This window comes from Amphibalanus amphitrite, unplaced genomic scaffold, assembly GCF_019059575.1.
Source record: "Amphibalanus amphitrite isolate SeventyFive unplaced genomic scaffold, NRLGWU_Aamphi_draft 000006F_arrow, whole genome shotgun sequence".
Taxonomy (NCBI): domain Eukaryota; kingdom Metazoa; phylum Arthropoda; class Thecostraca; order Balanomorpha; family Balanidae; genus Amphibalanus; species Amphibalanus amphitrite.
The window spans coordinates 1,948,913-2,093,091 of record NW_024881502.1 but is presented as its reverse complement, the minus strand read 5'-3'; the positions used below and the strand labels follow the sequence as shown (position 1 = coordinate 2,093,091).

At 51.9% G+C, this 144,179-nt stretch overlaps 3 protein-coding genes across 4 annotated transcripts in view; 2 read left to right on the top strand and 1 right to left on the bottom strand.

Moving 5' to 3' along the window:
* The window catches only part of LOC122377702 (28S ribosomal protein S14, mitochondrial-like), a 141,554-nt gene extending 98,494 nt beyond the window's left edge, over positions 1-43,060 (top strand). The window contains exons 4-5 of one of the 2 annotated variants that reach the window (XM_043358068.1): positions 42,631-42,809; positions 42,842-43,060. In XM_043358068.1, coding sequence (XP_043214003.1) covers positions 42,631-42,809; positions 42,842-42,845 — 183 coding nt within the window. In that variant the 3' untranslated portion in view covers positions 42,846-43,060. Of the gene's footprint in view, positions 1-42,630 lie in introns of both variants that reach the window. The other variant, XM_043358059.1, reaches the window with a different exon arrangement.
* A 25,464-nt stretch (positions 43,061-68,524) lies between these two features.
* LOC122377693 (sphingomyelin phosphodiesterase-like) lies at positions 68,525-130,005 on the bottom strand. Its single transcript, XM_043358028.1, has 7 exons — positions 129,797-130,005; positions 129,437-129,557; positions 107,290-107,402; positions 101,543-101,878; positions 91,277-91,509; positions 73,441-73,615; positions 68,525-69,704 (listed from the first exon to the last, which is right to left on the bottom strand). The coding sequence occupies exons 3-7, from the start codon at positions 107,389-107,391 to the stop codon at positions 69,378-69,380; spliced, it is 1,173 nt and encodes a 390-aa protein (XP_043213963.1). The 5' UTR covers positions 107,392-107,402; positions 129,437-129,557; positions 129,797-130,005; the 3' UTR covers positions 68,525-69,377.
* On the top strand, positions 123,095-129,492 carry LOC122377955 (52 kDa repressor of the inhibitor of the protein kinase-like). The gene is made up of 2 exons (XM_043358602.1): positions 123,095-123,421; positions 129,427-129,492. The coding sequence occupies exons 1-2, from the start codon at positions 123,095-123,097 to the stop codon at positions 129,490-129,492; spliced, it is 393 nt and encodes a 130-aa protein (XP_043214537.1).
* Positions 130,006-144,179: the final 14,174 nt, after the last annotated feature.

The window sequence follows — 144,179 nt, the reverse complement described above, 5'->3', positions numbered from 1 at the left end:
AAGAGGAACACAATGACACCATTTTTGTAGCTCTAGCTTTACTACATATGTGCCATGTCATTGGCAAAAGCATACCTACTTTGACCCTTGACCGCTTTTGACTCGACCCTCGCGTTTTTACACCAAAGAAGCACCATCGAAACGTGACAAAAGTCAAAACTTTGTTATGTTTTGGTATAAGCTGAGGTATTAAAAAAAAAAACGCTGAATTGGAGCGGATAACTCGTAATGTTATCACAATTACAGTCATTTTGAAATTTTCCATTGTTTTCATTGCTCATCATAACCCCTAGATAATCTCAGGTCAACGAAATTAAAAAAAAAAAACGGAATGTAATTACCTATATGACTCTAGGCTATATGACCTTAGCACACTCCGTAAGTTTGAATGTGTTATAGATGCCCAACAAGTGTTCTTAACTTTTTAGCGTAACGTGCCACCATTCTTACGCTATCTGCGAAAAACCTTTGAGGGGGTGGGTGAGGGCTCTGGCCCTCTGGCCTGGCGAGGGTTAACCCGCGCCCTGGTGCGGGTCCCAGCCAACTCGCCATGGTATGTGTGTGCGTATGTGTGTGTGTAGGGGGGGTAGGCGTTTTTTATCAGGATGATTATTTCGATACCTAGGGAAGCTAGAAGGAAGAATAAAAAGTCATCGAGAACTCTACATAAGGTCTCCCAGAAGCTTGAAGGTCATTTGTCAATCAAGTCAACACTGAGGTCACTAGAAATCATGAAAGGCAACTTCTCCCGTACATACAATGCTCTTTTTTTACAATTTTCACGGATCGGCGCGTACCTCGTGAACCGTAAGAGCCAGAAAAGTCGCGGAATAAAGTTCTTCCGTAACACTCCCTCAGGTTTGATCTAAAGTCAACAGTTCCACCGACTGAAGCCAAAACCGACAAAATAGGCGGCTTTAGCTCAACCAGATTTTCTCCAATAACTTTGACGTACACATGCTATCAAATAGTCTCGCATTCATTGTGCTTGTCGTCGAGACGCGTCGATTGAACCATAATTTGACATGAAAGTAAACTTAAAACTTCGACCACAGCTCAAGGTCATGAGTAGAGTTGCAAAATTTCCCTACCGCACTACCGGCATGCCGGTAATTTTTCACTACCGCAGGTTTATTCGTGGTATCTGGCATGTCTTGCCGGTAGCATGCCGGTATTTTTGATTTTGTGCAAAAAAAAAATATCAGCAAATGATTCAAACTTTGGACACTAAGAGGCTCTCAAATTGTAGTAACAGCAATATTAGCCACTGCAATATACCTTTTGTGGTAGAAGTTCCATTGCTAAGTGTAGGGGTAACACATGGACCTCAGCATTTCACACTAAATTCACAAGGTTGGTTATAATTAGAGTTGTCAAGAATCTACTGTGGTCTATAAAAGGAAGAATATTCATTCATGTTGCAAAAGCACGATTAACTAGTAAGTCTAATGGTAGGTAATACGTATAGCACAATAAAATAAATAAATGTTAATGACAAAATTCCCTAGAGGAAAAGGCGGAATCAAAACACCCAAAAACACAATGTTTGGAAACTGGCCTTGAGTCCTGAGATCTTGAGATGTGGTCTGAGAAACTCTACAAAGAATTTGACACTGAAAATCCAGCTGAAAAGGCAGGTGTTAGGTAGCCCTGAGCCTGACTTTGGTCCCATAATTAAATGAAAATGGATTTGAACTGGCATTTTGTCTTATCTTTACAAGAAAACACATCATCCAGGCAAAATTGACAAAAAGTGGCGCAAATCATTAGACAACCAAGGATTTACTTTTAAGATTCTCTCTCCCCTAATGAATGGATGTAATCTGATGACGTAATATTTATTCATATACCCTTTTGGTTGAATAACTGAAGAGAAATGAATTTCTTTGCAGTGAATTACACTACAATGTTGATTTCATTATAATTTAATATTGTGTTGGATAATTTTTATCAATATAATCATTCACGAGGCAGTGGCTTGCAGTCGTTAAACATTTTTTGCAGCGTTTTAATCAGCTGGTTAAAAGCCTCTGTTATGGCGCATCTGTTTCGAAATCGATAACCTTGTGTTGTGTTTGTTCCCGCTTGAGGTTGGAGAGGATGGAAGATATCGTTTTATACATATTATTTGGTGACTATTCTCAGGACCAGTGAGTTATTAACACATTTTTTTACATGATTCGTATCTTACTCACGGACTAGCAAGCAAGTTGATAGGAAAAAGTAGATATTGATCTCGCTTCCTCAATTAGGAAGATGGCCGAATCTGTACTTGTTTACCTATGTTTTGACCATCTAGATTTTAAACATTTGGCTGGTGCCTGCAACATTTTAGGAGAATATGGAAAAGTAGAACACCTGTGAAATGTAAATGTGATTACTGCTCACTGTCCAGTCTTCAAAAACACATTTCAGTAATTCAAGTCCTTTTTGTCCTCACCTTTTTGATGAATGTAATAGTTTTTTTTTTTGTAGGCAATACTTCTTTGATTACAGGTGATATTTTAACAGGTATAGACTGGAATTGAGTTTCAAAATTGTGGGTATTTGTGGGGCCAACTCAGCCAAAATCAGCCTGCAGGTATTTGTGGTTGGACAATGGATGGCTGTTGGGTGGGAGGGGCACTGAAACTGCCAAAATGTGGCATCTCTTGCAGGGGTAAGCTAGAATGAAGATTGCAGGTTTTTTAGTATGCCGGTAATTTGGCGTTTTTTTTTTTTTGCTTGGGGCGTGGTAGCATGCCGGTATCCCAGAAAATTTTGGTGGGGCGGGGCGGTGCCGGTAGCAGCCTTTGGGGAAAACTTTGCAACTCTAGTCATGACCTTGAGCTCAAGGTCGGCTCAAGTTCAGCTCAAGGTCATGACCTGCAAACATCAGTCATGTTGCATACCAACCTATCCGTAAAGGTGACCTGAACATGTTCCAGGTGTACGAACCAAATGTGTTGCGTCCCTTTCACGTTATGCCGGAAGCAATTTCAGCTGCATTTTTCCCTTTTAGAAGAAAAACAAGCACGTCAAAGCTGCATTCCAATTGTACAAGATTAGCGTGGCCATGAGAAAGTTTGCGGTATGGTGGATGCATGTGCGGTCAGGAATAGACGGCTGCATTCACTAGATACACACCGTGATGTCTGGCTGTGTTTTTGTGCTTTTAGAGGAAAGTCAAATCAACTCAAGCGCAGTGCCTTATCCATGTATGTCCAGCCTGTTCCAATAGCCCGGCAGAGGAGCCCTCCCCGGCAGAGGAGCCCCCCCCGGCAGAGGTGCCCCCCCCCCCCACCACGGCAGCCAAGGCTGTTTGAATCAAAGTCAGTTACCGAGCCAACCTAAGAACTAACTACATACCATTACCATAATGTAATAATGTCAGACCTATGCATAGGAACTTTGCTATGGTGACCCTGAGGCTACGTCACCGCTAGTATAACCTTTGTAGACCTTTGTTTAACGCCAAATTGTCACATTGGTAGGTACTTTTATCATTTCAAATGTATTGCCTAAGGAAAGTCAAATGAATGCAAGACCTGCCAGGGTCGATAGTGTTCATAAATATGACGACAATTTTGAGAGATGTCGTTACCTAAGAGGCGGCCAATCTATACCCCATTATCCCACTCTCCGGCAGCGCGTCCCCGGTACCTGTGCCACCACTGCCGCACGTGTCATAGGACACGTGCACGTGTGCTAGGGTGCACGTGCACGTGTGCCGGATCCGGCTGGGGTCGAACGACGCACTCATCTGGCGTCACCGTGCCGGGCGCGTTAATTAGCATCTTTGGGCGCTAATTGTCACCAGTGCAGTGGGCTCGGTGACACAGCAGAGAGCGTGCTCCGAGGAAACCGGATACCCGCTCGGATTCCTTGCATCAGCAGCTGATGAAACACAGTGCATTAAACATTGGGCCGCATCATGCCTGGAAGTCCATCCACATCGGCCGCATCCGAATCGCGTGTGTCGGCTGCGAGCGCGCGCCGCTGATAGGCAGTTTATGGTGAGGGCATTTTTGCGGCGCGGCGGCCTATTATCGGCCGTGCTTTGGTCGGGAGCGGGCTCGGCCGCCAGCCCGTGACGCAAATGCACCGCAGCGTGCTCATTACGGCCCCAGTGTAAAACGGCGACCGCTGCACGCTCCGATTGTGGCGCCGATTGTAAATACCGAGCCGCCCCGACCTCCGAGTCTGTCGGTGTCGGCACTACCGAACCCGGGTCTGTCGGTGTCGGCACTACCGAACCCGGGTCTGTCGGTGTCGGCACTACCGAACCCGGGTCTGCCGGTGTCGGCACTCGCAGGCCTGCTGCCGAGACGCCGCCCCGACCTCCGGGTCTGCCGGTGACGGCCGCGGAGCCGGCCACACGTGCAGGCCTGTTACCGGACGGCGGTCGGGGCCGCCCCGACGTCCGACCTGCGCCACTCACGGGGCCGCCCCGACCGCTCCGACCTCCGACCTGCGCCACTCACGGCCTGCTGCCGGGCTTTTGTTTGGAATGGGAAGGTAGTTGAGAATGCGCGGCGGCGCTGCCTCGGCTCTGTGTCGGACCGGCTCTGTATTTCTGTCTGTATAACTATTGGGCGCAGAATCCGCGCTCATACCCGGGACTGTACGGTTACCGCACCGCCCAGAGGGTAAGGACACCCCACACCATGCACCTGCCAGCAATGAGGTGCATGATGAATCTTATCAGCTTAGGCCTTAGGGTCATGGGTGTCACCTTTTGAAACTTTTTCTTTAAGGCTGCATTTATAACCGCAGGTTGTTTGAAATAGACAAACACTGTTCGTTAGAATTGTGTTTTTCTATTGAATACCTGATAGGAACGTAATGCGTATCCGAAACTCTTAATGATATCTGAACAAGCAGCTGAAATGCCTCCCCATCGAACGCGACCCTCGTAGCACATAGTAACGCAATGATAAGATTGCTTTCTCGCATGCCTTCGTTCATACATTTGCATTGTCCTCTCGTTGGCCGTACACCTAAACACTTTAACCCTCGCCGGCACAGGCCATTTTGCGTTCTTCGACGGCACAAGGAGTGGGGGGGGGGGTACGACCCCCCCCCCTCGCGTTTGGCCCCTCATCGAGCTAGAGCTTCGCGGAAAATACGAGCGTGTTGCCCGTCACGAGAGGAAGCCGATGATACCCAATTTTAAGGTCCTAGGTCATTGGTTGACCTTCCAGGGCAGGTCAATGACCCAAAAATCGGGAAAATCGGGACCTCTTAGAAAGTCGTTAAGTGTGGTGCAATGGGGGTTTTCGGGGTGCTGACTGCTGATCACAAATATTGTGTTAGTTTTGATCACAGATGATGTCTAAGCATTTTGACCAGGTCGGGTCAGGTCAACCAGCAGGGGTTGTGACGGGTATTCGTAGTAGGTGTCAATCAACCGCCTCTGACAGCTTCGTTACATGTTACGAAGACACCAAAACTACTACGTAAATGTTCAAATGGTTGCTAAATTCGAATTCAGCTCCAAAAACTAGCCTAGAAACATGTAAAACTCTAAAAGTGAACCGAAGTCACCAAAGGTCAATGACCTGATCTGACCTTCAGGTGACCTTGACATCCACCCTAATGTATGGGAGCAGCATCAAATCAAATGTTTGAACGTTTGAAACCACGAAAAGCTTGCAAACGCGCGGCTAATGCGAGCCGACATACGCCGAATCGCGATTCCGGCCAAATATGACCTCGAGAAATAGGTCACAGGTCAAAGGTCACTTGGGTCAAGGTCATGAAATTTCAACAGTAGGTGTAAAATTGATCAAATCGAGGGTACTGAATGTTTCGTCGCGATCGGCCGCTTTTTCGCGAGTTATTCGCGAAAAAACATGGGGGGGTCCATCTGACCATCCCCCTACACATGCGAGGGTTAAGATATGCTTGTAAATCTTACACCATCAGTTTGTTGTTGTAATAATCTATTGTAAAATAAGTGAGCAAAAGCTCAAAATTCATCAACAGATACCGTTGAAGGTGCTTAACCCTAGCCGACACAGGGGGTTGATGTACCCCCCCCCCCCCTCCCCAAGGTTTTTCGCGAATAACTCGCGCAAAAAGCAGGAGATCGCGACGAAACTTTCAGTACCCTCGCGTTAACAAATTTTATAGCTACCCTGAAAATTTAATGACTTTTGACCCGTGACCTACCTACTTTTCGAGACCATGTTTGGCCGGAATCGTGATTCGGCGTATGTCGGCTTGCATTAGCCGCGCGTTTGCAGTCTTCTCGTCATCGTGATTTAAAGCGTTCAAACATGTGATTTGATGTTGCTCCCATGCCTTAGGTCAAGGTCACCTGAAGGTCAGGTCCCCTTGTGCCATCGAAGGACGCAGTCACAAAATGGCATGTGCCGGCGAGGGGCAAAGGTTGTAGGTTTGCGTTCCAGGTATCTTAAAATGTGGATATTATACGCCTGGATAAGATTGTGCCAATCCGTCCCGGACGGATTACAAGATCCTGGTTCGGGCTGGCTTTCAGGGTACCTAGAACTGAAGCTGGTCATTTCCCAAGCTGATTAGAGGCTGATCGGCGTTGATCTGGAAACCTGGTGTGCGCAGGTGTGCGGCTACCGGCCCGGTACACGCAGCACCGCGCGGCGGCCTGCATTCCTCCTCGCCAGCCGTATGTCCCATTAGTAATTGGTGGGATTAGGTCTGTCTGTGACGCCAAAGGTGCCCGTTTGAGCACGCTGCCGGGGCCTTTCCAACCGCAGTGCGCTACCTGGGAGCGAGAAATGGCTGAGCGCTGTAACCAGCTGAGCACTTGGGCGTATTTGTGGTGATGAACCAACTGCTGCTCTCTGAAGTCTGACGGCCGTGAGACGGAGCCACACCGGAGCGGAGCGGCCACCGCCACCGGCGAAAAGCGCGGCGTCAGCAAGCTCCTCTCCATGGTGAAGGGATTTCGGGGAGCTGAGTGGCTAACTCTGCCGCAAATGGCGAGACGGCTCGGCAGCCAGTGACGCCCCACGGCCCCGGTAAACTTGAGCAGACTGACGCACCGCGCTCAGTACTTAAAGGCAGACTAGCAAGCCCACCAGCACCGTTCGTCACTGTCCCTGCGGCCGTCATTCATCCAATTGATCTGCATATGGCACACGGGCGGCCGGGAACTTTGGCTGCTAGATCGGAGGCAGTCCCTGGGAGGTGAGCTCAACGAATCACGACCCTGCAGGTCAATGGCTAGATGCCAAGCTCCTTCAACGCGAATACTAAGGCTGCGTGAACTGTCACCTGTGCGCTCTGCCCCAGTGACTCGCACTGCGGCCTGTCCCAGTGACAGGTGACTCGCACTGCGGCCTGTCCCAGTGACTCGCACTGCGCTGTGCACCAGTGACTCGTCCTGAGACCTGTCCCTGTGACTGACTCGGCTGTGTCGAGCTGCTGCCCCCGACCTCTCGGGCGCACTCCATCTCGGCTGCCCTCGCACTGGGCGGGCCGCTCTCGGAAGTTTGGATAGCCGTGCCGGAGGGAGGGGGGGGGAGGAAGGGAGGGAGCCCATGTACCCGCCAGTCCTCCTCACACGACCCGTGACTGGCGCGCGCTGCCAGCGGCGCCCCTCGCGTGGGCCGCTTTGATCGGCGCCTGCATCCGCCGGCCGCGAACTCCGTGGCCGGCGGCGCCCCCTCACACTTCGAGCCGAGCCACAGGGCGGTGCCTCACACTCGAGTCACAAGGCGGTTCCGCCCAGACGTCAGGGCGGTGCCGCCCGGACGGTCATCGGCTGTCACCGGCGTCACTCGGTGTCAGAAGCTGTCAGTCTCTGTCACCCGGTGTCAGTCTCTGTCACCCGGTGTCAGTCGCTGCCAGTCTCTGTCACCCGGTGTCAGAAGCTGTCAGTCTCTGTCACCCGGTGTCAGTCGCTGTCACCCGGTGTCAGTCTCTGTCAGTCTCTGCCAGTCGCTGTCACCCGCTGCCAGTCTCTGTCACCCGGTGTCAGTCGCTGCCAGTCTCTGCCAGTCGCTGTCACCCAGTGTCAGTCTCTGTCACCCGGTGCCAGTGTAGCTGCCAGTCTCTGTCACCCGGTGTCAGTCTCTGTCACCCGGTGTCAGTCTCTGTCAGTCTCTGTCACCCGGTGTCAGTGTAGCTGTCAGTCGCTGCCAGTCGCTGTCTTCCAGTGTCGGTCTTTGTCACCCGGTGTCAGTATATAGCTGTCAGTCCTTGTCACCCGGTGTCAGTATAGCTGTCAGACTTTGTCACCCGGTGTCAGTGTAGCTGTCAGTCTTTGTCACCCGGTGTCAGTGTAGCTGTCAGTCTTTGTCACCCGGTGTCAGTGTAGCTGTTGCAGTCTTTGTCACCCGGTGTCAGTGTAGCTGTCAGTCTTTGTCACCCGGTGTCAGTGTAGCTGCCAGTCTTTGTCAACCGGTGTCAGTGTAGCTGCCAGTCTTTGTCAACCGGTGTCAGTGTAGCTGCCAGTCTTTGTCACCCGGTGTCAGTGTAGCTGCCAGTCTTTGTCACCCGGTGTCAGTGTAGCTGTCAGTCTTTGTCACCCGGTGTCAGTATAGCTAGTCTTTGTCACCCGGTGTCAGTATATAGCTGCCAGTCGCTGTCACCCAGTGTCAGTCTTTGTCACCCGGTGTCAGTGTAGCTGCCAGTCTTTGTCACCCGGTGTCAGTGTAGCTGCCAGTCTTTGTCACCCGGTGTCAGTGTAGCTGTCAGTCTTTGTCACCCGGTGTCAGTATAGCTAGTCTTTGTCACCCGGTGTCAGTATATAGCTGTCAGTCTCTGTCACCCAGTGTCAGTCTTTGTCACCCGGTGTCAGTGTAGCTGCCAGTCTTTGTCACCCGGTGTCAGTGTAGCTGCCAGTCTTTGTCAACCGGTGTCAGTGTAGCTGCCAGTCTTTGTCAACCGGTGTCAGTGTAGCTGCCAGTCTTTGTCACCCGGTGTCAGTGTAGCTGCCAGTCTTTGTCGCCCGGTGTCAGTGTAGCTGTCAGTCTTTGTCACCCGGTGTCAGTATAGCTAGTCTTTTTCACCCGGTGTCAGTATATAGCTGCCAATCGCTGTCACCCAGTGTCAGTCTTTGTCACCCGGTGTCAGTGTAGCTGCCAGTCTTTGTCACCCGGTGTCAGTGTAGCTGCCAGTCTTTGTCACCCGGTGTCAGTGTAGCTGCCAGTCTTTGTCACCCGGTGTCAGTATAGCTGTCAGTCTTTGTCACCCGGTGTCAGTATAGCTGTCAGTCTTTGTCACCCGGTGTCAGTATATAGCTGTCAGTCTTTGTCAGCCGGTGTCAGTATATAGCTGTCAGTCTTTGTCAGCCGGTGTCAGTATAGCTGCCAGTCTTTGTCACCCGGTGTCAGTATATAGCTGTCAGTCTTTGTCACCCGGTGTCAGTCTTTGTCACCCGGTGTCAGTCTTTGTCACCCGGTGTCAGTCTCTGTCACCCGGTGCCAGTATAGCTGCCAGTCTCTGTCACCCGGTGTCAGTCGCTGTCAGTCTCTGTCACCCGGTGTCAGTGTAGCTGCCAGTCTCTGTCACCCGGTGTCAGTCTCTGTCACCCGGTGTCAGTATAGCTGTCAGTCTCTGTCACCCGGTGTCAGTATATAGCTGTCAGTCTTTGTCACCCGGTGGTCCCACCAGCCGACGCCATCGAGACCGGCGGCTGGCTGCAGATTCGCCCCTTATGGCCGCAACGTCTCGCTGTACGTGGTCGGGCGACTGAACGAGTCACCCTGGTGGCTGACCACTCGGCCGCAGCGGACCCCAGATGACCGCCTGGGGCAGCAGCCCCAGCGGCCCCAGCCCACCGCCCGGCTGCACTGGCCACCCGGCGGCTCACTTTCTCCGTGGAAAGCCCGTGCGCCGGCTGCTGGCCGCTGGCTGCTGGCCGTTGGTTATGTACTGGCTGCTAGCGCCGCCAGCCGCCCTGTATTGTAGGGCGGCTGCCGACCGCTGGCCGCTGGCTGCTGGCCGCTGGCTGCTGGCTGCTGGCGCTCGCCAGTCGCCCTGTATTGTAGGGCGACTGCTGGCCGCTGGCCGCCCTGTGTATACCGTCAGGCGGCTGCTGGCCGCTGGCCGCTGGCCGCCCGGCCTGTATCGCCTGGTGCCGGCGCGGCCCCGTGCAGAGGTCGTATGCAGAGCGGGTCGGCGCGGCGCCGGCCGGGCGGCGGGCTGTGGACGGCGACAGCGCGCTCCAATCCTCTGCTGACGTCTGTCGACTGCGCTAATCCGCGCTAATCTGCGCTGGCGGCGGGATGGCGCCGCCGCCTTCCCAGAAGGGTGCGGGCGGAGAGGGAGAGAGCGGCCCATCGCCGCCGGCGACACCGCACTGGCCGGCCATCGGCTGTATAGTCTCTCTTGAAAGTATCGCGTCCTGGGCTGCGGCGGCTCAGCGAACTATTCCATTCAGTTTGAGGACCCCAGTAGGGAGGTCATGGCCTGTATCATAAAAAGTACGCTGTAACACGATTTCACGCCAGCGGTAGAAGGAAAACTGCTATATGACGCAGGCCCCAGCGGCTGACAACTGGGTCAAAACAGGCGGAGGCCGCCAAAGGTCATGCTCGTATCGCTCTCCCTTGACCCCGTCCACCGCCCCAGGCGGATACCGGTGCCTCTTGGGCTCACCAGCCGGGCGCTCATTGGTGTGCCTTACTGGGCGCCAATCACTCAGTGTGCGTGACGCGTAAAATCACAACGAAGCGAAGTTCCGCCATAACCCTTACTGTGATGAGGTCTTCTGAATGACGTGAACAGGTCATGCGGGGGGGGGGAAGCCTGGCATCAAATAAGTTTTTAAAAAGAACATGGCTGAACAGCATTTCTTTTCTTTTTTGTCGCCGTTCACTAACCGGATCATTAAAAAGAGAGAACTTGAAATATAGGACTAAATGGCTAGACAGCGAATTGGCGAACTGGCTAGAGAGATAATTCTTGTTTTTGAATCCGCTTACGAGTGCATGTGCAAGCACGGATGCATTCTGTTAGCGGGTGCAACTGATGATATTTTGGGTATATGGGCACGGGTTTCCGGATTTTACCCCCAAAAAGATGTGACAGTCGTGCCGATGATGAGTCAAATTGCTAACATTGCAATGAAACAAATCTCAACAAATCCTCTGCGAGTAGGGTGACTTCCGTTGACCAGAAATGCCTGCTGCCATCACAAGTTACCGGACGGCGACTGCTACCTCCCCATATCCCTGCGCAGTCCGTAACCACTCCCCTCGGCCCGCCGCGCCGGCTGCCTCCGCCTGTCAGGCTTCGGTCACCGGTCAGTGCTACCAGCGGCTCTCAAACCTTTCCGCTCAACCGCGGCTGGGACAGGTGGCGCCTTCCCTCAGAGTTGCGATACTTTCAAGAGAGACTATACCTACCCAGGGCGCGCACTGGCGCCGACGGTCCGGGGAGGGGCTGACACGCTGGGTATTGAACACCAGTTGGTAGCTGGTGCTGTGCTCTGCTGCATCCAACTCCAACTCGGAGTGGCCACCCGCCGCTGGACCTTTCTCATTTAATTTTGTGTGGCTTTTTCTGCGGTTGCTCAATGCATATATTTCCTGCGTGCTAAATAAAGCGGTCAGCAGCAGTCAACAGTAAGTCACCTTACACGACCGACATCTGCTATGAAGAAACCGAGGTTATTGTGAATCATTGGTTCTGATCTCAGGACGCTGATCTCAGATATGGGTTCTGATCTCGGGACGTTGAACTACCCTAATCATGAAAACTATTCCTTTCTACAATCGAAAGGCATAGTATCAACACATATTGCTTGCAGTAAGTAGGTAAGGTAGGTACCTACATTCGAATAACCCATCTTCCGTAAAAAAAAAACGATGGTAGGCGCCTACATATTTGGCTGATTCAGCTTCTGTAATGCAGTCCCTGATTGAAGCGGCCTAGGTAAATTGTTTCACAAATAAGCACTTATTGCGATACGATACGCCATAACACATTATCATCTTGTCGTGTGCTTCTGTCATAGTCAATGTGATGGTGCTGCATAATCATTGCACTGGCCCATCCAAGGGAGGCATTAGGTACAAATTCGCCCCTCGCTGCGCCGAAATCCATGAAAATTTGTCGGTTTTCAAGAATAGGAAGAAAACTTAACAACAAATTTGCTTTAATTTGAACGCCAGTGCAAAAGGAAACGAAATCTGATGATTTGTCGGAATTTAGAGAAACTTTTTTGGGTGTATGCCCCCTACAGCATTGGAGACCGACTTTCGGAATCTGCCTGTAAAATATACATCGTTGCAAATAATTGAAATTAAATGCAGACTTGGTAATGGCAAACTAAAAAGGCTGAGGTGATGGGATTTGATAGAAATATTTCATCTTTGTTCATAACAGGAAGGCCGTGGTTCGACCTTTCGGCGACTGACGCACTGTCAGACTGTTGCTTTTTTCGCGGACAGTGGCGTATCCAGGGGGGAGGCCAAGAGGCCATGGCCTCCCCCTTTGGCATCAAACATGCAAGTGGGCCCTTTGGGTCACTTGAGTGCAGTAACGTACCCAAGGGGGGCCATGGGGCCCTGAGGGGCGCCCTGGTTACCAGAGGGTCCCCCTGGTCACCTGAGGGGCCCCTGGTTACCTGAGTGACCCCTGGCTATCTGAGGGGCCTATGGTTGTCTAAGGGCCCCTGGTTATCTGAGGGGCCCCTGGTTATCTGAGGGGGCCCTGGTTACCTGATTGGTCCCTGGTTATCTGAAGGACTCCTGGTTACCTGACGGGCCCCTGGCTACGGGGGCCCTGGTTACCTGAGGGGCCCTGGTTATCTGAGGGGCCCATAGTTACCTGAGGGGCCCCTGCTTACCTGAGGGGCCGCTGATTACCTGAGGGGCCGCTGATTACCTAAGGGGCCCGTGATTGCCTGAGAGACCCTGATTTTCTGAGAGGTCCCTGGTAACCAGTGGGGCCTCTTGGTATATGAGGGGTCCCTGGTGATCTGAGGGGCCCGTGGCTACCTGAGAGGGCCGTAGTTATCTAAAGGGCCCCTAGCTACCTGAGGGGCCCTGATCCCCTGGGTGACCCCTGGCCAGTGATCTGAAGAAACCCTGGTCACCTGAAGGGCCCATGTTTACCCGGGGAGTACCTGGTTATATGAAGGGCCCCTGCAGTCACATTAAGGCCCTTAGTTACCCGTGGAGCCCCTGGTATAACCGTCCCTTGTTTCTCAGAGGGTCCCCTAGTCACCTGGTGGGCCCCTGGTCAATTGAAAGGCCCCTGGTCACCTGAGAGGCCCCTGATTACCTGAACGGCCCGTGATCACTGGGATTCAATGGTATGGCCAGGGGCGAGGGGGCACGTGTCCGTTATAGGGTTTAGGGTCCCCTCGGGCCCGAGAGGCCCTGCGGTGCCATTGGCGGTAGAGGGCCCGCGCTGGCAACGCTTCAACTGGAAAGGAGACCACAGGGCTTGTGAGAACACCCCATGGGTTCTTGTGTAGCCACACTTATCTCCAGAAGGGCCTCACGCCAGGTTTTGAGGGACCTTGCCGGCCCTGAGGGCTCTTGCCGGCCAATAAGGGATCAGCTGTAAGGGCCAAATACCCGTTTGCTATGGCCCCACGGCCCACACCGGTGTTTCTGAGGGCCCGTACAACGGCGCCTGCGAGGGCCTCCACTGCCACATCTAAGGGCCCCACATCAGTGCCTCTTAAGGGCCTACTTCGGCGGTTCTGAGAGCCCCCACATCGGCGCCTCCGAGGGTCCTATGCAGCGCATCTGACGGTCACTTACCAGCGACTCTGGGGGCCTCTTACCGACCTCTGAGGGTCCCTTGCCGGCCTATGAAGGGCCACCAGTAACTTTCAGGGCCCCTTACACGCCTAAGTGATGGCCCCCACCTGTGTCTCTAAGCCCTAAGGCCCTCACAACGGCGCCTGTGAGGACCCCACACCTGATGGCCACACCTGATGGCCACATCTGATGGCCTTTCACCGACACCTCTGAAGGACTAACACAGGTGACTCTGAGGCGCTCGTTCGCTTCACTTCCTCATAAAATACCGTGCATTTTATGCATACTTCTCAAGCAAAAAATGATATTTTTACCTGCCAATTTTGCACATTTTCTCAGGGTTTAGACAGACAGACAGTCAGACAGACAGACAGACAGACAGACAGACAGACAGACAGACAGACAGACAGACAGACAGACAGACAGACAGACAGACAGACGGACAGAGGGACCCGTCTGCAAGGGGGACCGGACCCACTGTGCCCAATCCCCTCATCGAAAGGTTCTGGATACGCCCCTGCCTGGGTTGACAGCGGCATCCAGGTGACCCGTGGGCGCTTTTGAGAGCAGGCGGCCCCCTCCTGGGCGAAATCCTGGGTACGTGCCTGCTTGAGTGTCACAAGAGAAACGACCTTCAGGGCCTCATCCAAAGTACTGGCCCAAGCATAAATAAAGTCAAACTGCGTCAAACTATCTTAAAGTGTCATTTGATGGCCCTCATAGGCCCTCAGAGGCCAAGGCCGAGCCCCCAGAGGCTAGCGCGGGCCCTCAGAGGTCGCTTTGGCGGCCATAAAGAAACTTAGACTCGAGCGTGGGATCCTTTGACGCTGGTGTAGAGCCCTAAGGAGCCAGCGCTCAGCCCTCTAAGGCCAGCATGGGGCCCTCTAAGGCCAGTGTGGGGCCTTCTAAGGCCAGTGTGAGGCCTTGTAAGGCCAGTGTGGGACCCTCTATGTCCAGCATGCGTCTATGTCCAGCGCGGGGTCTTTTAAGCCCAGCGACATGGGGCCTTCTTAGGTCAGATTGAGGCCCATTGGCCACCGAGACTAGCTTGGGGCCCTCTGAAGACAATGTGGAGCCCTTTTAGGCCAGTGTGGGGCACTCGGTGACCAGCGTGAACCCTCTGAGGCCAGCGTGGCGCCATCTGTCATCTGACTTCAGACTTCAGAGACTGGCGCTGGGCCCTCAGAAGCCAGCGCGGGCCTTCATAGGCTGGCGTCGGGCCATTAGAGGCCACCTCGAGGGCCTCGGCGACCGCTTTTCAGATATTATCCATATTTGGGCCCCCTGAGGTAGGAGTGGCCCTTAAGGCCAGCGTGGGACCCTCAGGGGGCATCATGGGCTTCTAGAGACCGGCGTGGGTTCGAAAGCGGCACAGGGTCGTCAGACTGACACAAAGACTCCCAAGTCCCAAGAGCCAGCGGGGGGGGGGGGGGCTATGGGGTCAGCCATAGCATGGGTCTCCTGAAGCCATCATGGGGCCCGGAGGCCAGCGTGGTTCACTCTGTTGCCGGTGTGGGGCTTTCAGAGGCCAGAATGACCCTTCAGGGGTCGGAGTGAGGCAAATGTGGGCGACATAGAGCCATCAGAGTCTACATAGATCAGAGCTCAACCCGAGTCGGGCCCTTCTAAAGTTAATTAGGGTATCAGCCCTCAGCCATGCGCAAGACACTAAGAGATTGACATCTGCCCTTTGAAAAATGTTACAATCGTAAAAAAAATTGACAAAACATTTTGCTTTGGATAATCTTTAGTGGCCCCGGCAACGCCCAAAGCAAAAAAAAAAAAAAAAACTGTATGCCTACTGGTGAAACAAATTGTACACTTCATACAGAGCTATCGATATCGATGGTTTTTCACGTTTTCTTTTCCTTTTAGATTGCCGAGTGTGCCTAAAAAGGCTACCTTACATGGTGAAAGTGGCAAAGAATCGCACCTGGGCGTGGGTTAAGTACGCCACTACTGGGGCCCCTAAGGTAAGGGTGGGGCCCCTTGAGCAGGTTTGGCCTCCCCCTTTTCAAGATCCTGGATACGCCACTGTTCGCGGACATTGATTTAGGTGCTTATCGATGGTGCAGGTTCTGCCAATGTATACAGGCTTGGCTCCGACGCCACATTCCAGGTAGCCGTATTTATTATGGCTTACCGAAATCCCCGGAGAATTCGGCGGCGGGAGCCGCTGTCCGGTGGTTAGCGCTCTGCGTCACGGCAGCTCAGCCGGCTCTGTCCTTGCCGGACGGGATCAGACCGTCTCCAGATTTGGAAATTTTCAGCAACAGATGGTTTGTGGGAGCTGCGTCCCCCCACCAGGTGCCAGTTCGGATACCGGCGCCGTGTATGGCGAGGGGCTGCGCAGGAGGCTGCCTAATGCAGGGCTCGCAGCCGGTTGTTAATGACCTCCTCTCGATTCGTTTGTGACCTGTATCGGTCTGAGCAGCAGCAGGGTCCAGCCAGCGCCGTCCACCCGGCCGGCGCCGTGCAGCGGCCGGCTGCCGTGTTTCCCGGCATTCCGCCGCCCAAATCCCCGCCCGAGGCAGCGCCGGAGTCACTGGGTCCTGCCGCGCAGTACCCAACACCTTGTCGGCTCATGCTAATCGGCGTTCCTTGTTTGGTGTCAGTGGGCGCCGGCCCACCGCGCACGCCGCCTGTTCCCGCGGCTAGCCGCTGCCGCCGGCGGAGGCAGCCGACTCGGTCGGCAATTACATGACCCTGCTCGAATTAGATGCACTTCATGGCTTGCATAGTAAGAGTATGCCATTTACAGTGTTTTTAGATGAGAATCGGAGTGGCGCGGTTTGTAACTCGGAGACGCAGCCTGCGCTGGGCGTGTGTTACTAAACCAGCGCGCGGCCTACCGTGCTGCAGTGTCGTCCACCTGCGCGCTGGTCGTCACGACCGGACCAGCCGAGCACGCGCCCCCCCCCCCCCACGCCCCCCCCCCCGGTCCGGGGCGCCGGGACCCCCAATTACATGATTGGGCTCTGTGACCCGCACTGCCCCGACGAGCAGACCCGGGAACCGATTGGGAAACGGACCGGGGAAACGACCGGGCTGGTGAGCTTTCCGGCAAATGGACAGCGGGAACATGAGACGGAAAGCAGGCCTCTGCAGCCGACTCCCTGGGCTGATCCATGCGTGGGACGCAGGACGGTGGCGGTGCTCTGCTGCCGGCAATGACGACAGTGACGGCTCCCCTGCCGCCGCCGGCGGGCGCCGGACGGCAGCGCGGCATCTCGGCCTCATCATTAGCATGCGGCGCGGCGGCGGGTGGCTGGCGCCGCGGCGGCCGGCGCGAGGACGTCTCGCAGCCTCCGCCAAGGCCGCGCGGCTGAGCTGCGGCTGAGCCGTCTGCCGGACAGGGCTGCCACAGGGCTGACCAGTGACCAGTGACCGGCGGACAGGGCTGACCAGTGACCTGCGGACAGGGCTGCCACAGGGATGACCAGTGACCGGCGGACAGGGCTAACCAGTGACCGATGGACAGGGCTGGCCAGTGACCGGAGGACAGGGCTGCCACAGGGATGACCAGTGACTGGCGGACAGGGCTGAGTAGTGACCGGCGGACAAGGCTGACCACAGGGCTGACCGGGAGACGGGCCGAATCGAGAAAGACTACCGGATCGGTGCAGGAAACACCGATTGCTGGGCCCAGACCTGCTGGCCGCCGGTTGCATACCCGCAGGCCGCAGCCCGGGTGCATACCCGCAGGTCGCAGCCCGGGTGCAGATCCGCAGGCCGCAGCCCGGGTGCATACCCGCATGAGGCCGCAGCCCGGGTGCATACCGCAGGCCGCAGCCCGGGTGCAGATCCGCTGGGCGTGGTGCGCAGACATGCTGAGCGCGGGTCGATTATCTGTAGCCGCTGGGCGCTATCTGTAGCCGCTGGGCGCTATCTGTTGCCGCTGGGCGCTATCTGTAGCCGCTGGGCGCTATCTGTAGCCGCTGGGCGCTATCTGTTGCCGCTGGGCGCTATCTGTAGCCGCTGGGCGCTATCTGTAGCCGCTGGGCGCTATCTGTAGCCGCTGGGCGCTATCTGTTGCCGCTGGGCGCTATCTGCTGCCGGGAACTGGGACTGGCGCGGCGGCAGGGTGGCTGCGCTGAGCCAAGGCCCTACTCGTATATACCCGCTGAGGCAGGGCGTTTCAAGACACAGTCATATCTTATATAAACGTCACGATATCAAGAGTCAATGGCCCTCCCACCCGCCTGAGCCCAGGCCCTACATACCCGCCGAGCTTCAACTGGCGACCAAAACCGGCGGCTGCCGCCAGCGCCGCCAAGTTGGTGGCCTCTGAATAGGGCGACACAGGTACATATTGCAGGATGTTGCTGCGTAAGGCATAATATGTACTATCCTTGAAAGGCTGGGCATTGCTATTGACTCTTAGTATCGTGACGTTTATGTACGATATGACTGTGTCTTGAAACGTACGAGGACCGACGTATTCCGGAACTCATAAATAGGCCTATACAAGACCCAAACTAGTGGAACGTGTGTAATGCGTATTGAACTGTTGGGGGTCTCGCGAACTCGCTGGAGCCTTGACAGACTTTAAGTTCTCTAGTCTATTACATAATATAGATGCTCGAGAATTTTCCTTTCAATGACGCTAGTCCATCTGTATTTGTATGATACCTGCACGCTCCCATAGCTGCAACTAAATCCGTTGCGTGTTTTCGATGAGCGTTATCATGACCCGTAATCCCTGCTATGCCTAATCCGTGAATGGATGATTTAACCTTTAATAACTTCGTTCTCTGGCTCATCCTGTATGGGAGAGGAAGATGGGTGGGTTTATGCATAGGCATATCTGCTCAGCTCATGACGTACCCAGTTACCATCGTGAATATAATTTACCCTTTTGATGATGAAGGGATTGGTCATAATGAGATATGTGATGACGAAATATGTGTTACATAAAGCGAGGGCCCCAGTTATATAAGGATGTTTGTTCTCGTATCGTGTATCCACCTCAGACGTGACCGATGCCGTTCGGTGGGCGACTCACGTGGGCCGATCATTAAAAGGTGGCCTCATTACTGGGCCGCCGCGCCGGTCGGGAGCTGAGACTGTGCAGTACGGGTCAGACCGCGAATCGGCGGGCCGTGCACGGGATCTGGCGCGCCAGGGGCACTCCTCCCACCGCCTACAGCGGCCGCTCCCGTATCATCTCCCGCCTACAGCGGCCGCTCCTGTCATCTTCCGCCTACAGCGGCCGCCCCATATCATCTCCAGCCTACAGCGGCCGCTCCCGTCATCCCCCCTCCCCGCCTACAGCGGCCGCTCCCGTCATCCCCCTCCCCGCCTACAGCGGCCGCTCCATCATCTCCCCTCCCCGCCTACAGCGGCCGCCCCATCATCTCCCGCCTACAGCGGCCGCTCCCGTCATATCCCATCCCCGCCTACAGCGGCCGCCCCATCATCCCCCCTCCCTGCCTACAGCGGCCGCCCCCATATCATCTCCCGCCTACAGCGGCCGCTCCCGTCATCTGCCGCCCACAGCGGCCGCTCCCGTCATCTGCCGCCTACAGCGGCCGCCCCATCATCTCCCGCCTACAGCGGCCGCTCCCGTCATCCCCCTCCCCGCCTACAGCGGCCGCCCCATCATCTCCCCTCCCCGCCTACAGCGGCCGCTCCCGTCATCTCCCCTCCCCGCCTACAGCGGCCGCTTCCGTCATCCCCCCTCCCCGCCTACAGCGGCCGCTCCCGTCATCTCCAGCCTACAGCGGCCGCCCCATCATCTCCAGCCTACAGCGGCCGCTCCCGTCATCCCCCTCCCCGCCTACAGCGGCCGCTCCCATCATCCCCCCCCCGCCTACAGCGGCCGCCCCATCATCTCCCCTCCCCGCCTACAGCGGCCGCTATCGTCATCTCCAGCCTACAGCGGCCGCCCCATCATCTCCAGCCTACAGCGGCCGCTCCCGTCATCCCCCTCCCCGCCTACAGCGGCCGCTCCCGTCATCCCCCTCCCCGCCTACAGCGGCCGCCCCATCATCTCCCGCCTACAGCGGCCGCCCCATCATCCCCCTCCCCGCCTACAGCGGCCGCTCCCGTCATCTCCCGCCTACAGCGGCCGCTCCCATCATTTCCCGCCTACAGCGGCCGCTCCCGTCATTCCCCCCTCCCCGCCTACAGCGGCCGCCCCATATCATCTCCCGCCTACAGCGGCCGCCCTATATCATCTCCCGCCTACAGCGGCCGCCCCATATCATCTCCAGCCTACAGCGGCCGACCCCATATCATCTCCAGCCTACAGCGGCCGACCCCATATCATCTCCAGCCTACAGCGGCCGACCCCATATCATCTCCAGCCTACAGCGGCCGACCCCATATCATCTCCAGCCTACAGCGGCCGACCCCATATCATCTCCAGCCTACAGCGGCCGACCCCATATCATCTCCAGCCTACAGCGGCCGACCCCATATCATCTCCAGCCTACAGCGGCCGACCCCATATCATCTCCCGCCTACAGCGGCCGACCCCATATCATCTCCAGCCTACAGCGGCCGACCCCATATCATCTCCAGCCTACAGCGGCCGCCCCCATATCATCTCCCGCCTACAGCGGCCGCCCCATATCATCTCCAGCCTACAGCGGCCGACCCCATATCATCTCCAGCCTACAGCGGCCGCCCCCATATCATCTCCCGCCTACAGCGGCGACGGGCGGACCTCGGTGTAAGGCAGTCGCCGACCCTCCTGGTGAAGCTGCTGGCGGCCGGAGGGAACGGAGGTCCCCCACGGTGCGCCCTTCCGTTCTCTGCCCGCGCCGGGGAGGTGCTACTCCCGACCTGTCCCCGGCGGCAGGGAGGCGTCCGACCCGACCTGTCCCCGGCGGCAGGGAGGCGTCCGACCCGACCTGTCCCCGGCGGCAGGGAGGCGCCGGACCCGACCTGTCCGCTCCGCACGGATACCGCCGCCGCTGGCTGCCGCCGACGATGATGGATGAATTCGGTGCCCTGCGCCACGGCGCACAGGCGTCCCGCAGGCTGTGATTCGTCTCAGTTTAGCCCGTCTGCCGTGATGAATGGGTGCTGGTTAGTGGATTGCTGGTGGCGCGGTGCTGTCCCATACTCCCACTGACCTCTGCACCGTCCCGGGCGGGATGGTCGCGGCACGAGCCGGAGCCGCGCGGCGCTCACCCATGGCCACCTCACAGTGGATGTCACTACTCTGAATGTACATACAGACTAGTGATGTCAATTACGGAAAATCGGAATACCGATACCAAACCAAATACCAACCAAAACCACGGTAAAATACCGAAACCAAACCAATTTGGGAAAATGAGGGAAATACCAACTTTTTACCGATTTCTTAGCCTCTTATACATAAGTGAGGATTTATGATACCAACAAAATACCAAACACATTACGATTGAAATACCAAATACCAAGTTGGTATCGGTTTGGTATCGGTATACCAAAAAGTTGGTATCCGATTGACATCTCTAATACAGACATACATGCAGCGGCGGCAGTGGCCGTCCTGCGGACGCACCGCAAATGGCGGCGCAGATGGCTTGTCTTTTGTGATTGAGTCGTGCGATGTAACGACCCTTCGGCAGATCCGGGTGCAACCATCACTTCATTATCGGCAGGATCCTCGCCAAATAAAGTTATGCTTGCGTAATGAATGGAATTGCAAACATCAAAGAGATGTTTCCGTGATGTGTATTGTTTAACTAATTTGACAATAGATGAGGTGTATCAGGCATTTTTCAATTATGAATTGAGTTGCTGTCATTGTTGAATACCAGCTACAGAATTTAATCGGCGTTGTCCTCAATCGTGGACTGTTGTTGTTTTGGAGCGGCCGGTCGTGTAGCGCCGTCTGTGTGCCCGCCGGCGGCGGCGGATGGAGCGAGAGAGGTGTGTCGGGCCGAGCGGCGAGCTGCAGCGGCGCGGCGCACCGTGCCAGCTGTGCCCGGGTCGGGGCGGACTGAGGTCAGCGGTCAGTGGTCACTGGTCAGCGGCTCGGCGGTCAGCGGTCAGCGGTCAGCGGCCCGGCGCCGCGCCGGCCGCTGTACCCGCCCACCGACCGGCGCCCCGAAATCTCCCACCCAACAGAGTTACGCAACTGGGCGCGCTGTAACACTGAGGATATAGAGGTGGTGTTGTCCCTGGTCCTTATTTGGGCGCGGCCGGCGCTGAATCGGCAGCATCTCGGCGGCAGACCTTTCCCGCGGCCGCTGGAGCCTGGAGGGCGGCGCGAAGACTGGCTGTGTTATATAACCGGACCTGCCGCCACCCCACAGCCAACACTCCGAACTGCCCAAATCCGCGGATGTGTTTTTCCAGCCATCTGATCCTCTGAACATGGATGAAAGGTTCTCCTTCATCCATGCTCTGACGCCACAATTATCATATCGTGTTTACATAACACTTCTGATGGGATAGGGGTTGGAATTCATGACAATTCATGGAATTCAATTCAAGTTCCATGACCGATAACCATGGCATTACATTTGCTGTATTTTAGGGAACATGCACCGGCTGATTTCACTGACATTACCGCAAAGTTTGTTGTGAATGCATAATTATCTACTTCTAGACTAGAGACCACGAGAATCTTGAGTCGGCTGTGGCATGTGCATCTGTGAAATCAGCCGTGTGCTGCGGTATGTTTGTGTGTGCACTGTGTAGTGACCTGCGGTGGTTAGCCGATCTGTTTTGCCCGTGCCGCCTGGGTTACCAGTCGCCCTCCTCTGACCGGGCCCCCGGGCCTCCCCTGGTTACCTGTCGTCCTCCTCTGACCGTGCCCCCGGACCTCCCCAGGGTCACCAGTCGCCGTCCTTTGGCCGGGCCCGCGGCTCCCTCCCCAGGGTAACCAGTCGCCGTCCTCTGGCCGGGCCCGCGGGCCTCCCCAGGGCGACTGGTGACCCATTCCGCACAAAGAGGCCGGGGGAGGCCTGGGGGCCCGGGCGGAGAAGGGCCCCCGGGCCTCCCCCGGCCTCTTTGTGCGGAATGTTTTTCCAGAAATGTGTGCGGCTGCGTCCCAGGAAAACCATACCACCAGCTCGTCGGATCACGACAGATCGGGAAGTCTCGCCTCGACGTGCATGTTAATTGCCACGCTGGACTAGCAGAGCGCTAAACAGCATTTGTGCCCGTCCTCTGCCGGCCGCCGGAGGCAGGGCGGCTCCCGGCGGCCACTCGGGCTCGCCGCCGGAGGCAGGGCGGCTCCCTGCGGCCACTCGGGCTCGCCGCTGTCAGGTGCCACCGGCCGCCGCGCGGCGCGTCCGTCCGGGACCCGGCTGATGAGGCCGGGCTGCTGGGAGCGGGATGCCGCTGCCGCCGCTGCGGGCCGGGCGGATCCCCGCGCTCAGGGCGCTCCGGGGCACGGCGCACGGCGCTCCGGGACGGGAGGCGGCTGGTTGATTTCGTCTGACGTGCGCCGGGCGACCGGAGAGCTGTGTCGATGACTGATTTGTGCAGCCGGCCGTGTGGAGTGCGCGCCCGATCCGACGGCCAGGGTGTGTAAAAAGCTGCCGAGTGCCGGCGCCGGCTGACTGGGGCGCACTGCGCATAGAGCAGAGTGGCAACACTCTCCACCCGAGTGGCAATACGAGCTACTCCGGACGGCCGGCCGGACGTTATGAGCGCGTTACAGAGCCGCCGGCAGCCGGCTTATTGAGCAGCGCACCGATCGCGGCCAATAAGATGCTTCCTGGCTTTGAGCCCCATTTTATTGGGTCGCCGCCGCCAGGCAGTGCGTCATTGTAGCCAACCTTCTCGGCTGGGACAAAGGAGTCCGTGCCGCCCATATTGCGTGGTGTGGTGATATATGTTATATGTACCGTCTATATCACTGCCATGTTGCTGGAGTGACGCCCGGTTTCACCTGGTTGCGGCCAGTACGCGCGCGGTTGGACCGTGAGGAGATGTGACCTTATCGGCTCATCTCATAGTCGATGTTTCCATGTCATATCGGTGAGCACCTATTCCTACAGCTGAGTATGCATAGGCAGTTGCTCTGGACTGGGTCTGACCCGTACTGCTACTGCTGCCACTGATGTTGGTATGGTCGCACTCATCGGGCGGAACTGGGGCCGAGCCGGTCCGGGCCGGGCTCTCACCACCGCGCGCGTCCGCTCAGGAAACCTGGACCGACTTTATCTGTGCGGCCGGGCTACTGCGCTGCGTGCGCGGATGTTCTTCGATGGCCCGTCACCTTGAAGTGCGTCGCCTCAATCTGTGCCTGACGTGCTGGGTTGCTCGCGATTGTACTCGAGCGGCCCCGGGGACTGAGCAGGCGCCCGTGCCCTGCGCTCTCAGTGCATACGTGTGGCTCTGGCGGCCACTGTACCCAAATACACAGGGTCGAGTCGACGCCGGCCGGTCGTGTCGCGAGGCCAGCGGAATGTCTTCACCGCTGTTGGACGCCGGTGGGTCGTGTCGCGAGGCCATCGGAGGCGCCCCCAGACGCGTCTCGGTCCGACCGCCCCCCGCCACCCCCCCCCCCCCGCCGGCTGAACTCAATGGCGCCCGTCGACCCAGAAACGTGGCTTACTATCCATATTGCCCCACGAAAATCGCCAGTTTCCACAGACTCCTCAGATTTGGCTTCTTTGTGGCTTGCTGGGCAGCTACGAACAAACTTTGCGATAAAAATTGCTTATTTTTCTTAACATGCGAGAAAAACTGTAAAGTTGTGTCCATTTGGTACGCTGTGGGAGGGGCAGGTGTCCGAAATGGCCGCTCCCTTGGCTCTGTCGGTGTTGTGCGGCGCCGCCGGCCGGGACCCTGGTGTGCTGACCGGGTCGGCGGCCGGGCCGCGGCGCCGGCCCCTCCCCGTCTCACTGTGGTGGGCCCTGTCCGACACAGAGCGATGCGGCCGGCGGCGCTCTCCTGTTGGCCGTCGGTGGCGCGTGCAGAACGGATCGATGCGATGCTCGGCGGCGGGGCAGATGGCCTCACCAGTCGTGGGGCCACGGGGCGGCAGCGGGCCGGCAGCGGGCCCTTTGTGGCGGGGCGGCGCGTGGCGCCGGCCGTCTCCGGGCGTACAGCGGCCCGGTGCCCGCGGCGGCCGCCGCACATCATACAGACGGGGAACATTCATTCTGGCCAGGGTTCATAATGTCCAGGGTACGATATGCCCAGTGTCGAAATGGCCAGTGCCTTGAATAGGCCAGAGTTCATAATGTCCAGGGATTGCATGGTCCAAATGCGGCCAACTGGCTGCAGATAGGGTATATTCAAAGAGGCCAGGGTTCATAATGTCCAGGGCACGATGTGTCCAGTGTTCGAAATGGCCAGGGTTCATAATGTCCAGGACACGATGTGTCCAGTGTTCGAAATGGCCAGGGTTCATAATGTCCAGGGAACGATGTGTCCAGTGTTCAAAATGGCCAGTGCCTTGAATGGGCCAGAGTTCATAATGTCCAGGGATTACATAGTCATTGAAAGTGACGTCATTATGTAAAAACACGGAACCAGCTCAATGCGAAGCAGTGCAGTGCCGAAGGCAATGCCTTAGGAGAGATTACAGGCAATAGTAAATCAAATATTTTTAGGTTAAGTGGTTATGTATCTGGCTTCAGGCCGAAGGCCTGAAGCCTGATGCATAACCACTTAACCTAAAAATATTTGATTTACTATTGCTTGCAATCTATTCATGCGAGAAACTATTTCCTTATCCCCGGTAGGCAAACATCATTACCTTAGGTTAGGTTAGGTTAGGTTAGGTTAGGTTAGGTTAGGTTAGGTTAGGTTAGGTTAGGTTAGGTTAGGTTAGGTTAGGTTTGGTTTGGTTGACTGTGTAATCCCTGGACACTATGAACTCTGGCCAATTCAAGGCACTGGCCATTTTGAACACTGGACACATCGTGCCCTGGACATTATGAACCCTGGCCATTTCGAACACTGGACACATCGTGCCCTGGACATTATGAACCCTGGCCATTTCGAGCACTGGACACATCGTTCCCTGGACATTATGAACCCTGGCCTCTTTGAATTTACCCTATCTGCAGCCAGTTGGCCACATTTGGACCATGCAAACCCTGGACAATATGAACACTGGCCAATTCAAGGCACTGGCCATTTCGAGCACTGGACACATCGTACCCTGGACATTATGAACCCTGGCCTAAATAATACGCACCCCATACAGACGGCGGGACCCGGCAGCTCGGCCGGGGTAGCCGACACGGTCACGGCCGTCCCGCGGCCCTCGGCCGGCTGCGTAGTAGTGCGTAATTAATGCGCCGCTTCCAGGAAGGGAGACACGCGCCTTTGGCACGGTCCGAGACGGGCTGGCGGCCGATGGCCGGCTCGCCATCAGTGCCATCGCGCTGTCGCGTGTCAATGGAATCGTCCCGGCGCGAGCTGTCGCTTACAAACGGCGGCCGCACGCGGGAGCGACTGTCGATCGCCGACCAGAGGGCCGGTGGAACGTGAGCCGGCTTCTGGAACCGTCTGCAGACGAGCGTTCCGCAGCAGCGTGGACGGCGCGGTGCGGCTGGGTGCTCCCCACGCACTGACTGATAAGGCCGGTGACACGTCCGCACCTGGTCGTCTGGGTCTGTCTGCCGCCGGCCGAGTCTGGGTCTGTCTGCCGCCGGCCGGAGTCTGGGTCTGTCTGCCGCCGGCCGAGTCTGGGTCTGTCTGCCGCCGGCCGAGTCTGGGTCTGTCTGCCGCCGGCCGGAGTCTGGGTCTGTCTGCCGCCGGCCGAGTCTGGGTCTGTCTGCCGCCGGCCGGAGTCTGGGTCTGTCTGCCGCCGGCCGAGTCTGGGTCTGTCTGCCGCCGGCCGAGTCTGGGTCTGTCTGCCGCCGGCCGGAGTCTGGGTCTGTCTGCCGCCGGCCGGAGTCACCGGCGAGGCCGTGACGGTTGTATTGTAGAATGTTCATGAGATGTTGGGCTAGACCAGCTCAAAATGTACATCATCGTTGATGAAGGTCGTCTTTACTTGGCCCACTTATCTTGTAACGAAGCAATATCTATTTAATTTTAAGAAGTACCTAGATACATAAGCAATCAAGAGTCTCCACCTCCGGTAAAGATTTTATTCCCTATCACAGTCACCACACCCGGTAGGTATGCCGAGGCAGAGAAATCCTATATTATCTTAATTATTACTGCTAGATCTCTACATATGTGCCTAGGCATTCTGCCAGTTTCATACTGGTTTGGGCAAGGATTGCTATTACATACAAGTAAAGTAACCGTACTCTCATAATTAATATCCAAAATTCGTAAGAAAAATGCCTGATTATTCTGACGTGCTTTCGGCTTACGCCATCTTCAACTAGCTCTAGAGCGAGTTCGCTCTATGAGAGTTGAAGATGGCGTAAGCCGCGATGTATATAGGCGATATCAATGGGCCAGCGCTTGCCTTTACATAGATCGTTCAATACCAATTCCCCGAATGATGCGCCGTTTACGTGGCACTCTGACCCGGTTTTCCTCATGTGTCGCAGCGTTGGTCCCAGTGGATTCCCGGGTCCTCTTTGCGGCGCGCTACGTTAGCGACGTCCTATATGCGCCACATTAGTCATCCGATGGCACGCTGATAACGTTGCCAAGTCTTTACCGTCACGCCTCTAAGCCTCTTGTGTGGTTTTGTCACCTGTTCTGGGGCTGATTTTTACCGTCACCTTCTTGGCATTCATTCGTATCTGCATAAAATGCGTCGCACCTCGCGAGTGGTCGGAGGTCGCTGCGTCGCGGGCGCTCGGCGCCGCAGAGCCTTGTCCGACCTTGAGCGGGTCGGCGGGTCGCGGCGGCGGCCCGGTCCTCGGACAACCCTGTCTGCTCGGCGGTCAGAGGACGGCGACCGGCCCGGCCCGGCGCGGGCCACGGGGAGAGCTGCCGGACGCCGCTGCAGTGTCACCGGGCGGCGCCGGTCCGGCCCGGCCGCCCCTCGACCCCGGCCCGGCCGCCCCTCGACCCCGGCCCGGCCGCCCCTCGACCCCGGTCCGGCCGCCCCTCGACCCCGGCCCGGCCGCCCCTCGACCCCGGCCCGGCCGCCGCTCAGCTGGCTCCTCCCCGACATATGCACTCCTCAGCCTCGTTTCCCGTCACTGCCTCCCGGACCCCTCTCCGGACACCCCGGACTCCTCTCCGGACACCCCGGACCCCTCTCCGGAGTCCCGGACACCCCGGACCCAAACAGCCCGGACCGGCAATATCCAGGTAACGAGGAACGAGTCGCCGCCAATACTCGAACGTATCCGCACAATGCCTCGCAGCGCGCTGTGCCTGGCGCGGGTGGACATGTCATCACGCCTGCGCTGTTCGATTGTGTGACCAGCGGTCGGTCGGGCGCGTCGCCCAGCTCGTTTGTACGTTACGTTATGTACAATGTCTGGTGGGCGGGTTGTCGGCCTCGACAAGGACGGGCGGAGACGAACACTGCCGGGAGTGTCGCGGACCTCCACAGTCTGCACTGCCACGTGCACAGTGCGCCGCGCCCTGACCCCTGGCCCTTACTTAGGGGTCTGACCCGGCGCCGACACGGGTCTGCTCATCGCGCCCTGCCGCCTGTAGGTTAATAGACCGTCCGGTGGGTCTCCAGTGACCCGTCCGGTGGGTCTCCAGGTCCAGTGGGTCTCCAGTGACCCGTCCGAAGGGTCTCCAGTAGAGATGTCAATCGGATGCCAAGTTTTTGGTATACCGATACCAAACCGATACCATCTTGGGATTTGGTATTTCAATCGTAATGTTTTTGGTATTTTGTTGGTATTACGAATCCTCGCTAAGGTATAAGAGGCAGTGAATTCGGTAAAAAGTTGGTATTTCCCTGGCATTTCCAAGTTGGTTCGGTTTCGGTATTCTCCCACGGTTTTGGTTGGTATTTGGTTTGGTGTCGGTATCCAGATTTTCTGTAATTGACATCACTAATCTCCAGGGACCCGTCCGGTGGGTCCGGGGTCTGGACTAGAGGTGTCAATCGGAACCGAAAATTTTGGAATTCCGAAAATTTCCGAATTCCGATTCGGAAATCGGACGGACAAGTGACAAACACATCGGACATATTCGGAAAACTAGTTGAAAATTACAAATTTCTTAAATAACTTTAAGTTCAAACTTATTTCCATTATCAAGCAAATTGCAAAACATATCATCAAAATTGGCAGGAGATAGGTGGTTCACACTTCACACATCATTCATAATTATAGTGCAGGTTGAACATAAACATAATTGCATGTGGCAGGTAGCTCTGAGTTAAATATATACCTACCTATACTGTGCCAACTTTTAACCCTAAATTTGAAAATGTGTTTATGAATGGCAATAGCCAATAGGTGACATTGTTGTCAGCAAGTCCATCATTAGATAACACGTCAGGTAATAGGTATGAATATGATGCACAATCATTGACCTGTGGGAAGCACTAGACACCAAAGCAGTAAAGGAGGAAACCCAAAAAAATAGATTTGCCTCACTTTAAAGTTAACAGAAAAGAGGCTGAAAAATTGCAAATATCAAGGTGTGCCAAGAAGCACAAGAGTCTTACCTAGAACTTCCTATCATAAATCATCCCCTTCCACCCCTTCCCCCCAAAAAATATCCGTGCCAAAATATCGAATACAATGCTACAAAGTATGCCGATAGCCTATCCAAATAAACTGTTACCAAAAGATGATGAAATGCGGCGAGAGCGTCATAAATGTCACCCAAGGAAAGATGGCCCCCGCCCCGCATGACAATCAGAGGAGACAAAAAATGACGTTTAAGATAATAAATACAGTCAGTCTGCTTAACAATTAAATAATTTTCAACAAACTATAATATTTTGCAATGCATATTGAATTAGAATTTAACAACTTATGGTTAATGCACTTCAATAGGACAAATTATCTGATAATGACGTCATATTATTGATTTACTTTTACATCATCGACTCAAAGCCGGATACCATGTTCCATTCTACCGAGAATGGTAGCATGAAATGTGTTTTCCATTCTACCAAGGATTACTACTTCTTTTTGCTTGTGAATTTCAGTGAATTTGTGTTAAATCATAGCAAGTATTTTTATTTTTGTGATCGCTTATTTTGTTTCGATATTCAGAGATGTGTGGCTCAGTGAAGAGCACTTTCTTCTTCCATGAACTAGAACTACTTTGCTTTTGCAAGAAGTTGAAGTGTTCTACTGTACATATCAGCCAGTGTGATATAAGATGAAGAATGCATTATTGTAAGTGACTAGCTTCTTGCATTATTGCTGCATTAATTCATCATCAAGTGGCTTAGTGTCAAAGGGATGCGGCAAGAAGTCAATATTTGAGAATGCAAGTTTGAGGGATAAGGGAATGTTTTGCATTATTCCTCCTTACTCAGCTTCAGTTGTAGGCTGTAGCACATTTTGAAGCAGAATAGGCTTGTCTCAATATGCTGTGTTTGTGTAGGGGAAGTTGGGGGAACGCCGAAGACTTTTTTTCTGACGCCCGTAGCACGCAAGGTAGACAACATAAGCTATTCTTGTTGGCGTCATTCGAGAGGCCAGTCTTTTGCCTTTCAAACATACCAGGCGCATTTGATGAATTCGCATACCCTTAAGCGCACAAACTAAAAATATCAAAGAAGTGACTTTTTCGGCGTTGCCCCGGACTGCGGGGAAAGCCGAAAATGGGAGAAATGATCTACGGGGAATGCCGACATTGATGTTTTGCCAGTTTATCTCAAACTTTATCCAGAATTCATCAAAGCTGACACGCGTTTTAAGAGCTTGAGGACGTGGTGCACACTGGAAGTTATAATTGTGTGATATAATAAGAAAATGCCAGGTAAATTATTCCTTATAGGTAACAGGCCGTTGTGTCGGTTGAAAGTGTAATTTGTGTGACTAAAAATACGCGTTGCTATTCTACAGCAGTAAAGTCCACGTAGCGTGCTTTTAACACGTGCGTAATCGCACGTTTTCGGCATTACCCCAGCCAGCCATACTTTCATTTGCAGGCCCATAACTTTTCAACGTGCTGTATAAATTTCAAATAGGCAGCACATTTATGCAAAGACATGCTAAAGATTACTTGACCGAATTGGCCAGACAAACGGTAGCATAATGAGTAAGAAATGCAGCTTCAAAGGCGCATGTAGTACAAGGGAAACGTACCTTGAAAACGCTCTTGGCGCCCTCACAGTCGAAGTATTCCCAATGACGACTCGTAACAAACATGCGATAATTGTAGTCACTTAAGCTTCAGAGCATCACTGACAGGTGGCATCCATGTCTTACGGTTTTCGAAATATCTCGAATTTCGGCTTTGCCCCAACTCCGGCATTGCCCCAACTTCCCCTAGTATATCAGATTAGGCCTTTTGCCCAGATGCCCATTCCCTACTCCCATATGATATTGCTTCAACATTTTTAGTTGGCAATATTTTGCTCTCAAAACCAGATGGCGGATATCTGTTATCTAGCTATCATGTGGTACATAATAACATATACCTAATATAGATCAGTTCCCCCATCCTCTCTTTCCATATCCAGCTTTCGGACAGTTTTCGGACAAATCCATGCCTTGGACATTTTTCGGACAAAAGTAAGCTAGGATTTTGGACATTGGACGGACATCGGACAAGAAATTTCTGAAATTGACACCTCTAGTCTGGACAGGCGGCTCTCTGGAGTGGCCGCGGCGTGGGCCGCAACGATGGGCTTACTGGGCACTGGGCAGGGCCGCGGGCGGCCGTAAGAATCGGCTTGACGGAGCTGCACCAAGACATGGCCTTTCAGTTGCAAATCCCCATCACAAATGAACGAAATCCGCTGGCACAGCGTGGCTGACATCACCGTGGGCGCCGCGGCGGAACGGCAGCGGCTCCGCTCTGCTGCCGTGGTGCCGTAGGCTATTACATAGACTCTGATGGCGGCTGGACAAGTGGTCTGTGCTCCGTCTGTGCTCCGTCTGTGCTCCGTCTGTGCTCCGTCTGTGGCCCGGTGCGGGGTCTGTGAGCGGTTAACGGTGGGCGTGCACCGGGCGTGTGCCAGTCGCCGTGTACCGAGCCCGATTGGCGCGGCGCTCCCAGCGGCTCTGCAGGCTCGTCTGCCTCTGATCCTAGTTCCGGGTAATTACAATTACGGCACCAATCAGTGGCTTCCAGGATTAGGTGTCTGGCTGTTTTCGCCGGTGTGCCGGTGGCGCGGCCGCGGCCGGTCCCGCAGGCCAAGTGCTCTGTGTGACCTGTGTGTCGCTCCCAATATCGGCGGAGCCAGACCGAGCGTCCCTAGCGGCCGTCCGTTCCTGTTACGGGATGGTGCGGCCGGCCGCTGGACCGGCCGGACCAGGCAGAGCTCCTCTCCACCCGCCGGGCCGGGGGTGCGGCCGCTTCTCGGAACCGGCACAGCCGAGCGACCTTCCCGGCCGGCCGGCCGGGCTGCTGGTCCGGCACGCGGTCACCACCGGGCGGCCGCCGCCAGCCCACGACCGCGAGGCGCGACAGCCGCGAGCGGTGAGCGCACCGGCAGTCGGCTGTCATGCGCTGATTAGGGACATTAGGCAGGAATGGACGACACTGACACAGAGGACAGGGAGATGCAGCGAGCATGCGAGAGATACGTGTGGCTGCAGCCACTGAGGCAGTGGGAAAATGCTTTAAACAGTAAACACTGCCCTAGCCTGAGACGGCTAGCCCGTCCTTATTGAGGGCCGGGGGGGGGGAGGGGGTTAAGGTAGTGCACCGATAGCCGAGAAAAGTGCCGACCGTCGCTGTGGAGGAAGTAGGGTGTCGCCGTGCTGCTTGTAGCTGGAACGTCACAGTTCACAGGCTAGGCCGATGGGCAAGGCTGTGGGGGAGCCGGGGATGCTCCCGGCTTCTGCCATGGGCCCCGATCTCGTCACTGCTCTGTGCCGGCCGCGCTCCTCCGGGCGCCGGCGGCGCGTGCACGGCCGGCGCTCTCACGCACTCTTTGTCTGGAGGCGGCTGAGCCGATCAGCTCTCGACAGGCTGTGCGAAGGACGCCCGCTCCGATTAGCAGAGGTGCGTGGCCCGCTCGGGTGTGCCAGTGTGCGGAAGGAAGGCTGCTCGGCGATAGGACGGACATGGGGCAGAGCGATCTGAAGGAGGGGCATTCCACGATAGATCGACCAAAAAAAAATTAAATTGACACCCTCATATTTTATTTTTCGCTCAAAATTGGTGTAAAGGGTAGAAATGGGCGGGAAAGCCAGCTGTGGCAAGGATAATTTTTTTGACCTACAGTTTTCGAGATATAGCCTCGGGCAATTCCTGGAGGTCACGCAGCAACCCTATGTTTGGCGGCTCATAACTCAGAAACTATTGATTTTTGTATAAGGATAACTTTATGTCTTCCAACTCAAAATTAACCAAGGAAACTTTTGGCTATCTCGGATTTTCGATTTTCGAAAATTTTGGTCACGTGACCTCTTGACCTATTTTTTGAAGAGTGACCTTGACACTTTCCCACCTGAAAGTTAAAATTTGGTCTGATGACGATTCAAGCCTTATCAATGGTCGTTCATATGCGACAATAAAAAACATGGCTATCGGCCTGCATTGACCTCAGGTCAGGTCATCTTTGTGACCTGCCCATTATAAGTCAATGGCAAAAGTACCGGCTAGGCCACTAAAACGCATCGGACTGGTACAGTTACTTCATAATCATACCATATTAGGTTATTATTGATCACTCTGGTGCAATTTTGCATCAGTGACCCGCGGAAAGGTCATCCGAGGTCACATTATGACTCACGACATTCATATGCCTTTTATGTCTATATCTTTTGATAGAATAGGTATAGGGATTTGGGAAACACATCAATTAGTTCACTTTGGCCAGGCGCATCATGCCATACGCAGCCTTATATGTTAAGGTCATTTCGTGACCTTGACCTAGGGTCAAATTTTGGTCAAATTTCATATTTGACCTTTCGAAATAAAAACTTATACAATTCGATCCGACTGGAAAAAGCAAACACGATGGCGCTATTTTATACATCTGACTTCATAAACATAATAAGATATTGGCGAAAAACGTTTTTATTCCGTGAAAAATGTTTATTTTCAGCCAGATTAAATAACAATATTTTGGCGTGGTAAAGGCATTCGAGGTGCATAGACACGTTGGCGTAAGTACTTGTACCTAAGCAATTCACGCTCATATGACTCGGTGTTGCGGTCATTTCTACAGGTACCAATCTAAAAAAAAATAGCATAGGTAGATATGTGATGATCAGCAGTTTCGTACATTTGGCATGAATAATAATCACTCACATAAATCACTCACAAGCTCGCTTCGCCAGGGCCAAAACTGTGAAGGGGACGAGACAGTACCACAGATTCTGTCCAGTTGACCTGACCACAGTCCGCGTCCACGAGCTTTCAGAAGATCGGGAGGGCAAGGAAGTCAAAGTGTCTTAGATAAGCACATACAAAGTAGACGAGCTTGGAAAGTTGCACTGTTGGATCGGACCAATGTTGTGTTGTGTTGTTGTGAATATGTTGTCGGTTTGCTGTGTGCCGTGCGTGCCGATTAGGGTGTACATAGGAAAATGTTTTATGTGAGTGATTATTATTCATGCCAAATGTACGAAACTGCTGATCATCACATATCAGCTACCTATGCTATTTTTTTTTTTTTAGATTGGTACCTGTAGAAATGACCGCAACACCGAGTCATATGCGCGTGAATTGCTTAGGTACAAGTACTTACGCCAACGTGTCTATGCACCTCGAATGCCTTTACCACGCCAAAATATTGTTATTTAATCTGGCTGAAAATAAACATTTTTCACGGAATAAAAACGTTTTTCGCCAATATCTTATTATGTTTATGAAGTCAGATGTATAAAATAGCGCCATCGTGTTTGCTTTTTCCAGTCGGATCGAATTGTATAAGTTTTTATTTCGAAAGGTCAAATATGAAATTTGACCAAAATTTGACCCTAGGTCAAGGTCACGAAATGACCTTAACATATAAGGCTGCGTATGGCATGATGCGCCTGGCCAAAGTGAACTAATTGATGTGTTTCCCAAATCCCTATATCTATTCTATCAAAAGATATAGACATAAAAGGCATATGAATGTCGTGAGTCATAATGTGACCTCGGATGACCTTTCCGCGGGTCACTGATGCAAAATTGCACCAGAGTGATCAATAATAACCTAATATGGTATGATTATGAAGTAACTGTACCAGTCCGATGCGTTTTAGTGGCCTAGCCGGTACTTTTGCCATTGACTTATAATGGGCAGGTCACAAAGATGACCTGACCTGAGGTCAATGCAGGCCGATAGCCATGTTTTTTATTGTCGCATATGAACGACCATTGATAAGGCTTGAATCGTCATCAGACCAAATTTTAACTTTCAGGTGGGAAAGTGTCAAGGTCACTTCAAAAAATAGGTCAAGAGGTCACGTGACCAAAATTTTCGAAAATCGAAAATCCGAGATAGCCAAAAGTTTCCTTGGTTGATTTTGAGTTGGAAGACATAAAGTTATCCTTATACAAAAGTCAATAGTTTTTTAGTTATGAGCCGCCAAACATAGGGTTGAAGCGTGACCTTCAGAAATTGCCCGAGGCTATATCTCGTTAACCGTTCGTCGAAAAAAAAAAATCATCGCCACAGCTGGCTTTCCGGCCCAAAACAACCCCCTAGACGAATTTTGAGCGAAAAATAAAATATGAGGGTGCACAGCTTTGGTCGATCTATCGTGGAATGCCCCACGACGGAGGAGTGCCCAAGGACGGCGGCACCCGATTCAGGGGCGCTGCCACACGATTCAGGGGCGCTGCCACCCGATCGGCCGCCATAAGCCACTCCCGCGCGGCTTCATAGCAAAGTCCAAGTGAACTGATCTCTGAATGCTCATAGTTACCAGTTAAGTCCAATTTCTCATGATTACTGTTTCGTGGTTAGAAAGTCTGTCACGTGTCTCCATCGTGAGGTCATTCAGCACCGGTATTGGTTGTGCGATGACTTGAGCTCGTTACTGATAAGTGATAAGCGTCTTTTTATCGTAAAAACCAAGAGCTTGTATGCTGCATCATTCAACTGCTTTTTTGGCTGTATTTTAAAATGTCCCCGTATCACCTCTAATGACTTATTTTGCCCATCCTTAAACACCGACAAGTCAGTTGCATTTTTAGGCCCCTAAGCCGTCTGACGCCGCGGTCTCAGTGAGCTGATTAGAGAAACGTTCGCAGACACCGTTCTGAGATGTGCAATACCTGAGCGCCCGTTATGATTTGTGGGATTATTTGCATAGTTGCCCGTCTGAGCTGGGACCGTTGCTGGGACCGTAGGTACAGGTGCGTGCCCCCGGCCAGCGCCGTTACGCGCGCGGCGCGTCCTTGACAGTGCTCTCAGCCGCGGGACCGGTCGGCTCCGGGCCGAGCTGGGCTCTCGGTGACGGGCCGTGCATGGCGCCCGGAGTTGGGCTCACCCCCTGACAGGCTCCGGTGGCCGCGCAGAGGCCAGTCCGTGACCCCCGAGCTCAGCTCACCCCCTGACAGGCTCCGGTGGCCGCGCAGAGGCCAGCCAGTCCGTGACCCCCGAGCTCAGCTCACCCCCCGACAGTGTGCGGCGGCTGCGCAGAGGTCGGCACAGCTGCTTTCGGCGTGTGCAGACAGCCGGCCGGCAGCGGACCTCGGCCGGCCCTCCAGACCCGACTCGGCGACCGACCGTCCCGGGCTGGGGCCGTGCCCGGAACCCCTGGGGGTCCTCCCGGGCTAGGGCCGTGCCCGGAACCCCTGGGGTCCTCCCGGGCTGGGGCCGTGCCCGGAACCCCTGGGGGTCCTCCCGGGCTGGGGCCGTGCCCGGAACCCCTGGGGGTCCTCCCGGTCTGGGGCCGTGCCCGGAACCCCTGGGGGTCCTCCCGGGCTGGGGCCGTGCCCGGAACCCCTGGGGGTCCTCCCGGTCTGGTGCCGTGCCCGGAACCCCTGGGGGTGCTCCCGGTCTGGGGCCGTGCCCGGAACCCCTGGGGGCCGCCCAGGCTCAGCGGCGCGCGGCCGGCCGGTCGGCTCTGAACCTGTGAGCCGGGCCGCCGCGGCTGGGGCTGGCCGCTGCCGCGACCCCGACTCGGGACGCCATGGAACCAGCTGGCGGCCTGCGGAGAGCACTGGGTCGGCTGTGGAGCCGTGGCGGCGTGAGCACTGGGTCGGCTATGGAGCCGCGGCGGTGTGGCGGGCCCCAGGGTCATCCACTGAGCCGTGGCGGTGTGGCGGGCCCCAGGGTCATCCACCGAGCCGTGGCGGTGTGCATGGCGGGCCCCAGGCTCATCCACTGAGCCGTGGCGGTGGCAGTGGCGGTGGAGCCGTGGCTGTGAGGCGGGTCCCAGGCTCACCCACTGAGCCGGGGCAGTGCCGCGTGCCGACCGTCCCGCGGCGTCCTGCGGCACAGCGTTCTAGACGAGCGGTCGTCAGAGATCGGCGGCGGGGGTGCTGCGAAGTAGGGATTGGCCCAGTGCGGTGCGGCGACCGCCCTCCCCTGAGAGACCCGCAGCGCTCCGTCCGTGCGCTGCTCTCAGATTTTTTGGCCTCTGCTCCACGACACAGTTTTGGGACTGGAAAGGTCCTGGGGTGCGCGCCTCCTGAGGCGGTTCCGATCCTGCTCAGACCAGGTGTGCAGCAGTCGGCGGCTGATGGAGGTACCGGGGTCACCCAAGGGGTGGCGCGAGTGGCGGCCCCGGTGGCCTGGAGCGCGGATCAGCGTCGTCCCCGGAGCACGGGTCGGCGGCGTCCCCGGAGCACGGATCGGCGGCGTCCCCGGCGTCCCCGGAGCACGGATCGGCGGCGTCCCCGGCGTCCCCGGAGCACGGGTCAGTGGCGTCCCCGGTGGCCCGGAGCACGGGCCGACGGCGTCCCCAGTGGCCCGGAGCGCGGGTCGGCGGCGTCCCCGGAGCGGTGGCCCGGCGGTGCGGTGGGCGCCGACTGCCATCAGTCCGCCGGCACCGAGCGGCACAATGCACAGTGGGGATTTTTCCGATCTAGCGCCTATTAATTCAAAAAATATTTTTTGGATTTTTGTTTATTTTTTTGTGTCAGTAGGGCTAAGAAATGTCTGAATTTTTCATATATGGCATTGTTTTATCTGTATGTCCACAGCAAAACTAGGAAAAATGCGCCCAAAGTTCACACTCATGCGTGATTACTCAATGGGCTCAGCAAGGCCCGAAAGTATAGCTCAATTTCATTGTCCTGTCCTGTTGGTTTTAATCTTGCGAGGTCTTAAAGTTGCATATCGTCTGAAAGGCACCTTTATTAGGAATGGAATGGCAAACAGAAAGTATGCCACAACCTTACTAAGGTCACAAAAATGCCCTTTACAAAAAACCCTTACAGGCACCATATTGAAGGAATGGTATTCTAAATAAATGTAGGAAATCAATAATGTTCTCCACACTTTTCCACTCCGAAATATATCCTATCGAATTCGCCACTTTCTTCTGCACAAGACAACGCCTAGTTTGGCTGCCGGAACTTGCCTGAACACGGAATATTCACATTAGAGTATCTTAACACCCCACTCGAGGAGCGCTAGGGCAAAGAGCACGATATAGGTACGTTCCGGACATAGGCGAATAATTTTACTTCGTGATTTATATGATGCATATTTTCTGAGACACATTCATTAGGAATAGGATGACAAGCGTAAATTATAAATACCGTAACCTTATTAACCATCGCACTTGTGGGGAGGGGGAGGGGGAAGGGGTCGGATAAAACCCCATGGTTTTCCGCAAATTACTCGCGCAAAAAGCGGCCGATCGCGCCGAAACTTTTGGTACCCTCGAGATCATCAATTTTACATCTAACCTAAAAATTTCATGACTCCGACCCAACTGACCTTTGACCTGTGGCATATTTCTCGAGACCATGTTTGGCCGGAATCGCGATTCGGCGTATGCCAGCTCACATTATCCGCGGTTTCCAGTCTTTTTGTGGTTTTAAACGTTCAAATATGTGAAATGATGTTGGTGCCATGCATAATGGTGGGAGTCAAGGTCACGTGAAGGTCAAGTCAAGGTCATTGACCTTTTGATGACCTTGGTTCACTTTTTCGAGTTTTACTTGTTTCTAGGGTAGTTTTTGGTGCTGATTTCGATTTTAGCAGCCATTTGAATATTTACGAAGTAGTTCTAGTGCCTTCTTTCCATGTTACGAAGCTATCAGTAGTAGGTGACACTTCTATGGATGGCCGGCAGGACGCCTACTAATTGATCTAACCTGACCTGACTCGACCTGGCCTAAATGCATAAAGACATCGTCTGTGATCGAAACTAACATGAAATTCGTGATCAGCACCCCAAAATACCCCGTAACACCCTAACTTTTGCGAAGTTTCAAGAGGTCTCGATTTCCCAACTTTAGTTGGGTCATTAAACTGACTTGGAAAGTCAGCTTATGACCTTGGACTTTGAAATTGGATATATTCGGCCTAATTTCGTCATAGGCAGCACGCTTGACTTTTCCGCGAAGCTCTAGCTTGATCAGGGGCCAAACGGCTGAGCGGGGGTCCAATTGAACCCCCTTTACTATGTTGATTATGCACATTTACAGGTAAAATTCTCACCAGGACACACCAGCCAACATCTGTGCACAATCTGGCTACAATTCTACCTATGGTTTGCCCTCTACGAATAAATACGTGCTAGATCGGAAAAATCCCCACTGTGCAATGGGGCGCCTGGGTGCTGATCGGTGTGCTTCGCTAGAAAAGCTAGAGGAAGCTCGCTCTGTCTGTTGAAATTGCCGTTTGTTTGTGGCTTTAATTTTTGAGTGGTATTTTCTAGAGCTTGTGTTTTTAGTGATAAATTGGAACCGATCGTCCGATGTAACCGATGTAGGCGGTTTGTAAAGCGTTCCAAGCGATTTTCGCGGAGTTCTGAACGGATCCACCTGGCGATCACCGAACTGGGGATTGTTGGGATTCGGGTACTGAGGCCGGTTCGAGGCGCGGCTTCCGGAAGAGCCGCACACGCGACGGAGCGATTGGACGCACTTGGGCGCTCATAGCGGCCGACCGCCAAGTGCCGTCCAAAAGTTTGAGAACAGCTAAAAAAGGTGGCTTTGGTGAATGGCCGAGGGGATATACTTGCTTCCGTCTCTCGAACCGTCTCCCTAGACAATGCCGCTTTGTCTGCGATGCGCTTGATAGCGATTAGGAATCGTTCTTCATGCTTTGAATCGGCTGCCAATTTCCTCATCCTTCTTCGTAAATAATGTCAGGTGACAGTGGAATTAGAGGTCATTCTGCGATGGACATTTGCATGCGCTTACACGTGGAATGCAAGCCGATAAACGTTGTGTAAATCCGCAATACCGGTCAGATTTGCATAATCCCTGCAGGAATATTGACTACAAAACCGCGGATTAGCCGGGTGATGGCCAGAGAAGGCAACTCCGTGGAATCTGAATCTCCACCCCGTCTCTCTCTCTCTCTCTCTCTCTCTCTCTCTCTCTCTCTCTCTCTCTCTCTCTCTCTCTCTCTCTCTCTCTCTCTCTCTCTCTCTCTCTCTCTCTCTCTCTCTCTCTCTCTCTCTCTCTCTCTCTCTCTCTCTCTCTCTCTCTCTCTCTCTCTCTCTCTCGCTCTCTCTCTCTCTCTCTCTCTCTCTCTCTCTCTCGCTCTCGCTCTCTCTCTCTCTCTCTCTCTCTCTCTCTCTCTCTCTCTCTCTCTCTCTCTCTCTCTCTCTCTCGCTCTTGCTAACTTCCTCTCCACCTGGAAATGGTAGAATATGATGCATGCTCAGAGCCGTTGATGGCCTCCGGTATGGCGTTGCTGGCATGTTGTCCTCCCCGCATCACGTCCTCCCGGGCGAGCAGTGGGAGGACGGTGCGGAATCAGATCCGCCTCCTGCGGCCGGTGGATGTCCCACTGGCAGTGGCATGGCGTCCCCGCTCGAAGGCCCTGACCCGGTGCGGCCGACCCGGACACTCCAGCGCCCGGCCGACAGACCCTCGGCGCCCGGCCGACAGACCCCCGACAGACCCTCGGCGCCCGGCCGACGGCGCGGCGCCGTTGCGTCAGGCGGAGATACCAATGGCCAGTGTCCAAGGCTCTGTATCTTACCAGAAATCGCCCATTTGCATATACGAGAAATGCCGGCCACTACAAGTGGCATGGATTAGCATCGTACTTTGGTGTGAGTACGGCAGGCGCTGTTTTCCACTTGCATCAGCTGATGGTGATCTTAAGAGTCGCGCGAGTTTTCCGAGTTGGCGGTTGGCACTTGGAATTAGGTAATGCTGAATCAAAGCCCCCTGCTCTTGGCCGCGATCATGTAGTTCTGAGCTCCCTTGGAGAGTGACCCATCACTGTTCCACACTTCCACGAAATTGTGGACAGAAATGTAGGAATATGTGTTTTGAAGCAATTTTGTTGTTGTTTTCCACCGTTGGGTAGGCATCATTGAAAGGCAGTGTAATTGAAAACGGTTTGGAATTGGACTGCGCACTGTTGTGGTGATGCGTACCTCGTCGGTGTTGCAAACTAACTCCCTACTGATTCTAAATATAACCTCACTAACGTTTGGCCGTCACTTTGTTACTTACACAATGAGAAGTACTTTGGCGAATGCTGTCTTCGTAGCTTCTGTTTAGGCTTCATGCGATGGTGAAGGTTGTATGCCCACTACATCTATTCATTGGCGGGACAACTAGCCACACAGCGTACCATCATGTCGTTGTAGCACACCCCTTTAAGCCTCGTTGGCCGAGAGCTCGAACTGCATCCCATTGGACGAACTCTCAGCTCAGCTCCCTTGCAGCCTCGCCCGGCCCCGCCCCGTTGGGCGGGCTCTCAGCCCCCATGTGAGCCCGCCCCTCCCCGCAGGGAGTGCTCTCAGCTCCCCGGTGAGCCTCGCGCCGTCCCGTTGGGAAGGTTCTCAGCAGTGGGGCCCTCGGCTCGGCTCGGCTCGGCTCGCCAGCACGCCGGGCCCGTGGCCTCTGCGCCTTTGACTGGCGCCAGATTGATGGACTGTCAATGTTGCCAGTTGGGTCGGTGGGGAGAGGCGGTCGCGGACACTCGGGAGCAGCCCGGCAGCCCATCAATACACCGGCCAGGCGTGCAGGAGCTGGTGATGGGAAGGCACGCGGCCCTTCTCTGCTCTCAGCACCAACTCCCGAACGAATAACCGCCACGAAAAATCGCCCGTCTGTTGTGCGCAGTTTCGGCGATCGGGAGTTGTGAATTGTGCCGTCAAATCACTCTGCAATGTGGCTGGCAGCCAGGGATTCTGCGACCCTGGCGCCTATCTCTCGCTCTCCGTTTAATTCGGAGCAGCTCCGTCTCGAAACGTCCTGCTGTTGTTGCTTTTGGCTACCGCCGTTCGTCCGAGCAGTGTGAATTTGGCGCGATATGATAGGTATAGTTATCGCCCCGACAATTTCAGGTAGCACAATGATGCGACGAGCTATCACTGCTATATATGTGTGCATCGTGCAGCCGCGGGCGTACAGTGCCTGCAGCCGCGGGCGTACAGTGCCTGCAGCCGCCGTGAGCTCGGCAGAGTGTCACTCGTCGTGGGGAAGCCGTCGTCGCTCAGTGCTTCCCTGGGTGCTCAGCGAACAGAGAAATAGAAATACCTCGTAAACCAAGAAACGCCTCGTCATTGTCTATGGCTTCTGTGAAATAGAACGTGCTAGTTGACGGGGGTAGAACTAAGTTGGTCCGATTACGCTTCAGAGCCTTCCCATTCGGTCGGTGTTTGTTGCACGTTTGGCGCTGCTGTTTGGCAGAGTGTGGAATGTTTATGTTCGGGGATCCGTCCCGATCTCTGCGGCCCGCTGTTCCAGGAGTTCGGCGCTTAGGGCCGAGTCCGCCCCATGCACCAGGTGACCTCCCGAAATTCATCAATCACGGCTGCATGCGTGAACTCTGTCTGCCCCCCCCCCCTCCCTGTATGTATGAACAACTGTAACAGAATGGAACATGTTGAGACACATCGGGGTGCCCTACCAGGGGGCCTCGTGTCCCGGGCCGGGCCGGCCCGCCCCCGGCCCACAGGCGCTGACCGGTGTCCCGCGGCCGTTTCAGGAGCTGGCCGACCGGGAGATCGCCGACGAGCCGCGCAACAGCAACTACGTGCGTACCGTGGACCGGTGCGTGGCGACGTCTCGGCCGCGCGGCGTCGTGCAGCCCTGGCGCCTCAGCCGCATCATGTTCAGACACCTGGCCGACTACAACCAGCTGTCTGGCGTCCTCCGCGCCAAGTGGTGACCGTGTCTGGCGTCCTCCGCGCCAAGTGGTGACCGGTGACCGGTGGGGGGCACCCCGCGGCCAGCGTGCCGGTGGCGAGTGTATGAGTGGTTCAGCCGTTGCGCGGGGCCGGCCCGAGAGTGGGTCCCGCGCGCCCTCCCATTGAAACTGGGCGCGGTCGTCCAGTGTCATCAGTCATGTAACTCAGTGGACCCATCACTCCCCTGTGTGCCATTGCGGGCGAGCGAATACATGCGTCGAACACCAGCATATGTAGATGATTTGGTGGGAGTGGCACAGCTGCGACAGGACGTTTACCTCAGACCTTGGCCTTAAAACATCGCCCAACCCAAAACCCTGATTCATTTTTAGCAATGTCTTGCGCTTACTCCAGATAATTATTTTCTCATAACTCACAAACATTGTCCCACAAGACCGGAACACATACCGCAGTCCCGCCATTCCCCGTTCCAGTTGTGTAGTCCCGCCGTCCGTAGTCGCGGCTCGCTGGGAGTCATGCAGTGCAGGGCCCTGACGCGCCGGCGTCACCTCTGTCCGATGACGCCGCCGCCGCCGCGCCCTGGGAACGGGCGCCTTCGGCCGACGTCATTGGTGACCTTTTCCGCCCCGAGGGGCCGCTGACGACCTTTGGTGTGACTGGTCGGACGCTGAGTGCGCGGCGCGGGCCGGCGCTCCGAGAGAGCCGGTCGGCAGACCGCCGCCGCCCGGCCGGCGCGGCCGGTTGACGCTGACATTTGTCGTCCGACTCCGACACCCACCGGCTGGGAACGGCTTCCTCGGCCGGCCGGCGGCACAGACACATTTATGGTTTTACACTTATGTTAACGGCAGCGGCAAAAAGCTTTGTGACGTTTGAGTCACGGTCACTGGTCAGTTCAAATCGGCCTTTGGGCCACCGACCTTTGTGGCCGGTCAAAGTGACGAACCCATTAGTAATTGCGAATTTCATAAGACCTATTACTGAGCGTTGGCACTTTGTGACACCGCCAATGTATTGAGTATACTGAGGGAGTGGATCACGACAGGCCTTTCCGGGCAGCAGCGTTGCCTGCACGCGCCCGCTGACCGTGTACAGTCTCGGCCGCTGTCGGAGTCGGCGCCGTCACCATATGGTTACAGGAGCAGACGGCTGTGTCTGGTTACAGGGGCAGACGGCTGTGTCTGTGTCTGGTTACAGGGGCAGACGGCTGTGTTTGGTTACAGCAGCAGACGGCTGTATCTGGTTACAGGAGCAGACGGCTGTGTCTGGTTACAGGGGCAGACGGCTGTGTCTGTGTCTGGTTACAGGGGCAGACGGCTGTGTCTGTGTCTGGTTACAGGAGCAGACGGCTGTGTCTGTGTCTGGTTACAGGAGCAGACGGCTGTGTCTGTGTCTGGTTACAGGAGCAGACGGCTGTGTCCACAGGAGCAGGCGGCTGTGTCTGTCTGGTTACAGGAGCAGACGGCTGTATCTGGTTACAGGAGCAGACGGCTGTGTCTGTGTCTGGTTACAGGAGCAGACGGCTGTGTCCACAGGAGCAGGCGGCTGTGTCTGTCTGGTTACAGGAGCAGACGGCTGTATCTGGTTACAGGAGCAGACGGCTGTGTCTGTGTCTGGTTACAGGGGCAGACGGCTGTGTCTGGTTACAGGAGCAGACGGCTGTGTCTGGTTACAGCAGCAGACGGCTGTGTCTGGTTACAGCAGCAGACGGCTGTGTCTGTGTCTGGTTATCGGAGCAGGCGGCTGTATCTGGTTACAGGAGCAGGCGGCTGTGTGTCTGTGTCTGGTTACAGCAGCAGACGGCTGTGTGTCTGTGTCTGGTTACAGGGGCAGACGGCTGTGTCTGGCCTCTGGTTACAGGGGCAGATGGCTGTGTTTGGTTACAGCAGCAGACGGCTGTGTCTGTGTCTGGTTATCGGAGCAGGCGGCTGTATCTGGTTACAGGGGCAGATGGCTGTGTTTGGTTACAGCAGCAGACGGCTGTATCTGGTTACAGGGAGCAGACGGCTGTGTCTGGTTACATGGGCAGACGGCTGTATCTGGTTACAGGAGCAGACGGCTGTGTCTGTGTCTGGTTACAGGAGCAGGCGGCTGCGGCTGTGTCTGGTTACAGGGGCAGACGGCTGTGTCTGTGTCTGGTTACAGGGGCAGACGGCTGTGTCTGTGTCTGGTTACAGGAGCAGGCGGCTGTGTCTGGTTACAGGGGCAGACGGCTGTGTCTGTGTCTGGTTACAGGGGCAGACGGCTGTGTCTGTGTCTGGTTACAGGAGCAGGCGGCTGTGTCTGTATCTGGTTACAGGGGCAGACGGCTGTATCTGGTTACAGGAGCAGACGGCTCTGTCTGGTTACAGGGGCAGACGGCTGTATCTGTGTCTGGTTACAGGAGCAGACGGCTGTGTCTGTGTCTGGTTACATGAGCAGGCGGCTGTGTCTGTGTCTGGTTACAGGAGCAGGCGGCTGTGTCTGGTTACAGGGGCAGACGGCTGTATCTGGTTACAGGAGCAGACGGCTGTGTCTGTGTCTGGTTACAGGAGCAGGCGGCTGCGGCTGTGTCTGGTTACAGGGGCAGACGGCTGTGTCTGTGTCTGGTTACAGGGGCAGACGGCTGTGTCTGTGTCTGGTTACAGGAGCAGACGGCTCTGTCTGGTTACAGGGGCAGACGGCTGTGTCTGTGTCTGGCTACCGGAGCAGACGGCTGTGTCTGGTTACAGGAGCAGGCGGCTGTGTGTCTGTGTCTGGTTACAGGGGCAGACGGCTCTGTCTGGTTACAGGGGCAGACGGCTGTATCTGGTTACAGGAGCAGACGGCTGTATCTTGTTACAGGAGCAGACGGCTGTATCTTGTTACAGGAGCAGACGGCTGTATCTTGTTACAGGAGCAGACGGCTGTATCTTGTTACAGGAGCAGACGGCTGTGTCTGTGTCTGGTTACCGGAGCAGACGGCTGTGTCTGGTTACAGGGGCAGACGGCTGTGTCTGGTTACAGGGGCAGACGGCTGTCTGGTTACAGGAGCAGACGGCTGTGTCTGGTTACAGGAGCAGACGGCTGTGTCTGTGTCTGGTTACAGGAGCAGACGGCTGTATCTTGTTACAGGAACAGACGGCTGTGTCTGTCTGGTTACGGGAGCAGACGGCTGTGTCTGTGTCTGGTTACAGGGGCAGACGGCTGTGTCTGTGTCTGGTTACAGGAGCAGACGGCTTTGTCCACAGGAGCAGGCGGCTGTGTCTGTCTGGTTACAGGGGCAGACGGCTGTATCTTGTTACATGAGCAGACGGCTGTATCTTGTTACATGAGCAGACGGCTGTGTCTGTGTCTGGTTACAGGTCACATGAGCAGACGGCTGTGTCTGTGTAGGAGCAGACGGCTGTGTCTGTGTCTGGTTACAGGGACAGGGCCGCTGGCGGCTTTGTCTGTGTTTGGTTACCGGGGCAGGCTGCTGTGTAGTTATGTGTCAGGTTACAGGAGCAGGGCCGTAGGCGGCTGTCTGTCTGGTTACAGGGACAGGCGGTTGTGTCTGCTCAGTGTCTGGTTACTAGAGCAGGTTTGTTGTCTGCACAGTGTCTGGTTACTAGAGCAGGCTTGTTGTCTGCTCAGTGTCTGGTTACTAGAGCAGGCTTGTTGTCTGCACAGTGTCTGGTTACTAGAGCAGGCTTGTTGTCTGCTCAGTGTCTGGTTACTAGAGCAGGCTTGTTGTCTGCACAGTGTCTGGTTACTAGAGCAGGCTTGTTGTCTGCACAGTGTCTGCTCAGTGTATGATGGTTACAGGAGCAGACAGCTGTCTGGGCAGTGTTCCCTGATGCTGCGGTAGCGGTGCTCGCACGGGGAATGCCTCAAATAGTGGCGTACTGGCCGGGGTTGCATGTGAGCTAATCGAGAGATCACAGGTGCCCGATGGTTTTCAATGAGGGGCTGAAATTGTTCGGCGTCAGCCAGCTTGTGTCCGCCATGGGCTGTTCATAGGCCGCGATAGCACTCAACATGAAACGCCGTCAATATGCGGGAAAACTGGGCCGCTGATAATGCCCTCTGACGTCAATTAGTTTGTGGTGCGTGACGGCACTGTTCGGTAGGAATGTTGGTACGCAGTACATATAGTCTGTCTGACACGGAGCGCGGACCGCTGCCTGATGCCTCAGCGCAGTAGATGGTTGGCCACAGAGCACGCCATCGCTGGGCAGCACGGCCGACGGACCTCCGGTTACAGAACAGCACGGCCGGTGGATCTTCAGTTACAGAACAGCACGGCCGGCGGACCTCCAGTTACAGAACAGCACGGCCGGCGGACCTCCAGTTACAGAACAGCACGGCCGGCGGACCCCAGTTACAGAACAGCACGGCCGGCGGACCTTCAGTTACAGAACAGCACGGCCGGTGTACCTCCAGTTACAGAACAGCACGGCCGGCGGACCTTCAGTTACAGAACAGCACGGCCGGCGGACCTCCAGTTACAGAACAGCACGGCCGGTGTACCTCCACTTACAGAACAGCACGGCCGGTGTACCTCCACTTATAGAACAGCACGGCCGGCGGACCTCCAGTTACAGAACAGCACGGCCAACAACAAGACTGCACGACCTGTTAAACACATATAACATCTGTCAACTGTCACCTGTCACATACTCCAATTACAGAACACTGTCTGTCTGTCTGTCTGTCTGTCTGTCTGTATGTATGTCTGTCTGTGTGTCTGTCTACAGAGAGTCAGAGACGCTTTAGTTGTATGGCGTTTAGGCTTTTGTGCAATATAGTTGTGTTGTCCTGGACAGGTGGGGCGGGGACCGACCGTCGCTCTCCGTGGGAACTCTGAGTGTGGAGCCACCCAGTGGACAGGACCGGCTATAATCCCCGTGTTCCAGAGCAGCCTCGGCGCCGGACGCCGTGGAAATTCCGCCGCCGCCACCCCTATACTCAGAACGCCGAGCTATCCGCCGCGCCGGCCGGTCCGTAGCCGAGCGGCCGGCATAGCACGCGCCGCCGCAGGCACCGCGGCCGGGCAGCTATCGGAGCTGGAAACTCACAAACGGCGGGCCTCATCTACAGTCTTCTACCGATCGCCAGGAGACAATTAGCGAACTTTGGGCCGCTGGGCGGGGAGGTGATGATGTTTGCTCGGGGACAGGGATGGGAAGCCGGCGGAATGCAAAGCCGTTCCGACGATCCCGTCTTTCTTCATGCAGCCTTGGCGTGTTTAGGGGTGGGCGCTGAAAAGTATCGCGGGCCCTGCAGACGGAGCCGCGGCAAGGAGCTCGCCTGTCGGCAGCCGCTGTTTTATTTAGCTCCGCCTTCCCCCGAAGACAGGGTCCGGGAGGGTCGTTTGCGGCCTGTTCAGCCGACTGTACACACAGTCGTTCTGAGAGACCGCCGCCGAAACCAGGACGGAACGGACGGACGGGAGACGCCGGGCGGCCAAGCGCGCGGGGCATTCCGAACGCCAGGGCGTGACACAGCGGGCTAGGCCGTTCTTTCCAGTTTCGTGAATGTGTTACCAGAATATTTGGCCCAGTGTGCAGTCGGCGGTATGGACTCAGTTATACCTGTTATATATCCTGTTTACTGAGTTTGGTTGGTATATACCGAGTTAGTCAGGGTTCAAACGCTCGCCCTCAAGTCCTCAGGGCCCATGTGTGGATACTTTGTTAAGGTGACCATTTTCAAGGCCAAAAGGCCGTGCGTTTTCATCTGGCATCGAACGAATGCCTCGCTTGTTACCAGTCCGCCGCCAGTGATGGCGCAAACAATACGGCCGGTGACACTGCGGCGGCGAGGAGCAGGGGCCTGTAGCGGACCGGCGCGGTGTGTTCACACTGCACAGTGCTGCCGAGTGGCGGACGTGAGCGCGGGTCGCCCTGCCGGCCGTCCCGCCGGAGACGTCGGCGGGCAGCGGCGGCATTCCTGTCAGGGTCGCGGCCCCGCGGACCGCCCGACGGGCGCACCTGGCCGGCACCGTCAGGTTACTGGCATTTGCACGCCGGGTTCGTAGGCACCTACCAGCGAGAAGCGAGCTCTGCAAACGGGACAAAGTGCGCCGTCACAGGACACATGTGTGTGCTTAGTTTGCCCTCAGCCGCGGCCAGGCGCTGCTGCCGATGACATGTGACGAACGCTCCCTAATTGACGAACGCTCCCAGAGTATGAAAACTGAACGAGCACGTTCGAGACACATTCATTGGAAAAATAACGATCTTATGTTCTATCAAGTAGGCACTTATACTCATCTGTTTCCAGGATTTATCTAACTATTTTTTTTTCTTCAAAATGTGAAAATAGCTTTCGAAATGCATGCCTATTTTGGGTTGTTTCTTCCGATTGAAGCAGGCGGAGGTGAGCTGGCCCGTGAGTTGTTGCCGAACGCTGTGGGTCGGCGCTCCCGGCGGTCCAAGACAAGCAACCAGCTGGTAAAACCGTACATCCCTGCTGCCACTGCTCTGCCATCAGCCAATCGATGAGGACCATCGAGCCTGTCTTTGTGTGGCGTGTAAGAAGCCGTGGCACCTCTCCGAGCCCGGCGGTGGCCGGTGTGGCATGCGTCCTATGCCGCAGCTCCCACTGGATGCCTCCCTACGCCTAACTGGTGTATCATCTGAAAGGAGCATATAGCATTGCCACTACGAGCTTCAACCAGGCCATTTCTCTTGCGTACTGTGAGGAGGCAACAGGGGAAGTCCGTGCATGTATAGTATAGGAACCCTATGCACGTGGTTGTCCGACCGCCTCACTGGCCGGCCATGGGTCAGTCCGGGACCACAGCAGAACGGGACCACAGCAGTACGGGACCAGAGCGGTCCGGGACCACAGCAGTACGGGACCAGAGCGGCCCGGGACCTACCAATATGCTATGTGTCATTATCACTTACAAAGACCCAGTGGCCAGCGGCTGTGGGCGGCTGTGTCGGGACTCGGGAGGGGCGGGAGGGAGGCCCGCCACACCCTGGGCCGGCCGTCGGGAACCGCTGGCACCGAGTCAGAACAAATAGCGGCGGCTGCCGAACGGCGTGTCAGGGCTGGCTCAGCCCGCCGCCGGCCGCAGCGGCCGGGCGATACAGCAGCCGGGGACGGGACGATACAGCAGCTGGGGACGGGCCGGCACCGGGCGATACAGCAGCCGGGGCCGGCACCGGGCGATACAGCAGCCGGGGACGGGATGATACAGCAGCCGGGGACGGGGCGATACAGCAGTAGCCGGGGACGGGACGGGGCGATACAGCAGCCGGGGACGGGACGATACAGCAGCTAGGGACGGGACGATACAGCAGCTGGGGACGGGGCGAGGCGATACAGCATGGCTGGGAACGGGCGGGACGCCTGAGGAAGTTTCTTCTACGAGCCATCTCTCAGACGATTCTGGCCACTCCAGTTTTTGGTTATACGTCCCTGACTGCCCCTGTCAGTTTTAATTACCAGCTCGCGCAGATTAGGTGTCCACAGTGATGAGCTTGTTAAGTTGGACGGCGAACACATTGCCTGTGTGTGGTAGGTCTGCCGATGTCGGTGCTCCGTTCCATACCAATGCAATGTCTCGGATGAAATGGCGAATTCTCAATGCGAAATGGCACGGTCTTTGGTCACGGAGCAGCCGGCCGGCGGTCACTGCCCTCGGGCTGTGCCCCCACGTCCGCTATATAAGTCCCGGCGGCGCGGTGCGCAGTGACCGGACCGCCGAGTCATGCAATGTCGCCTCACTGCCCGCTGACGTCACTGGGGTCAGTGGCGTCATCGCCTCCCACGGCGCGGCGCGGAGCCGTCCCTTATTTGGCCGCGGCGGTACCTAAAACCGCTCCCCTATCCCTCCGATCTAGTCCCAGAAAATCCCACACTGATCTACCCCAAATCCAGCGGCCCTGTTTCGGGCTGGGTGGCCAGCACTCGCCACCAGCCGACTCCGGAGAGTGCAGGCTCACAGGCCGACTGCTGGGGCGGCTGGACTTCCAGCACTCGCCACCAGCCGACTCCGGAGTGCAGGCTCACAGGCCGACTGTTGGGGCGGCTGGACTTCCAGCACTCGCCACCAGCCGACTCCGGAGTGCAGGCTCACAGGCCGACTGTTGGGGCGGCTGGACTTCCAGCACTCGCCACCAGCCGACTCCGGAGTGCAGGCTCACAGGCCGACTGTTGGGGCGGCTGGACTTCCAGCACTCGCCACCAGCCGACTCCGGAGTGCAGGCTCACAGGCCGACTGTTGGGGCGGCTGGACGGCCAGCACTCGCCACCAGCCGACTCCGGAGTGCAGGCTCACAGGCCGACTGTAGGAGTGGCTGGACGGCCAGCAGGCAGCACTCGCCACCAGCCGACTCCGGAGTGCAGGGCAGGCTCACAGGCCGACTGCTGGGGCGGCTGGACGGCCAGCACTCGCCACCAGCCGACTCCGGAGTGCAGGCTCACAGGCCGACTGTAGGAGTGGCTGGACGGCCAGCAGGCAGCACTCGCCACCAGCCGACTCCGGAGTGCAGGCTCACGGGCCGACTGTAGGAGTGGCTGGGTGCCGCAGCTGCCTCTCCCGGGACGGGCTCAGCCGCGGCGGGAGCAGCCGGGAGCCGCCGGGAGCAGCCGGGAGCCGCCGGGAGCCGCCGCACCGGGAGCAGCCGCCCAGACAAATAATGTACATGGCCTCACTGGACTCACAGAGACTCAACCTAATTAGACTCAACCCGACCCAACAAAGAAGCGCCCAGAATTGGTCTTGGTCTGTCACCAGTCTGCGGCTCCGGTCGGCGCCGGTGTCACCCAGCCCAACCACCTAATATAACCGAACCAAACCAAACCTAACCCAACCGAACCTCTACGGCCGCGCCGCTGAGATCGGCCACGGGGGACGGTCTAGGGGCGGCACCCGGCCGCGGGGGACGGTCTAGGGGCGGCACCCGGCCGCGGTGCACGGACTAGGGGCGGCACACGGCCGCGGGGGACAGTCGCGTCTCACCCGCGACCAGGCGCTGTCACCAGGTCCTCTGTCGCCTGGCAGCCGTGTGACAGCGTCCGGCCGCACTGTGCCGGCGGAGGACGGCTCAGCGTCGGAGTTTCCCCCGAATCGGCGGCTGCGTAGCTGCACGGAGCCGCAGCTCCGGGTGACGTCATCAGCCGCTGAGAGCGCGCCATGGCCGCTCCCCGATTGGCCCAGCTGCTGTGGGCAGCCGGTCCGTGACGTCGGCAGGTGAGCGTGCCGTCGCCAACTGGTACGGCCAGCTGCCGGTAAGTCTCCTCCGGAACCGGGCCCAGCATTCTGACAGTCGCGCTGACATTCTGTTCTGCAGCTTTCATGAGCGTGCTATCAGAGTGGCGTCACCTGGCTCAGACTGGAGATCGCCGGACCGATCTCCGCGAAGGCCGTTTCGCCGATCTTAGCAGGGGCCTAACAGCTGATGTCATTTTCTTATCAGCAGCAGCACATCTCTTCTGGTGGATTGAATTTTGTCCAGAACTCGGCTTGTATGTCTTGTCTATGGTGTTCCTATTCACCAGCGCCGGCCCAAAGTAGGGATTGCTTGGACAACCCCATACGTATGGCTGGCTTATCGGGAGAGGTTAACCCTCGCCAGGCCAGGACCTTTTTCATAACACGAACGGCTAAAGAGGGGAAAGACGTATAAAGCTCACTTAACACGCGCAGTGGAAGGGGGCACCGGATTTCGCCCACCCCTCCTGTTTTTCGCCAATAACTCGCGCCGCGAGCATAATATCAATATGAAATTTTGGCCACCTGTCAAGAATTGAATTGCGGATCTTCTCGTGCAAGAAATAAGAAAATCGGTTCACAACTTTTATAGTAATAACGGTGTAAAGGCAAACATCCTGCCGCCGCGGCGGCGCGGCGGCCGGCGTTAGCCGTTACGCGCCGCCTGAATAGTAGACTGTGCCGGGGCGGGACGGTTCCGTCTTTACATCGCGCTCCTTACCGCTGATTATATTTGATTTGCGTCAAATTCGGTTAGAAGACTAAGAAATGTGCAGGCAATCTTATGGTTAAAGAATTTTGAAAATCGGCGGGTAACAACTTGAGTTATGAGTGTGTAAACACAAAATTGTGATTGCCGCGTTTCCCGCGTCGGCCGATCCCGCTTCCGCCGGCGACATATTACGCTTAGCAGGCTTCTAAGTTCTAACTTCTAACTGCCATATTTATTGCTGGAATAACTTGAAATTCACCATACATACTCACAAATGTATGTTCTTTCGTATAGTGAAAGAAAAAGAAAATCGGCCGGTAACTTTTTGAGTTATCGGCGTGTAAACGCAAAAAACTCGCTCATATGGCAGATTTGACCACATTTGACCTCATTTGACCTTGAAGATATTAACCTAGGGTCATGAAATTCACACACAACAGAGTTCCCCAGGGTCCCTACCCACCCTCCAAATTTCGTCTTTGTAGCTCCAGTGGGAGCTGAGATCTTAGGGGGGGCGCCATCCGCCCCCCCCCCTTCCACTGGGCGTAGTACTCGCAACCCTTCCACTGCGCGTGTTTATTAAAGATCACGAGGTTAATCACTATATGAACGTCAAATTTTGAAGTATGAAAGCAATAAGTAAATCAGCCCACAACTTTTCTAGTAATAGCGGTGTAAAGTCAGACATCCTGCCGGAGCGACGGCGCGGCGGCCGGCTGCCGACGCTACTCGCCGCCTGACTGGTAGACTGTGCCGGCGCTACTCGCCGCCTGACTGGTAGACTGTGCCGGCGCTACTCGCCGCCTGACTGGTAGACTGTGCCGGCGCTACTCGCCGCCTGACTGGTAGACTGTGCCGGCGCTACTCGCCGCCTGACTGGTAGACTGTGCGGACGCTACTCGCCGCCTGACTGGTAGACTGTGCCGGCGCCGGACGGTTCCGTCTTCGCATTGCGCTGCTTACCGCTGATAATGATCGATTCGCGTCAAATCATCTATGAAGACTTAGGCTCACAGGAGGCCTCAGGTAGCAAGAAGGACCCTAGCCCTCGCATGTGTAGGGGGGGTCGGATGGACCCTCCCCATGGTTTTTCGCGAATAACTCGCGTAAAAAGCGGCCGATCGCGACGAAATTTTCAGTACCCTCGCATTGATCAATTTTACACCTACCCTGAAAATTTCATGACCCTGACCCAAATGACCTTTGACCTGTGACCTCTTTTCCGAGACCATGTTTGGCCGGAATCGCGATTTCGCGTATGAAGGCTCGCACTAGCCGCGTGTTTGCAAGCTTTTCGTGGTTTCAAACGTTCAAACATGTGATTTGATGTTACTCCCGTGTGTGTCAAGGTCACCTGAAGGTCAGGTCAGGTCATTGACCTTTGGTGACCTCGGGTGACCTCGGGTCACTTTTTCGAGTTTTACATGTTTTTAGGCTAGTTTTTGGAGCTGAATTCGAATTTAGCAACCATTTGAACATTTACGAAGTAGTTTTGGTGACTTCGTAACATGTTACGAAGCTGTCAGAGGCGGTTGACACGTACTACGAATACCCGTCACGACGCCTACTGGTTGACCTGACCTGACCTGACCCGACCTGGTCTAAATGCTTCAGGACATCATCTGTGATCAAAACTAACACGATATTCGTGATCAGCACCCCGAAAAACCCCTTAGCAGCCACACTTTACGACTTTCTAACAGGTCCCGATTTTCCCGACTTTGGGTCATTGACCTGACCTGGAAGGTCAACCAATGACCTAGGACCTTAAAATTGGGTATCATCGGCTTCCTCTCGTCATGGGCAACACGCTCGTTTTTTCCGCGAAGCTCTAGCTCGATCAGGGGCCAAACGGCAAGGGGGGGGTCCAACCGACCCCCCCCCCCTACACATTAGAAGCTGGCAAACGCCGCACACATGCGAGGGCTAGGCTATGAGGCTGGTCAGATGGCCCTTAGCCCTTATTGTCCTGACGTGATTTTTGGGATTGCCGTGAATTTCGTTCGCCTCCGACGTGATTTTGACCAGCGTAGACTTTCGGCCCGCAGAGCCCCTGATTCCATCCGGGGGCCCTGAAAACCCCAGGGGGGACACCCCGTCCCCCCTTGGGTACGCCTCTTGCTCGGCTCTAAGCTCATCCCGATAACCAATTCCACATCTCACCGCCACTATTTGCCTCCTCCATCATCCCAAACGAATTGTTGGATTTTGCGATGACTGAACATAGACAATAGTTAGACATAACTATATGGGCACGCGAAATATACCTACAAATTTGAATTGTTTATAAGTAAACGAGATTTGAGCGAGATGGAAATAATTGTGGGGATTGAAGAGGAAAGGATATCTTTTCGTAGTAATTTTCGATATTTATCTATGGTTAGGCATTTTATTTGGACTGCATTTATTATCTCTAAATCAATGTTTGCGGGCCATAAATTACCGAACATTACAGCCCACAAACAGCTAATTTCCTCGCAAAAATGTTCTCGTGGCTCCCCTGCAGCGGTTCTCCGGTGGGCGGCTCGAGTATGTGGGTCGGTTTGTGTGGTCAGTGCAGACGAGGTGTGCACACAAACAGACCGCACCTCTGCAGCGGGCGCCGCGCGGCCGGTCGGAGCTACCGGCGCCGCTCCCCAGATATGGACGGGGCCGGCCGCCAGCCCGCCGCCACTGCAGTCTCCGACAGCGGGTTTCCCCACTGAGTGCAGAGCAGGGCTTCTAAGCCGGGATTATGGTCAACAACGATCACCTTCGTGCGTTTTCACCACTTTTGACATGATCTAAATTTGGGTGCTTGTGTAATACCTACGGAGTGTCCCAGAATTGACCGAACATGTGTGTTATGTTAAGATGTATGATTGCGCTAGATTCTAACGAGACAAGAAAATCATGCTTTTATAAGACATCATTTAGCTTAGCTGAAGATTGTGTGCTTTTGGTGTCAACTGTCAGGTCCCAATTTGGGTCAATTATCATCCTAGGTTAGCGAAGGAAGTCCTTTTAAAAGTTTTAACCTATGAGCAGCCAAAACGCAATTATGGTGGATCAAGTGCAATTCCGAACTTTCCTAACTGGGCTTTTGGTGCATGAGTCTTGCTGGAAAGCCCCATTAAGTCATCTGCAGGCAGCTAGAAGTGAGCAGAACGCACTTACATTATTATATCAGCGAGCGAAGCCAACGGGGAGGGAGGTTACCCTGATTGACAAGCCTGGGCGCGGCCAGGACGAAGCATGCCTCAGCGCGGCGGGTGGATCCCAGGGCATGGCCAACAAACGCTACCAATTCACTTCCGCGAAGTTGCTAAACAAGTTATCAGGGCTTCCTGCAAAATATCAGTCAATTTTTCACCACTATATTCGACAAGATTTTTGATTGAACCCTCGGCTGAGTTCTCGGCTGTGCTCTCGGCTGAGTTCTCGGCTGTGCTCTCGGCTGAGTTATCGGCTGTGCTCTCGGCTGTGCTCTCGGCTGTGCTCTCGGCTGAGATCTCGGCGGAGTTCTCGGCTGTGCTCTCGGCTGAGTTATCGGCTGTGCTCTCGGCTGTGCTCTCGGCTGTGCTCCGTCCGTCAGCCGGCCGCCCGCCGACTGACAGTAGCCCTCGCAGAGGTGTGCAGTCACTGTCAGTCAGTCAGCCCGTCCGTCAGCCCGTCCGTCAGTTGTCCGTCGGTCCGTCAGTTGTCCGTCCGTCAGTTGTCCGCCCGTCCGTCAGTTGTCCGTCCGTCGGTCCGTCAGTTGTCCGTCCGTCGGTCCGTCAGTTGTCCGTCCGTCGGTCGGTGGCACGTGAGCGGCGTGCGCCAGCGCGCGGTGCGCAGTGCGCGGCCCATTGGATTGGGTGATCGCTGAGAGCACCTGGAATATTGGCAGCTTTAATGCACAGCTACGGTCGTTATCGGCCGGATACGGGCATACGGGGCTCAAACTAGCTGCGTAATGATTGGAGCTCTGTCGTTATGCCCGTTGACTATCTGTGGGTCCGCGCTGAGGTGGCCTCGACCTGGCAATCAGTGCTTCTTATTGGTCTAGTCAAGGCGACTTCCTGCGTCACGGCTCCGTGCTAAGTTCTCATCAGCGCGGGGAGATAGCCGCCCGACGCATATCGGCTCCGACTGACGAGGTGCCAGGACAGAGAGCCATCCGGTCCATCTGCGGCGCACGGCGGAACTGCAATACACGAGCCGACCCACGGAGCAGGCGCTCACTGCGCCCTGTATGCATCCGAGTCGATCGGCCACCGGCCGAGCCGCGGCTGTGGGTGACGAGGTCGGCGCTGAGCGCGGCTGTGAGCACCGGAGAGGAGCGGTGAGGAGAGCAGACGCCCGCGGTGACACACCTCTGCGAGCACATCCTGGAGAGAGTCGGCCCGGTACAGCCAGCTGCACTCCGCGGGCAGCTCTGCCACTGATTTACTGGTGTGGCGACATTCGCAGCGGGCCGGACGGCGGCGGCGGTGGCACGCCCCCCTCAGGGCCGCGGCTCCCCAAGCCCTGTGAGGGAAGCGGCCTGCTCACTACTCAGCTGAGGATAATACCTACCGCACCTAGCGTGAGATGGCCGCCGAACACCACTGGTGTTACGAGTTTATTCCGGTACCGTTATTCCGGTTTTGCCGTTATTCTGGTAGCCGCTCCCTCTCTCGCCATGCACGGTCGCTGGGCGGTACGGCTAGGGGACGCGTTCTTGGACCGGCCGTCTGCTCAACAAGCACGCCCTGCACCGCGGCGGGCCCGTCCCGCTCCAAGGCATCCCCCGAGCACGCCGCGGGCCCTCCCTGCGCGCCGTGAAACGGCCCAACGACCGGCGACGGCCCGGCCCGGGGCTCCCCTCGCCGGTCGGGGGCAGTCCCGCCGAGCGCGCCGACCGCGGGTGCGTAGGGGAGAGCGGGGCCAGTTGAAACACGGGGTCAGATGAAACATGGCTTTATTTTCAACAGTATGCAACATATGGCGTTGCCGACACCACTGCGCATCCGCGCTCCACCACTTCCTTTGTCAACGGCGTTTGGGCGGCAAACGGACGGTAATTTTGATTTGACACTTGTTTTTGTGTTTTTGAGGGGCGTTTGGGAGAAATCGTTTTTATGAATATTTTGTGATATCTTTTATACCTTTGTTTGCTGAAAGAAGAACTCCTGGCTCCGGAATAACACCTTATTTGGCCCTTCATTCAGCATGATGCCGTCCCTCCAGCTCGTTTGACATGTGCTTTACGGCGCGTGCGAGATGGCGGGAGCGGATGGGGTCAATTGAAACGCTTCTCTGAGGGTCAGTTGAAACAGGGCCACAGGCCGTTTCAATGGACCCCGGTGACCTTTGCAATGGTTATTGTTCAAGGGCTGTAAACATTAAAGGAAATAGTCCACCTTTGAAATGAGCTTTTAAACTTAAATAGTAGTTTAATAGAGCTCAATTTTTTACCCCTTTTTCTCCAGCCTTTTGCTTGAAACCACACTTTAGCCTGAGATATTTCTCATTTTCCTCATCCACCCATTTTACCATAGTCTATGTACTGTATGTCACCTATTATGAGGAACTTTGCACTTTTAGCTTTCCAACGACCTATTGAATGTAGCATTTGGAAAAGTAAACCGGACAAAATATCTCCTTAACCCGCGCCCCGTTGGGCTCTGCCGAGCAACGCGCCCCGTTGGGGGGGGGGCCATTTTGGCCCCCCCTAAGATCTCGAGAACCACGCAACATAGCGACAAGCGGTAAACGGCGTTGGATAGCCCCAACGGGGAACTACCTTGTGACCCAATTTTATTGACCTAGGTCAAACCGATGACGTCACAGGTCAGGTCAAAGGTCCAATTTTCACCGTTTACAGGCACTTCAAGAAATGCGTTGTAAAATCGAGTAAAATGCATTTCATTGAAAGTCATCGATGGGGAAATGTTCTTCAAACACATATTTTGCTATTTGAGGTCACTGATACCAGGTCAGGTCACAGAGGTCAGGTCACGGGGGGGTCACAATATGAAAGTGTCGTGTGATACATGTTTTATGGTCCATTTTACATGACAAATGCGATTATATGGGTCAGGCAGCCTTTGGGGCCAGCTTAGATCACGTTTTGGTCAAGGTCAGGTCAAGGTCAGGTCAAGGTCAGGTCAAATTAGGTCAAATTTCAAAGTTAATATTTTTGCATAAAATGGGTATCGAATCGATGCAGCTCGTCGCGGGGAGTTCAATGGTGGTCTTTGTTTTGCCGTACGTGGTCTAGAATTGCTAAAAATTGAGTTCAAAATTTTGACGTCGTCATTTTTGAACAGTTTTTTCGCTATAACTTGGCCAAAAAACGAGATTTCGATCTGAAATTTGGTATGTATATAGAAGAGCGCTGGGACTATCACATATATTCCGGGTTTTTCGAAATTCGGAAAATTTTTGGATTTTTTCAAAGTTTTTCTAAAAAAATCATTTTTTTGAATTTTTTTTTGGTCAAAAACCAAAAATTTTAAAAATCCGAGATAGCAGTTTTGTAGCGCCGCTTTTTGTCTACTAGACCATATAAAGAACTTTGAAATTGCTTGATAACTGTAGATTTGGTGAGCGTTTTAAGATTGCATGTTTTTTGCTCATTTTTGCTCGAACATGACCTCAGTTTGACCTCAATAACTCCTGACCTAAAGTGACCTAAGACTTGAAATTTGGTGTGAAGGTGTCAAATTGATGCCCGGGAAGGTACTGAAAATTTGGCGGCGCTGCGCGCCGCCGTTTTCTTGCTATTCAGGAAAAACCACAGGGGGGGCCAAAATGGCCCCCCCCCCCCCAACGGGGCGAGGGTTAAGAAAGTGGCCTTAAAGAGGAAAACATCCCATTGTTAAGGATAGGTGCAATTGACCCCATGGGCTGGTTCAATTGACCCTCGCATCGGGGTCATTTGAAACGGGCGTAGAGCCGTTTTATAAGCATGCGTTTGGCAGCAAAATATGTTTGAAACATAATTTTACATATCTCAAAATGAAGCCAAAAGAGCATATTTTTTCATGGCATTGTGCATTTTTTGATATGACAACTAGATCTCGCTGTGCATGTCAATATATAAAAAGTGGTTCAACTGGCCCCGCTCTCCCCTATTATTTAGGCCAGGGTTCATAATGTCCAGGGCACAATGTGTCCAGTGCTCGAAATGGCCAGTGCCTTGAATAGACCCGATCAGACCTGATCAGACCCCATCACTCCTAGCCAGACCCGATCAGACCCAATCAGACCCAATCAGTCTTGGCCAGACCTTACCTGACCTCAAAATTGGCAGCTCGTCTCGGAAGATCTGGCTTGAATAAAAGGCCAGGTAGGTATGCCACTATCGCTAACGAGTAACGAGTTTTAGCCAATCACAGAAAACTTTCTGCAAGGCTGCTGAGTGGCGCGCCCAATCATCGGCTGGGGGAGGGTTGAACCTTATTTGAAATTTATCAAGATCATTAACACTACAGATGCCTGTCAGCTGAAGACAGCCGGGCCGCCCGCACAGGCGTGTTTCTCTGCCGGCGCCCCGTGGGCGGACACAAACTTCAAACACGGCAGGACGCCGTCATAGCCAGCCAGGCTCTTCATGGACGACGATTAGCATAAGCTGAGCAGCACTAACGCGCAAAAGTACGGATCAAGCTGCAGTGCTGGATACCCGCACGCGAATATAGCGTAATGGCGTCACTTTATCTGAACGCTTCGGGGCGCAGCCATGATAGCTGGCTGAACAATTCCGCTACCACTAACTGCACGTTATCGCGAGGTGCAGCAATGCTCGAGGCAGGCGTGAATACCTCTAAGTCCTCTATATACTCGTAAAAGAACATTACAGAAAAATATTAGGAATAAAGTCCAATTTTTTATAATTTCTTACGTTTTGCGCTTTTGAGTCTACTAAACTTTGAATACCACCTACGTTTTTTAGCTGATTCTTTTAAACTTGGGATGCACGTGCACAGACCGTACGTCTCTACCAATGCGTTCTTTATAAACTCAAATTTTTGGATTTCGTAACGATTTTCTCCACAAAATCACTGTTTTGAAAAAAATAAGAATTTTCAAAAAACCGAGATAGCCAAAAAATGTCCTACAACCACGTGCATGCTTGTTTTCTCTTCTTGATTCCTTGAAAAAAAAAACTGGAGATGCTAGTACTTCGATCCTTTTGAAGTTTTGCAGCTTATTTTAGGTACTAACGGCGTGACATGCCGTCATTTAAACGCTCTTTTTTCAAACATTTTACCGACGGATTTTGCTTAAATTTTCCGGACAATGTCAAAATGATGTATTATAAAGTGCCTACTGAAAGTTTGACGTCGCTGCTAGCTGGCTTGACGCATTTAGGAGGCAGAGGAGGCAGATTTTGAATCATCGGCTGAAAGGGGTAGGGGGCGAATAATCCATCCGAAAAATTCCCTTCATCCCTATCTATCAGCTTAAACAAATTTTGTGTCATATACTTTTCGCCTAATAATAACCAAATACCTAAGCATCATTTATACTTATTTGTAAATCACATAATATCTGCCTTATATCCCAAGAAAAAGTCCCTGAAAACGATAATTGATTTGCTAAGCGAGGAAGGTCATAAGCCTGCCAGAGAGGGCCTTTGGGATCAAAGGAGATGTTGCACCCCATAAAAAAGCTCGGCCGCCGCCTCTGCCCTGACGGTGACCGTCAGCCCAGCGCTGAGGGCAGAACTCGGTGATTGGTAACTATTGTATTGTATCACTGTTGCAATACAATATTGTAATTGTGACTGACAGACTGATTGTGGCATTCCACAATCAGTCGTGGCTATTATTGCCCCCCAAGGTAATGGATAAAATCATGCAGGCTGCAGTCAGCTCAGTCATCGGTCATCGCAATAAAGAAGTAGTTAAAAGCATTAGCGCACGCACCCCCCCCCCCCCCCACACACACACACATTGACAGCCCGGACCACATCCCGCGACCCTTACTCTCGGACAATAATGCGGTGTCATGTAACAGGAGCTCTCACAGCTCGCGCCAAACGCCGCCGAGACAATCAGAGAGCATGTTTAGCGGCAAACGGTGTAGCTTCTCGAAACCTCAAACAATTGTTAGCCCGAACATGGGAAACTGATGCCCATCAGTCGACGGCAACATTTTCGTGGATGAGGCTGACGAGCCGATTGGTTCGGTGTGGCGGGAGAGTGGGTGGTTATTTCAGGCGGCCGGCTGCGGCCCGAGCGGTACGGTGCTGCGGCACGAGCGGTACGGTGCTGCGGCCCGAGCGGTAGGTACGGTGCTGCGGCACGAGCGGTACGGTGCCGCGGCCCAGCACCTGCAGCGAGCGGCGCCGGCTGATCGAGTGTCCGCTGTCCGCTGTCCCCTGTCCACTGTCTTCTGTCCGCTGTCCACTGTCTACTGTCCCCAGTCCATTGTCCACTGTCCACTGTCCACCGTCCACTGTCCACTGTCCACCGTCCGCTGATCACTGTCCACTGTCCACTGTCCACTGTCCACTGTCCACTTATGTCCGCTGCCTACTGTCCACTGTCCACTGTCCCCAGTCCATTGTCCACTGTCCACTGTCCACCGTCCACTGTCCACTGTCCACTGTCCACTGTCCACTGTCCGCTGTCTACTGTCCCCAGTCCATTGTCCACTGTCTACTGTCCCCAGTCCACTGTCCCCAGTCCACTGTCCACTGTCCCCTGTCCCCTGTCCCCTGTCCACTGTCCACTGTCCACTGTCCACTGTCCACTGTCCACTGTCCACTTATGTCCGCTGCCTACTGTCCACTGTCCACTGTCCCCAGTCCATTGTCCACTGTCCACTGTCCACTGTCCCCTGTCCCCTGTCCACTGTCCACTGTCCGCTGTCCCCTGTCCACTGTCCCCTGGGGCATTCCACGATAGATCGTACCACTTTTTTCCAATTTGACACCCTCATCTCTCGGATTTTAACGATAATTGGTCTAAGGGGTAATCAGGGGCTCTGAATCCTCCTGTGACAATTTCAGGCTAATCCGATGAGCAGTTTTCGAGTTATAATGTATAACATGTTTTGGATCTTGCGTTGCAGCGCCAAGTTTGGCGAGCTGTAACACTAAGACGGATAATCTAAATGCCAAATGCTATACGGCATTGAACTTGCATTGAAACAAAGAATGATATGCATTTTTAAAATTTTGAAATATAAACTATTTTTTATATATAACACATCGAGTTTCCTTTCATTTGCATTTTTATGCCTTTGGGACCAAATTTTTTGAATTTTTATTTACTGAAAAGCATTTTTGGATCATTATTAAGTAGTAGGTATGCAAAAAATTAGGAAGGTGCTCTTTCTATAAATGTGCTTATTTTGCGTCACCGTAATGGTCTCGAATTGTGATTTCGGGAAGAGAGCCTACAAATGGCGTGGTAAAGCTGCCTAGCGACATCACTGGTTACTGAAAGTCCAATTGAAGTCATTTTTGCCTCACGTTTGCAATGTTGACCTTGCGTGACGTCATTCGTACGTCACTAGGGTCATAAGAGTTTTTCGTCAATAACTCTCGATCAAATTGAGCTAGAGAGATGGGAAAGCTACCAATGGACTCGGGAAGACCTTGCGAATCGAATGATGGGCAATATGATCTCATTCACCCAGCTTCGTGGCCTGACCCGACTGTTAACCATCTCTGTGGCGGCGCTGTTTGTCCAGCGCCGCGCTGGCTGGCTTTGTCGTGGACTCGGTCACCAATGAACCCGAGACCTTAAAATGTGGTATCATTCGATGCACCTTGTAACGGCGCACATGCTCGTTTTTTCCGCAAGGCTCTAGCTCCATTAGAGGCGAAACGGCGAGCTGGGGTCGTACCGACCCCCGGAAACCCATTTTGTATGCATTAAAATGAGGAACTTATAGAAAGAACACCCTTCTAATTTTTTGCATGTCGATTTTGAATGACCTGAACTTTATTTTGAAGGAATAAAAATGGCAAAAAATTTGGTCCGAAGGGCCGTTATAGACAATTTTAAAAAAAATATTACGACTTTTTTCAATATACAAAGCTGTTCTTTCCAATTTTAAAAAAGCTGTATTAATCTTTGATTCATCGTTAGTTCAAAGCTGTTTACCGTTTGTTGCTTTCTTAGCTCGTTTTTGAGTTATAGCTCATCAAACTCACCCTTACAATCTGAAGTTTAGAAAATATTATGCAATGTAGCTCAAAAAGTTTTCATCTGAGAAGTCTGAAAATTTGACAGATGTTTTTGGAGCCTATGATTACCCCTAGTACCAATTTTCATCAAAATATGAGAGATGAGGGTGACGGGCCTGGTACGATCTATCGTGGAATGCCCCCCCCCCCCCTGTCCCCTGTCCACTGTCCACTGTCCACTGTCCGTTGTCCGCTGTCCACGACTTCCTCCAGACCCGAGAGCGTCCCGCCGGACCGCGGAGCCCACCGCTCTGTCCGGTCGGCCTGATTTATGGGCGCACGTCACTGATGGCTCGACTTCGATTTGTTGAGCTGGATTTATTATGGTATTGGCGGTAAATGGAGGACGCCACTGGTGCCGACAGCGTGCGGTACTGGATACCTATACCTATAGGCCAATCAAATGACACTTTGGCGAGAACACGGAGGAAGGCGCGGGGCTGAGATTTTGTTTGTCCCCACAGAGCTGTTCTGTGGGCCACGAATAAGCACATCTGAATGATGCGGTACTGTCTTGTCCCGTTTCTCGGCCATATCTTTCCGACCGTTCGACGGATCAACACGAAACTTGCGGTACCCTCAGCGGCATCAATTCATTCAATGTATTCAGGTCAAACTGAGGTTATGCTCGAGCAGAAATGAGCAAAAAAATATGAAATGTTGAAACGCACACAAAAGCTACAGTTAACAAGCAAGTTCAAAGTTCTTTGTGTGGTCGTGTAGAAAAAACGGCGCTACAAAGCTGCTATCTCGGGTTTTCACATTTTTGTGATTTTGACCCCGCAAAATCAAATTAAGTTGTTTTTTATAAAAAAGCAAAACAATCCCAAAAGTTTTTCGAATTTCGAAAAAAAACGGAATATGCATGATAGTTCCTCGCTCCTCTATCTACATACCAAATTTTAGATAGATACCTCCTTTTTTGACCAAGTTATAGCGGAAAAACTCTCTGTCTCTGAAAAACTCTGGCTCTCAAGTGTAGGTAATGTCCTTAAATTTGACCTAAGGTCAACGGCTTAGCCTGCGGGGGCAAAAACTGCCAAAATTTACGTTTTTTGCGGGGAACAGTTATTCTGCAATAACGTTTGACTTAAAAATTGCACGAGGTTACTTTTACTAGCATCGTTTTCCTCCCGTTCAGATGCATTAAATAAACTGGATTATGATTTGACCCTGAAAGGCTTATTTGAAAACAATGACCTCAGCTCAAGGTCATGACGCGACCAGAAAAGGTCGTGTCGCTATCAGTCGATCCGCATCGTTGAGCTGAGCACATGTAAGGCGTTTTCATCGCTATAGCATGTCTCTTTCAGAGTTATTGGCAAAAAAACTGTTTTACGCCAAGTCGTGACCTGAGATGACCTCACGCACATGAGGAAGGGTCGCGGGTGCCATTTTCCGGTTCAGTATGTCCATGTTACCTTGTAAGTCGGTGTATGGTATTTAAAATGACGCTGATCCAAGCGAGGCGTCTTCCGAATTTTCTCCCATTGACTTGGGTGTAGGCCTAATGGAGAGGTCGCAAAATTGACCTGACGTAAGGTCACCGATATCAAAATTCCGAGATATGCATTTTGCACATAATGTTGCGGTTCTCGATTACTGAAAGTTTCAAAACGATCCGTCACAACAACATGCGCAGAAAAGCACAGTGTATAGAAAAGATGTATGATAAGGTGTGCAGAAAAAAAAGACGAAAAAAAAACTAACTACGGCACGGACGCGAAAAAAAACACAGGAGGGGCGTTCAACCACCCCACTCCAGCAGGGTGCGAGTTTAACAGATATTCTGTTACCTGCTCAACCGTGTACTGCTTGTTAGAACGTGCTGGAAAATACCTCAACTGGCTCAACCCAATGGCCAATGCTCATTGATAATTGTTCCTATTCAGCGGGTCTGACCTATCGTTTAAAGACGTGCCTACATATGTAATAACGTTTGATGACAGCTGTTATGTGGATTGGATATCATGACAGGTCCTCGACCTGAAAAGGCATTTACGTTGCGTAGATGGTAGATGCGTTCCGCGTCATTGCCAGCGTGTGTGTCTGGGGGTTGACTGCACCGTTGCTGGCGGAGGCCGCTGCTATTTTTAGTCTGTCCGAAGGCTGACCGGCAGACTTGCTGTCACTTCCGGCACTACGTCAGCGGCCGGTCTTGCCACGCCGCGGTCGGACCGGCCGGCGCCGCGGCAGCATCATTGCAAATACACTGCCGTGGCTCACGTGAACCATCCCATTTGAGGCGCCGATCGGTCCCACACCGCTGGACGATACTGCATGGTCAGCCCCGTGTGTGTTGCAGCTGAGCTCCCCGCTGGGCGGGACTGGGGCTCTGGCGGTGTCGCGGGAGCTGACCTCTCAGTCGGGCCGGGCCGCCTCACTCTGGCCGCCCTCACAGCTCTGTCCGGGGGCGTATCCGGACCGGAGGCGCGGCGCGCTCACTCCGGTGTGCCAGGCGGGCGGCGGCACGGCGCGATCCGGCCAATCCGCCCACCTGGGCCGCTCCCGAGAGGAGCCCGGCTCCGGCTGAAAATTCCCACAGCTCGGCTAAGCCGCCAGTGGCGAGTGCAACCTGTCGCCACGCGCCCGCCGCGGCGCCTCAGCGTAATGCGGGATCGCGCCCGGCAGCTGATCGGCCAGGGAAGCAAGGAAAACTGGCAAACGGGCCACTACACACGTCCGAAAATGACTGCGGTTTATTGTTATTGCGATGGGTAGGCACGTATGCACAACGTTATCACAACGGAGTGTCACCCGGCTCCGACCTCGTACAGCCGGTCCAGGTGACGCCAGGTTCCCACTCTGCCGGGTCCCACAGGCCGGGTCCCCCAGCCGGCGTCATATGAGCCTCGTTTCATAAAGTGAGTCCGTAACTTACGCCGGTTTTTGGTCTTGTATTGCAAGTGCATGTGAAGCGATGACGATAGTTTGACTCGTTGATTTTATTTATCTTGCAAGCAAGAACAGAAGGGAGAAGGGGAAATAAATTTATCGCTTCGCATTCGCTTGCAATACAAGCCCAAAAACCGACGTAGATTACGGACTCGCTTTATGAAACGAGGCCCTGCCCGCGCACATTGCTCCAACAGACGGTAAATAACTTTCGAAAATACTTATCTCCAATTTTAGTGTTTTCTGAACCAAAATTTTGCGAGGAATCCGATGGTGTGGTCCCTGAAATCTGAAAAATTTCCATTTTGGAGATAGCACCTATTTTTGGAAAAGTAAATATTCGTCATGCACAAAAGTCAAATAAATTGAAAATATAATGAGTGAATATTTATACTAACACTAGAATGTATCGAACATGAATTAGTGATATATTTTAGCTGAGATGATACTATATCTGCTCATACATGTACATGAATTAGTACATTAACCCTCTTCGGCCGAGAAGGGGTGGGGCGGATGCCGCCTCATAGCCCGGTTTTTCGCGATAGCTCAAAACACGCTGAGGGAAAACAGCTGAAACTTGGCATACCTAATATTTTATTCAAGCTGGATCTTTTGACACCAACTGCGTTTTCAGGTCAGGTCAGGTCACTGACCTATGACGTCATAAATGAACCTCTGCACGGTCCTCAGAAGTTGCAACTTTGCAACGCCCTCAGTGCCAGAGGAACTTTCACAGGAAGATGAAACTTACAGGACGTAGTATCCTTTAGAGGTCTCACAAATTGTATATCTCAGATTTTTCCCAAATGTCAGATGAGGTCAGTTCGGTCACGTGACCTCACCATATTAAGTCAATGGAGGGAAATATGAAAACTGTTATTTTGACGCCGGAAATTGTCTAAAAACTGACCCAAGCACATGAAATCGTGGTTTCATGCACTCTTTGTAAGGTCCGATCATGAAACCACGATTTCATGTGCTTGGGATAGTTTTGGATCATTTCCGGCGCCAAAATAACAGTTTCAATATTTCCCCCATTGACTTATAATGGTGAGGTCACGTGACCGACCTGACCTCATGTGACATTTAGGTTAAATCCGAGATAAACAAGTTGTGAGACCTCAGAAGGATACTACGTCCTGTAACTTCCATCTTCCTGTGAAAGTTCCTCTGGCACTGAGGGCGTTGCAAAGTTGCAACATCTGGGGACTTCGCAGAGGTTTATTTATGACGTCATAGGTCAGTGACCTGACCTGACCTGAAAACGCAGTTGAGGTCAAAAGATCCAGTTTGAATAAAAGATTAGGTATAGGTACCAAGTTTCAGCTGTCTACCCTAAGCGAGTTTTAAGCTATCGCGAAAAGCCCTATGAGGCGGCACCCGCCCCACCCCTTCTCGGCCGACGAGGGTTAATGTACTAGTTCATGTACATGTATGCGCAGATATAGTATCATCTCAGCTAAAATATATCTCTAATTCATGTTCGACACATTCTAGTGTTCTTACAAAAATTAACTCATTATATTTTCAATTTATTTGACTATTATGCCTGACGAATATTTATTTTTTCAAAAAATAGGTGCTATCTCCAAAATGGAAATTTTTCAGATCTCGGGGACCACACCATCGGATTCCTTGCAAAATTTTGGTCCAGAAAACACTAAAATTGGAGATAGGTATTTTCAAAAGTTATTTACCGTCTTTTGGGGCAATGTGCGCGGGCAGCTGCAGAGCGCAGAGCCGCGCTCGGCACACCCGGCGGCAGAAGCTGGCCGCACAGCGCGGCGCCCACTGACCCGGAGCCGCGCCCGGCACACCCGGCGGCAGGAGCTGGCCGCACAGCGCCCACTGACCCAGAGCTCCGGACAGCCCGCGCTGACCGGCCGAGTGACAGGCCCGCCCCCGTCCCTGCAGCCCCCCGCAGTGCTCCGTATGAGCTCACCCGCACTGGTCACGAGCCAGCGCATGTCGTGCAGGGTAGGGGGGGCTGGCACGGCCCCAGCGGCCGCCACACCCGTGGTAAGTCCGCCGGTGACTCGCGCCGTTCGCCGGAGCGGGATGAGGTAAACAGCACACATGGTATCTACAGTGCATCTCCTGATGAGTCACTAGTGACGACACAAATAGTTGGGGTAGCTCACAGCGCGCAAACACGGCAGCTCACAGCGTACACACACACGGCAGCTCACAGCGCACACAGACGGCAGCTCACAGCGTACACACACACGGCAGCTCACAGCGTACATATGGCAGCTCACAGTGCACACAGACGGCAGCTCACAGCGCACACATACGGCAGTTCACAGCGCACACATACGGCAGCTCACAGCGCACAGACGGCAGCTCACAGCGCACAGACGGCAGCTCACAGCGCACACACACAACACGAGCTCATCAGCCGCTCTAAGCGCCGGCGGCTGATTCGGAGGCGGCGCCCGCCGCGCTCAGCGCTAACAGCCGGCAGTTTCCGGTCTTCCCTCACATACCTACAGTATGACATACCTACATACCTACAGTATGAGTTACATTACCGACACGCACGAGATCACAACATGAGCCGCGGACTGAGAGCCGCCTGAAGAGCGCCGCCAGTCTGGCACCCCGTCACCACGCCATCTGACCCGCAAACCCCTCCGCAGCACCGCCGGCCCGCTCATCAGCCTTTGAGCTTGCTCTTGATGATCTCACAGTGGCGGTCGCTGCTGCGGTCGAACGTCACGATGTTGCAGAGGATCTTCTTTCTGCAGGAGGCGCGGCAGGGTTTGCGCCGCCGGGAGCCTCCCCAGTAGGTGGAGTAGACGATGTCGAACAGCCTCCTGTCGCGCGCCATGCGGCGGGTCAGCGCGAGCCAGTCGGCGGGGCGCAGCGTCGCCAGCCGGTAGGCGCGGCGGGCAGAGGCCAGCGCGAACCAGCGCGGCAGCCTGTGCGGGCTGCGGTTAGCCACCTCCAGGTCTGTCGCCCAGTGCTCCGTGTCGATGACCTCCTGCCGACACAAAGGTCAGTGACGTCAGCGACCACAGACACTGGACAGAGGTCATATACTGGTCAGAGGTCAGCGCTCAGCGCTCACTGGCTCTGGATAGAAGTCAGACACTGATCAGAGCTCACAGACATTGGACAGGGGTCAAATACTAGACAGAGGTCAGAGCTCACAGATACTGGACAGAGGTCAGATACTAGACAGAAGTCAGCACTCACAGACACTGGACAGAGGTCAGCGCTCACAGACACTGGACAGATGTCAGATACTAGACAGAGGTCAGAGCTCACAGACATTGGATGGAGGTCAGATACTAGACAGAGGTCAGCACTCACAGACACTGGACAGAGGTTAGAGCTCACAGACACTGGACAGAGGTCAGCGCTCACAGACACTGGACAGATGTCAGATACTAGACAGAGGTCAGAGCTCACAGACATTGGATGGAGGTCAGATACTAGACAGAGGTCAGCACTCACAGATACTGGACAGAGGTTAGAGGTCACAGATACTGCACAGAGGTCAGATACTACACAGAGGTCAGAGCTCACAGACCCTGGACAGAGGTCAGATACTACATAGACAGAGGTCAGAGGTCACGGATTCTGCACAGAGGTCAGCGCTCACACATTAGGGGACCCGCCGGCAGCAGCGGCTGTCACAGAGTATTACCACCAAGTTACCAAGTTTGGGTGCAAGGGTTAGAGAGTCACACGCTGTGCACGTGCAGCTCATGGATCGTGGGCATATCAACAGTGTGACGCCCCGCTCCATCGCCCGTGTATGTTTGGTCGGCATGTGTACAGATATCGAGGTTACGGAGGCGCAGCCATGGTGCAAAAACATACAACGCTGGTTGACAGCGTGCAGTGCTGTCTGGACGGAGTCAAACTATGTAGCGTGCAAACAAGAGGCCGCCGGGCAGCTGTGCGCCTCGGCTTCACTTATCACCATGTCGGCTGCAGTGACCCGCACACAATCTCAGCAGTGCGGCTATGGGCGAGGACTCTGCTGATCTGACTATAAATGCAAGGTGACGCGAGACCATTCAGGAAATGGACTCAAGGCCTTGGAGCTTAGTTCACCGTTCTATTTGTTTGATAAGTGATCATTTTGGCGACGTTAGCTGTTGTCTGAAATAGTGACGCAGTAGTGTCACTGTGCCGCCTGAGTAGCAGCACTGAAGGAGAGTCCTCAGCCCTGTCGCCGCAGCCATGCCATCGGTCATCTCCCGGCCTGGGGCAGAGTCCCATTGTGTCGCCCATCTCAGAGCCGGGTGGAGGCCTTGGAGGCCTTGGAGCTTAGTTCACCGTTCTATTTGTTTGATAAGTGATCATTTTGGCGACGTTAGCTGTTGTCTGAAATAGTGACGCAGTAGTGTCACTGTGCCGCCTGAGTAGCAGCACTGAAGGAGAGTCCTCAGCCCTGTCGCCGCAGCCATGCCATCGGTCATCTCCCGGCCTGGGGCAGAGTCCCATTGTGTCGCCCATCTCAGAGCCGGGTACCTGGCAGCTGAGCTCGCTGACGCCGGCCTACTCAGGGGAGCTCGCCGGGGTCCTCCGGTGACAAGTACATAAATATACATATAAGCGAATGGTTTACATATGTACGGGAGGACAGACCCAGGCTGGGGCAGACGTACCCGGCTACGGTCGGCCGCCGCCGACAGGTCACGGTCAGCCGCCGACAGGTTACTGACCAGCCGCCTATAGGTCACTGACCGGCCACCGACAGGTCACTGACCGGCCGCCTACAGGTCACTGACCGGCCGCCGACAGGTCATTGACCAGCCGCCGACAGGTCACGGTCGGGCGCCGACAGGTCACTGACCAGCTGCTGACAGGTCACTGACCGGCCGCCGACAGGTCACTGACCGGCCGCCGAAGACCGGCTGACGGCGCCGGCTGACGGCGCCCTGGAGGATTTCCGCAGCCGGGGCGGCGGCCAGCCACCGGCACATCGCCCTCAGAGCCGCACTTTGGCGGATTCAGATTTCGAAAGCTCGTTCAAGTGCGCCTTCATGGGTGGAGTATGCGGGAGTCGGCGACGCCATCGTCTCCCTCGAGGCGTGTGCGGCGGCCTCCATTAATAAATTGCGACCGGAGCCCGCGCGGTGCGCTGAGACGAGAGAGCCCGATGGCGCGGGGCGGCGCGTCCATGGCACGTCACTCGTGTAGACGTGTTGACGAGCCGGCCCGTGTCTGAGGGAGCAGCGGGGCTCGGCCGCACCGTCGTCGCCTTCCAAGTTGACCCTATCGGCTCAGCGAGGGGTGGCCATGATTTCAGGCCGGGAGTAACTGACGCCGGACGGCGGCACCAGCGAGCGCCCCTCGGAGTCGGGACAGCCAGCCGCCGGTCGGAGCGCGCGCACTAGCGCTGCACAGCGCCGCTGATGTCACCGGAGTGTAACCCCTGCGCAGATTGGCCGATCGGTGCGCGGTCAGGGGAGAGCGTGTGTACTGCAGTAATGAGTGCACACGTGACCGTCCTCCGACCCGCCGCTCGATGTGCTCATTCAGCCAGACTGAGCTTGACAACTGCATCGCGGACACGCTCCTAATAGCGGCCTGGAAAATACCGGGCCCCCAGTGCATGTTTCTGGCTAAATTTCTCATCTACAGGGTGTTTCACTAAAAGTGTCAAAAAGTAAAAGGTCATAATGCACATTATAACAATGTTTTCTAAGGAAATTTGCATATCATTTCATCCGCAATTGTTGGACATTTGAATATATAAAAACGATATCACCGTCACTCAAACCTATTCCACACATCTGCCCCTTCTTTTGATTCACCGTTTCGGCACGTGTCCGGAGGTGCCTCACAGCCCGTTTTCATCTTCAGCGTCCAGACTGTCGGCAAAGCCTTGAATTGTGCTCTTCAGCTCCCGAAGTGATGCGACTTGAGTTTTCCTCAGCTCTGCGAGGGCTACTGAGTCACTGACCAAACCAGAGGCTTAGCGGTGACAGATCGGGGCTTCGCGCTGGCCAGGGGCGGGCGGCGAGGCAGCTGAATTCGGCCCAGGAGCTTCTGGTCCAGTCAGTTCCTGGTGGCTACAGCCGTTACAGTGGTTGATTTTAATAACGTGTAAGGCCCTGGCTATTTCTGATGTTGGAATTAGCTTCTTGTTATCTTCAAAGGCCCTCAAAAAGACCCTGACCTTCTCAACGGTTTCCGCCGAGAGGTGGGGGCAACCCCGCCTTTTTTGGACTGGAACCGGCATCGAAGGAACCCTTTTAAACCTCTCAACAAGCCCTTTGGAACTTTTATAATCTGGAACGTAGCGAGGTGAGAGAGTAAAAAGTTTCCTGAAAAGTCGGCATACGGTTTCAATGTTTCTGATGGCACCAAATGTACATAAGTGTAATTCATCCCTCCTGTTGCGGTGTAAATAACCTGTTCTTGTTCTGCATAAGGAAAAATGACCAGTAACTTTGGCCTCCTGCCCTCGCTCCGTATGAGTGTAAAATATATCTTAAATGGATAAATAATAAATGTCCAAAAATTTGCAACAAAGCCACGTGCGCAGCCACGTGATTTGCATATTCTATATATCTTTAATAGGCATTTACTTTTTGACACTTTTAGTGAAACACCCTGTATAACCAAATACGTCCCACGTGCCGTTGGCGCTGGTCGGGAGACACATGCATGATTACGCCCGTGTGTCGGCAGTCCGTGTGTCGCCCGTGTGTCGGCAGCTCGTGTCGGCAGCTCGTGCCGGCGCGCGCCCCGCTCACCCAGGTGTCCGGCTGGACGTGGTAGATCTTGTAGCCGGGGTTCAGGCTGGTCCACGGCGACACTGAGGGCGCAATGTAGACGGTGGAGAAGGGCCGGCCGGCCCCATCCAGCGCCACCTGGAACTCGTCCAGGTGCGTGTGCGAGAAGAACTGCGCCCGCACCGTGGCGCGGAACCTGCCGACACGTCACGGCGAGTCAGCGCGGACGGGCCATCCGTCAGCCCGCGGACCGGGCCGACACAAACAGCAGGCGCAGCGCGCCAGGACGGCCGGCGCCGGCCGGGCGGGCCGCTCCCGTCCGTCATCGGCCGGCCGCCGGCGCCGGCGAGCTGTTTTCAATCCGTCGCGCCGGTGAGAGGGGTCCGGCGCCGGCGGGGAGGGGTCGCCGCCGCGGCCGGTGACCGGTGACCGCAGGCCGCGCGGAGGCTGGACGGGCGGCCACTGCAGGCCGTACGCACAGAGCTGCCGCCGCCCCACCGTCCCCTATATCGCACCCTTAGTAACGCTAACTGAGATCACACAAATAGTAGGATATCCAGCAATCTATGTGTGCTTTGCTGGTAACTAAAGATTATCATCATCATCATCATCATCGACATCATGTGATGCAAGTTTCTAGGTAAGCTACATGACCAGTGACCACAGTCCACATTTACACATTAACAAAGTCTACATTTTAAGCAACCTTCTTCGAACCTATGCCCGTCATGTGTAAGTAAACAGTGAAATATGGTAGCGAATTAAAGCGAGGGAAAATAATAGGCAATGGCATATAGGCTACACTCCTATCAGATGCGCATTGCGCAGTACATAGGTTCTAGTAACACAATTCAGGCATCGCGGCCCTATTATTAGGTACCTACTTTTTGTATGTTACGCAAAAGTCGTATCTCAGAAAAGAAATGTTGAAGACAATGCGTAGGAAAAGGTTTTCGTAGATCAAAGATAAAACAACCATACCTAATTCTAGCACAAGTGACGCGGTCAGCATGCAGCCAAGAAAACTACTTAGTTGAGGGTGAACAGCCCCAATCGGTAGAGGAGAGAAGCCAAGCCGAGGTCAGATCAAATTATGCGGTTTATTGCAGATACTATTTTCGGGTCATATTTAAATTTACACATATTGACCAAAATCTATCACTAGTTATTTATAGAGATGAGTAACTTTTATCCCAAATGAGCACTGAATAACTGCATGGGTGATGGTTTTGATACCAGGGACCATATTCACGTCGTCTTCGTAAGTCAATTTTCTCTCTTAAGTATACTTTGGTATTCACGGCGACACTTGGTAAGTTTTTATCGACAGAGTTCACGTGATTAAAACGCAGGTCATGCGTACAATTTTTTTACGAAAATGATCGACGTGAATACGGCCCCAGAAGGTGCACCAAGCTCCGAGCCCCGGATGACGCCGTAACCGCAGCTCCACTGGTCATTCCGATGGTCGTCAGCACCACCTGATCTGAGCGGCTGGCGTCAGCGCTCGCCCCTGTGACCGGTCGGCCGCCGCGACATGGGCTGTCAGCGCCGCGGCGGCAGCGCCGCTGAGCTGGCGCCGACTGCCCCGAGGGGCGCGCGTCCCAGCCGCCCACTGACCCGTCACCTGCCGAGCGCGTCCCGGCGTCGTCACCGGCGGCGGCGACCACATGAGGCGCCCGAGTCCCGGCTCCGGCGGACCGGACGGTGTGGATCCGGCGCCCCCGAGTCCCGGCTCCGGCGGACGGTGTGGATCCGGCGCGGCGCCGCACGGCTGCACTGGACCTTCGTTGGCCGCCGGCCGCCATGTGCATTGTGCACTGTGCAGAGGCACGCTCATCGGCGCCGCCGCGGCGCCGCGCTCGGCCAGCTAGAGTGGATTGCGTGCCGGCGCCCATGCTGCGGCCGCTGTCCAGTGTCGCCAGGGTGACCGGCGCGGCACCAGCTGCCACACAGCGCCGGCACCGGATGGAGGGCTGCGGCGGCGCTCCCCTGTTTACATCGCGCCCGCCCGAGCACGTGACGAGTCCTCGCCCCCGCCCCCGCCCGCGGCGGCAGAGGCGCTGGCACGCCGCGCCGGGTGGGGCCGCCTGCACCTCCCAGCCGAGCGAGCAGTGCAGCAGAGTCGGGACATCCGTCCGCAGCTGACTGCCCCGCCACCCGGAGCTGACCTGCCCATCCACAGGCGCTGAGCTGCCCATCCACAGGCGCTGACCTCCCCATCCACAGGTGCTGACCTCCCCATCCACAGGCGCTGACCTGCCCATCCACAGGCGCTGACCTGCCCATCCACAGGCGCTGACCTGCCCATCCACAGGCGCTGACCTGCCCATCCACAGGCGCTGACCTCCCCTCCATCAAAAGCTGACCTCCCCAGCTCCCAGGATCAATGCTGGTAAAACCTTTGTTGGACTGATTGTTGATTGGCTACTGTGTCTGCCTTATGTGAGCCCGGCGGCGGCTGCAGGTGTCCTCCGAGTCACTGAAGTCAGTCGGAGCAATCACTGTTTTCCTGTGAACACTGCACCGTATACTGAACTGGGGGACGCGCGTATGTACGGAGTCCAGTCCCTGTACTCCCTCCAGTCGCTGACAGCAGACGGTATACCGCGTATACGGCGTACCGGGTGCCAGTAGGGCCTCGGCTAACATGTTAACTGGTGGGCCAAATGGCCCACCAGTGACCCGAAATGGCCCACCAGCCTCAAAGATTTGGCCCACCAGTAATTTTCCGAAAAATCTAAGTTTTCACATTTCAAATTGAACTAGCAGATCTTATCGTACATTTTCAGGCTGTAAAGTACCCATCGGTGAAACATATTCTTGTGAAAAAACTTCGACCTACTCGTATTGTTTGCAATATCCTCTTGGGGTAAAAAGTGGAAGAACAGACCAGTTCAGACGGTCGGGGATAAGCCTGCGAGCGATCTCAGACGGCTGGCCGATAGACACGAATACGATATAAGCCAGAGTCAAACTACAGGGTCTTTCATAATGAATGTTATTTTTAAAACGCGAAGTTGAAGGTGTTCGGAAATAATAAAAGCATAAATTTTGTATTTACCTCATTGCAAATTTCTTGGAATTTCTGTTGATGTAATTAAAACTGCCACACTTCACCAAACTTCCCTTTTGTGCGGACATGAAATGCCTCTCCCTACAACACGGGTCAGCTCTTTTTTCACGTAGGCGTTTTGGGTGGTCGTGGGAAACGACTCACTGAAGGGCACGGCTGTCCACCGTAAGATTCGGGGACACTTTTAGAGAAGAAGCACGATGTCCGCTTTAAAATGATCACAGGCTTGTGAACATGGAATGTCACGGTTGACTGCAAGGAACAAAACGCACGAAAGGTCATGTTTTGGGCTAGCCGTGGTCGACGGGCGGGTCTTCGTCCACTGGTTCGCTTCTGGCTTATCAGTGACCGGGCCAGCTTATCTGAGGCTGCTCAGTGCTCAAGAAAGAATTCTGGCCTCATGTGCCTAGCGGGGTTCAAAGATAAGGCCGCTGGTTTCAGCAGGACGGCGCTGAAGTGACACAATGGCGGCTGGACGCCAGTGGTTGGATGGCAACTTTGACAGACGAGTGATCAGCCGTCTCACTGAGCGGCCATGGCCAGCTTGGAGCCCTGATCTCTCGCCGATGGACTTCTGGTTTTGGGTAGTCGTCTTGGAGGCCCCAAGCAGAGACCCTTCCAGTGACCCTCATAGAGCTACAGCCTACAGGTCACAGTGGAGAGGTTTGCTGCAATGCTGTGCGCGGAGGATGTGAAGCGCATGGTGCATCATTTGCGTCAGCGGGCCGAAATCTGTGTCCGAAAGCGAGGCGACACAGTTAAAATCCATGAAGGGTACCTAAACGCGAGTCATGTGCACATAATTTCCCATGATTTGTTATTTCATTGGGGTATTAACAATAACTTTGTGATGTATATCACCTGAGCTATGGCTATTTTAAAAATAACATTCATTATGAAAGACCCTGTAGAGGTAGTGTCGGCGACTTCCAGCCGATTGAAGTCTGCAAGCGATATTATGCGTCTTCACGACCGCGACATAGGATGACTTGCATATTCGTGCGCATTCGTGTACCAAAATTCGGCAGTGTAACAAGGGCTTATGATGCTTGCAGTCACACATCTGACCAGTCGGACGAATTTCGAACCGTTCACAGTCACCGTTCCAAAAATTTCTCATTTGGGCTGAAAATGACACTCAAGAATAAGAAAGGATAATTTTCACTCTCACATTTTGGGTGGCTAGAATTTTCCACTCAGACACCCAAGACAAATCGGAAGTTTGGGACACTGTTCACCAGAAGTGTACATAACTTCTTTTTAAAGAAAATATTAGGGTTGCGCACTCACGCGCAGTGCGCTTGGGCTTTTGAGTCAATTCTTTTCCATGCGACACCAATAGGCTTAATGATCATTTTCAGAGATGTTGGGGTTGCTGCTACAACCCTCTTTTGGGGTTCCTGCTACAACCCACTTTATATATAAAGTTGCACTCGTGCTGTTCACAATTCCTCCCGATCCACCCGACAACGCCCGATCTCTTCCGACCGCTTCCGAATCTCCGACTAATCGGCGAGCGATCCACTCAGGGCTGGCTGATTTTTAACATCCGACCGGCCGTAAGTTATCGTCCAAAGTTTTATAATCTGCGTCAATATTTTGTGCATACTTGTGCGATTTTATGTGCACTGCCGGAGTATCACCGCTGAGAGGGTTGTGGGTCCCTTGTCTCTCCTCTCTCTGAAGAGTCGGGGGGGGGGGGGGTCGAGCCCCGTTTTTTTTTTACTTTTTTTTTAAATGCCATCCTAACGTTTTTTTGCAGAATAAAGTGGCCGAAATCTGGGGAGAAATCGAAAATTGGGGGGGGGGGTGGGCTATGGCTACGAAGGTCAGTCCATGTCGCTGCCCAAGTGGCCCACCAGTCAAAATTCCTTAGCCGAGGCCCTGCCGGGTGCACTGCCGTCACAGACGGTATACGGCGTACCGCGTGCACTGCCGTCACAGACGGTAGGTATACGGCGTACCGGGTGCACTGCCGTCATAGACGGTAGGTATACGGCGTACCGGGTGCACTGGTCACAGACGGTAAGCATACGGCGCACCGGGTGCACTGCCGTCACAGACGGTATGCGGCGTACCGGGTGCACTGATCATAGACGGTAGGTATGCGGCGTACCGGGTGCACTGATCACAGACGGCATACGGAGTACCGGGTGCGCTGCCGTCACAGATGGTATACGGCGTACCGGGTGCACTGATCACAGACGGTAGGTATGCTGCGTACCGGGTGCACTGCCGTCACAGACGGAATACGGCGTACCGGGTGCACTGCCGTCACAGACGGTAGGTAGGCATACGGCGTACCGGGTGCACTGCCGTCACAGACGGTATACGGCGTACCGGGTGCACTGATCATAGACGGTAGGTATACGGCGTACCTGGTGTACTGGTCACACACGGTAGGTATGCGGCGTACCGGGTGCACTGCCGTCACAGACGGTAGGCATACGGCGTACCGGGTGCAAACTGGCGAGGCTGCGCGCCGTGCCGGGAGCTGAATCGGAATGCACCTGGTCGGGACTCGGCGTCGCGCCGCAGCTCCGCTCCCCGATCGCAGTCAGCTATAGCTTACATCTAACGTTGAGGTTCTGGTGGACGACGCCCGCCTGCCGTCCGCGGCCATTTGGATACGCCGGCCCCCGACCCACTATTTTACACAGCTATATATGTGGCCTCGTAACTTAGAGGACTGACGCCGGCTCGGCAGCCGTCCAGGCTAGCTATTTTGGATGACTCGGTCCGATCATCCACACGCCACGATCGAATATTTCGAGGTGGCCCTTCCCACCTGCGTGAAATGGGTGTCATTATTATCTCGCTACGTAACATTCGAAAGTAAGCGAATAAAATCAATAGCGCTATATTCTGAGAGTGACGCAAGACAGTTTGAAATGAAATGAAGGGATGAAAGGTGTTTGAACTGACGATTTGTCGGTGAGTGGCGGGGGGGGGGGGGAATGGTTTTATTTGACGGGTTTATTTGATAGCTTTACGCCCAAGACAGAAGAAGAGAACGAAAAAAAAACGAAAACAAAAACAGAAGGGACAATCCGGCTTCCCTGGATGAGATAGCTAGGACTCCCAACCCACCCCTCACCCCACCCTAACGAGCCATCAAGACAACATGAAGACAACGGGGACGGACGGTTGTCCAACGGGGACGGACGGACAACCGGGCCCAAACACAAGGATTTGTGGCGGCTCGTAAGCAGCAAAGACCAAGTAACCAAGCAAGCAGTGGCAAGAAAGAAATGCAGCCTGTCCTTTTGTAGTATTACATGTTGGTGGCATGGCGGCATCCATGTCGGCATGACCCAGCAGCTGGACATCAGCACTCAGCAGCAGCCGCCAGTTGCACATTTGCCCGAGACGTGATAAGCTAAGACTGGGGTGGCCGACCGGCAGCACAGCACCTGAATGTGCCCATCATACATATGTCCGGGTAACGGAGTGCAGCTGCATCACAAACCCAGGCCACCTGAAAGCTGGTGGTGCCGGGATACCTGATAGTGACGATATTTCTAAATTTTGATATTATTGGTTTGAACACGTTGTGACGGCCGTGCTGGCGGGTTTCCAGTCGGATCGTATAGCTCGCTGTCTTCTGGAACTCACGGGGCTGCCTGTGCCGACCGCTGACGTTAATGCCCGCAGGCTGTGAATGGCCGGTGCTGTTGGATGGGCTGGGAGAGTTAGACCAGGTCTGCTACATTCCCACCATCCCCGTGCGCTTGACTCGGTGTCTGGGGCAGTTTTGCATTTCAGATGTAGGTATCGGTCTGCAATGTCCTACACCACCGCCACTTTGGCCAATGGAAGAGAGCAGCAAACTGCATGACGCCTGGTGATGACCTAATGACGCTTGAATTTCCTCCTTCACAAAGTCAGCTCGCTTTCTCGGAAACGAGTCGTGAGTTTTGTGGCCATTCTGCCGTTTTTAAGTAGAATTCACCTGCCCATTCCTATATTACGCTGCAGCGTGGGCCCAACGTCCGGCTGCCTCTGGGCGCTATCGGTCCGTCAGCAACACGCAATCGAACTCTGAGTCGGAAACGTTGCAGGGCTGACTGCACATCCTGGCTGCGGTTGTTGAGGAAACTCGGCAGCGGGACACGTGCACCGCCGCGCTGACAAAAAAGGCAACAAAGGCCCGCGCCCCGCGGGTGTGGCAGGAAAGCCTATTGTCCTGCTCGCGCCGTCCGTGTAGCACATGTTAGCTCACACGGGCAGAGTTACCTCACAGCGCCGGTGCCGGTGGCGGTCCTGACGTAAGTGTGATGCCGGCCCCTATGGGGCTTGCAAACCGGGAGGGAGGCGGGCAGCCTGACCGGCCCAGTGAACACCAAGAACCTCCGCCCTGGCACGCGTCCTAAGGTGCGCTGGCCGGCTAGGCTGATTCAGCAGTCACTGGTGTACCAAGATCGCTCTGGTAGGTACTCATCGTCGGAACAGTCATCGCTATACTTTTTTCAATTTTCTTTTTGCGTGGCCTCTCTTTGCGTGCTCAGTGGCAAATATGTCTACATAAATGCAATTTGCATCGTAAATAGCAAAATTAACAAAAGAATACTGTTTATTTTGTTTTCGAAGAGTTCTTGCTGTTCCGTTGTCATTCTACAACACACATTAAATATTGAATATCGTTAAACCGCGCATGACGGGGGGCTCTACACAGCCCCCTCCCGTTTTTCGGCAATATTTTCTAAACCGTTTGATGGATCAACACGAAACTTGCGGTACTCTCAGCGGCAACAATTTGACACCTTTTTTAATCAAAATTTCAACTTTCTAGCTACCATAGTTTGGCCGGAAATGACGACAGAGTGACGTCATGTCGACCGATTTTGATGCAAAATATTGAATTCCGGCAAACACTATCAAGAGCTTAGCTTTAAAGCTACATCCAATATCTTTGCATAAGTGGACTACAAATACACGTAGCTATCAAACTGCTATCTCGAATTTTCGAAATTTTGAAAATTTTGAAAAATATGTTTTTCAATTACAAAACATATTCTTGATTTTTTCAAAGAGTTTTTATTTTTCGCAGAAACAGGAATATATGTAATAGAACACACCCTGATGAACTACTCTGGCAGGTTTTAGCACAATATCGTCAAAAATAGCCAAGTTATTTGCATAATGGTCAAAATTTTACAATTATATATTTTCCAAACCATTTTTAGTACGTGTTTGGCATCGTACAGCAATATAAATGACACCATCGTGTTCCGGAGCTCAAACTGCATGTGACAGGCACTTTTTTGTTGAAAAATTTATTTTTTTTTCAAAATTTAAATCTGTTTTCTGACCTGAAAGTGACCTGACCTCCGGTATATTCTGCTGAAAATGACCTCAAATGACACAGACGACATTTTTTTCGAAATCTACGAGTATAATGGACCATAAAACACCGATACATGATATACAATTCGGACCGAAGCCCTTGTTAAGGCATACATATATCAAGGAGTGCGTAAACCAAAAATGAGCCTGATCGGACTTGTCAGCAGGCGGTCAGAGCCTAAATTGTGAACAAGCAAAAATGCCGATAATTTTTACTCTGAACTGACCTGTGACGTTATCGTCAATGAAAATAGGTTTTTATTCGACAACTTTTCCAGGGCTATCAGACGCCGTTTGAATTTTGACGATCGGCCCAGTAGTTTCGGAGATAGGAGGAGGGGGCTCTGGAGAGCCCTCCACAGTCACTCGCGTGATGGAAAATACCCAGTCATGCGCGGGTTAAAGAATCCACCTTTGCTATTTTCATTGAAGATTTGTAACTAGGTGTATGTATAATGCCTAGCATGCATAAAACACCAGTGAAACACGTTCAAGGTCCGTATGAAACATGGCCCATTCACATGTGACATGGGTGATGGAATTGAAAAATAAAACTGGTGACTGCAAAATAAGTTGAAAGAACGTGCTCGTCGCCATTGCTAAACAACTATTGTTTACAATGGTTTATGAGTAGAAAGAGAAAAATGTAGGTACCTATATATTGAGACGGACACAACACATTCCGGTGTGTTGTGTCCGTCTCAATATATACAATGGTTTATCTTAAAGGTAGTGTGCCAGCTTTCCTGGACCGTATGGAGTTAATGGCCCAGATAAGGAGAACCGGATTTTTAGAACTTATCCATACCTTCAAAACTCATGGAAACGTCTTAAATTCTTCAAATTTTGAGTACCCCAGTGCGAAATTCGCCCCGACGGGTTGTCGGTCGTACCCCAACCACATTTCACACCACTATGAACAATAAATGCACACACTGAAATCGCTATTACCGATAGGTTCATCCAATCAAGTTTCGATAAACCCGTTCATCATCATCTCCTGCGGTTTCGAACACACCTGTTAGGTGGTGCGGTAGACCGCACCCAAAGCCAGGGCCCCGGTAACCTGAGGTAGCCGAGTCGGGGCAGCGTGCGCTGACCCAAGCCGGGGCCGCGGCTTTGGGCGCGGTCTACCGCATCCCCGCGGGCAGCCCCGGGCTATCACATGACACCGGGAGGACGCGCGGCCCCGGCTTGGGTCAGCGCACGCTGCCCCGACTCGGCTACCTCAGGTTACCGGGGCCCTGGCTTTGCTGCCCCGACTCGGCTACCTCACGTTACCGGGGCCCTGGCTTTGGGCGCGGCTTCTGCTCATACTTTGTGGTGCGGTGGTGGTGCGTCGGGCCGCGCGCTCTGACTTCGGCCAAGAAAAATGCGTCAGCTGATCATTGTCATTTCTGCCACTTGCGTGTGGTGAAATGGGGTCATAACTTAAGAGACGGCTTTTTCATATCAATTATTTTACATAAAATCATATTTCAAACCATAAATAATGTTCGACAGCCAAATAAAAGAAACAATACCAATACAGGCTTACAGTTTAAGGTTCGACATTGTGTAATGTGTTGTCTACGATTAGACAGCTGATAACTCATTCCCGTACGTCGTAACTCTATAATGACCTTTGCTTATTGTCACATGTGCGCCGCATTCGCGATTGTTGCCGACGCCTGTTTGCAGGTCAGCCCACTACAGTTGTTATACATATCGAAAAACCGATAAACTTTTAGGCGAAAAAGGCACTATTCCAGGCCCATTTTTTGATTTTTTTGCGATATTAGATAAAAACAGAAGCTTCTTATCCTAGGAAAAATAAAATGGGAAATCATTGGAAGGTGGCACACTACCTTTAAATTGCAACTGAAATAGATGATAAAATGGTTACATGAGGACGCCTTTTTCAATCTTGATTAACTCGGTACTCGAATGGAGGTACTCGAGAGGGGGGGGGGGGGGAGGCATGATCCTACAGAACCAGACATCTTGTTTGTCAGTCATGTTCACTGTTCACGTGTTGGTCAAAGAAGGGCTGTTGACGTTGATTCCGGTATTGGTGGGCGGTTTTGCGACTGGTACTTACTACTACTGTCACGACATAACATGGATAAAAGACGTTCTTGCCAAATGCGCACCACAATCTAAAAAGTGCAGGTACTGGGTATGCCCCGGATACACACTACTACCTTAAGATTCCGTTATTAGCGTGCTAACTGCTAACACTGCGGCCGATTTCACGGACGAGTGAGACACAAACCGGAGCCTCTAAACCGAGAGGGGGGGGGGGGGTCCGCCGGTCACCCAGGCAAACCGAAGCCTCTGACCGGGGGGAGGGGGAAGGAGTGGGCCACAGAGACAGACCGGAGTCTCTGACCCTCCGGGGGGGGGGGGGGGGGGGGCACAGAGACAGACCGGAGCCTCTGACCGGGGGGGAAGGAGGGGGGCCACAGAGACAGACCGAAGCCTCTGACCGGGGGGAGGAGCGGGCCACAGAGACAGACCGGAGCCTCTGACCCTCCGGGGGGAGGAGGGGGCCACAGAGACAGACCGGAGCCTCTGACCCTCCGGGGGGGGGAGGAGGGGGCCACAGAGACAGACCGAAGCCTCTGACCGGGGGGAGGAGCGGGCCACAGAGACAGACCGGAGCCTCTGACCCTCCGGGGGGGAGGAGGGGGCCACAGAGACAGACCGGAGCCTCTGACCCTCCGGGGGGAGGAGGGGGCCACAGAGACAGACCGGAGCCTCTGACCCTCCGGGGGGGGGGGGGGGGAGTGTCCGCCGGTCACCGAGGCAGTCCGGAGCCGTGTCGGGAGCCGGGAGGGGCGCGGCCGGCGGCGCCCGGCGGCACCGGTCGGCCCGATATCCCCTGCAGTCCCGATATGGAGGTGGGCGCCACCGGCTGACGGGGTCGTCTCGGGCCGCACCAGCCGCTGAGTCACGGCTGAGTCAGCCGCCGGCGCGCAATGTCGCGCCGTGTCGGGCAGCAGGTAACGACGGCCAGCGCCCGGCGCGTGTCGCGGCCGGCGCCGGCCGGGGGTGTGGTCCGACCGGCCCCCGGCGCGGCGGCCCGTGCCATGGCGCCCGGCCAGCGGCGCCTCAGGGGCACTGCGCACTACCTCACCAGCGATATGGGCCGGGCGGCGAGCCCCTCCGGCCGCCGGAGGGTGACCTGCCGGCGCGCCACTGCCGCCGCCGCCGGAGCCGCACCGGTGCAGCATTGCCTGCACGTTCCAAGTCGTGAGTGAGCCCCCCGACAGACCGGTGTTGTATATGCAGCGCCGACCGCACGCCTGTGATGATCGTGGCGCCTCCACACTGCTGCCCGGGGACCGCCGTCGGGCGTCGGTCGTTTGATTGGGAGAAATCCCAGAGCGTAGAAATCCCCCGGGAAATCCTGTCGCACATAGCCCGACCAGTCTCCAGTCGTTTTTAGCTCTCAGGCTTCCGGATGATCGCCTGAGACGGAAACAAAACTACTGCAGTCGAAACGTCTAGTCATCACACTGGAGGCAGTCGGCGCCGCCACGAGGACGCTCTAGCTGTTTATAGTGTGTCTAATGCACGGGTTGCGCGTACTGTCCACTTTCTATCCGGCCGCGGGTTATGCTGTGACCCGACGCTGCGAGTGGGCTGCAGGGGTGGAGCGGTGGGCGCATCGGCGCGGCCTTGCTCAGTCGCCGTGACGAGTTAGTGGCATTGGTGCTGCGGGCTGATTACGACAGGGGTCCTCCCATGTAGCAGCTCGCCTATAGGAAGGGATACAGGCTTCTCAACAAACACTTCGTGTTAATGACATCTGTGACATCTGATTCTGAACCCTTCCAGTTCCACACGTTTCTCCAGTTTTAGTGCCCAGCTTAAAATCAAGGTCGGCGGATGGATAGGACGGCTCAGATTTGAGCCAGTGAAGGACGGAGGAGCAGGGCCACATGCTCTCCTCCAGGGTTGCGGAGTTGATTGAGGTCCGGTGACTCCGACTCCAGTTTCCCCCAATCGACTCCGACTCCGACTCCGACTGCGACTGCGACTCCACAGTCCCGCTCTGCGGCTCTCAGCTCAGCCTTTAGCTGGGCGCTGGGAAGTTTTCCAGCGGCGTAAGTCGTAGCTTCACACACCCGCAACGTCATCACGATTCCCTTCGTGTTAAAAAAGAACATTAAAGGAAATAGTTCACTTTCCTGAAATTAGTATTTTGCTATGGATTTATGTTTTTTATGCTCAAAATGATCAGAAAATAAAACAAAACGTTTTTGTAAAAAGGATTATTTTCTATATTTTAGTATAAGAAGAACTATATTCTATATAAAGTAATGTTTGACGCGGAAGCTTATTACGCGTTGACCAATCATATTGCGTAGGACAAACCCATCGGCTGTAAGCAGCATTCTGATTGGCTGACGATGACGTGACTGCATTCCTCAGCAAGGCACGCATTCCTCTGCAAGGCACTCTTTTCGGAACGAAAAATGGAATATCTTCGTCTAGGGTGATCGTTGGGCCGTAAAAGCTTCTGATTTGTGCTAGTCTCAGCGCAAGCAACAAAACTGCTATTCCAGTTCCAAACCCCATGTTAAAAGTGAACTATTTCCTTTAAGAACGGCGGCGAGTTTGGGCACTGGTGCCTTGTTGTCATGCTCTGCTGAATATCAATGTGCGGCCATAACTGGGGAATTCCGGCACACATCAGAAGACCTTTTGTAAGATACAAGCCATTGTGTTGTTGCTATCGAAGCCCCGTTAAAAATGCCTCATTAAATCGTTTTTCCGTGTAATCTCAATGAATTCTCGAAGGAAGGAGGCCACAGAGGAACATGACGTAAAGTTTCCTGACTTCACGCCTCATGCCAGTGTCGCACGGAGTCAGTATATGCCAGTGATGGCCAGCCCATTTTTGTTGTGTCAGCGGTTTTCTGCAGTGTCCATGAACATTGTTATTCCGCCATTATAGCACCATCGGTGAGCCTAGCGTCGCTTTTTTACCCAGGACACCAGGAAACCGTGACTTTTGTCGCTATCGCCACTAGCCTCTGTCGACCTCATCGGACATCAGACGCGACGCCGCCGGCGGCAGCAGTGACGTCACACAAACGTCACTGCCGAGCGGCCACTCGGCGAGCCGGCTTCGGCCACTCCAGCCGGGCAGTATGGCCGGGCCGCGGCACCGAGTGGCGCAATGCACCCTACTGATCTACCTGAACTTCTGCTGCTCTTTGGCTCCCCATTTCCTGATTTCACCGGTTCCAAACAGAAATTATATCTTTTCTTCGTTTTATGTAAACAGACACTTAGTGTAAATACCGTCCTTAATAGTAGGTATACCCGGCCAGCATTCCCATTTTCTCCAGCCATCACTCTCATATATGTATGTACATGCCTTCGCGCACATGACATCATCCCCTTCATTTTTTTCATGTCACTTGAACAGAAGGCACACATGATGTCATGACAAAAAGTCGACAGTGAGGTGTGCATTCAGGGAAAGGGTCTTACGAGTCACCGCCATTTTACACATGCTTTCGCGCTGTCACGTGGATTCTAATCCTAGTCGTGCTCACTTCTTCAGTCACCCGTGCTGATAAGTTCCGGGCGCACTTAAATAGCATTGAGGTGCTCGCTTTTCCACGAACCGCAACCAGTGGCGGATTTCACGTGCAGGACTGGCTCACAAAGGAAAACATCGGCGCGCCGGGCCGGACCTTCCCGGTAGGACGCGCGGCGTGCCCTGCTTGTTCAGTGTACACACATACGGCTGCCGCCGGTCCCCGGCCTAAATACAACACCAACCCACACCACCGCCGGTCCCCGGCATAAACACACCACCACCCTACACCACCGCCGGTCCCCGGCCTAAATACAACACCACCCTACACCACCGCCGGTCCCCGGCCTAAATATACTACCACCCTACACCACCGCCGGTCCCCGGCCTAACTAAATACAACACCACCCTACACCACCGCCGGTCCCCGGCATAAACACACCACCACCCTACACCACCGCCGGTCCCCGGCATAAACACACCACCACCCTACACCACCGCCGGTCCTCGGCCTAACTAAATACAACACCACCCTACACCAGTGCCGGTCCCTGGCCTAAATACACCACCACCCTACACCACCGCCGGTCCCCGGCCTAAATATACTACCACCCTACACCACCACCGGTCCCCGGCCTAAATACACCACCTGAATACCCCCACATCTGACATCACCGTGCCGACCACCCTACTTCATCACAATCTCTTACCTCGTATAATATTAATTGTATTAATACATAAATACACAAATTATTACATCAATTCATCAAATTTTATCATAATTTAAATGTGAGGCGTGTATTCGGCCTAAAAATAGTAAAGCCAGTCCTATATCAGCCCGCCTGGCGGCTGTTTCCGTCAGAGGTCAGACGGACGGACCGGGTCGCGCGGCCGATTTCGTCTGTGCTGGCGCCATCCCCAGTCGGCTCTATAAGCGTCTGCTGCCCTGTTGCCGATGAGCTGACAGGCGGGTGGCAGTTGCACAGGTGCCACTGACCGCGGCCCAGCGCGGCGCCCTCTGAGAGGCAGCCTCTGCTCGGCGCGCTTACCGCCCGTGCCGGGCCGGACCGATTGGCTGTGCCGGGCCGGGCCGGGCCGATTGGCTGTGCCGGGCCGGGCCAATCGGCTGTGCCGGGCCGGGCCAATCGGCTGTGCCGGGCCGGGCCGATCGGCTGTGCCGGGCCGGGCCGGGCCGGGCCGGGCCGGACGATTGGCTAGTGGCCGGCCTTCACCAATCAACTCTGGTCTGGGCCCTGTTTCACGGCACGCTGCTAGAGGCAACTAGAGGCTACGTGTGCTTTCGGTTTCCAATGCCATGGAAACAACTTCTTTTTGCGCCTCCTTGTTTGTTGACGTTTTGATTGAAACGGAAAGCGCTGCAAGTACATAGTAGGGTGTCGCGAAACGGGGCGCAGCTGGTTTTCCCTGACGCTGTGGTCATCCCCGTCTCATGAGCTGAATTGACACAAGGCGTGCGGCCGTAATAAGGCGTGGAGGCCGCCGTACTTACAAGGGCCATCCTTCCATCCCACAGTGAAACTGCAGGTGACGGCGGTATCCCTGAGCACTCTGTGCGATAGTGGGACCCATCTGCGGTATTGACGCCATATGGCACTTATGATTACCTTGACTCTTCCATGCTAAAGAAGGATTGTCATGCTCCTTAAGAATGTCGGAAATGCTCCTTAAGAATGTCGGAAGAGAAATGAGAGAGAGAGAGAGAGAGAGAGAGAGAGAGAGAGAGAGAGAGAGAGAGAGAGAGAGAGAGAGAGAGAAAGAGAGAGAGAGAGAGCGAGAGAGAGAGAGAGAGAGAGAGAGAGAGAGAGCGAGAGCAAGAACGAGAGCGAGAGCGAGAGCGAGAGCGAGAGAGAGAGAGAGAGAGAGAGAGAGAGAGAGAGAGAGAGAGAGAGAGAGAGAGAGAGAGAGAGAGAGAGAGAGAGAGAGAGATGATACATATCGACCAGTTGTGTTCTTGTTGTTTTTTTGTTTTTTTTTTTTATTCAGCCCTCCCTCCAACAGGCTCTTGTATTGTCCCAATTATAGGAGGGCTCCATCTCCTCCCGGCCACTGTACCCCCACCCCCCAGGCTACGGCTGAAGTGGGAGCCTACCCCACACCTGGTGACACAGCCGGGAACGAAGCCCGCGGAACGGGCGGAACCGGGAATCGAACCCGAATCCGGCACCGCCCGCACCACGGGTCGACGCCTTAACCGACTGCGCCACCAGGGCCGCTGATTTCTTAGGGAGGGCTCCAAAAAATTCAAAATTGCATTATTCCACATTTAGTAAATGACTACATTTTTCGGGGTAACACCGCCCATTGGTTAAGTGTTAACACCGCCCGAGCTCAGCAGGCAACGAAATTTGCAGGTTGCTGAACGAGTCGAGCGTTTAGAAGAAACTAATAAGTTGTTCTTCTAATCGTAAACCTCGAGGCGTTTTACCATATTCATAAAATGCAGTGGGAACAATTTTGTTATATCCCTGGAACTTACAATGTCGTACTCATTTTTACAAACTAGACGATTTTAAGTCCCAAAATTTCAGTTTCTCGAAATTTCTCATTATCCTCTAAAAAGAAAACATGGCAAAAACGTTCTTTCCTTAAATGAAATGCGTCACTCCTGGTTCAGGTATCTCAATGTGCTATTAAATACCAAATTGCCAAAGTGGGCGGTGTTACCCAAGGGTCTGTGTCACTCTGTAATTTTCTTTTTAAAAAACTTCAATATGGCAGCACGACAAAAATGGCGCTCTAGCAGAAGCACGAAATATTTGGATGAGTCCTAATAAGTATTGCAAGAAAAAACTTATTGGACTACTGGCTGTCAAATAAGACCAGTTTTCTTCTGCTAATTATGCTACAAATAGTTTAAAACGTATTCACTAAACGTAAAACTCGGAATTTCTCGCAATCACCTAAACCAATGCGGTGCACTGCCCATACCTGAACTTCTGTTGACGTCACGCTGCCAAAAGACAGTCAGTTGTCGCCCTAGACCTTTTCATATTTCTGATATCGGTGTGGGCGGTGTTCCCCAAAAGGCGGTGTTCCCCCGTCTTCCCCTATTTATATCGCTCCGAAAACATGCAGAAAGACAATCATTGAAAGTCATGTAATCGAAAGAAGAACGAAAAGCGCAAGAAGCCGTGATCATGATGCCATGGATGGCGGGTTTTCGTCAAGCGTTCCGTGGTGTGGCGCCGCTCCCCTCCCGTTCTTCCCTGGTTTGCGGGGCCGCTTTCCTTCCCCTGAGCCGCGCCAGAACAGTGTCCACTCACGCGGTGACCGATAATCGCGCCCAGTCCGTCGTCTCCGGTAAATGTGCGGAGGAATCTCGGTGCGCGGGCCGCCATTCCGACCGCCGCGCCGGTGGTGACGCATGGAAGTCGTGATGACCGGCTGGTCAGCTGGCACTATCCGCCAACTACTACCCTACCGAGACGGCCTCTGATTTTTATCATACTAACAGGGACTCGGCTAATCAGTGTCTCATCAAATTCCGTAATGTTATCATATCTTTTCTGAGAGCCTCAGACGTTCAGTTTCGTGGATTTCCACCCTCGTCCCGGGCGGAAATTCTAACGTCGACCTCATTAAATCAGAACTCATATGTTGACCCTGCTCAGCATGATATAGCTCAACTTTCCGGGAAAGTGGTCCGGCCCTACCTTCACAGCCAGCTGATCCAGCCAGCGGGCTAAACTGTCCGCTCACTCTGTGCCAGCTCGGATCCCTGGAAGAGGTGACAGAAATGCCGCCAGGGCCCTGCCACCTTACCGAGGCCGGCTGTAACTGACCCGCGGACGGCGCGGCTGTGCCGGTAACTGACCCGCGGACGGCGCGGCTGTGCCGGTAACTGACCTGTGGATGAGGCGGCTGTGCCGGTAACTGACCTGTGGATGACTCGGCTGTACTGGTGGCTCCAGTCGGGCCGGCACGTCTCGTCGCCCGGAGAGATGTGTCCCAGGATGTGAACCCGCTCGCCGGCGGCCTCTGCCTCTGCCAGCTGGGCGACCAGCCAGCGCAGCTGACCGCCTGGGTCGCGCGCCTCCAGCAGCGTCCAGAAGTTGAGCGTGTAACAGTAGTTGGTGTTGAGCACCAGTATCCGGAAACCATCGGCGGCCGCCTGCAGGTAACAGCGGGGAGGTGAGCCGGGCCCGGGAACTGGGAAGTGGTAGGCGGTAGCAGAACAAAAACGCCATTGCTGTCAAGACACATCGACTGATATGTTTTTAAAGGAAAGAGCCGAAAGAGGGCAGGGTCAAAGTTGACATTAAGTGGCATCAGATAACGTAGGATAAACTTAGCAAATAACATTTCATATGCAGTGCATTGATATGCGTTTATCTACAATCTGGCATCCATAGTGCTCCATGCAATAGCTGAGGCTCAAAACCAGGGATAGCCAGTAACAGTTGGTAGCATTAGGCCAAATGGGCGCTAAAAAACTACTACCCCATTGGGTTTCCATGTTAAATCGACCTTTTTCAAGCGAGCCTCACACGTAAGCTAAAAGATAAGGTGCCAATATTATTGTGAGGAAAGGTAGCTTCAAGCTTCCTCTACAACCTTTTTATCTAGCGTTTTTCGATGCGGAGCCCATAACAGGTCCAAAAAGCATTGGGCGCTGCCCGAGGTATCAAAAGCCCCTCCAGAGAGCACAAGTTCCTGCGCATACATTGCGCATATTGCCTCAAACCTGTACTGGCTTAAACTAGTGATACTGCTCACGGACTCGAACAGCCAATCAGCGTCCCCAATTACATTAATAGATGTCGCTAGCATCACGTAAATCCGGCTTGCGAACACATTTCAAGAATGAAACAGCTGCGCCATTTCTGCCTTCCATTGATTCCTTCCATCTTAGTATCAACTATACGCTTTTCAACTAACTTTAGACGCTTTAGATTAAGTTTTAAACTATGGGTAGTATGTTATTTCTGGTATGTACATATAATTTAAAAATAACTGCTTTATGAATTTGGCTTTACTCGTCAGAATAGAAATCTCTATTTTTTCCATATTAAAAAAATGTATCACCTACTTTGTACCCAATCCAGGTAAAATGGGCGCTTTCCGCGTCGTTGGTGTACCCGTTATTCTATATACCCTGATCATAGGCGGTCCCAGGGGGGGGGCACGGGGGCCATGGCCCCCCCTTTCGTGCTGAAAGGTGGGGCCATACTATCTTTTGGCCCCACCTTTCAGATCGAACAAAAGTCCTAGAAAAGCTTTTCGTATGTTTCATTTTCTTTCTTACGCCATCAAAGGACGTAAATTTCACTCATGAGTGGGCTCAGTTTCGCATTCTGTCAATTTGGCGGTCAGCGTCGCTGGCACCGGTTCACGAGTATGGCCGGATCTTATATGGAATATCAGCGTGGGTTTAATTGAGGCTCTCGTGGGCCCAGCAATGTCTGGCATGAGACCCTCTTCGGCAGTGGCGGGTGGGCCCTGCTAAAGGAGATTGGCTCTAAGACACTAAAGTAAGACCTCATGGGTTGGTGCTGTGCACCTTAGAAGTCCGGTGGTGACGCCGTATGCCGGCTTGGTTTCGTGGGATTGGCGTGGGACCTCCGGGGCCTGCATAGAGTTTGCGTGAGGTAGTATGTAATCTCAGAGACATGTGTGTAATGTGTGCACAGTGGCGGCCGCGGGGGGGGGGCATCAGGGCCATGCCCCCCCTAAAGGTCAATAAAGGGGGCCATCATATCATTTGCCCCCCCCCCCCCTCAAACAACCAATGGGCCCCCATATAGGTGTATGGGGCCCTGGCAATTATTCGATCGTCACGAGGCTCAAAAAACCCAAGCCCAGCTATGAATATAGCTCCCACACCGGTCTTTAAGCGTCTTACACTGACCTCTGAGGGAACTTCAGTGGCGGTCAAGCGCCCACGTTGACCGCTAAGAGCCTACATCAACCTCTGAGGCTCCACATCTGGCCTATGAGGGCCCCTAACCGGCCTCAGGGGCCCCAACCGGCGTCTGAGGGTCTCACACCGGTCTCAGGTGGCCTTATTTCTGTCTCTGGTGTCCCAAGACGAACCTTTAGGTGCCAATGAGGGCCCCGCACTGGCTGCTGAAGACCCGATGCCGGCCTCTAAGGGCCTGCATTGGCCTCTGAGGAGGGCCCATCTTGGCCTTTGAGGGCCCTCTGCTGGCCTCTAGGGTCCAACGACGGCTCATGTCGGTCTTTTAGGGCACCACGCTGACCTCTGAGGGCCCATGTTGGCCTGTAATGAGTAAGGACCCACATTAGCCTCTGAGAGCCCAACTCGGTCTCTGATGGTCTCAAACTACTGGCCTTTGTAGTTTGCAGGCCCTGTACTGGTCTCTGAGGGCCCTAAACTGGCCTCTACGTGAAAACATACATGGGTGGGTTTCTGAAGATCAGAGGGCTCACGCAGTCCCCGGCACAGCCTTACGTTGGTCCTGATCGAGATTACTTTACGTCCTGATGGTCCCGCGCAGATTCCCTCATATTTCGACGTCGGGACCCCATGAGCCGGTGTGGGTCCTGGGACTGGCAGAGACTGATGAAGTCCTTAGGGCTCAGGGCCAGTCTTTTAAGCAGTAGGACTAGGCAGGTTGAGTGAGCCCCAATAGAGCCGTTGCGAAGCCCCGCAGGAGTCGCGCGCGGCCCTCAGATGCCAATTTTGAAAGCTCGGAACCTGTGGGGGTCTCCAGAGCCCAGAGGTCGGTGTACCTACTCTCTCCCGCAGCCACACAACTAGGTACAGCCCTCTGCAAACTTCGTGGTAGGTATTCTTTTTTCGACAAAACCGAGAATAACGCGGAAACTATGCTATCGGTCACTCGGAAATCGTAACAGCAAGACGCGGAAGACTCCGCACCTTGGATTGGCATTACCATCGTGCTCATTTCCCATCCAGTTTGACAACAAAACCCAAAAGTTTATATTTGCCCCCATAACAAACTTTTGCATTTTGTTGCCACACAAGGAACTTTTGTTGCCAACTTTGTTTAGTGATAGACCCAATCGAAGCAGTGGAGCATGGCGCCTCTACTTGCAGTGAGTTCCGACCGACTGATAACATAATGTTTGAGTTATTACCGGTTTTGTCGAAAAAAGAATACCTACCACGCAGTCTGCTGAGGGCTGTACGTACCTATATGGGTAAATGTCATAGTCTGAAAATGCTCTCTGGGTTTCACATGCTTGTTCAAAGCAAGAGGTATCTGCACTTTTCCGAATTGTTTTATAGTGGTAAGGTCATGAATCCGCGTGCCTGACCTTCCAGTATACCTATGCTACACCGATCCGTCGTCATTTTGCAGTGGCCCGACCGGTGGAAGCACCGTGGGACGGGAAATGGAACTGGTGATTTTGCCTTAACCCGCGCCGTGCTGGGGGGGGGCGTTTTTACGCCCCCCCCTCAGGTTTTTCGCGAATATCTCAAAAACGGCGGCGCGCAGCGCCGCCGTTTTTGGTACACGTGTTCCTACATCATTTCCGCACATGTTGTGAAAATTTCAGACCTAGGTCGTTCAAGGTCAGGTCACCAGGTCACGTCAAGTGACCTTACCTCAGAAAAAGTTCAAAGGCTCGCTATAGCTACACCGACTGAACGATCACTTTGAAACTTTCAGCGATTGATATGAGTAACAGTATGTATAAAATGTATATCTCGGATTTTTGATATCTGTGACCTAAGGTCAGGTCAATTTTGCGACCTCTCCATTATAAGTCAATGGGAGAAAATTGAAATGCGCCTCTTTTGGACGAATATCGTTCAAAACGCTCTCAAACATCGGTTCATAGGTAAACATGACACACTGAATAGGAAAAATGCACCTGTGACCCCTCTGTGTGCCCCTGAGGTCATCTCAGGTCATGAACGGTCGCCAGCAGTTTTTTGGCTATAACTTTTGATAGAGACGTGCTAGAGCGGTGAAAACACGTCAGATGTGTTCAGCTCGACGATACGGATCGACTGATATGCAACATGACCCTTTTCGGTCAGGTCATGACCTTGACCTGAGGTCAAATTTTCAAAATGACCTTTCAAGGTCAACAAATAGTTCATTCGACGCGTCTCGACGAGAGGAACACGATGCTGGCAAAAGTAATGTCATGGCGCTTATGAGTCAAAAGTTATTGACGAAAAAACGTTTTTCGTAAAAACGGCTATTTTTGGAGTTTTTGCCCTCTGGAGGCTAAACCGTTGACCTGAGGTCAAATCTGAGAACATTACTCAGAAAGGTCTGTAAAAGGGCTATCGAATGCGCTTTTCCGCGGCGCTGTAGCTCTATCGGTTCCCGAGATAGCCGTTGGCAGTTTCCAAAATGTTGAAATAGTCAACATTTTACCTTTGGTGACCTCTGGTGACCTGACCTTTGACCTGACCCAAAAAATGACCGAAGTGTTTTCGTCCTTATTTTTGACGCTCTTTCGATTGCCGCTTACCGCGTGTCGCTACGTGGCCCAGGAGCCGAGTTAGACGGGGGGGCGTGAAAACGCCCCCCCCAGCACTCGGCGGAAAGTTCAGGCCACCAGCACGGCGCGGGTTAAATTGAGCTTAAATATTTCACGTAAGAATGAGATGGACGAAGCATAAGTAATGGAAACTGCGCGGCGCCTCGTGGACGTAAAAAAATTAGCCGATCACCCCCCCCCCCCCTCCTGGTGACGGATAAATGTTATGTCCCGCGAGTGTGACTTTGGCCCCCCCCCCCTTTTGCTAGCGGCTGCGACCGCCAGTGACCCTGATCAATATAGGGCTGTTCAATTTACATAACAGTGCAAACCGTAAAAGCCGCGATATAATCTTTAACCATGAAAGACCTTGCACGACCTGATCTGACCTTGACCTTACATGGCTTCTACAATTTTAATAAGCAACTGTTGTCTTGTTTCTAATTCGGAAACATACGCTAGAAGGCAGTAGGTATTGTAATACAACACTCGCCCGCCCAGGGAGGAGGGCGGTCAATGCACCCCCCCCCCCTATTTTTTTTTTGTAGATAGCGTACAAACAGCAGCGCGTGGTGCCACCAAATTCCGCCCTATTCTATGGCCACTCTTGGCACATGTGGTGCCACCAAATTCCGCCCTATTCTATGGCCACTCTTGGCACATTCTCTGGAAAATTCAAGTCCCATTCATTTCAGATCAGGTCACCAGGTGACACAATACAAACTGGCACTTAGTCGGGGTAAAGTGGGAAATATTTAGCGGCATCGGAATAGCATAAGTTTTCTCCTGACATTGATAATTTTTAATTTGACATGACCTGTGACGTCCCCAGTGACATCAAGGCTACCTACTAATGCAAGATTTCGTTCGAAAGTAGCTCTTGAGCTATCAAATGCATTTGAATGTTGAAAATTGGACTACATAGTACCAGAGATAGGATGTAGCTTCAGAGATAAGATGGGGTAGGTACCGCCCCGGCCCCCTTTCCCAGTCACTCGCGTTATGGAGTACCTACCTATAGGTATTCTATAAGTCTATCGGCACCCCAGTCATGCGTGGGTTGAGTTCGCTTAACGTTAAATGTATTTTCCGAGGTCAATTCTTCTTTTTTCTGGGTTTATTTAACCCTATTAATGGCAGGCTCTTGGCTACCCCTATTAGTGGCAGGGGGAGGGGGCTGTTTAGGACCCCTTTGCTATATCGAGATCTAACAGGCCGAATTTCAAAATTCAAACGGCATTCGATTCAACTCAACGTGATCTCGCTCGCCGGGCATTTATGTGCCGGGCTACCACCGCCTGGAACCGCCTGCCAGCCGAGCTCAGGAGGAGTCGTTTATTGTGTCACCCACGGAGGTGAATCGCGAGACATGGGGAGTAGATGTGCTCAGTTTTATCGCATTTTAGCAATTTATAGTGATTTTTAAACCATCATTTTTTCGTGTTTTATGAACATGCCCACTGTGTTTAACTACTGTACTGACTCTGAAATCGGAAGAGCCACGATGTGGAGATTTTTATGAATACAATACATACCTACATACATACATACATCTACATTTTGAAAAAGAAAAGTTCAAAACAAATAGGGGAGGGGGCAGTAGGGGAGTATAACTGCAAACCTTAGAGACTTTTTCAACTGCTCAACACGGCCATGTTTTTCAACTAATTTTGATCCAACGACTGCCAATCGATGCAGAATGAACCGGAAATTAGCATGCGTCATTAGCAAGCATGCGTCTTGTGGAAGGCTCTTTAATAAACTACTACATTAAAATGGGCATTTCGAAAAATCATAGGCGAGGCGGATCCTAAATGTATTTGGGAGCCTGGGAGGAACTTAAAATATATAAGAATTCGGGTTTTCCGTTGTGGCATTACCAAAACGGATTGGCAATGGTCTTTTGATGTTACAAAATGTGTGATATAATGACTAAAAGTAGATTGGCAATTCATAGGCGGCGTCAGGGCACCGAAGTTGGGAGATGAAATCGACCTCCCTTTCTGCTTTCCTGGAACCGCCTATGATCCATCTCTTGCTCCCTTGTGAACCTGTGATACCTCCAAATAACGCTGATCCACATACATAATGAATACCTTCAGTTATAATGCATCAGCGCAGTGATCTTTATCCAAATGACTCACTTCATGAATAGGACCTCCCCATTCCCGATGCCCTGAACCGCCCCTGATAAAGGTATCAACTTGAAAATTTGAGAGGATGTGCCCAGTTTAGTTCTAAGAAAAGTCAGAAAATATCAGCATCCTAGCTCCAGCCGTTTCGAAGATATTCTCGAAAAGCCTGAGGGATGGATAAAAACATTCGCCCTGCCACTAAGGGCTAATCTAGCGCAGTACCGGCGGAACACCTTCAGTTAAGAGGGGGCACTGCCGACTTTTGGTCCCATTCTTTCCATGCAACGCCCATAGGGCTAATGTTGAAATGTCAAAATCAAAGGGGGGCACGGTGCCCCGGTGCCCTCCCCGTTCCGCCGCCTATGATCTAGCGTACCTTTCTCAACTTACCGAATTAAGAATTAACAAGTGGTGTTTGGTTTGCTAAGTCTATGTCATGTATGTGATTGGGCTACGTTTTTGGCCCACTTTCCCTGAACTTTTGTAATGCTGCCAAATGAAAAATATTGTCTAGGTTCTCGTACGAAGTTTGGACTTTGGAGCAAAAACGTCTTTTTTAACCCACGCCGGACCGGTGCTCTGCGACTTCCGCGCCGGGCCGTGGAGAGGCGGGGGGGGGGGGCTGAACATCCCCCTTCTAACTCGGCTCCTGGGCTACGTAGCGACACGCGGTAAGCGGTATTCGAAAGAACGTTCAAAATAAGGGAGAACGTTCTTTCTTTCGTTGTTGAGATATCTGCGAAAAATCGCAGGAGGCGTGTTCAAACACCCCCCCCCCGGCCCAGCGCGGGTCAAAATGCAATTTGCGAAAAATCAACAGACGATAAAACGAACCAAGAAGGACCATAACGTGTGCAATGGAATGGTCGTGCTAGACATGCTTCAGCCTTTGCATACCAACGCAAAATGTTGGCTCTGGAGGAAGATTTGTATTTTTTTTTTCACGAAGTTACCTCTCAACATTGTAAATCAGTCGATGCGCATTGACTTGTCGATTTCGCTGGTGCTTTTGTTTTTGTCGTATGTTTACTAGAGCAATATTTATAAGGCAAAAACTTTTGACGTGCGTTTAACGATTTTTTAATTACCCCGAAAACTCCCTCTAAACATAGAAGTAGAGACACAAAATTTGCACAGAGGTGATATTTCCTACGAGCCCACCTGCCCTGTAATTTTGGCGTTTCTAAGTGCCATAGAATCGTCATAGCCAATCGGCAGACTCTCCGTTATGAAAACGGCCCGGGGCTGGCGAGGGCTTAACTTCATCAAAAACATCGCCGATTTCGGATGGGCATAATCTGAAATAAGACGTCATAATTCATTGCTACTGGAAACTTAAACCTTTATGTCCAAATAATGAATGCAAAGCTAAGCTCAATTCCAGGCCCATCCATCCATGCGCTCTCTTGATAATCGGAAAAAAAAAAACATTGGGAGAGTCGGCATCATGAAAGTCAGGTGCCAGTGAGGATTAAATTATCACCAAGCCATCTATAATTCTATAGTGAAGCAAAACAAATATCGATGTAGGAAAATAGTTTGTCTCCGGCCCAGTAGCCGCTGCCAGACCTTCTTCTGCCATCAGAGCCATGGAGATGACCTCCACCTTTCTGGATTTGCGGGCCGTTCCAGATAGTGTGCCCATAGCGGTGCTAACAGTGCCATCAATCTCTGCCCTTCCGAAAGGGACGGCCCCATCGGAGTTGGTTTGGCCGGCCAATGGCTGCCCAGTTACCGGCTCCGTCAACCAGCAGCGCCATGCATTCTGCAGGCGCCCGTGCCGGCGAGCCCGGCGGCGGCCACCCTCTGGGGAGCCGGTCACTGAGCCAGCGCTGCCGCGCGCACCAGGCAGTTACTGACGACCTTTGGCTGCCGCCCGGCCGGCCGACCAACCGGCTTCCGGGGTGGCTGGGTCGTCAGTCCCACTGCCAACCCCACTCCAGTCGAGCTCCCCTTCTGTCCCACCCCCACTCCGGTCCCACTGCCTCCGGTCCCATTCCCATTCTGGTCCCACTCCCACTTTGATCCCACTCCGGTCCCACTCCCACTCCGGTCTTACTGCCTCCGGTCCCACCCCCACTCCGGTCCCACCCCCACTCCGGTCCCACCCCCACTCCGGTCCCACTGCCTCCGGTCCCATTCCCATTCTGGTCCCACTCCCACTTTGATCCCACTCCGGTCCCACTCTTCCCCATCAGATCGTTACCGGGCCACCGAGCGGCTGTGTGCAAACAGCTTCAGTCTGCAGTGGCAACCTGGCATGGCTGGACAAAAAGTCGTCAAACATACAATGTCCGATATTTAGTAAATTGCCACACTGATCAATTCCTTTTATTACAGATACAATATTTTAAATTACACAGACATTCCAAAGGTCCTCAATGCGAAAAAAGATTGATTTGCAAAGCAACGAAGTCCTGTAAATCACCTTAAGTTGGGCCAAACGCTTATTGGTGGGGCAAAAATGGCAAGTTGGTGGGGCAGCTGCTCTACAGACCGTATAGGAAGCTCCGTCTCTGCAACCTGAACGCCATCTAGCCCCCGGACCAGAAACTCAAATATAGCTAGGCAACACAGGTGGATATTTGCGACCGACATCACATAGCCTGAACCAAGGCTATACCTAACTTATATCAGGTAGAACGCTCCCGACGAAAAAGTGGCGAAAAAATGATAACCACGACTGCAGGGACTAAACATCCTCAGTTCGCCATGGTAACGGGGCAAATTTGGCATGGGTACCTAATCAACTAAAAACTCATTTTTCAAAGACTTATTTCAGACATAAGGAAACCAATTTATCGTACCAGAAAAAGAATTACCTACCTACAGTTTTCATACCAAACATACCGGCCAGACATGGTCTAAAAGAACAGGTCAGCGGTCATAGGTCCTTTGGATCAGAGTCATCAAATTTCAAAAGACCTATGTGTTAAATTACTTAAACTCGAAGCTAGCTACTGAAAATTTCGTCACAAATGGTCGCTTTTTAGCGCGAGTTATTCGCAAAAAAAGCTGAGGGAGATGGGTCAGTTGTGAGACGGCTGCTATGAAAATAGCTCGAAATCCTTTTTTGTTGGGTTAGGCCCTTTTGGTCTGACAAGACCATTTCAGAGCTGGGAGAATGATAGGAATTAGAAGGAGACATTGGTCTGAGCAGGCTCCCTAGAGAGTCAACGGGGCTGAGCCGACCCCTCCGAATGGACTGCAGCCGACCAGCCCCCCCCCCCCCCATCCCCCCATGTACTCTCTGCACCCGGATACGGGTGTGCTCCGCTGGGAGCAGCTGTGCCGCTCCTAGGGAGCAGCCCGTAAGAGATTAAGTTGCCAGTCCAGCCTGGACTGAGGGTTGCGGCGTGGAGAAGGAATTGAATGTCCTGAGGATGGAAACGACGGACGGATGCTCGAAATCCATGCGTCCTGGCCCTATAAGCCAAAGGTGGCCATTAGCGCGAAGGAAAACAAAGGTAGTTAGTGCATAAAGCAGCAGATAACAGCAGCGGTCCAGCCGGGAAGACTGGTTCGTCCTGCTCCACTTTTTTTTTTTGCCGTCTTACCGGTCTTACCCCACGTTCCCCTACATACCCGGACGTAGTAGTAGCCGTACGGGTGGAACGTCTGCTCGAAGCTGTGCTCGATGCGCCGGCCGCCGCCCAGCCGGCCATCCAGCAGGGGCCGCCACATGCGGCGCAGCGCGCTGAACAGCCAGCCGTTAGAGAAGCGGCCCCCTAGCGTCGGCGGCGGGAAGCTGTTCACCGGGTGACTGTCGTGGTTGCCGACAGCGGGCAGCACCAGCGCGCGCGGAAACACGCGCCGGAGCAGGTCGGTGACCGCCTGGTTGGCGGCCACCGTCTGCCGGCGCGTCACCTCGTGCACGTTGTGGGCCGAGTTGTCCCCCGACCAGAGGATGTAGGCCACGTCCTGGAGCGACACAGAGCGGTGGCAACGTGAGGGGCGCCGCCTGCTGGGGCAGAGGGCGCCGCCTGCTGACACAGAGGGCGCCGCCTGCTGACACAGAGGGCGCCGCCTGCTGGGGCAGTGGGCGCTGCCGTCTGGGGCGGAGGGCGCCGCCTGCTGGGGCGGAGGGCGCCGCCTGCTGAGACAGAGGGCGCCGCCTGCTGGGGCAGAGGGCGCCGCCTGCTGGGGCAGAGGGCGCCGCCTGCTGGGGCAGAGGGCAGCTGTGTTGCGTGGGGCAAGGGACAGAGGTGGTACTGTGTATTGTAAGAAAGATGTGGGACAGTGGTTCGGGCGCGTAGGGCAGGACCAGGGGACAGGGGTCCTGCCGTGTAGGACAGGGACAGGGGCTGGCACAAATGGACTCGGCAGGGCCTAAACCAACGGGGCGGGACAGCCACCTAAATTGATAGTCGGATACTCAGTTCTTTCCATGGATTGCCATAGGCATGGTCATTTACAGGGTGTCCCATGAGTTCATTTTTACATTAAATTTGCATGTATTTAAAATTAGGTATATTATATTTTCATATATTTGTGATCACCCAACGTGCTACCCATGGCCCATTCCTGGGCAAGCAAATGGATACACGAGTGGCATGTCAGCTGTCATGTTTCGCAGCGTAGCAGACTTGATCTTAGCCAAGGCTGACTTGGCATGCGCCGTGAACTCCTAGAGGCCTCGCTTCGACGAGCTCCGATGTCAGTATTCCCAACATATTGTTATTTAAAGGGACTATCCCACCTTTAACATGGGGTTTGAGTTGAGATAGCCAAGTTTGCGGCGAGGTTCAGAAACCACTATCTATCTAGGTTGCAACCCCCGCGGCCTCTTGGTGTTGAAGAAATTCGTTCCCTTCATTTGAAAATGGGCCTTGTACAAGGCCCTATTTTCAACATGGAGCGACCGTTAGTGTGACGTCACCTCGTTTAGTCATTCTGATTTAAATGGGTTTGTTCGTTGAAAAATCGCTTAAAACTTGGTCTGAACTTTGTTGTGGTGCCTACAGAGTAAAAAGAATCAGCTTTATGACAGTAATGTGGCCTGGGGAAGCAGGTAATTTTGGGCTTTGACGTCACATATTTGAAAGTTTGTGTTTGGAATATGGGAAGCCTAAGATGTTTAATGAAAAATAAATGCCAGAACCGTGTTCCTGGTCATCCAATCTATAAAGTCGGGCACAATTTAACTGGTTTTAACAACATTTTAGAAGGTGGGATAGTCCCTTTAATTTGGATCCGATGACTTGCCTGAGATGTGTTCTTGCCACAGACGCCTGTCACAGTCTCCTGACGCCACTTTTGAGCTTTTCTTGACCTCTGCGACGATGCTCTGTCTTGCCTGAAGATAAGCCTTCGACTTACCTGAAACCATTTCCCCCCCCCCCCCCCAAAAAAAAAAACTGAGGCCATAATGGTGGTTCAAGTAAAGCTAGAAAGTAATGATTTCTCCTAGATCTCCGTGGTGAACCAGTCTGCATCCAAAAACTGTGTCTGGGATACCTCGTGCAATTTAAGTCAGCACCTGGGCGCCTACAACAACACCGTGGCCCTGGTTATTTACATAACGGACCGAAACAGAGGCTTTCTCCTTCACCGTTATTAGACCGTTTTGGTATTTGGACCAGTGTTTCATCTCTAACATGAGCAAGTTAGTCCAGATGACCTGACTGGTGTCCTCAGTGCTCCAGCTTTTGAGCCTCAGGCATCACGAAACTTATTTTTAACCATTTTAACACAATTTCGACTGTTCTGAGCACTCCGGCAACTTTTAAGCTTAACCCGCGCCCGTATGGGCGGAAAGGGAGGGTCGAACGGACCCCCTCGTTTTTTCGCAAATAACTCGCGAATAAAGCGGCCGATCGCGACGACTTTTTCAGTACCGTAAACGGGGGTGACTTTGCCTCGCCGGGTGACTTTGCCATGCTTCTCGAAAAATGCTTTAGGGAGATCTCCCATGATATTTTACGAGGAATGTAGTAATGTTTTATGCACAAATGAAAGGTAATTAATGGGCCTCCCAATATAACTAACACTGATAGGTAAGTTACCACTAAATACCTAACTGGGCTCCATTTTATTGGAGTCATTGAAATGGTCAAATTTGAAGAATTCCAAACTTTTTATTATCTAACCATGTCTTAGACCACCTGCGATGCTGAAGCTTGGTATGGTTGATCATGACAAGGCTGTTAAGTTAGCATATCCAACAAAACTGGCATTTGTCACTTCATTTAGCTAAAAATTTTGGTGGCGATTTTTCCAAGTGAATAGCAGGCCACATGGGGTGACTTTGCCACCATGTTATTTATGCAAAAATTGAATACTTATCCGATGCAATTCAAAATAATTTAAATGTAGCATCATTTTGACCTCCAAACTGGTTTTAAAAAAGTGACAGTTTATACGTTTAAAATTGGCACAGGAATGCACAGTGGGAGTAAAGAAAGGCAAAAATTACCTAACTCAAAAAAATGGACGAAGCTGGGCCCAACTTTTCAGCACAGTCATGATCATCCTACAACTCCTGAGTTTGCCAGTAAGACTAGCTGAAGAAATCGGTATCATTTTATAGATCAAAACGCTGATAATAAGGGTGCCGGTAAGTTGCCGCAAGAACGTCTTCTTTCTGTTCCTCTCAATGCCGCTGGAGGAATGTGGCACGGTCCTAGAGTACCGATACAATCATAGTTTTGCTTATTTATCTATTCTGAACCATTTTTCAGTTTCCATTTACTATCAATGTCAATAATTTTCAACAAATATAATGTATTATAAAAGCAATGCATATCTTCTTTTTTGTACATCATTTAAGAGCAAAAAACATCGAATTGCTTCATTTTTTTCTATTTGCGGTGTTTGCGTTTTGCGGCGGACGGGCGTTTTTTGCGGCTTTTTTTGCGGTTTTCTGCGGTTTTCGACGGGCGGGCGATTGTTTCTTTTTTTGCGAAGTTTGCGTTGGCGTTTTGCGCGTTTTGCGGTGTTTGCGTTTTGCGGCGGGCGGGCGGTTTTTCACAATTCAAGTCCCAACCTTCGGATCCGCAGTGCTGTTCGACAAGCGCTGCCCGGGCCCGCCTTACAGTTTAATTAAAAACAGCTACCCAAATCTACCCAAATAATACAGCTAAAAATACAAGTCAATCACCCAAACTAATGCACCCGTAACATAACATAAATCAAAACATACAGTTATCGCGTAAATCTGTACCTCTAGTTTTCTTAAAAACATTATAGGTATTTTTAGGCAAGATATAAATACGATAATAGCAAAACCAAAAGAGCTAATCTTCATCCATGTTTTGAACATAGAGTCATCCCAACAAGTTAAGAAGTGTACAGAATACAAGCGTCTAAAGTTGAAAACATGGCAAAGTCACCCCCGTTTACGGTACCCTCGCGAATTTTACACCTACCCTGAAAATGTCATGGCCTTGACCCAAATGACCTTTGACCTGTGCTTTATTTCTCGAGACCATGCTTGGCCGGAATCGCGATTCGGCGTATGCCGGCTCGCATTAGCCGCGTGTTTGCTGTCTTTACATGGTTTCAAGCGTTCAAACATGTGATATGATGTTGGTCCCATGCAGTAGCGGCGGAACACCTTCAAGTAAGGGGGGGGGGCACCCGACTTTTGGTCCCATTCTTTCCATGCAACGCCCATAGGGCTAATGTTAAAATGCCAAAATCAAAGGGGGGCAAGGTGCCCCGGTGCCCTCCCCGTTCCGCCGCCTATGGTCCCATGCATTAGGGTGGGTGTCAAGGTCACTAGAAAAAGTCACGACGTTCTAATTGCTAACAGGTCCCGATTTTCCCGACGTTTGGGTCATTGACCTGACCTGGAAGGGCAACCAATGAACTAGGACCTTAAAATTGGGTATCCTCGGCTTTGTCTCGTCACGGGCAACACGCTCGTGTTTTCGTGAAGCTCTAGCTCGATCAGAGGCCAAACGGCAAGGGGGTGTCTAACGGACCTTTCTCCTCCCCAGTTATACGTTCACGGCTGGCAAACCATCAATACGGACGGAAGTTAAGTCACTTTGAGTTATATACCCCATCAAAGGAATGCTCTTAGACAGCTGGTAATCCATCCTGTAGAGCCTGGTTATCAGGTACCTAAAGCTCTCACCTTTATGACAGCCGCTTTGGCGCCACACAGTTTTGGCCACTTGGCTCACTTCGGAGGGTTGACTGGAAAGAGTATGAACTTACAGTGAGTGGCTCCCGACAAATCATCGGCATCACAAGATGACTCTGAGTCTGCACCCAATTAGCTACGGACATGTTAGCTACCCAATGTTGCGCCATCGGACGTCTCCACAAAACTGGACTCTAGCAAAAAAGGAAAAAGCGCGATTTGTCTAGAAAAAGTCATTGTGGAGCATATTGCCAGTTGCCATGGCAACTACATAAGCTAATTTACAAATTACTTTGAGCGTGTCGTAAAGCAAGAGAACGCCTCAAAGTAAAATTTAGGTGTGAACGAACTTATGGGACACCTTGTATATCAAAAGCCTCGGGCTGTATGGCATGGCACAAGACAAGCAGCTGGGTTCCTGAATGGGAACATACCGCCAAGTCCTGCCCAAGCGGCGGCCGCCGGTGCCCACCTGGACAGTGGACGGCCGCCGAGGGGCACTAGAACACGCGGCACGGATGTCAGGAGAGCATATATGGAGCAACGTCGGGACTGCAGTTCGTACGTGAGTGACCATTGCTTACCGATAAGCGGGTCAATCATGTGCTCGGATGGCATGCATTTTAACCGCTCACTTGTAACCTATGGTCGCGCACACGCCCGACCGAGTGTCAGCCGATAGACTGCGACATTTGGGAAGGCAGTCCCGGCTCCGCACGTGACCTCCAGCGCACATGCAGTTACGCACATTAGAATATCACTTACGAGGATAAATAATTGACAATTCGATGCGCACATAGCCAAAGACGTAGCCAGTGACCATGAGACAGTGACTGCTATTAGCCCGCGCACTGCTGGTACCAGAGGCGGTGCTTCACCCCCCCCCCCCTCTAAGACGTTTCTTGGTGAACAGATCTGCAGGGGGCGGCAGGTGGCTGCCCGCTGCAGGCCCCGTTAGGCGTGCTGAGCCGTCAGTCCCCGGCTGTGTTACGGCCGGCGCCCGGCCCCTGTGGACAGGGTGCCGCGCTCTCACCGGGTGGGTGGCCCGGACGTGGACAGGGTGCCCCGCTCTCACCGGGTGGGTGGCCCGGACGTGGACAGGGTGCCCCGCTCTCACCGGGTGGGTGGCCCGGACGTGGACAGGGTGCCGCGCTCTCACCGGGTGGGTGGCCCGGACGTGGACAGGGTGCCCCGCTCTCACCGGGTGGGTGGCCCGGACGTGGACAGGGTGCCCCGCTCTCACCGGGTGGGTGGCCCGGACGTGGTGCAGCAGCGACACGAGCAGCGCCGGCGGCGTGTCGCACTTCTCGTACGTGCCCCACATCCCGGCTCTCAGCTTGTGCATCTTCGGAAACCCTGCAGCAAAGACCAGGCACACTGATACACACCAAAATCGTTTATGCAAGCTCGTCCGATCAGCAGGGGAACACTGGTTGCGGCGTATGAGGGCTCCTGGGTTTCCAGCCCTGCTTGCTAAGGCCGCGGGTCTCTCGCCTGTCACCAGGTCAGGTAGCCCCTTCTAGGTCTTTCGCAGATAGCGTAAAAATGACGGCGCGTAGTGCCACCGAAGTTGATATGCCTATGGGATGTTCCATTCTTTTGGCACATTTTATGGAAATGAAGTACCAGGCTTTTCAGGTTAGTTGACCAGTTACAGAAACCGGTACATACTTGGACAGCGATGCTAGTTCACCTAGTGTGATTAGTGATTCATGAGCCAGGATCCAGTTGATCGCGCCACGCTGAAGGCTATTCAGACACCACCTGAGGCGGTTTCCGCACGTGTCTAAAGATCAACGGCGGCATGCAGTGCCAGTAGTCAGGGGCCCGGGAACGATTTTCAAGTTGGGGGGGCGAGCCTAAAATGCCTGACATGATGCATATGAAACAGTGGCGTAGCTAGGGGTCTAAGGGGACACGTACCCCCCCCCCCCCATCGGGATAAAAGGGACCCTCGGGTCCGAGGCGCCTTGCGGCGCCATTTGACCGCTGAGGGTACGATAGCCATATTTCTACTCAGAAGGGCCCCATGGGGCTCGTTAGAGCACCTCATGGGCCCAAAATAGCCACACTAAGATCTCCATAAGGGCCCCAAGCCGGCTTCTGAGGGCCTATTGCGGCTCTTAAGGGCCCTCGGTGGTCTCCAAAGGCCCGTTACTGGCCTCTGAGAGGTCTTACCGGCCTATGAGGGGCCAGTTCTAGGGGCATTGCCCGCCTGTGATGGTCCCACACTTATTTTTCTGAGGGCCCCATAACGGCAACTGTGGGGCCCTCTTCAGCGCCTATGAGGGCCCACACCGGTGTCTCTGAGGGTTTCACACCCCCAACTCTGAGTGCCTATACACCATTGCCTATTAAAGCCCTATATCGGCGGCTCTGAGGACCCAACCAACACCTGCGCATCTAAAGGCCACACACTGGTGACTTTTGAGGGCCCACACCGGTGACTCTGAGGGCCCCACCGGCGTCTGACAGTACCATGCCGGTCTCTAAGGACCCCACAGGACTTCTTCTGCCGGGCTAAGGACCCCTTGCCGGTCACTGAGTGAGACCCCCTGCCGGCTTGTAGAGAGTTCGCGTCAGCAGCTCTAAAGGCCCCACACCCGTCTGTAACGGCTCCACACCAGCGTCTATGAGGGCCCACAGCAACGCCTGTAAGGACCCTCATCGGCGCCTCTGAGAGAATTACACTAGCACCTCTGAGCGCCCACACCGGCACCTGCATGGCATTGCGTATTTGGAATTTCCGACCTCGACGAGCGTCTGTGGTAGAAAACCACCACTTTGGTAGGGGAAACTACTGCTGTCTGCTACAATTTGCACTGCATGTCAAGCTATTGTAGCGACATCTATGCATATATGTACATTTCCGACCTCTACGAAAATCTCGCGGCGCTTCGCACCGACCCGCGCCGCCCATTCATACTGGAGACCAAAAGAGATTATGAGTTCAGAGTTGTGACAAGTACCTAAAGCAACCACCACGTATGATGTAGGTATACCAGTTAACTATCAGATCGACGGCATGTGTCAACAATTATACACTGATAGAAGACCGGAGGCTCTGGTTAACCGTGTAAAAATGAATACTTCAGACGCGTACCGCGTAGGAATTCAGCCCAGTATCGTTGAACAGATAATGCATCGGCCTGAAAAAGTACGGTAACGATACCTAATTTTGGGTTTTTAGTCGGCCGATCCGTCCCCCTGGCCCTGTCGAAAATCTGTGGCGACGCCCCTGGCACGGAGGACAAAAGTACGTATCGCAAATGTTCGTACAGTATAAAGTACGCATGGACAAAACTACGTCAAGGACAAAAGTACGCATGGCAAAAGTACGTACAGTATAAAGCACGAATCAGGGGCGTAACTTTATATCTCTTTGGGGGGGCTTGAGCCCCCCCCCCCCCCTCCCTGTGCTGAACTGAGCCCCCCTTGGGAAGCTTAGAGCCCCCCTTGATTAATTTTTAATTCTTGACAAAACACACAAATAGCAAAACACTAACATCCAATTCCCCCATTTTCCACCATATAGGTACATGAGTTTCCAGGTTGGGGGATGATCATGGACTTGTAAACAAAAGTGAACGACGGAGGCGAAGAAGCGGACACTGTCGCTGTACTCACCCGAAGACCCACCAGGTCACCACGCTCTGCCTCGGAAAGCCGCCCCGACGGAAGTCCACGGATCACCTCCCCGTGTCCGTGGCAAAAAAAAACGAAGGGTTCGTTTCGTCCGTTTGACCCCCCCCCCCCCATACGGGCGAGGGTTAACATGAGCCCCATGGGCGTTGCATGGAAAGAATGGGACCAAAAGTCGGCATTGCCCCCCCCCCCCCCCTTAAATGAAAGTGTTCCGCCGCTACTGGGTAGATGTGGATCGGTGGTTAAACCTGCGCCTGGGTTGAGTTTCAGTCAGCTTCTCCGTCGTGAGGGCGTCCCATTATTTCAGAGGTTGAGATAAAAAGATTCGTAAAAAGCGATCGACTGCTCCGAACAAATGGGTCCCTCCAACAATGCCTAGGCCAATTTTTGTATTTCCTGCTTACTTCTCCATTGTCCCTTCGTAATATCACAGATATAAAATCCGAATTACACGAATTGCTTGCGCTGTTACCTTTACATTACTGTGCAGTGCTGCAGAGTCGATTGATCGACTCTTACTGTACCATTGACAACAGGTATGCCTCCTAAAACCCACAGCACGGTAAAACTGACTTGTGGCATGAGCCTTTTTCTTTTGACTGAATGTTTCTTGACCAGTGGCGGATCCAGAAAGCGGTCCTGGACGCTACAGATTAGGGATATCCATAAAAAGTTTCTTCAATTTCCAAAAAACTCGCCGTGTGCGAGTACAAGTTTTCCAAAAACTCGTATATAGGTATATAGTGGTCTATGGCATTACCTATCAGACTGGTGGCACACGTACACGGCGAGTGGCAACTTCCAATTTCCAAAAACTTTCGATTCCTTACGCACTGCTGAGTGCTGAGCAGTTTAAAACAAACTCAAACTTCTATGGATATAAGCTATACGGTTGAAAGGGCATATTTTTTCATATATGCAAGGCCACTTGACTTGGTGCAGATCAGACCTTAGGTGCTCTGGCATTAAACTTGTTACACAGGCTGCAAAAGTCATGTTTTAGAGCTGTTTTGCCAAGTAATTTTGCCAATTTTCGCGGCGCTTCGCGCCGCCAATTCATACTCCAGTCAAAAACAGATCGTGAGTTGTGCCCCTCGTTAAGTACCCTCATCAAGCATGTGATAAAGCACCCTCACACGCAGACGCAGGCATGTATATGCATTACAATAGACGACCACTATATATCGTACATATACACAGTGTATATAAATACAGTGGCGGCAAATGCGCTTGGTCACGTGACCAAATATGCGCGTGCGGTTGTGGCGAGGGCACTTCCCGAAACTGGTGCCAACGGCCTCGCGGCGCCCATAGAGAATACATGGGGCCTTTTCTTTTCCGACCTATCGTGTCTAAACCAAGCCATTTACAGGGTGTAACGAAATTATCCAGACATCTATTTTTTCGCCATATCTGCTCGCACAGTTTCTCTTTTAATGTCAGAAGCTGGAAAATTGGATGAATGCATACCTCTGGTATCTGCTCTCAACTCAGCAGTGACCTGACCTTGCGAAATGACTTGCTCTGAGTAAGAGTCGAGTCGCCGACGGGTTCATTTGATAGTTTTCGTTTAAGGCAGTGGAGAGAAAGGAGTACAGTCTCTCGTTTCGTAGTAAGGCTACGTGTTGGTGGCATGGTGGCATGAGCCAGAAGCTGGTCTGTCAGCAGCTGGACATCAGCAGCAGCCAGTAGCACATCTGCCTGAGGCGTGATAAGCTGGGACTTGGTGGCAGACTCAGCCCGGCCTCGATCGCAAAAGGCGCCCTTTGCCAAGTGGTGAGGAGAGTTGTCAAGATAGCGACAAGGAAACGGCACCAATTAATCCGCATACTGACTCGAATTCTTACCAAGGTAGATAACCAGTAAAACGCCTTTTGGGCGAAGAACGAGCGAGCGAGATAGTGAGCCCTGCACGTGCGGAAGGGCGAGAGGGTGCTTCCAACGGGCTTGCGCAAAGCACCCTTCTAACCGGTCGCTAGCGGTGTGCCAAATTTGAACGCAATCGGCCCAGCCGTTCCTGAGATCTGGAAGCAGCATTCTGCACGTGCGCACGTGCAAACGGGGTCCAAAATGACTTTTGCACGGCACCCTACTAACTGGTCCCCAACCGTGTACCAAATTTGAGCGCAATCGGCCCAGCCGTTCTCGAGATCTGGAAACGCCCCCTGCACGTGCGCACGTGCAGTAGCACCCTAACCCCAACACATGGGAATGCATTGCCTGGTGGGTGCCTACCTGTATGCCAAGTTTCAGCGAAATCGCCCCAGTAATTACCGAGCTACTGAAATGGGAACAAATTTGGCACCTCTTATTGTTGTATTTTGCACGTGCACTGGGGGTGACCCACATGCATCGAGAGTATCCTATTTTGGGTAGAAGTGATGCTGCTACCCTACAAAAATTACCGCAAGTCAATCGCCCAAGCGGCTGCTGAGATATGAGCCTCTCAAAATCACTACTTTTGCAAAACAGCTTGAACACCCTTGACTTTTCACGTGGCACGTGCCACGACGGTCACTGAGATGTATCAAAAGTAGTCAATTACGGGGTAGAAGGGATGGGGCTACCCAACAAAAAAGACCGCAGGCCAATCGGTCCAGCGGTTGCTGAGATATAAGCCTCTCAAAAGCGTTACAGGCCGGGCCGGGCCGGGCCGGGCCGGGCCGGGCCGGGCCGGGCCGCTCATACTGAGATTTTTCCGTTATATTGAAAAGACTCACTTCGCTCGCTGCGCTCGCTCGCTCGTAATAAGAGGTCTCACATCATGATTCACCGTTACCCGCCCTTTTGCTTGGTTTTACTGCCCTTCAAACTGGAAAAGACAATGAAATTGACGGGAAAACAACCAGTCCACCACCTTTGGCTTCAGGCCAGGGCGTGTCCACTGGTCGAAGGAAGACACGAATGAGGTGACCTGGTCGGATGGGAAGCTGTTCGAGCTGCGATACCCGTTGAACCGTCAAATCGGCCATGTGTGGGCTGCCAGCAACTCGAATATGCCGGCCGTCGCCGGCGTCAAACATCCGGCCAAAATCCAGACCTGGAGCATGTTCAGCTGCTGTGTAATATTCAAGCTGTTCATGACGACACAGAAAACCACTATCAGTGACGAGTATTACCGGCGCAACATCCTGGCTAGCGATTGGTTGGAGCCACTCAACCAGACGGCACAGGATGGCTCGGTTTCTGAACGTGTACCGATACCTGATTCAAGCCGTGCAGTCTTCATACGGGGCGGCGCACCACCTTCAAGTCCCTAGCAGAATGAGAAGTAATGCCGAGAGGACCTTTTTGTTCTTCTGGGCTAAAGGGCTATGGCTTGGAAATAGTTCCCATGCAATTCCGTCGATATATTATGGACTATTGTCCATCATGAGATGAATGAGGGGACACCCGCCACCAGCGCCGCCCAACTGCGGGCACAGGTTAGTAAGGCGCTACTCTATATGAAACCCACTGTGCTGGAAAATCCAGTGGCTGGAATGCTCAAAAAATGTGTACCTGCGCTCTTATGAAAGGTGGCTATATAATAATTCAAAAGGGAAAATATCAGAATGTCTTGCTTCTTAATTACAGCGCGAAGAAAGATGTCCGGATAATTTCGTTACACCCTGTAGGCTGTAGTGCAAGGATACGACTGGTTTGAGATTCTGTCGTCTTTTGGCTATAAGTCGGCATAAGAAACGTATTTTTATCGGCAAAATTCGCTAAGTACCAGGTTGTTTTCCGATACGCTGCACGCCTCCTAACCCCCGGCGGCCGACCGGAGGAGTCAGTAGCGCTCCACTTACGACTTTTGGAGATAGCTCAAAACACCTTGCAGCTAGAGGGCTGCTATCTGGCACACCTTACCTTTGCTTCCATACGCATCTTTGGAAACCAATTGCATTTCCGTCTCAGGTCAGATTACTGACTTATGACGTCACACGTGAACCTCTGCAATAGTCCCAAAATACCGAAACTTAATACCGAAATAACGAAACCGAAAAACGCAATGCCCTCGGTGCCAGAGGAGCTGTCACAGCGAGATGATACTTACAGGACCCAGTATCCTCTAGAAGTCTCAAAACTTGTATATCTCGGATTTCTACTAGAGGTCACATGAGGTCAGGCCGATCGCGTGACGTCACCATTACAAGTCAATGGGGAAAATATGGAAACTGTAATTTTGACGCCGAGAATGATCTAAACCTAGCTGAAGCACATGGAATCGCAATGTCATGCACTTCTTGCAATGCCCAATGCCTCACTTTTGCATCTTTAACCTGGCGTGACATCATAGGTCACAAGTTTTTTCGTCAATAACTCCTGATAAAATTGAGCTGGTAAGTCGGAAAAGTCACCAATGGACTCGGGAAGACCTATCGAATCGAATGATATACGATATAACCTCCTCCGACCAACTTCGTGACCTGAGTGCCTCTGACCTATTTGACCCGATGTGAACACCTTATGTTGACCCCACCCAAACAAAAGTGTACCATTTGACGCACCGGAGCATGACAAACATGATGGTACTAAAATCGCGACTCTGCGCCATTTTTTGGCAAAGTTATTTCTAAAAACCCGAAATCGTATTTTGGCCCTCGGGGCACTTGACCTGACCCTCAGAGGCCACCAGTTGACCTGAGACTTTTAAACCGTGCATCAATCGCTGCGTCCCCGGTCCCGTAACGGCACACATGCTTGTTTTTTCCCGCGAGGCTAGCTCAATTAGGGCGAGGGAGTCGTACCCGCCCACTCTCGCGGCCGGGGCATAGGCATGTAAAAAAAAAACTAATAAGTCTGGGGATGATTGATGCAAAATTCTTACAGATAATGGTTGATGAAGGTAGGGAATAAGTTATTAGAGATAAGTGAAACAAATTTGCAGCCCTCAGTAGCCTTGATTTATGCATTAAGAGTTATAGAAATTAGAACAACTGTAAGCGGCAGGCTCAGCTCTTCAGTTTCTACCTATAGGTACCTGCAAACACAATAAACTCAATGGAAGAGTAATAATAGTTTAATTGTATTTTATTGATGCTATTCGAGTTTCAATGGTAACTATGTCACCGATGATTCAATATTATTTGCACGGTATCATTTGCTACCACACGTCTAAATATTTAGTATCTAAAATATTGCAGTAAAATAAGCTGCGCCACATCTGTCGACAAAATCTGGTGCCAACTCAAGGTCAAACGGAAAATGTGGTCACGTGACCAATGTCCGGCAGCTGCATATATAGGTATATAGTGGTCTATGGCATTACCTATCAGACTGGTGGCACATGTAATTGTAAACATTTATATCTCGTAGAAGACAAAAAGCTTTACCGTTAACGGTGTCAAATGGAAACGGACTTCAGACTGTACTGTGTAGGCATTTGGCCCATACCATTAGACATATAGTGCATCGGCCTGAAAAAGTACAGGAACAATATCTATAGGTTTCAGTTTTTAGCCGGCCAATCCGTCCTCCTGTCGAAAACCCGTAGGTAGGTACGTACAGACATCCCAAATATGGAAAATTTTGCTGCTGACTGCTGAGCCCCCCTGACAATATCATAAAGTTACACCCCTGGCACGAATGGATAAAAGTACGTCAAGGACAAAAGTACGTATCGAAGAAGTACGTATAGGTGCATTATTAAGTACGCATGGGCAAAAGTACGTCAAGGACAAAAGCACATATCGTAAAAATGCGCACAGCATAAAGTACGTATGGACAAGAGTACGTCAAGGGCAAAAGTACGTATCGCAAAAGTACGTCGAGTATAAAGTACGTATGGAATAAGTACCTGCGTCAAGGACAGAAGTAGGCGTATCGCAGAGGTAGGTACGTACAGTACAAAGTACGTATACCTAGACAAAAGTACGTCGAAGACGAAAATACGCATCGAAAAAGTACGTAAATTATAAAGTACGTATATCGCTAAGGTACGTACCCTTACTGACTTGCATAGATGTCGCAATCGGTCGCAACTACAGCGAGACATGCAGTGCAAACGGTAGCAGACAGCAGTAGTTTCCCCTACCAAAGTGGTGGTTTTCTACCACAGACGCTCGTCGAGGTCGGAATTTCCAAATACGCATGGCGGCCCCCCACCGGTGCCTCTAAAGGCCCCTTACCGGCGGCTCTGAGGGCCCTACGCCGGTGATTCTGAGGGTGCTACCGATAACCGAAGGCACCACACAAGCCCTTATGTGTCGCTGAGCTGTAATCCCATACCGGCCCTCCCAGGGCGCCACGTCAGTGCACTCATTGCCCCACACCCCTCCCTCACACCCGGAGCGGGTAAACTGTGTTATACCTATAGCAACGATTTTACCACCGTTGTATGTTATGTATTTCTCAAAGTTGACTCAAGCTGGTGGAGTATAAAATCTGGCCTGCCAAACTTATGGCCAAGGTCAGGCCCAAATCAAGGCGGGATGACAATAGCAGATGTTGTCAAATCGATACTGTATCAGCAGAAACCATTCAGATGGCAAGGAAAATGCCGTGTGTTGATGTTTACATGTATAAAGCAAACAAGAAGGGAAGAAGTCCGGAAAAGGGAGGAAAGATCTTTTCTCGCTGTCTCAATGTTGAGGGGGCGCCGCCCCAGTGGCGCAGCCAGGGGGGGTGAAAGGGGTGAGATCTCACCCCCCTCTCTTATCCTTGGGGCCCACCGTCGATTCGAACTGTAACATTATGCAGACTGACAATAACTTAGCTAACAAAAAAAAAGGTTTTGTCAGGTTTCGGAAGGTCCGTCAATGGACTGAGAAACAGTTTTCAGGTCTGATAGCCCCTCTTTATGATTTATAGTCCCATTTTATGTTTAAGAGGATACATTCAAGGCCCGAAAGAACCAATCCAAGACCTAGGAGGGCCCGTTCCAGGGCATGAGAGGGTCCATTTCAGGCATGTGAGGGCCCATTTCAGGCCTGACGGGGCCCATTTCAAGCTTGAGAGAGCCCATTTCAGGTCTTAGAGGGCCTGTTTGATGCCTGAGAGGGCCCATTTCAGTCCTGAGAGGGGCCCATTTCAGGCCCAAGAGCGACCACTGCAGACCTGAAAGGGCCCATTTCAGGCCTGAGAGGGCCCATTTCAAGCTTGAGAGGGCCCATTTCAGGTCCTAGAGGGCCTGTTTGATGCCTGAGAGGGCCCATTTCAGGACTGAGAGGGGCCCATTTCAGGACTGAGAGGGCCCATTTTAGCCCTGAGAGGGCCCATTTCAGTCCTGAGAGGGGCCATTTCAGGCCTGAGAGGGCCCATTTCAAGCTTGAGAGGGCCCATTTCAGGTCCTAGAGGGCCTGTTTGATGCCTGAGAGGGCCCATTTCAGACCTGAGAGGGGCCCATTTCAGGCCCAAGAGCGACCATTGCAGACCTGAAAGGGCCCAAATCAGGCCTGAGAGGGCCCATTTCAAGCTTGAGAGGGCCCATTTCAGGTCATAGAGGGCCTGTCTGATGCCTGAGAGGGCCCATTTCAGGACTGAGAGGGGCCCATTTCAGGACTGAGAGGGCCCATTTCAGTCCTGAGAGGGCCCATTTTAGTCCTGAGAGGGCCCATTTCAAGCTTGAGAGGGCCCATTTCAGGTCCTAGAGGGCCTGTTTGATGCCTGAGAGGGCCCATTTCAGGACTGAGAGGGGCCCATTTCAGGACTGAGAGGGGCCCATTTCAGGACTGAGAGGGGCCCATTTCAGGCCTGAGAGGGCCCATTTCAAGCTTGAGAGGGCATATTTCAGGTCCTAGAGGGCCTGTTTGATGCCTGAGAGGGCCCATTTCAGACCTGAGAGGGGCCCATTTCAGGCCCAAGAGCGACCATTACAGACCTGAAAGGGCCCATTTCAGGCCTGAGAGGGCCCATTTCAAGCTTGAGAGGGCCCATTTCAGGTCGTAGAGGGCCTGTTTGATGCCTGAGAGGGCCCACTTCAGGCCTGAGAGGGCTTATTTCAGGCCTGTGAGGGCCAATTTTGGGCCTGAGGGACCCCTTTTCAAGCTTGAGAGATCCTAATTCAGGCCATAGAGGGCCTGTTGAAGGCCTGAGAAGGCTAATTTCAGGCCTGAGATGGGCCCATTCGTGGCCTGAGTCCTGAGAGGGTCAATTTTAGGCATGAGAGAGCCCATTTCAGGTCTGAGAGGGTCCATTTTAGGTCTGTGAGGGCCCATTTTAGATCTGAGATGGCCCATTTCAGGCCTGAGAGGGCCCATTTCAAGCATAAGAGGGCCCATTTCATTTTTATGACGTGGTTTTTATGACTTTTTCGGAGACAAAACAAGTTAAGTTCCTGAACTCGGTCTGTTCAACGGTGTGTATGATTAACCGCAACTCTATCCATTGAGCTATCAACGGTGTGATATTCAGTCCACTTTTATAGAGAACGGAACACTTAGAGAAACAGGTCGAACGGCCCGCCGACAATGCATTTCGTCGCCAGCCCGCCGTCGTTTTCATGGCAAAGAACGGCTTGTTTACGAAATGTGGCGTTTGTCAAACAGCTGATACGCTCCAGTCTAGGTTACCCCATAGGCAACCATGAACTAAGGTTATATTGCATCCCTATCCTTGGACAAGCCTTGATATTGAACACGCACTTGTTATTTCAATGTCGAGAAATACTATAAGTCTTGCATTCTATTTTCATAACGGGTTTTAAAAACCAGACACATATAACATAATAACATAATATTATAGATGCAACGACCTAAAATTGCTTAATGTAAATGGCAGACAAAATCACTCTAAACATCTACATTAATTATTTTATTATGTTCTTGGAATTGCCAACTATAAAGCAGAAGTCAGAACTAAACAATACCCATTCGCAAGTGCCTCAATCTTGCCTTGTTCCATTACCGGAAAATTGAGCGTGCTGCGCCCAACGAAACGTAGGCCGTAGCGATTGGTATTTTGCTTTAACCCTCGCCCTGGCAGGGCCAGGGGGGGGGGGGTCGATGCAACCTCCCTAAGGTTTTTTGAAGATAGCGTAAAAACGTAAGTAAAATATATATATATATATATAACGCCTGATTTTTTGTACTGCATTTCAGATGGAGAAGCAACAAGTAGGCGAACCACGTCGCGCAACAACATCTAAGGTGCTCTCTGGAGCTCAAAAAAGAAAGAGGAAAAATGAGCAAGAACAGATGCTTAAGAAACTGCCCAAAATAGCACAGTTTTTCTCAAAGGGGGACGGATCAGTAAGGGTATAATGTTTTACCCTAACGTATTATGTTGATTCTACTTGACTTTGAGCTATTTGATTAGACGATGTAAACTAGCAACAACTATATAATCAGCATTCATAAAACAATGGCCAACGCGGTAGTGAAAGTTGGGATTGACATACAATTTATTCCTTGTCTCCTATCTATCGAGATGATCTATCGAGGTACAATTAGGGGGGGAAACAAAGCTGGCGAGTAAAAGGCGAATGGAATGTGACTAGCAATGCTTTGATCCCGGGCTGTCCATCTGCACGTACGTACGCTTGTCCCTGTTGCTGCGTATCTTCAGCTTCCATAACCATTTCAGTCGAACACGGCTCCAGCCTCCGATCCTGATGATCCTGGCCCCGTCGCTGCCTCTCCGCCTCCATGTGACTCGGCAGAAGTCGTGCACCAGGCCACCGGCCAGAGCTTGGTAAGTGCATTTTGGATAGCACGCAATTCAGAAATTATATTAAATGGACAATCACGGAATACGAGACACTTGCGAAAGGTGGCCTATTGGCTATTTTGGTGGTTGTTCCGATGAAAAGTGGACTAACTATGTTTTGACTTTTCGGCTGTTGATTATCTGTGCGTGATCCTTCCTCTGTTGCGTATCCTCAGCTTCCATAACCATTTCAGTCGGACACGGCTCCAGCCTCCGATCCTGATGATCCTGGCCCCGTCGCTGCCTCTTCGCCTCCATGTGACTCGGCAGAAGTCGTGCACCAGGCCACCAGCCAGCGCCTGGATCCTGGTAAGTGCTGTTGGCCTATGACCCTGATGATCTTCGAAACAATGCGTATTGCCCATGGCAGAAATCGACCCGGCGGTGAAAATAACCATTTCTTATTCATGTTTGTGCTTATTTATCAGCAAAGAAAAAAGTAGTAAGTAATACACACACCAACATACAAGTATATATGTATATGTTACAGGCAAAGTGAAAACTCGGGCATTTTGCAAAATGCCTAGGCAATTTGCAAAATGCCTGACCGGCTAGGCATTTTGCAAAATGCCCAGGCAATTTGCAAAATGCCTGACCGCCAGGCATTTTGCGAAATGCCTAGGCAGTTTGCAAACTGCCTGACCCACCAGGCATTTTGCAAAGTGCCTAGGCAGTTTACAAAATGCCTGGCGGGTCAGGCATTTTGCAAAATGCCTGAGTTGTGATTGATTTATTTTACCGCTTTTGTTTACCACAGGCGTTGACCATGTCGCTCCCATGTGCCTGAGCCCCAAACACATTCAATATTTACGAATATACCCACGTCTTGCGCCACTTCCGTCGAGATGGAACCACTGCTGAATGGTGTAGATTGAGCCAACGTCTCCCTATAATTTTCGTATACGGAGTTGTAGCCGTTCGTGTGTAGGAATGCTGCGATGGGGCGCGGAGCATGGCACAGAGATACATGGGCGCGGAAAAACGCGGCGACCGGTCGAATATTGACCCGACATTCTTCGCTTCCCGTGCTTATTTACATCACGGCAAGAGAGGGCCGCAGCGACACGGGGTTGCCAGCGATCGATAGAACAGAGACAAGCGTATCCAACAAACATTTTTGTTTATCACGTGTCACGTGGAAAGAAATAGTCTATATCTTGGGAAATCAGCCATTTTTGGTACATTTCAGGAAAAACAGCATTTAAAAAACACTGGCAATGCATTGGAATGAGATGAGATACATTCCATAGACAACAAGAGCATGTGGCTTTTCCGCTTTTCCAGAAAAGCAAGTTTTTCGTCATCCACGACCCACGTGCACACCTTTGTAATAAGAAGACGCTTAGGCCTTAGAAATTACAAGTTTTACATGCAACGGGCATGTTCATCTTTACACAGTCACAATGCATTAATAATGTAGACGTGTGGCTCGCCAACCAAGCTACCATACATCGAAAGAACATTCTTTTCTGATCAATATCCACACAAAGTATTTCCAGAGTCATCAAGGCTCTTAGAAACAACCGTGTTTAACGCGTGTTTACCGATAAAACCGCGCCGGGCGCCCGGTAGCCGGCGCGGCGGCCGGGCCGCTCGCGCTGCCTGGGGCTCAGTGACCTTGAACTCAGCAGCGCTACCCGGAGAATGTCTCACTGTGTGTCCTCCCACTTGGTGCGTATCGCTTGTGATTAACCCCTGTTGGCGGCACTTACAATGATGCTTACGCATTGTCGCTGGTGTGAGTTCGATGCCAGGCATTTTGCAAACTGCCTGAGAAAATAATTTCAGGCAGTTTGCAAAATGCCTGGTGTGCCAGGCAATTTGCAAATTGCCTAGGCATTTTGCAAAATGCCCGAGTTTTCACTTTGCCTGTAACATATATACTGCGCCGTAATCTAAACCAATGCTCAAAGTCCTATACCCTTCCTTTCAGCCCACCGAAACGACATTGGAAAGTTCGTGACTTGCGTACCTTCAGATGCCACTATCATAGAAGAGATCCTGACCGACTGCTGGATTCCCGATCCTTCATATGACTTCCCGGTGAAAGAACACGGGAGGCGCCGCAGCCGTTTCCAGTACAAGCACCTGAGCACATACAACTGGCTGGCATACAGTGCGGTCCCCGAATCGGAAGGAGCCTACTGTAAGATCTGTGTTCTTTTTGCCTCTCGCTCACAGCAGCTGGGTGCGTTGGTGCTGAAGCCTTTCACACGCTACTGGGTTGCGCGCGAGACCTTCGAAGAGCACCAATCTAAGCCATACCACTGCCTCTCGTTGGAAAAGGCCGATGCATTTTTGCGCAGAGTTCGTTCTGGTGCTCCGGACATCGCTGAACTGATTATGCAGGGAGAAAATGAAAAAATACAGAAACGGAAGGAAATGGAGCGCATGGCCCTGGAGTCTGTGGCAGAGACAGTGCTGCTATGTGGGCGACAGAACATGGCACTGCGAGGCCACCGCGACTCGGGCCGCGTCAGCCTGGACGTCCAGGCCGAGCCACAGGAAGGCAACTTCAAGGCGCTATTGCGCTTTCGTGTCGCGAGCGGGGACACGAATCTGGGTAGGTGGATTGTATCTGCTCCATCTAATGCCACCCATACGAGCTGGGAGACGCAAAACGAGATGATCCAAATATGCGGGAAGCTCGTCAGCGAAACCATCGTCCAACGTGTTCACCGAGCTGGGATATTCTCGGTCATAGCGGACGAGACGACGGACGTGTCCACGAAGCAGCAGCTCGCCATTTGTGTCCGCTACGTGGACATGACAGCGGACGACAGCGATGCCACTCCAGTTGTGCGAGAAGATGTGGTCGCTCTGATGAACCCGTCAGAAACGACCGGACGGTACCTCGCGGCGGCCATCATGAAAAAGCTAGAAGAGATCTCGCTGGAGTTGCGGCTGCTGAGGGGCCAGGGGTATGATGGCGGCTCAAACGAGTGGAGCAATCAAAGGTGTGCAAAAAGAGATCCGCGCGGTCCAACCCCTCGCAGTGTATACGCACTGTGTGGCCCACCGCCTCAACCTGGCATTGATGAAGGCGATCAAGATGCGCCAGATCACAAACATGCATGGGACGCTGCAAACTGTCTGCGCGTTCTTCAGCAGGTCAGCAAACCGCGCCTCTTTGCTGGCAAGGTGCGTGGCCAGTGAGTGCCCTGAGGCGACGGCGCGACGCCTGAAGCCTCTATGCATGACGCGGTGGGTAGAACGGCACGACACTGTCATGGTGTTCCTGCCTCCTGGACCTGCTGCCTGCCGTCATCGCCGCACTGCAGGAGGTCGCAGGCACCGCAGCCGACACACAGACGGTTGCGACTGCAAACGGGATGCTTGCTGCTGTGACTACGTCCTCGTTCGTGTTTTGTCTGGTGGCCTGCGTGGCAACATTCGCCATCACACTGGAGTTGTCGCGACACCTGCAGACACCAAACATGGACGCGTCTCGGGCGCTCAGCATGGTCCGTGACGCGAAGGAGGGTATCCAAGCCCTTCGGGTCAGGTATGACACGGACGTCTATGACCTGGCAGTGGCCAGGTGCAGCGCACTTGGTATCGAAGTGAGCACGCCCCGAGTGGTTGGGCGCCAAGTGCATCGCAGCAACGTCCCTGCAGATGGTCCTCGCGATCATTACAGAAAAAACTTGTGGCTTCCACTGATCGACGGGCTGACTACCCAGCTGGACGAGCGTTTCCCGGAAACAGCAGATCATTCATCGCTCGACCTCGTCACAACGCTGGAGCGTCTGATTCCGGCGCGGCTCCATCAAATGGATGAGGAAGAGGTGCTGCGCGTAGCGGCCACCTACGAGTGCGACCTGCCGTCACCAAGCTGTCTCCGCAGCGAACTGCTCAGTTGGAAGACGCGCTGGGGCAAGAAGCTGATGCAGGATCGCCCGGCAGACGCTCTGGTGGCGCTTGGCAGCTGCAGCCTGCCAAATATCAGAGCTCTGCTGCAGCTGCTGTGCACGCTGCCAGTAACGGCCTGCGAGGCGGAACGAACGTTTTCTGCCCTGGCAAAAGTCAAGGACAGCTCGCGCTCCGCCATGGAGGAAGAACGGCTAGAGGGACTGGTACTCGTGTACGTTCACCCAACTGTAAGCATCACAAAAAAAAACAGGTAGTTGACGAGTACCTGAAGAGGCCCAGGAGGGTACTCAAGCGCTGATCAGATGAGCGGCATTCAGACGACTTGGAGCGGAATTTACCCGCATCAGCCAGCTTTAGTCGATACAGATTGCTCGCGGCCATGGCTAGCCCGAACTCCCGACCGATGGCTATGCATCATGAAACCATTCTGATGCTACGTGTCTTTTGTAAGTGTCTTGTTTCAGCGTGCATAAACCTTGGGTCGTTAAGTGTAGACTTCAGTTCATTAGCCATGCACTGTGGTACAAAAATGTGAGAAAGTTAGTAATAGCCCCGGCCCCGCCCCGGTTTTGCCGGGCGGTGCGGGCGGGGGCTGGCGGCCCGTCTGGAGCGCCGGGGAGGCATCCACTAGCTCTCCCCGGCCAGGGGAGGTATCCCTCAGATCTCCCCGGGGCCGGGATGGTTTACGTCGATGTTATGACACCGTCCCGGCCTGGCCAGACGGGCCGCAGAAGAGTTGGCTTATGTGGCCGCGATGGCCTTATGATATGTGTTTTATATGTATTCTGTAAGAATGTAAATGAATGTTGAAGTGTTTCTTCAGACGTCAGTATATATATTCGCTGGCATCAGACAAAGGAAGGGAAACTTATTCTGAAAGCTGCTGAAAGGTATGTCAGGATATTGTGTGGTGTAAGAAAAAAGGTCGCTGCAGAACAGACTTATGGTTAAAAAAAAAACATAGCGGCCTATGACCTATCCGAACACAGTGTAGACAAAACAATTATTAGACTTTAAAAGACTGAAAAGTCATTCTAAACACCAACGTAAATGAACGATTATCTTTGCTTTGAACGGGCTATATCACTGGAGTCTGTCTTTAAACGGACTGAGCCTTTTTGAATCTGTCGGGCCCCATTGGAGACTTGTCAATTTAAGTCAAAGTACAGGGTTTGAGCCGGTCCCGTAGCTCAGTTGGTAGAGCGTTGGACTCCGCGTGGTGAGAGCACGCGTTCCCGGTTATAACAGTCCGGGTTCGAAGCGCGACGGGCGCTTGACATTTATGGGCCTCCTGACAGGTATGGCTGCGGTTGGTGGCAGGCCGTAGCCAGGCGAAGTCAGTGAGGGGACCGGCCGTGCGCGGCTATGTGCGCACGTTAAACTTTGGACTCCAAATTCTGCCATAGAACCGGAATTGCGCGATCGGAGGGTAGAGGGCAGGGTCACCGCAACAAGCTTCGCTTAGCGGTGGCTCTGTCCTTGTGAATCCTTCCTATCAAAAGGTTCGGACTAAATTTATTAAAAAAAAAAGGTAAGAAATCATGTCTTACACCCAGTGATAAACCATATAAATGGTATAATCCATTATATTTTTTTTTTGGGGGGGGGGCCCGATCTGTCAGGGGGCCCTTTCATTAGCCATGTCACCCCCACTCCCAGACCTCTGGCTGCGCCACTGCGCCGCCCCCTCGGCTCCCAAGTTGGGGGGGGGGGGGCAAGCGCCCCCGCTGCCCCCCCCCCCCTGTTCCCGGGTCTATGCCAGTAGTTCTGGAACTCGTATTTATACATTTAGGTATCTTCGCAAAAAAAAAAAAATCAGATCCAAGCCACTCAAGGTCAGGTCACCAGGTCACGTCAAATGACCTTAACTCAGAAAAGAAATTTAACGCTTGTTATAGGAACACAAACTGAACGATCGCAATAACAGTTTCAGCGAGTAATAGGAGCAACTATAGCCGTTTTCACGACGTCTATCTGGCGACTGCACCTAACTTGACCAAATCTGCAACAACTCTCTTTAACGACAAATATCTTCATAGCATGCATTTATTTCATAGTTTTAATCGAAAATAAGGTCTGAACATTTCAAAAATGAGGTATATAAGCATATGTGCAACCCCAACTGATAATGTTTAAGGAACACAATGAATCTAATTTGACTAAATCTGCACCAAATCTGCACCTAATCTGTACCAAATGTGTACCAGATGGCCGTCGTGAAGACTATACCTACCAATAAAACGCATGCCTAAAAATATTGATATCGGCAGAAAAAGCTGGAATGCTTGTCACAGCTACGCCAACTGAACGAATGTCTGGAAACTTTTTACGATTGATAAGAGTAGCAATATGTAGAAATGCCTATCTCCGAATTTTGATATTGGTCACGGGTCAGGTCAGTTTTGCGGAGAAAATTGAGAGGAGCCTCTTTTGGGCGAATGTACCGGGTGGCCCAGAAAAAACGTTCCGAACTTTGGAGGCCTATATATCAAATACGAGTACAAATAACGAGCCAAAATTTTCATCAAGTATGCGTCATTTCTTTGCGCATTGGTATGCCAAATTATAACACTATACCATCATTTTCAAGCTGGCAATCTTGAGTTGAATTAACCCTATTAGTGGCAGGGGGGGGGGTGTTTTTATCCACCCCTCAGGTTTTTCGGGAATATCTCCGAAACCGCTGAAGCTACGATGCTGAAATTTTCTGACTTTTCCTAAAACTAAATTGGGCACATTCCCTGAAAATTTCAAGTTCATAACTTTACCAGGGGCGGCTCCAGAGCACTGGGAATTGGGGGGTCCTATTCGTGAAGCGAGTCATTTGGGCGAAGATCACGATGCTGCACCAGTTTTACGAACAGTGAATGAAAGGTATCATGTGATAACATATACCGGGTGGCCCAAAAAAAAACGTTCCCAACTTTAACCCTCGCATGTGTGCGGCGTTTGCCAGCTTCTAATGTGTAGGGGGGGGGGTCGGTTGGACCCCCCCCTTGCCGTTTGGCCCCTGATCGAGCTAGAGCTTCGCGGAAAAAACGAGCGTGTTGCCCGTGGCGAGAGGAAGCCGATGATACCCAATTTTATGGTCCTAGGTCATTGGTTGACCTTCCAGGTCAGGTCAATGACCCAAAGTCGGGAAAATCGGGACCTGTTAGAAAGTCGTAAAGTGTGGCTGCTAAGGGGTTTTTCGGGGTGCTGATCACGAATATCGTGTTAGTTTTGATCACAGATGATGTCTTTAAGCATTTAGACCAGGTCGGGTCAGGTCAGGTCAGGTCAACCAGTAGGCGTCGTGACGGGTATTCGTAGTACGTGTCAACCGCCTCTGACAGCTTCGTAACATGTTACGAAGTCACCAAAACTACTTCGTAAATGTTCAAATGGTTGCTAAATTCGAATTCAGCTCCAAAAACTAGCCTAGAAACATGTAAAACTCGAAAAAGTGACCCGAGGTCACCCGAGGTCACCAAAGGTCAATGACCTGACCTGACCTTCAGGTGACCTTGACACACACGGGAGTAACATCAAATCACATGTTTGAACGTTTGAAACCACGAAAAGCTTGCAAACACGCGGCTAGTGCGAGCCGACATGCGCGAAATCGCGATTCCGGCCAAACATGGTCTCGGAAAAGAGGTCACAGGTCAAAGGTCATTTGGGTCAGGGTCATGAAATTTTCAGGGTAGGTGTAAAATTGATCAATGCGAGGGTACTGAAAGTTTCGTCGCGATCGGCCGCTTTTTACGCGAGTTATTCGCGAAAAACCATGGGGGGGGTCCATCCGACCCCCCCCCCCCCTACACATGCGAGGGTTAAATCAATATTTCTCAGAAAGTGATAAAGATACAACATTGAAAACTTCGAATAGTCAATGCGACACACATTTTCAGTAAATGGTGTGATTTTCATGGTGTTCGGTAAATAACTTTTTTAACGGTTCGTGTTTCAAGCATGTCATGTAAAAATTACTTTTTTGCTCCGATGTTTACTAAAAAATGTGAGTGAACGAGTCACTTTCACCCCGCGGCACCGCGGCCTAGAGCCATGACTTCTACTGGCAGCTAGTCTCATTGATGGTTCGGGTCTCAGGATGACACATTCCCTCAGGCAACCACGATGGCTCTGTGCCAGCGGCATCGGAAGAAGTTTCCAGTTTTCTAACCATCTTATGGCTCAAATGCTTTCCTGGCTGACATTCCTGGGAAAAGGTAGCTTTTCAACCAGTTTTTTTTTTGTCATCTGCTGGCAATGTTGTTTTTCATAAGCTATTCTGTGGTCTTCTGGCACAGGAACCAGTCTGCTTTAGCTTGTTTTCCTTATCCGGTCGATTTACTGTTTGATCTACTGAAAGGAGGGTAATCAGCAGTAATCCATGCACCGTGCCACTCCTGCTCGAAACATGATTTGGTGTTATATAATACTGAACGAGGCCGGTGTAAATAAATTTTCAAGACCGAGGTCCTTACTGAATTTTTGAACGAGGCCGAAGGCCGAGTTCAAAAATCAGTAAGGACTGAGGTCTTGAAAATTTATCACCGGCCGAGTTTGGTATGTATTTTACTGTATGCCAACGATAAAATAATTGTCTAGACCGAAGCTCTTAACCGTTTTTTGAACGAGGACATCCCAAAATGTTGACTTGGTAATTCGTTTTTGACCGTGGTCACTTTGCTTACACCAGTTATTACCACACCTCTCAGGCTAATGTATTTGAATAGGCCAGGCATACAGTAATGAAAGGAATGACATCCATGAGCACCATTTTGGCTCAGTATTTGAATATTTGGCACATAAGTAAGACAATATTTAAAATAAGAAGGTACGTGTTGGTTTCATTCAAGTGCTCTATTTTTTATTCTTTTTTATAACATGGGACGTCTAACCCAATCAGATCACTATCGTTTGACATCGGCAAAAAAAGCAAAAACGTCTTGCTTAGTTCAACTCAAGATTGCCAGCTTGAAAATGATGACATAGTGTTATAACTTGGCATACCAATGCGCAAAGAAATGACGCAAAATTGATGAAAATTTTGGCTCGTTATTTGTACTCGTATTTGATATATAGGCCTCCAAAGTTCGGAACGTTTTTTCTGGGCCACCCGGTACAGTTATTGTGCATCCTCTTTTGTCACGTTTTTGCTATAATAGGCGGATCCAGGCGTCCAAAAAGGGGGGTTATGTTTTACCTCCCAACATAGGTGCCCTGACACCGCCTATGCATGACCAATACAATTGTAGTCGTTCTCTCATAAGAAAATTGTAACATAACAAGACCATTACCACCCTTTTTAGAACCAGTACCAACAAAAACCTTATTTACTATACTTTTTGTGTACCCCCAATCTCAATGATCTATATCCGCCTATGATTTTTGAAAATGCATATTTTTAGGATCCATGTGAATTCCTGGTTCATTCTCTATCGATCGGCAAAAGTTGCGTTAAGATTGGTTCAGAAACCTGGCCGTGATAAACAGTCTAAAATGTATCTGCAATTTGCCTGTTTTTACCCCCCTCTACCCCCCTATTGACATTTTTTCAATTTTTATTTTTTAGAAATGTAGATCACGTTGAGCGAAATCGAATGCCGTTTGAATTTTGAAAATCGGCCCGTTAGATCTCGAGATATCAAGGGGGGGTCGTAAACAGCCCCCCCTGCCACTAATAGGGGTAGCCAGGAGCCTGCCACTAATAGGGTTAAGCAAGACGTTTTTGCTTTTTTTGCCGATGTCAAACGATAGTGATGATTGGGTTAGACGTCCCATGTTATAAAAAAAAGAATAAAAAATAGAGCACGTGAATGAAACCAACACGTATGTTCTTATTTTAAATATTTTTGTCTCACTTATGTGCCAAATATTCAAATACCTACTGAGCCAAAATGGTGCTCATGGATGTCATTCGTTTCAACACCAAATCATGTTTCGAGCAGAAGTGGCACGGTGCATGGATTACTGCTGATTACCCTCCTTTCAGTAGATCAAACAGTAAATCGACCGGATAAGGAAAACAAACTAAAGCAGACTGGTTCCTGTGCCAGAAGACCACAGAATAGCTTATGAAAAACAACATTGCCAGCAGATGACAAAAAAAAAAAACGGTATGTAATTCTAGACGCTCTCAAGCGTCGAGATACAGGTAAACTTAAAAAAGAGATACAGGTAAACTTGACACACTGAATAGGAGAATTGCAGGTCTGTGACCGCTCCTTGCGTCCGCTCGCCACAGCTGCACGTACCGTCTCTGGCTCTGCAGCAGAACAGCTTGTTCTTGCAGTTGACGTTACTGCCGTAGGCGTAGTCGAGCTGCAGGTGGACGTCTGCCAGTTGCAGCACCTTCAGCGGCTGGCCGTGCCCTGCCTTCAGGAATGAACAGCGTGTGAGTAGCTCCCTTACCGGGCCAAAGGTAATTCAGTTCCTTATCACTGAACACGAACAAAATGTTGCGAATCAAACATAGACATGACTCCAAGTTTCGTTGAGCAGAATCAGTAATGGTACTCATTCTGATCAGATAAAATATTTAGGTCACCTAAGGTCATCAACGGTCACACGGCCTTCTTGCAGTGCTGGGGAGTGCTGGAGCGATCCGGACCTACCGCGGGCCGCTGCGGTCGGTGGTAGGGGGGCGCGGACGGCGGTGGCAGTCGCACCGACCACCGGCGGGCCGCTGTGAAGTGACAGCTGTCCACCAGCGATCCGCACACCTCTGTTGCCGAGACGCCGCTGCGGCGCACGATGAACGCGACCCTCTCCTGTCAGAGGGGGGCGGGGGGGGGGGGTCAGCACTCCGCACCTCCGCCACTGTGGCACGTGTACAGAAAACAATCGCGTAACGGGTTCCATACACAAAGTACATAGACCTACATGCCCTGACCGAACTGGAGGAAGGCCCTTGCACGACTGGAGCTTTTTGAGGAAGGAGGAGGCTTTACAGCGCCTCCTGTAGTTTTTTTTTTCTCGAAGCCGTATAGCGTTTTGACTTTTCCAAAAGGTCACATGGGGCCAGGTCGGTCACGGGACCTTACCATGATAAGTCATAAGGTAATGTGAAAACTGTTATTTTGACGCTGGGAATGATCTAAAATTATTTCAAGCGCTTGGAATCGTAATATCTTTGTAAGGTCCGATGCTTTACTTTTTCATTGTTGATTTTGTGTGACGTCATTTATGCCGTCACTAGAGTCGTAAGAGTTTTTCGTCAATAACTCCTGATCAAATACAATATACATAGAGCTAAGGAGTCGGGACAGCAACCATTGCACATGTGGGCGATTTCAGCATTCTATAGCCCGTTTTTTAGCAGCTGCCGGTCGTCTAGAGAGCTCTACTCAGCTATACACGAGTGACGGGGCACAAAAATCGAACACGATTGCAATTTGCAATCCTTCCGCCTACTTCCGCCTGCATTTTACTTTTGAAATCAGTGTCAGACCCATATTTTGCCACATGTGAAGGACAAATATCAGTTAATCAGTTTTAATATTTTTATTTCATGATTCATGTAGACGCAAATTAAGCAAATGTTTCTAAGTGCTTGGAGCCAGAGTCCTCTTGAATAAAAGCAGACTATAGTCTAAATTCATCTGTCTTAGAAGAATGTCAACGGATATTCATGCCAAGAAGAACATATAAAACCGTGTGTTATGGAAGGTCATGCCAGAAATTATGCCATAAATTATAGGCTGCAGTTGTATCTAGGCCATGCAGTTACCCGCGCCCCGTAGCGGGAGAGTGAGATGGCCTCCTCTCTTTTTCTGTCGATAATCAAAATCTCCTGAAGCGTTGCAGATAGCGTTACCAAACTTTTAGGAACCTTCCAGCCATCAGCTTACCACCTTGGCCCTTGGGACAGACAAAATTAAGAGGCTATGATAGGTTGGCCACAAAAGACGTCAGAATGACGCCATTTCGTGCCATTTTCGACACAAAAAAGATTTTGCGGAAAAGGCTTTCACTCCTACACCTTTGAAGGGAGTGAAAAGACTTGATACAAAGAAGGTGTACAATTAAATCAAATGAGCTATAAAACTGTTATCTCGGGTTTTCAAATACTTTGGATTTTGACCCCTACAGCATATGAAGCATTTTGCGAAATTTGATGTTAAAATAACGATGTTCATATGAGTATTCTTGGTTCCTGTAAGCCCCAATTGCAGACTATTTTGATTGATAATATTCAATTATGCATTGAATAATGAGAGGAATCGAACGTTGTTTGTGATTCGGCCGGGCAGTTCTCGAGATATCTGCGTGGGCTGAACCACCACCACTCACCAGCTGACGTACATACCTACCCCAGAGAGCGGGCTAGTAAATGCTTAAGAAAAACACAAATAAACTATGAGAAAAGCAAATAAAAGTAGAAAATATTAGCAGGGTACTAAGACCAAAGGATTAAGCTTCTATGTAATGGTATTGTTGTTGCCGGATCTCGCAGACAGCAAGAGATGCGCATTGCAAAAGCCTTACATGCAGTATATGCGTGATGCATTTTGAAAGGGTTTATTGCAAACAATCTACAAAATATAATGAATTTTGAAACACTGTTTTTGGGCATGCATGATTCTTGACAAAGTACTTTGCACGAAAAAAATATTGAAACGCATTTTGGGCACCGTTCATAATTTCCAGGTCACACAATATGAGGATCGGGTCACGAGCAGAGACCGGTATCTCTGCTCGTGACCCGGGTAAATGATATGTCTTTCGTGATTGCATTGCATCGTATTTGAATGCCCATGGTATGGAACAGCCTTTCAAAATGGTATCATTTTTGACATGATGGAATATCTGGCTAGTGGCTACACAATTAATTATTGTTTGATTACATTTTCCGATATCGTACTCTGGGTCCCCGAAGCGCTAGAACGGATGGATCGCCCACTGTGCATTGGACTCGCGAAGACCTGCCGAATCAAATGATATGCGATATGACGTCCTTCAACCAGCTTCGTGACCTGAAGGGCTCTGATCTGACATTGACCTGAGGTCAACACTTTAAGTTGACCTCACCCGAACAAAAAGTATGTCACTCGACACGTCAGAGCCAAGCGAACACGATGGTGGCAATATAGCGGCTCTGCGGCCATTTTTGCGATTTTATTTATCAAAAACCGAACCTGTGCCTTGGGTCACCGAGATATACAAGTTGTGGGACCTCTGGAGGACAGGTCCAGGTCCTATCTTCTCCCTGCCAATACTCTTCTGTTACTTAGGGCGTTGGAAAGTTGCAACATTTTAGAACAGTGCAGAGGTTCAGTTATGACGTCATAGGTCAGTGACCTGACCCGACATGAAAATGCAGTTGGTGTCTCAAGGTCCGGCTTGAATCAGAGGTTAGGCATTCCAAGTTTCAGCTCTCTATCGCCGGCGTATTCTGAGCTATCGCGAAAAATCCTATGGGGGAGGGGAGGGGGCGGCAACCGCCCCCCCCCTCCCCTGTACCGGCGAGGGTTAAATACTATGTATGACTGAGCATCATGGTGCATACCATTTGATTTGCTGCATTGTGCAAAATGATGAGACCGGCGCTTGTCTGCTCAGTTTACAGTGTTACAGAACGCTTCTTCTCTGCCTCAGTCAACAAAGTTGCAAGCATGCACAGTGCACACTGTCGCGGTGCTCTATAGATTTGTGGGGGAAAATTTGCGGGCATCGATCAGCGGTCTGTTGGAACGACTCGTGTGGCCGAGCACAGCCCACAACCCAACGGTTCGGCCAGTGTGACGCGGCTTTCCGTGTGCGGCGGGCTTATTGTGATAGCTGGCGGCCGTCGGACCTCCGCGCCGTGCTGACCTATCGGCGATCACAGCTGGCTCCGGGACACCGTCAGCAGACGTAGAGTCGCTGTAACGGCGCCGCCGGCCTTCCGGGCCGGCCGGAAACAGCCGTCAGTGGGTGACAATGTGTGACAACTTCAGCCGAACCCCTTCAGTTCCGTCTGGGCCCTACATGATCCAACGCAGAAGAAAGACTACATAGATCGTCCCCAGGGCACTAAAGAGTCGGGTACTCCAAAGTTTTTCCTGGTATATACTAGAATCATACTATATCATCTAGAAAAACAACTAGAACTGAGAGGTTACAACTATATACCGAAAATTATCCCAGGATATGGCTGCGCTCAAGCGCGGCGCAGCTGGCGCTCGCGTTTCGATACATTGAGCGTAATATCTATACACAATGCGGCCTGTGGTTTCGCGCGGGGTTCATTGGTGTTCTCTCTTCATTTAAAGAGTTTAGAATTGTGCTGACGAAGTATTAATAACTATCGTATGCATAAAAATCCGCTCATCATGCATGGAAAAGTCTGAAAGGGCTTTCTGGGCAGTTGTGTGCAGATTTGCAAACTGCTGAGCTTGAATTTTGATTTGGGTGGTGGGGCCAGCCTCATGCTTTCTCATTCTTTCACTGCTACTTTACAATGTGCTTAAAAAGAAGTTTTAGTGAATTGTATCAAAGGCGATACCTGAAGACATCTTTTGATTTAACTTGAGCACGGTTAGTACAATTGTATTGCAAGGATTGTTTACGCCAGCTCTATCTTGATTGATCTACTTTGCAATGGTAGCTTACGAACAATATTTGTTTATTTTATTTTCTATTTTGGTCGTTTGTATGCATTTTTAGAGCTCTGACAGGCTGACGAAGTCTTCCAAAAGCTATCATTACTTTTTGAACAAACTTATTAATATATTATCACTGTCCCAGATGAATACCATCAACGTGTAACATCATACTTTGTGTAAGTATCTCGCACAACTGTGTTGGTGCGATAATGAGATCAAAACACATGCATTCTATATCCGGGTGAAAGTGGATAGTATGTAAAAAGTAGCATTTGTTGCCACTTGTTAGTGATAATCATGCAACAGCATATTTACGTCTGGACAACGAGTTGCGGGGAAAAGTGCTGATTTTGTCGCAGTTTTAGGAGCCGGTGATTCGGCTGGATTTTTAGGTTGCTTTTTCGTTCCGATTCCTTTATTTCATAGTGTTTAGCTTTTAAATATTTTAGTTCTCTCAGAAAAATATTACTTGCCTTATAGATTTGGTTAAATTGTTTCATTTTTATAAGCCGACCGCTAGAGTCATAAAACAATACATCAGCACTACAATTATTGTAAACAAACAAATGGAGCACCGCTTGGCTCTGGTTCCAAGCAAGTTCCAAGGCCTTTTTCAAGTTCATCTGGTGTTTTCGTGCTCGTGTACGTTGTTTTGTTGGAAGTTTCGGATCCCTTGTGATTGAATTATATCATATTAAAGAAACATGTTGACTGAAAACGATTCCAAGTATCCAGGAGGCTAAGGCTCCAGAGTCCTGACTCCTGAGCCCTGAGCAATATTGATATCAAGTTGAATTTAGGAAATGTTGGTTGATAAACGCAAGTTGGTCTGGCTCACTTATCAGCAAGGAAAAGTAAAATTAAAAGAGCTTATTGGACAAAAACAAGCTATACTTTTGCAGGAGATCATGAAGAGCACGCTGAGCAATACCAAGCCAGAAAATGCTGGCTGATGAACGCATATTGATGTATTGGTGTGAATATTGAATTATAACTTACAACAGCAAGGTTAATTTGTGCTAACTATCGAGTGAAAAAATCTAGAATGAATGAACTCGGGCAGCTTTACTTTGCAGAAGGGTAATGTCGTAATGTGCATTACTCAGTGTCTGGCAAATGAAACACACAATCATTCCGGTGCTACGACATCTTGCCGCTTGGATCACTAAATCAGCTTAATGCTTAATGTGATGTTCATCATTACTTTGCATTTTTTGAAAAAAGGATTTTAGAAGAATTGTCAATGTGACAAATACAATCCATGCAACGATGTGATCGTATGAACTATGATGTGTTCATAGTCATGAGTGATTATTGGTCCAATATACAATAGCAAAGCTGTCAGCATTTCTTTTTGTGGATGGCCAGAAATGACTCAGAACATAGAAGTATTAGTTTTCTTCACAGGACTGGGATAAAAAGTACTGAGGGTAATCTTCCAGCAAGGAACTTTATAGTTTATTTGACTTGGTATGAGATGTAGGCACAAGTAGGTAGGTACTTAGTCATATAGCTAGTAGTTTTGTAGGTTAGTTGGGTGCTCTTATATTAGGTTGTAGTTTTTAAAATGCCTTGTGTCCATAAAAATGTGACCTGAGGGCTGAGCATACCTCACTAACCTGACCTAACCTCAATCATCATTCATCACACATATTTGCAACCTACCCAAGACCTGCATAGCAGTAGCACTCAGTTATAGGTAGGTACTTACTCACCCTAGCTCCATCTCACCTGCTAACCTTCAACTTATTATATAGATATACACATCACTGTGTATATCATCATTGTAACCTTGTTGGGCTCCTGTAGCCTGTTGTTACATTGTAATATATGTTATGTTATGTTATGTTATGTAACTTGCCAACAGTTAGCTCACCTTGCCAAGCCGTATCCAACTATCCAGGGAAACAGTCAAATGAGGAACTGGCTCATTGGGTGGCTGGTGAGAGTCTGTGCGTTTAAAGTGTCTCTTCTCTGAAGCTGCTCAGCACTACAGTGTATGCCATGCTAGATGCTCAGAAAAAATGTGGGAAATGATAACTAGGCTACTTTAGTGCTTTGTTCATGCTCAAGACATCAACAAGTACAAATCCTGTGGGGTAAAGCTGTGAGCTGGGACTGGGTGAGTAATGAGCATGTCAGGTGAGTGTGCTGTTGGACTGTAGTAAATATGCAAACAAACACAGGGTCACAGTTATATTCAATCTCCACAAAAACATACAACAAAAACGCCCATAGCCTCACTCCGAGCACACAACAAATAGCTAAGCCTTGCAGTCACAAAAATGCTTAGATTTACAGGATAGGTATACAATATATCTTCTGTCCTTGGGGATCTTCCTGCCAAGTTGAAGTAAGATGACTGAACTTCAGGATTGATCAACCTTTTCTTCTTAGCCACAGCTTATATACGAGAAAGACTAAATGCTTGGTTGATTAACTGCCTTGAAAATTTTATGATCCATCTTCAATTCTGACATGAAGACACAAAGAAAATAGTTCCCTCTCCTCTTGGAATACACAAAACAAAATATGTAATATTTAATAACTTCTTAGTGGATGGACAAGAGCAATTATCATAGCTTCCCCTCAAGTCAACCTCTGGCACTGATGAACTACACTGACACCTCTGATCCAAGATAAACCTGAAATGTGTGAATCTGTCTAGTCAATCATGCAACGGATGGAACTTGAGGTCAATATGATATTTTGCGATATACAACGTTACTTTGGAACCTTTTTGCATGTTTGCTTCATATTTTGTAACAAACGCGCAAGAACTGCAATATTACAGCACTAAAAGCTTCTGGACAAAATGCAATGGTAGTGAAAACTTAGCGCTGATGGTATTCATTCTTGGCCAAACGTAATCACAAAATGTTTTTGTAGTAACTATTAAATTCCAGCCAAAAACAGTGCACGGGTTCAAAAAGAATCATTCCAATGACGGTCCATTCTTGCGGTCCTGAAATCGCCACTATTCCCGGCCTCTCCAACGCAACTCGTTGTCCAGACGTAAATATGCCATGCAACATCTTGTAATTTTAAATTAAATAAAATAATGTAAAATTTAGTTGATTGAAACTAAACATGGAAGATAATTTTTAGGTCAATTTTTAGTTCTCTTGCCATTCTTGATATTCCACTTAACTCACACACCAGTTTAAAAGTTATTTCAGGGCTTTCACAATAGCCATGTCTGTGGTCAATCATACTCAGAGCAGCCTGAATCAATTTCATTCATTACTTACCTAGCTATATACCTCTGATCCTTTTCCAGGACAAGACCTGCACCTCGAGTGAATGCTTCCTCAAACAAAGCTAACCAAAGGTGCCATCAGCTGTCTAAATCAGAACAGGAAGGAAGCTGAGCTTTCAACATATGCGCCAGCTTGTGTGAACTTGTGACTTTCAGGACTGCACCACCTACCCAGTATTCATTTCCGTAAACATAAAAAATGTGTGACCACAAAGGGAAACCCTTATGAAGGTAACATCTCTCGACCTTATGGATTCTAAGATCCCCTTAACCTTGTATTTAGGGCCTTGCCCTTAACATTCAACTACCCAAGATTAACAGAACCATGCATTACTCCTCTGATAATGCTTGTCATGTTTTCAGATAGGTACATGTTCTTTCATCCTGATTTTTGAAACATACCTAAGTACCACCTGAGTTTGTTTTTATTGCAAGTGTGATGCATGTAATTTCATCTTGATGTGTTCCCAGATGGAAGATCCTGCTCGCAGCTATGCCTCATTGCCTACCATGGCAGAAACTTTTTTGAGAGGGTTACCATAGTGTTCTCCGTCTTATGTGTTGGGGATGAGCTGTATCTTGAGATCAATGTTTAACTTTAGTGTAACACCGTGACATCTTTCAATGCCAAAATTGATTTGCTGAGAGTCAAAGTTAATTTGCATTGGAACGAGCGGTAATGTGATGGGTGGAACATGTAATTTGCTCTATTGGGAACCACTTACTCTGTAACCCAAAGTGGGATGTTAACATATATGAGAATGTTCAGTGTTCATCGTCGATAGATAATAAAAGCATTAGCATACCAGTAGATGGATTGGTCGGTGGTCGTCCAACATAGTATCTGAGCTGCAATTTTGACACCATCGTGTTCGTCATGCTCAGCCACGTCGAATGATATGCTTTTGGTATTGGTGAGGTCAATTTAGGATGTTCCATTCCAAGGTCAGGTCAGGTCATGACCACATGATAAGGTCAAGTTGCACATGATTCAATTCGGCAGGTCTTTCTAAGTCCATTCGTGTCTTTTCCGTCTAAGATCACTGTCAGCGCCAAAACAACTCTTTATTCCCCCTTTGGCTTATGGGTAATGGTCAGATCACCTGACCGACCTGACCTTACGTGACCCTTAGGGGAAATCCGAAGCTTTTGAAAATTAGGGAGTTTGATCAGTTCTGTAAGTTTCATCTACCTGTGATAGATCTCCTTGCATTGATGGAGTTACGATGTTGCGACGTCTTCGAGACCGTGCAGAGGTTAACTTATGACGCCATAGGTCAGTGACCTGACCTGACCTGAAAATGAGGTTGTTGCCACAAAATCCGGTTTGAATCAAAGGTCATGTACGCCAGCTTACAACTCTCCATCACCAGCGCGCTTACCCCTACTTTGCATTGCAGCCATGGTTTGCCGCACATTTACGATAAAAGTTTTGGTCTGTCCGAGATTCGAACACAGGACCTTCGGATGTGTCAAAAACATGGGGTCATATATGGACGAATATCTCGAAAACGGTTGGATGGGCTTGAACTTTTCGTCCCAAAAATGGAAATAAAAATGTTGTAGCTATCTTTTAACATACTTTATATGTGGCTGCCCACACTACGAGACCTTGAAAACCGAGCGCGAAAAGTCTCATTTTAACACGCAACCCTATGGGCTAGTAGGAAAAGTCACGCCCATGCTGCCATATGACTTTGGAGGGGGCTGGATCGTCCCATGACTGACCTGCCACTGACCGCGCTGGCCACTGACCGATGACCTGCCACTGACCGATGACCTGCCACTGACCGATGACCCTGACCACTGACCTGCCACTGACCGATGACCTGCCACTGACCGATGACCTGCCACTGACCGATGACCTGTCACTGACCGATGACCCTGACCACTGACCTGCCACTGACCGATGACCCCTGCGCAGACCTTTGCAGAATAGCCGCTGAACACTACGCACAGAAACCTGGCCTCGGCAGAGACCAGGGACATCGGCAGTCCGATCCGTATTTTGAACAGGTAGCGCGCCGCCTTCACCTTGCACAGGGCGCAGCCCATTTTGCCCAGCACTGAAACAGCACACACCACAGTCACTGGACAGCGCGCACCCAGCACTGAAACAGCACACACCACAGTCAATGATCAGCGCGCACCCAGCACTGAAACAGCACACACCACAGTCACTGATCAGCGCGCACCCAGCACTGAAACAGCACACACTACAGTCACTGATCAGCGCGCACCCAGCACTGAAACAGCACACACCACAGTCACTGATCAGCGCGCACCCAGCACTGAAACAGCACACACTACAGTCACTGATCAGCGCGCACCCAGCACTGAAACAGCACACACCAGTCACTGATCAGTGCGCACCCAGCACTGAAACGGTAACAGCTCATAGTTCAGTCACTGTAAATAGTTACATAATATGTATGTGGTACGCCTGAGTTTCCATATATTTCATCGTTTTTGTCGACTACAGGCGTTGATTATAAACGTTCCACTGTGCCTGAGCCCAAACACATTCCACGGTCACGAACACAGGGTGTCACGAAGTTGTTGCGGGATGTTGTTCTTGTGTCCCGAAATTGATTGCATCGTACTTACTACTTACGTCAATGTTCTCCAGCAACTCGCTGACAAGTTATCAGCGGCCACGTGGTATGTCCCTGCAGCACCTGGTGAAGCTCAAAGAGGCCTCTGTAGCCCATCATGCCCCAAACGAGAATCCCCGGTGGATGCTTCACCGTCTCGACGGTGCAACACCTCTGAGCTGCTGTTGGCCCAGAACTGGTTATCGACGGTTAGTGACTTAGAAGAGCTTTAAAGGGACCCTCCCACCTTATCATTAGATTTGAGTTGAGATAGCCAAAATGGGGTCCCTGGCTCACAATTACCGGTTTCGGCACTCACAACATCGAGAAATGCCTTAAATCTGAAATATTGAATTTCAAAATTGCAGCATTTTGATTCAGAGGGGCTAATGCTTAGGAATTCCCCTCTGAATGTGTGACGTCAGCGCTAATATCTAACGATTTTTAAATGTTTGACTAAAACGTTTTGTAGCACGCGGTGGTATATGCTATTTGCGCGCAACATCTGCCGCAAACGCCGCACTTCTAAAATAAAGTCGCTAGAAACAGCGGAGACCCCAAAAAAGTAAACAAAAGTAAAAGTCTAATATCTTGAAAACCGGTGAATATTTTTCGGTGAAATTTGGCAGATATTCGTTTTCCCTCTTTCTGAACCGAGCGACATCACTTTCATGCCAATTCATAAACTTTTTTGAAGGTGGGAGGGTCCCTTTAAAAGGACCCTCCCACCTTCAAAAAAGTTAATGAATTGGCATGAAAGTGATGTCCCTTGGTTCAGAAAGAGCGAAAACGAATATCTACCAAATTTCACCGAAAAATATTCACTGGTTTTCAAGATATTAGGCTTTTCTTTTGTTTACTTTTTGGGATCTCCCCTGTTACCCCTGTTACTAGCGACTTTATTTGGAAGCAATAACTTGGCAGCCTTAAAGTGCGGCAGACGTTGCGCGCAAAGCAGCGTATACCACCACGTGTTAACGATGGTTTTAGTCTAAGATTTAAAAATCGTTAGATCTCCGCTGACGTCACAAATTCTAAGGGGGCATTCCAATGCATTAGCCCCTTAGAATCTGAAAACTGCAAGTTTGAAATTCCATATCTTCGAATTAAAGCATTTTTCGATGTTGTGAGTGCCCAAACCAGGCGCGGATACAAGGGGGGGGCCATGGGGGCCATGGCCCCCCCCTTGGCCGATTTTTTTCAAAAATAAAATAAAAATTTAAAAAGTTAAAAAGCTGAAAAGGGGGCCTCCTGAAAATAAAGTGGCCGAAATCCGATGAGTTTTTTTTTAACCTACCCACTTAGTTATTTCTTAGAAGACTAGCTGAGAAGACTTCTTTGTTAGAAGATTGGTAAAGCTTTTCATAACTTGGAGGTCTCTTATACTCACAGAGATGACCACTTTTACAGGGCCTCCTAACCTGCACAGAGGGCCTCCAAGCCTGCACAGATGTTGAGATGTTGCCTGAACAGCTAGATAAGCTCAATAGACGCAGTTTTTTTTGGGGGGGGGCCCCAACAAGTGGGAAGATGGGGCCTCCAACAGGTGGGATTATGGGGGGGGGGCCTCCTGGTTTCTAATGGCCCCTCCCTTGGAGATTTTCTGGATCCGCCCCTGGCCCAAACCGGTATTTGCAGGCCATGGCCACCAATTTGGCTATCTCAACTCAAAACTAATGTTAAGGTGGGAGTGTCCCTTTAACATCGCCTTATCACTGACAAAGTCTGAATCTCTAGTCCTGAATGGTCCAGATTTGGTGGGTCTTGGCGAAATCCAGCTGCATTACTTCTGGATGACGGTAAGTCAGGGTTGCAGCCTGAGGTAGAGCAGCTTCAGCTTCAGGGTAAAGTCTTCAGATACCCGGGGATGGCCGATTTAGATGCTGAGTGCCCTGTCCATGCCCTGGTGCTGGACCCGTTAAAATTACATCCATTCAGCACTCAAGAGGGACATGGGAGGGACAAAATAACAGACCGTGCCAACCGCGCATCAATTTCGTGACACTCTGTATACCTACGCCTTGCGTCAATTCCGTCGAGCTGGAGCCACCACTGAATGGACTTGAGCCACCGTCTCCGTACCTTTCGTATATACGGAGTTGTAGCCGTGTGCATAAAAGCTGCAATGTCCAGTATTTTGCCCTGGTGGGCTAGTTACTGTTCAGGCAGAGACGATTGATAATGTAAATGTGTAACAATCAAATTTTCGTAGCTTGAAAGAGTATTCTTTTCTTGAATATGCTTCAACGCTAGTTTGAGAGACATTGTAACAAATAGTAAAAAATTAGCCTCACTTGTTGAGTATCCATGACAGGTTGGATGATGATGTAAATAATAAACCAAATTATTACAAATGCATTCAAATTAGCCTCACTCTCATGCTTCCTAAAAGAGAGCTGATGATGGCGCAATGCCGAAAGCTTCTTAAAAAGTTGTTTTCTTTCGAATCCGGAATTTACTTTTAGGAAGCATGAGAGTGAGTTTTTTTTTTTACTATTTAGGTAGTATTCTTTTCTGATCAATATCCACCCATAGTATTTTCAAAAAGCCACCCAGGGTTTGGATGTAAGCAATGGTATGTTTGAGCATCGTTAGTAATATTCATTGTGATGAAAAATGACCTTATAATTCAACTTCATCATATATCATGAGCATAATGTCATTTTTCATCATAATAATAAGCCACCCAGGGCTCTAAAAAACAGTGATTGTACCGGCTGCATGTTTACCAACGAAACCGCGCCCGGTGCTCGGCATCCGACGACCGCTGGGGCTCAGTGACCTGAACTCGGCGGCGCTACCCGGAGAACGCAGTGTCCTCTCACTTGGTGCGCATTGACAGAGATTAACTTTTGTAAGTGGCAGTTACAAATGATACTTACCTATACATAGTCACTGGTTTGATGTCAGACATTTTGCAAAATGCCTGGGAAAATAATTTCAGGCAGTTTGCAAATTGCCTAGGCATTTTGCAAAATGCCTGGCCGGTCAGACATTTTGCAAATTGCCTAGACATTTTGCAAAATGCCCGAGTTTTCACTTTGCCTGTAACATACAGGGTGTCCCAAAATTAATATCACACCCTCTCACAAACTTTATTTGGCCTTCTGCGGGCTGCGGCGCAATATCAATATAATTTCGCCGGTACTGGCTGCCAGACCATATTGGCTACATTCTAGTCACGTGACCTTCGAATTTGTGTGACCCTGACCGGTCAAGGGGTGTACAGAGGTCATTTCCGGGGCAGTAGCCAGCGCACGCGGACCAGGTGTCCAGAATGGTAAAACTGCGGAGCAAATCGTCCCGCAGCGGGGTAGTCGGCATGGTTGCCGGCGGCATGACCCACGGCCAGGTCACCGAGGCACTGAGCACGAGTTCCTGCACGATTTGGCGCTGGTTGTCACGCAACAGAAGCGGATAGACGCCTGGGAACAAGCTGGGTCGCGGCAGGAAGACTTCTGCCAGCCGGGTAGCGCAGATCGTCATTGCGGAGTGCGGAGCTAAAGACACAAGGAAACTGGCAACACTGAAAAAAGTTTTTACCATCAATTTACTAAGTTACTAGCTTTGGTAAATTTTACCATCAGCCTACCATCATATTACTACCAGCCTACTATGGTGCTGAATACTATCCTGCCTTGACATGTTGATATTACCATGGTTACGTTTATCAGGGGTGGTTTTGTACCCCAGTTTACAAGGTGGTAACCACCTGAGGCTAGTAGATACCCTCGTAAGCTAATATTCCCTACCATAGTAAAATCAACCTTTCCACGGGCGGATCCAGCAGGTGAATTCGGCGATCAAGTCTCCTCCTTTCCATAGAGGTGTTTGCCAATTTTTGATATGTTGGAAGGAGCGTCATCCAAGGACTAGCTGAGACCCTGAGCAATTAATAGTTTTATGGACGAAAGGCCAGAAATTTCTTGCAACAGTTCCCTGGGTGTGCTTCTGCTGCTATGGTAAGGTATACCATGGCAACACCATGACAACACTACACCCTTACTAACAATCCACGTGCGTCTGACTCTGCTGCAGCGGCGCCGCCATGTCAGTTCCGGCCGCGCGCCGGCGTTGTGAAGGTGCTCCGTGGTTTTAAATATTTGAACGGTGATTGTGTGGGTGGTTAGCGTAGCTGACGGTGGAGGATACTCGGAAATAACAAGTAAGTCGTTGTATCTTCAGCATAATAATACTTATCTCACGAGTGCCATTTCCAGCAAAGATCGCAGCCTTTGTTTCGGTTCATGTTGTTGAATTTCCTTGAGACCCTGTTGGACCGGGTAGGGGGAGGGTGGTGGGGTGGGTATCATTGCGGGCATTTCCCAGCGTCGGAAATCAACGTGTTTTTTTATTTGTTAACCCACGCCTCACTGGGGTATGTGCTCTAACGCGCCCCACAGCACGTTACAGCACGTTACAGTGGGGGGGGGGGGGGCTCCTAACTCCGAAACTACTGGGCCGATTGTCAAAATTCAAACGGCCCCTGGTAGCCCTGGAAATATTGTTGAGCGAAGCCTAATGTCATTGACCTCGAGGTCATCGATGACGTCACAGG

Excerpts from the sequence above, each read along its gene's own strand:
- LOC122377955 (XM_043358602.1), top strand. The coding sequence starts at position 123,095 with ATGGATGAGGAAGAGGTGCTGCGCGTAGCGGCCACCTACGAGTGCGAC. Across the intron at positions 123,422-129,426 it reads TCGTGTACGTTCACCCAACT|CTGCACGTACCGTCTCTGGC; the intron begins GTAAGCATCACA and ends CGCTCGCCACAG.
- LOC122377693 (XM_043358028.1), bottom strand. The coding sequence starts at position 107,391 with ATGCACAAGCTGAGAGCCGGGATGTGGGGCACGTACGAGAAGTGCGAC. Across the intron at positions 73,616-91,276 it reads TACAGCCGAGTCATCCACAG|GTTCCGCGCCACGGTGCGGG; the intron begins GTCAGTTACCGG and ends ACGTGTCGGCAG. Across the intron at positions 69,705-73,440 it reads ACGTCCAGCCGGACACCTGG|GAGGTCATCGACACGGAGCA; the intron begins GTGAGCGGGGCG and ends TTGTGTCGGCAG.